The sequence below is a fragment of the Sinohyriopsis cumingii genome, chromosome 10, assembly GCF_028554795.1.
Source record: "Sinohyriopsis cumingii isolate HCF-2022 chromosome 10, ASM2855479v2, whole genome shotgun sequence".
Lineage (NCBI taxonomy): Eukaryota > Metazoa > Mollusca > Bivalvia > Unionida > Unionidae > Sinohyriopsis > Sinohyriopsis cumingii.
The window spans coordinates 58,341,769-58,485,187 of NC_142970.1; the positions used below are offsets into that span (position 1 = coordinate 58,341,769).

The 143,419-nt window shown below is 38.5% G+C and overlaps 1 protein-coding gene across 6 annotated transcripts; it reads right to left on the reverse strand.

Moving 5' to 3' along the window:
• Window positions 1-45,868: 45,868 nt before the first annotated feature.
• LOC149790204 (neogenin-like) lies at window positions 45,869-106,624 on the reverse strand. 6 transcript variants are annotated; one of them, XM_089972203.1, is made up of 10 exons: window positions 106,180-106,624; window positions 105,455-105,567; window positions 97,240-97,426; window positions 78,721-80,196; window positions 69,340-69,443; window positions 65,426-65,627; window positions 58,623-58,670; window positions 56,050-56,232; window positions 51,919-52,007; window positions 45,869-46,374 (listed from the first exon to the last, which is right to left on the reverse strand). In XM_089972203.1, the coding sequence occupies exons 1-10, from the start codon at window positions 106,274-106,276 to the stop codon at window positions 46,345-46,347; spliced, it is 2,529 nt and encodes an 842-aa protein (XP_089828329.1). In that variant the 5' UTR covers window positions 106,277-106,624; the 3' UTR covers window positions 45,869-46,344. The 6 variants fall into 6 exon arrangements, with proteins under 6 accessions (XP_089828329.1, XP_089828327.1, XP_089828328.1 ...); XM_089972201.1 differs by having other exon boundaries at window positions 78,712-80,196; window positions 106,180-106,623; XM_089972202.1 differs by having other exon boundaries at window positions 56,059-56,232; window positions 78,712-80,196; window positions 106,180-106,621.
• Between the last annotated feature and the right edge of the window lie 36,795 nt (window positions 106,625-143,419).

The window sequence follows — 143,419 nt, forward strand, 5'->3', positions numbered from 1 at the left end:
TAAAAACGCCGTCATTGACCCTACCGCCGACTTCGTCATCAAAACCCCCCAGGACTACGTTGAAAGATTCATAATTAAACCAAAAAATAAATTAGACAAGTAGTATTATTATACAAATGGACCGAGAATTTCAGTCGCATCCCCTGCTCGTCAATTACGAGGCGTCTCGCGACGGCATTGTTAGAAATCGTAGACTGAAGAAGCCGGTTGGTACCGTAAATAAACACGGGTATTTGATATTTGGTGCCGGGGGGAAAATTTATCTTGTTCACAGGGTGGTATTTGAAGCATTTAACGGACTGATCAACGTCGGTCTCGTTATTGATCATATTAATAATAATAAGACTGATAATTCTCTTACAAACCTGCAAGCCATCTCTCAGAGTGAAAACAATAAAAAAGGCCAAACTGGCAAGTTTTCAAAGCAAGCAAGGGGCGTCAAATCGTTTGATACATCAACGCACGAAGAAAAAATATTTCAGTCGATGAATGAGGCGGGAAAATATTTCGATATTTGTAGAGCCTCAGTTCGAGATGTTGCAGAGAATATAACTAAAACAGCGATCTCAAAAAGGACGGGCCACAGAATTCGATTTTTATATATAGATACGAAGTCACCGGCGCCCATGGCGCTGACGAAGTCGCCATGACAGTGTGAAACGTTATTGTCTGTTCCGGAAGAAAACGAATTATTAAACACCTTCGGAATTGATACACGGGGGTTTCATTTTTTTTTAATTTAAAAACAAGATGTTCTATAAGAATAATGAATATCGAAGACATCAATAATATATTAGCCGAGATTTCAAAATTAAAAAATCAAGGAATTGAATTATCTGATGGTCTCGACAGTGAAAAAATATTATCCGATTATGAGATTATTAACGAACAGTCGAAACGGGGGCGTTTTACCCTGGCCCGCGAGTACTTTTTTATAAAACGATTACAACATACGATTAATGAAAACTTGTACCACAATGACGCAAATGCATTCATTGGACTATTTACTGCCGTTGAAATAATACGAAAAAAACTCGGACGTGTTTATGAACGACGCCGGGAGATTTCTAGCAAGATCAAAAACATTAGAAGGATTATAGACGAAAACTCCGGCGAGAAATTAGAAATTGCTTCGCAATTGCAATAATGGTAGGCGAATCACTTACTACTCGGCTAGCCAGAGAGCGGCTAGCGGCGCTTAAAAAGTTCATACCGTTACGAGACAGGGTCCGAGAGCAACTTCAAACGCGGCAGCAACTACAAACCGATTTTACTGTTGGAAGCGAACAACTCTTTGCCCCGGTAACTAAAGCGACCAAAGATGTTACGGCGGCAACTGTACCCGTCCTCGATGCGCTTGAAAAGATAGCGGCTCAGACCGAACAAACAAAAAGGTCTTTAGAAACACTCCCTGCAAAAATAGCGGCTGCTGCAACACGGAGGCCACCACCACTCGCTATAACCGAACCACAAGAACCTTATGTTACAATGGCCGACGAGGAAGAACTAGGCGCCACCGCAAGAGAACCAGAAGAAGAAATACCAGAAGAAGAAATACCCGAAGAAGAAATACCAGAAGAAGAAAAAGAGAGGAGTATACCCCGTAATGTACTTAAGAAGAGCACAAGGGATCAAATTAGAGGCTTCAGCAAGGAGGGGGAAGAATTAATTGATTTTACTGTCTCCAATTTTGCTAAGAGCATACGAGATAAGGAGCATATCAATGGCGGTTACGAGAAAAATATAAAGTCGTTAAAGGATTGGACAAGAATGGTGCATTTAGCGAGGATACACAGGGACGAAATACCACGTGGTGGTGGTCCCGATTACGATGCATTCCACAAGAAAGTTGAAAAAAGGGTAAAACAAAAAAAAGGAAAAGGATACTCTGTTGGTAAAGAATCCTACGGCGTTACCTGTCCTAACAGTGTTCTCAGTGATATATCACGGCTAGAGGTACTAATCGGAGGAAAACGAGCCGGAAATAACTCTCCGGAAATAATCAATGAGGCCGCTGATATTTGCAAGCGGTTATTTACGGGCGGTATCATGGACGTTAGTGCGTATCGAACGCTCATAGACGAACTCGTGGATGATTAAAAAAATTATCGTTTTTGTTAATTCTGGCCGTTTTTGACCGTTTTTGGTCGTTTTTTGACCGTTTTTGGTTGGTTTTTGAGGGCAAAAACCCCAGGAAATCATTTAGAGAAAATCGATGTTTTTGCTGAAAAATCGAAAAAAAAACGACTATAGGCAACAAAAAATGACTAAAAATCAAGAAAAAACCGGAAAAAAACCGGATTTTTATCGAGGGCAAAAACCCCAGGAAATTTTGATAAAATTTATTCCGGTTTTCCACAGGAGGAAATGTCAGAATAATTATTCATAAGAACTATGACAGTTCCCCCATCGATGGAAACTGGTCAGAGTAAAAAATGTTTTACAAAACTAACCCGCCACACATGTCAACCGTTTGTAAAATTATATAATATTGTAAATCCGCGTCAATTTTGACCGTTTTTTGAGGGCAAAAACCCCAGGAAATCATTTAGAGAAAATCGATGTTTTTGCTGAAAAATCGAAAAAAAACGACTATAGGCAACAAAAAATGACCAAAAATCAAGAAAAAACCGGAAAAAAACCGGATTTTTATCGAGGGCAAAAACCCCAGGAAATTTTGATAAAATTTATTCCGGTTTTCCACACGGCGGTGGGAAGGGGGTGATCAATCACTGGTGATCACAATCACTAATTGAAAAACCGGTGTTTTTATAATAAAGATGATCATACACTACAACCACGATAAACCAGTACTCGTCTACGTGGTAAACTCGCGATTGCCTGTTTACCGCGCGTACTATGGAGATGGTCTCGGTAGCACCATTGCGGGGTTATTTACAAGAATGGCCCCAAAAGTAGCGCCGTTAGCCAAACAATTAGGAATGAAGGCTATTGATGTTATTCGTGATAAGGGTATTAGTGCTATTGGAGATGTTGCCGGAAAGGCGCTTTCTGCAGCAAAGGACAAACTAATGTCGTTGGTGAGGAGAAAAAAACAGAAACCACCGGTGATGCCATCAACGACAGTGATGCCTGCGAATGTCAGTAAAGTAATAAATAACGCAGTGGAACAAAAACTAGCATCGTTGGTAAACAATAATCAAGATGACATCGCAAACATAATAGCGGGAAGTGGTTTAAAACCACGACGATGATTTAGATGCATCAGCGTATTATTAAATAAAATGTTTAAACGAACAGCTGACCCGGCGTTTGATATGGACGCACCAGTGCACAAGGATGATTCTGTCCGTAATTATCAATTTTATTCCTATCATGCAGTACAACCCGACATACGATCGCGAATTGAACTTCAAGTCCATGATACCAGTAAATATTTTTTACCGTGTGAAGCGTTTATTGAAATCGAAGGAGAACTTGTAACAGAGGCCGATACTCCTGCTGTATCAGCACCGTATCCAGATGGTACCAAAGTTGGCTTAGTCAATAACGGCGTAATGGCGCTATTTGAGAGCGCAAAATATCTCATTGACGGGCGAGAGATCGAGTCTATAGAACGCGAAGTTGATGTTGCTACAACAATAATCGGGCTAGCAAGATGTTCCGACGATTATACAAGATCAGCGGGTCCATCTATGATGTTTGCAAAGGATACTAAAAACACTGCTGGAAACTCGCAATTTGTGGTAAGGCGACCAAGAAATAATGCTAATAACGCTGATGCTGATGTTGAGAATATGATTATAAACAACGATCCTAATTTTAACATCGGAGCTGCAACACGCATATCAATGTTAACAGGGGCGCGTAGATCTTTCTCATGCGCGATTCCACTGCATCATATATTTGGATTTTGTAGGAACGTGCGAAAAGTTATCTACGGAGCAAAGTATACCGTGGTGCTTGTGCGAAAAGGCGATGATAGAAATGCAATTTGGAGAATTCCAGCGGATCCTACAAATCCAAATAATGACCCTGGTAAAGTCGTTTTAACTAAAATATTATTGTGGATGCCAGTAATGACTCCATCCATTACCACAGAGGCACGATTGCTATCCTTTATGGAGCAGGGAGGAAAATCATTACTAAGTTGGTTAACAACAACAACAGATACTAAGCAATCAAATATCAATGGTATATTCACATGGAACCTGGCATCACAACAAGGCATTTCGGCTCCGCGTCATATATTTGTTGCGTTGCAGGATATGACGAGAGTTGATAATCAATTATTCAGCCATATGATATTTGATCGATTAGGCGTTACTGACGTCTCGCTGAGAATAAACGGCCAGCAGGAACCATCCGAGGATATACAACTTAATTACGGTCAAAACCATGTCGCACGTGTGTACCATCGGTTGCTGTCATATATGAGTCGTGATCAAAACGTCGACACTGGTTTGCAAATATCACAACATGATTTCAAAGAACTATATCCGATCTATTACTTTTCGCTGCAACATCTTGATTTAACAAGACAATCCGTCGTTGATATACACTTCCGAGCTAATGTAACTCGCGGCGCTATTGCTAATTATAGAGCTATTGCTGTCATCCTCAGCGATAAATCAATGCTGCTAGAAGGTGCTGACGGACGAATGAGAATCGTTGATGCGCCAGTGGAAAACATGTAATTGAAAGCACAAAACGCGTTTACAATAAAATGTCGTATAGTGTCGTCAGTGTAGAGTTGATTGATGGTCAAGTCAAGAAATTACGATCAAAGTCGGCTAAACAATGCGGAACCACAATAACGCTGAAGCCGTCACAGATGGCAGGTGGTAATCATAAGATATCGTTGACGGCGCGTCAAATAAAACATTTCAATAATGCGATGAAGAATAAAAAGGGTGTTCAAATAGATTTTTCAGCCGCAGCAATCAAAAACATGGAAAAGACCGGTGGGATATTTCCGCTGTTAGCTGCGATTCCAGCGTTGATTGCCGCGGCCGCACCAGCAGTGGCTAAGGCGGCGGCGTTAGGAGCCGTTGGTACCGCGGCGGGAATGGCACTGAAAAAGGCAACCGGGAAAGGCTACAAAAAAAAACGACCCGTGGCCGGAAAGGGTCTAAGACTACCGGGAACCCCGTATTCATGGTACTCGGGAAAGGGTCTAAGACTACCGGGAACCGTTTATTAACGCAAGAGTCTATGACTCCAATGTCTAATTTTGATTTAATAGACGCCGCAAACGCGCTAGCGATAAAAAACTTCAGAGGTGTTTTTATGAGGGATCAATTACCGGCGGCACCAAGGAATACTGAAACAGGCATAATTAACCTCGATGGGTCCTCCGGAGCGGGAACTCATTGGGTTGCATACGCGATTGATCCGCGTGCGATCGTCTATTTTGATTCATACGGGTTAGCTCCGCCGAAAGAGTTCATGCGGTATATCCGGGCGTGTTCAGCCCGGGCGTTTTATTCCACGTTGCCAACACAGCGATTAAGTGACCCACCGATATGTGGCCGTGAGGCATTGAACGTACTCGCGGCGATTTCATCATCGCGAAAACCACCTCATGTAGTTGTAAACGAATACACTAGTGGGGTCGTAGAGGCCCGGCGGGTTAATTAGAAACGCCGTTTTTTTTTACAATAACGATGATTGATATTTGGGGACGACCGGTTTCGGCGCTGAAGGAATCCACGGAAACGCTCGCCACCGATGACATAAAAAAACTAATCGAGGATGAAATCGCTGATACGTTGAATTTAACCAGTGTTGACCCAGGTGAAATAGTCGTATTTCAAGACCGCCAGGGTAAATTGAAATCCAGTAATGTGTCGCTGGATGATGTTTTAACACGACAGCGTGATGCCGCCGAGGACACTATCGCGTTGTATACCGGCGACGGACGACTCAAACCGGGTGAACATATATCGGCGGTAACATTAGTCAAAGACGGTTTTATAAGGTTGGATAGATCGGTGACCGAACTCAACGCGCAGGTGAAAAAATCTGCCACCGAGGTGAAAAAATCTATCACCGATATACAGCTCACTACCGCTAGTTTTTTCGGGACCCCGACGGTAACCGAACCGAATATTACAACAATAAGGAATACTATTTTGGATTTTGCAACGCTGTCGGGCCAATTTTACACGTTGCGAAAAAATGTTAACAGGATCGATGACAACTTTGATAAATTCTTTGGTAAAAAAAATACCAAGCTGGATGAGATTACAACAACTATAAATGATATCACTGCGTATGGACAGGAAATAAAAACAATCAAACTTGATGTTGCAGAGAACAGAGATAGTGTAGTAGTACATGAGCGGGAAATAGAAATAATCGGCGCTAATGTTGCAACGATCATAAATAATGTAGACTCGCATAGACGGAAAATAGAAACAATCAAAACTGATGTTACAATGATCATAAATAATATGAGCGCGCATACACAGGAAATAGGAACAATCAAAACTGATATTGAAGCGAACAAAAAGGGTGTAGACGCGCATACACAGGAAATAGGAACAATCAAAACTGATATTGAAGCGAACAAAAAAAATATAGACGCGTATTGGCGGGGAATAGGAATAATCAAAACTGATGTTGCAGCGAACAAAAAAAGTATAGACGTGCATGCATATGAAATAGGAACAATCAAACTTGATGTTGCAGCGAACAAAAAAAGTATGACCGAGAATACACGGGAAATAGAAACAATCAAAACTAATGTTGCAGCGAACAAGAATAATATAGACGCGAGTTGGCGGGGAGTAGGAATAGTTATAACTGATGTTGAAGCGATTAAAGACAGACTACCGAGAATGGCAGAGCAACTCGAAAAAATAAAAACCCCTCATGAGAACATCATCAACACAGTATACACAATTCGACATGGATCATTCAATTGGACTCCTACACAGAATACAGTAAATATCACCGCAACTGTTAAGGGCATTTATCGATTGACACTGGTTTCAATAATGCAGTTTAATATATTATCGTCGAGTTCATCTGGGTTTAACAATACAATATCAACAATTATAGACAGGAACGCAACTGAACAGTTTACAATTTATGCCGTTGATGGAAATTTAGCCGGGGCAAACATTACATGGTATGTGGAATTTGTAGCGAATCTAAGTAATTAAAAACACTAGCTCTTTTAAAATAAAAATGACCACCAGGGTAATTGAATCAGAGGTATCACCGACGTCACATCAATATCGATTCAATACCGTAAAAGAATTCTCCGCGAATTTGAAAACGCTTTCCGAACAATACCGCGCAAAAATAAAAAAATACCGCAGAAAAATAACCACCATCGACGCGGTCGTGTACTCGGTGTCGGGTATAGTAGCCGGTACCGGTGTTATTTTATCCACGGTGACCACGATAGCCCCGATCGCTGTTCCAATCGCTATCTCCGCGATGACAACAATTGCTGGAGTCGCCAACGCAATCACTAAAAAGATATCATCGTGTTTTCAGAAAAAACTCGACGAGTATACAGTAAAACATCAAATAGTATCCGACGCGTACTCGAAATTATCCGGGTTGATTTCATTATCGATTGATAATTTGTTCGTATCCGATGTTGAATTCTCCACGATGGTCCAGTTGTATAGCTCCGCGATGTCAAAAATCGAGGATTTTCAACTGGAAGCCGGAACCACCTGGTTGTTGAAATTAGACACTAAAAACAACGAATAATAATAATGTCGCTGAACCCCGAAGGGTCTCAATTACTTCAGCGGATCGCGGAGAATACCACTCCGGTACAAACAAATATGATATCGATAACGTCAACGAAACCCGAATTCAGTGTGAACTTCCCATCGCCGGTTCCAGTGAAGGAAATAGCGCTGGCAAAATTGCGAATATATCACAGTTGGCCTAATATCCGAGCGGACGCATTTAACGGACAACAACCTAATAACTCGCTGGTTTTTGCACGGACAAATAAACCCGATGGGACCCCAAACTGGGAGGAGGTTACAATACCAACTGGGTCATACCAAATAGAGCAAATCAATAAAGAATTTCAACGCAGGATAAAATCGATCACAGGAAAAGAATCAAAAATCGCTATTACGGTTCATGAACCGACGTTATCGTCGACGATTGAAATAAGCACACCGGGGTATATGGTTGATATTTATAACAGTTCAATAAGAACCATACTAGGATGGCCTAAGAATCCACCCGCGGACGCCCCCCCATCAACTATCCTCAGATACGATAACGGAGATGGTGGTAGGCATATTGCTCCATACAACGTAAATATTGCATCGGTGATAGCAATCAATCTGGTGTGTGATGTTATCGAAGGGAGTTACCAGGTGGATACCAAGCAATCAAATCAAGCTCAACAGGGGTATATCCTTTATTCGTTTTCACCAACAGCCCCTCCGGGATTTTTGATCATTGAGAGTCCGATTAATCCGGTCTATATGCGATGCCATAATCGGCTTTTAACGAGAATTAATTTCAGACTTACCGATCAGTCAAATAACCTAATTGATCTACAAGAGGAGGAGTTAGTGATCACTCTGTTTGTAAGATCATAGCAGCGGGGGGGCGATGACATCGACGCGGTCGTCGATGTGTTTACCGGACGCTGACGACGCTGGGGATCGGCGCGCAGAAGGTATTAATTAAACCAAATGACGTCCGGACAATTGTCGATTTGGCCCCTCGACGATGACAACGACGACGACGTCGTTTTTTTTTTACCAGCGCTGACTACACCGGATCCGCTGAGTGCAGAAAGTATTAATTAAGCCAAATGACGTTTGGACAAAATGTCGGATTCGCCCCCCCCCCTGCTGCTGTCCATTAAAATTCTAATGCCGACGGAACCCAACTGAACAGATTACATATTAGACCAATTATAATCGAAGTTTCACCACCACCACCTTGTTTCCTATGTTTCAGTAGACCCCCACCCCATACGCAAACATATGCAATTTGGATTCACCCCCCTCCATACATACATACTAAATGGACGGCCCCTAATATACACTATACACTTTGCCACATAACTGTAAATATAAATGCTGGACGAAATTCTGTGACTAGATAAGTGAGGACAGACTCTTGCACATGTAACAAATATGTGAGGACAATGTGTCACAGTTTCATTAAAAACAGACACTCTTGTACAAGTTACAAATACAATGGGACAACTTGTTCACTGTATACTCAATTTAACAGTCCTGTAAAATAGATGAAATACTAATCACTGCAGTTTTACCACAAGTCTGTTTAATTAACCCAAAATCCAGACTCGGTATAAAATGTGTTAGCCACAGTAATGACTATCATTCTTACCAAATATATCAAAATATTTATAGATTATCCAGCAACTGGCAAAGTTGAAGGATCTACATAATTTATTCTACTGTCATCATATTGTATTCTCCAAAAACTTGCAATATAAATACACGTTTCATCAGCACTGCCCCAAGTACTAAGCACTCTCTTAGAAAGGTAGCGTAAGTGATTTCGACTATGAGCTTTATCCTTTGAATCATGGTCACCCTGGGCAAAGCTAATTAAAGCCCTCTTATTCTGTCAATAACAAGGATCTTCTGAAAAGTCAGTGGTTGGAGTCTATTGGTACAACTGTTGAATGTTGATGGCTATCTTAGTTCCATCAGCAGCTAACAGTTTTGGAGTAAATTTGCAAATGAAACATGGCTGTCAATAATTTAAATTGAACTTACTTATCCAGGAAATAAACGTGCAATAAAAGTGTTATTTGCCATAAAAACAGAATTATGACTGACATGTTTGTAGAAGTTATTCATGATTGTACAATATGAACCAAAAGAACATGCTCCACGAAGTCCCAGCCAATATCATCGCCAGCTCCAGTATCCCTGGTAAGAAAGTAGATGGCCTCTATCTCTCCTGGACCTAAGTCACAATCCCAAGTATCACATAAGCAATGGAAATACCAAATCTAAATATAAAATAAGATATATCACAATCCCGATTAACACTTAAACAATGGTGATAAGAAATTAAAATATAAAATCACACACACACACACACACACACAAGATGTATCATGTACCAAATACATAAAACATTATTCAAACAACACAAATGTAAAAACAGATTGTTTACTCTATAATCTTTTATACTGCTGGAAACACTAACGCAAGTACCATTGTAAGTTTATCCATTAATATCATAAAATTATATGTTCATGTATGTTGGGAAATTTTATGAGTTTTCAAAGAACTAGATTTGTGTTTGTAAAGCAATATAAAAATTATCCTCCCACATCCCCTTAACAACATATTTTTCATTTGTCTGTATTAAATGGTTTTAGCATATTTATGCTAACAATCTTTGCCAGCAAGACAGATATATGAACAAATAGGACCAAATAAAAATGCAATGCTTTCGTAAATTCTAGTAAGATGGGGACTTAAAAGATGAGTTAGTCTGTCCTCAATGAATTGGAGCTCATTGAAAGATTAAAATAATAAATCAACACTTTATACCTTGTGTTTCACAGGTCCATGAAATGTATATACAGTGGCAATATGGGATACTTCAATTATCTCTCCGTTAGGAAAGTCATATTCTGCCTGAAATCAATGAAAGAAAACTTTAAGTATTTCCCTACTAATTGCCAAATTCAAATATGACTGAAGAAAAATATGACGAAAAGACAGCGAATGATCAAGAACCAAAAATTAACCAAAAATCTTGTTGCAATGTGACAAATATTTCCTGAAGATGTAGCATAACCAAAGTAAATGTACTTTTATTTATTGTGTACAAGATGTGATATCAATTGTGTATGCCTGGTAAATCTGAACATGAAATGTATCTCATTAACATGTGCAGAAAAATAAAGAAAAATATAAAAAGGAACTTAAATTTAAATGATAAACAATTTGGTAACTCCCTTGAAGAACACTTTAAAGAGGGAGCAATAATGATATGGAATGTTCTATTACAGACCATTTTCGCAATATCTAGCACGAGTGTCCTTGGTATTACTGTCACCCATGATAGGAGTATATTGAGAATGAGGCTGAAGGTGTAAAGACACTGCCTGACAGCAGCATGTGGCGAATACACAGTGAATCATTACATGTTGCTGTCAAATATCTGAGCATTAATCATGACAAATTTAGTTCATTGAGTTAAAGCTTGATGACAATGTTTGTTGACAAAGTTGTTCTAAATACGGCAGGTGTTTTGCCCCAAGTCTAACTCAACGTTCTGGTACAGGACACGGAAACATTCTTTTTTTGAATAAGATTTCGCTTACATTATGGATATAAATTTAGTATATACACTGTATAATTTCCCTTAATAATTAATAATAATAATAATAATAATGATGAGGACTTCGTATAGCGCCTAATCTTTAGAAGCTCTAACCGCTTTACAACATTAGACAACGACTATAAGATAATAAACATATAATGATATGATTACAAAAGCAAATACCATGAAATTAGAAAACATTAAAAAGCATGCTGAGAATATTTAAGGTAAGAAACATTATTAGTTCTTTAAGTGTTCTTGCAGTCGAAATAAGTGAGTTTTGAGAGCCCTCTTGAATGTAATCACTGTGTCTTTGTGTCTAAGTTAGGTGGGCAATTCATTCCACGTTGCTGGGCCCTGGTATGCCCTGATATAAATATCACAACTTTGTAAGACAGCCAATCAATGAAAGTACATTCATCCTCGATCAATAGAAATACTGGAAGTCACAAAGACGATGATAATTCTGTATTCCAGATGTTTTCTTCAGACAATAACTTTTTTCCAAGCCATTTCTCCGTCCTTTACTCCACACTAGTCCATAATGCACTAATTATTCTTTACAAAACTGATAGAAAATCTCAGTTTCTCCTTGTAAACACCATTGATTTTTTTCTAACAGTATGTTCATGATCCCACTTGTAAAACGTCAAATAGCTGATGAAATGTACACTAGGAACATACTTTATGGTGACTATCTAATTAAAACTGTAACCATCATTAAATGGTAATTACAGGTAATTTACTTCTGTAACATGAGAGCAGTTTGCATACCTGTTGTAATGATTTATGTCAAATACATAAAGGTACTGGACTTGTGGATGTGATCACCAGCATACTATTGAGACGCCTGAATGCATTTTGTCTTAGACCCTTATTTAATATTGGTTATTTTCATTCTATTTTAAATGCTTTTTCACAAATTAAGTTTGATTTGGCATTTTACAGTACAACAACACATGTAGATTATTGGCGCAGAGTGTCTTGTCAAGAACACACCACTTTAACTGTATCTGGGCTGATCCAATAATAGTATTTGAACCGTGCAGGTGCACATCATGGTCATAAGTTTGGCACTTAGCAACTGCAGCTCCAAACCTTGGACCATGTAAAAGTAAAAGCAGAGCGATGTAAGCTAGAGCCACACTGATTTTAGTTCTCATACATGAGGCACAAAGGTTAGGCCTCACTTCCAGTCAGTGAGATAATGCAATAACCAGCATTACCCTGATCATCAGCAATTGTTAAAAACATGAAAATGATAAACTACGCATTTTGAAGGGGTTGATTATATAAATGGGCTATTAATATGAACATGATATTTACTTACACCACATGTGCACATGTCTGGAACATTCGGCGGAGGCAACTCAAGGTATCCACCATCAGGGGCAGTGTGAAGGTATCCATCATTGTCGTGGCCAAAACTGGCATCACTAAAGGTATGCATCAACTGTATGGCCTCCTGTAGCAACAATGAACCATCTTGCGATGGTATGTGTCTGCTGAGGCGTGGATACTCACAGAGGCCAGTATCTTCATTAAATCTTTGCCCCTATTTAAAGGATACATTAAAGACAGTCATTTTCTGAAAGGACTACCTCTGTCCTGATCAGGTGAAACAAGGTAAATTGGTATTAACTTTGGCACATATTTTCATCATTGTCATCAAAGGTAATATCAAACAAGTTAGAAGTTTTTCAGTGGAGGAACCAAACATTATCATTCTGAATGTACAGGTTAACATCAAACCATGTGACTATCAGTTAGGTATAAGTATATCAAAAGTTAAATAATTTAAGCATTTACAGAAAAATATTATTGTAATTCAGAGTTCTTTTGAATCTAATATTCCAGTGGGCTGTTAAGCTGAACACAGCATTGACTTACACCACATTTGCACATGTCTGGAATATTCGGTGGAGGCAACTCATGGTATCAGGGGCAGTGTGAAGGTATCCGTCAATGTCGCGGCCAAAACAGGCATCACAAAAGGTATGCTTCAACTGTATGGCCTGCTGAAGTAACAATGAACCATCTCGCGACGGTATGTGTCTGCTGAGGCTTGGATACTCCCAGAGGCCAGTATCTTCATCAAATCGATGCCCCTGTTAAAAGGATACATTAAATACAGTCATTCTCTGAAAGGACTGTGTCCTGATAAATTGAAACAAGAGAAATTGGTATGAAGTTTGGCACCTATTTGCATCCTCGTCATCAAAGGTAATATCCAACCAGTTAGAAGTTTCTCAGTGGAGGAACCAAACATTATGATTCTGAATGTACAGGTTAACATCAAACCATGTGACTATCATTTTTCTATAATATATCCAATGTTAAATAATTTAAGCATTTATAGAAAATATTAATGTAATTCAGAATTCTTTTGAATCTAATATTCCAATATCAAACTTCTGGGGAAAATTTGCCTTACAATTCTTCTGAGCTATTCATCAATTCAGATTTCAGTAGAAAGAGTATGATTGAAGTATGGCTATAAGTGTCTGGTTTAATGGAATTTCAAAACTCATGGTAATAGAAAATGGGTATGGTACAGATTCAAATTTGATTTTAAAAAAGACCCCTAGCTCCGTCACCAATTGAGCAGCAAAGACACAATCATTAAAAGAATAAAGTTCACATACAATGCAGTTAAACTTAACAAATTGTATATGATTTGTGAAAAAAGCTACTAGTAATTATGCTCACAGCTAGAGGAATGATGAGCAATTTGTTCGTATAAATATACCAATGCCTCCTCAACATCACACCTCTAGCCCATGATGAAGATGTGTAGAGATTATCAGTGTACAACTGTTATTAAAATAGTGCAAGTAAAATGCCTGTAACGAAGATTGTCTTCTCATGACGAGCAGAACAAGTACCGTGTTTCAGGGCAATCCCCTAAATACGTTGAGTAACTGCATTAACAAAATTTGGTCATACACTATATCCAACTGTAATATAGAAATATCCACAACCCTTACAAATATCATGGGAGCACAAAGATGTGTACACGCAGTTTTAGATGATTATCGTCACATGTGCCAATTTGCATGATCCTTTCAAATAAACGCACCACAATCGGTAGCATTGATAAGATTCTAACTATGCATTCTGCTGCATGACAACACATCAAACTAAAAATGCAAAAGCAAAGTGATTTGTTTCTATGAAATTTTCAAATAATGACTGTTACATGCACAAATTTACATGGTAATCCAATGAAAAATGTGAGACAATCTGACTTCATAAAATCCTATCATACATTAAATGAATCTAAAAAAAGTAAATAGCACTACTGAAATAGCAGCAGAGATTTGTCAACATATGCAATTTCAGATGATGATGAAAATATTTTCCAAATGTCATGGCAATCCAATGAAATTTGAAAGATTAGATGATTCATTAGATTATATCATGCACTGTCTTCAGCTTGAAGTCAATAAAGAGCAATAATTATATAACTACATTGTTGGAACAGTGATTTGATACGTACATTGGTACATAGTAACATACAATTTTACTGAATTTCATTACAATTAATAAAGAAGTTGTACAGTTTGTACTTACAAGATTGCATCATTGCACTTACAAGATTGTATCATGACTTTTCCTCCGTCATTATTTTTATCTGAATGTGAGAGCCAGTTGATTTTCTGCAGGGCCAGTTGATTTTCCTATGAGCTGGTCACACGTATCATATACTATTACTCTCCTTATTCTGAACATTTCCTCGGTAAAGTTACAAAGGTAGCATTTTCCAACATGACCAAAAGACCAGCATTCCGTACCTACATTTGGCGCAATGTCCTTTCCATCTCTCAGTACCAGTTAGCCTGTGTCAATGTCAGAGTATCAGACCTTAATGGAGTTATGCAAATCATGCCAGCATCAACCCTATTACTAGAAGTCCAGCAGTCCGTACCTAAAAGTAGTAAGCAAGTTGGTGTTGGTGCTACCGTCAACACAATTATTGATATCACATCTGCCAAAATATTAGATCATACACTAGTCAATGCAATACTAAACGACGCACACCAAACAAAGATTTCATTCATTCCGCCATATAGACCCCAAAGCCGTAGTGTACAATTTACACTCTGACGATGATGAATTAGAAGTGAAAACGACGAATGTATATAGGTCAATAAAGGTGGATATGGTATTCCAAAAAACTAATCCATCATTATTTGCTCGACACTACAATCTGAGCAAGTGTAAAGATGGCTCCGAAAAGTACCGACCAGTTTCAACAAAGAGCAATCATGAACAAAGACGTCACTTTAACATTAGCTCTTTAAATCGGAGATCAGACATTATATGTTCCAATACCATATGGCAACGACAAAACTGAAAACAAGACTGAATACAGGAGAACACTGCCTTATGTTTTACAAACAATCAAATAAAAGCGGAAAAACGTTTGCAAGCATGCTGAACCCAAGAAATACATAACAAGTTAAAGACATAAGACATCTTTATAACACATATAAACGACTTTCTTACTATACCATTTATAGTAACGTACAAATGGCATACCATATCGAAAGTGTAATGCATGACATCAATATTTACCCAGATCTAACTTGTATCATAGCCCATCCAGATATTCTGTTTAAACTAAACACATTTTTAATCATGACATCTGATGAGCCTATACTGTTATTGTATGATACAACATTTAATATAGGTGTCTTTTACTTTTTAGTACTGGTTATTTTTTTAAAATTTATTTAATTTTTTTTTGTTTTTTGTTTTTGCTCATGCTTTTTCAGTGGAATGTAATAATCCCTGCATGTTTCTTGATTCATGTCTGCTAGAGCGAAATGCTTCATGACAAGTTTTGGCAAGGTTAGTTCCCACCTTTAAAAAAACAAAACAATTATGTGACTATCACAGAGCGCGAACAAACTATCAGAAATGCCATTCTAAGTAAGCTACCCCAAGCCAGATTTGTGCACTGTTGAAACCATATAAAAACAATTAAATACTGGCTTAAAAACCATGGTGCTATAACGGACGACAACACCATATGATCAGGTAAAGGAACTACTACTTACATCTCCAACCGATGATATCACAGATAAGTACAAGAATTTCTGTTGATGGGAGTACATCTTTCCCGGATTATTTTGAAACCAATGTAAAGGAAGACAGGCATGCTAATGGGTACTAGAAGACATTGAAGTTTATGACATGCTCTGGTCTTAAAAATAACATTTATAAAGGTATGAACACAGTAATAAAGTGCCATATTGACTGGAAGAAAGTATCCCTAGACAGCTTTGTTTTGTCTTTTGACCACCTGCGAAACTACTACGTTCACGGACTTCTACGTGGATTTTGTGGTGTTTTAAATTACAGGTTAAAAGTACGTCACTCCGTAATACCAGCAGTGGACTGTGAAGTAAAACAAGCCTCTTCCGATAACAGAACTGGATTTAAATATTGGCATTGTGAAAACACCTTGGTGCATTTGAAAATACCTGGTTCCGTGTCCAAAAAAACATAACCTCAAGGTAGAGATTCATCTTCAAAACAATTCTCATACAAATGCACCATAAATCACAAACATCTTAGTCACCAGTTAATCAGTCCATATGCATTTCTACAACTCAGTTCATTTTTCAAAAATCCCTGGAATATTCTCTTCATGGCTGTTTCCTGAAATCGCCTATGTCTGTCATGATCAGATGTAATTACACCAAAGCTGCATGCACTTCTAATGTACGTTGTTTGTAATATACGTTGTTTAAATTTAATTACATATATCTGAGTTAGAATTTACAAGTCAGAAGATGAATAACAATGACAAAGACATATTCCATTACAAATTTCTTCGTACACCTAATGATCAAACAATCCATATGCCCCATTGTGAGACAGACAGACAGATATACAGATGCCTTCACGATTGTGAATATGTATGGTTCACTTACCTAATAACTGTTTTTAATTCTGTATAAGTGCAGTACCATATTCCATTATCAATTAATAAGACTAGTTTAGCAATTCCTTTTTATTTTTGTTTCCACTTTAAAAAAATCATAGCGCATTGTAGTTGTATTTTTATGCTATCTAAATATTATATGGCTGCATTCAGTCCAAGATAACACCTTTTAGAGGGCAATAGTCTGCAGAGTATCATCAGATTAGTTAGGCTACTCATGGGTATTATGAATATCGTGCCATACAGTTAAAGGAAATGCCAGGTGGTTACTATTGTAAATTTCACAGCCAGTAATATTTTTGAACTTGCCGACGGAACCGACACCAATTTAAACTAGCATGAGCAAAGATAAAAAACAATTGCCGCCTAAGTACGGGAAGAGTACATGCACTTTAAACAAAATCTGAATTGTTGGGAACGGAGAGCTCTTTATACTTGCATAGAAAATTAGACAGCATGCAAAATAGTGATGCTTGGGATTTAACCTAATGGAGACTATATGAAATAACTATTGTGAATATTTAGACCCTGAATGAGTATGGTATGTATTTTCATAGTTTACATTTACTGTTTCATTTATGTATGGTTCCTCTCTTTTACAGAAGCTTCAGCAAAGGTAATAAAGTTAAAACGGAAAACAAAAACACCACAAAAAAAAATACATGAAGAGCTGAACTTTCGTTCCTTCTCTCTCTCTCCCATATATCGGACCATATTTTATTTTGATCACCAGATGCAAAACGAAAAATGCGATGAACACATATTCACCGTTCTCTCCATATCTCTTCCCATTTACATCCACCACACCCCCACCCCAGGAAAATGCATTTTAGTATTAATGATGCAATTTTCCAATTGCTGGTAATCTCAAATAGCATATATTGATATTTTTAATATTTATGAAACCGAAAGTTATTATAATTTAATTCCGCACAGCATCGCGAGTTTTATCATATCAGTAAATCGATCAATTTTCGGGTCAGCATCATTATATGCAGCTAAAGTACATAATACATTTAAAATACTTCTTGTGAAACAAATTATGCACTTTTAGTTACATTCAATGATCCAAAATGGAAGGTTACTGAGCTACAGTTAGGATAAAAAAATCGCGATGCTGTTTGGAACGAAGTGAAAAACACAATCAGAGGTGTGGATCTGGCCTCATCTTATACTCAGCATCGACTTATATAAGGATGAAGGATGGAATGTTTGCCAAATTTTGCTGATTCGACTTATGCTCAGCATCAACTTATAGGCAGTCAAATACGGTATATTGGGGGTCCCTGAAGCACAAATGAGGGCAAATGGAAACACTTTCTTTTGTAAACTTTAATAATTTTCTTTCTTAAAATATGTTGGTTTGTTTTAGTAAAATGAACGAACAAGGATTAGAAGAAAATATACACCTTACAGTTTAGTTGTTCAGATGTGTGAGCATATGCAGGAGACAGAGGGTTTTCTAGGTTCATTACTATAAGATTTGAACCCTGACATTTATGATTGAGAAGAGCAGGTCCATGTTTAACATTCTATGACAAGGGGTTCGCCAGTAAAATTATAAATATAAAAGTTAAAACCTGACGCAGTTGGCTATTTCAAATAAAATTAACCACACTGCTTCCTTAAATAATCCGTGTATACAAAATACTTACTCTGTCTCAGTATATGTTAAAGTATTGTACATTACTCTAGTAATACTAATAGTAACATTATTTAGATAGGATCAGGACAATATCACGTGTAGTATTACATGTTACAATTATAAGTCATATAACATTGACACACACACACACACACACACACACACACATATATATATATATATATATATATATATATATATATATATATATATATATATATATATGAATATATATATATATATATATATATATATATATATATATATATATATATATATATATATATATATATATATATATATATATATATATATATATATATATATATATATATATATATATATATATAAGATGCACCAAGGCTGCCCGATAGAAGTCTATGAAAATATATTTTCAGTGGTATCCTGAGGAATCTCGATTTTGGGGCAGGGTAAGTATTTCAAATTAAAATTATATATTCAATAAACTATGACACTGCTATTAAGAATTAGACTTTAAAGCTGATTTCAGAATTAGAAATGTTACTAAAAACCACTTCATTCTAGTAAAACATTGAACTTGATTTGCTTGATCTACTTTTGTTTTAAAGACATGACAACTGATTTGAAATGATCTAAAATGTATGACTTGACAGCTGTTTTCAGAATGATCTGTATTTTACAAGGTATGACTTGACAGCTGATTTGAAATGATATAGTCTGAAATATAGAGAGAAGTAATATAACACTGGACAACAAATTTTTACAAAAGTCATGTTACTGAAATAAAATTAGTCAATTCTTATCAATTTTTATGTGCTGAACACGAATATGACAGTCAAATTGCAAAATTGGCTCTAGTTTTTTTGTAATCTGCAAGAAATTAATGTTTACATAACGAAATGCATTCCAATAGTAAAAGGTCAACTGTAATAGCCTACCTATAAAAAATCAAGTCATTGACTACATCTTAGATTTCTTCGCCTGTCTCTTGTACAGCTGTTCGGGAGCATCTCTGAGGAGTGTCCAGCAGTAGTCAGCCAGCCTTGTAGTGGACCATTTTCCCTGGTATCTTTGTTCCATTGTTGCGATATCTTGATGAAAACGTTCGCCGTGTTCATCACTAACAATACCACAGTTGCTAGGAAAGAAATCCAAATGGGAATGAAGGAAGTGAATCTTTAGAGACATATTGCAGCCAAGTTTCTTATACTTCATCAACATGTCTTCTACTAGTTCCTTATAGTTTTCTGCCCTAACATTTCCGAGGAAGTTTGTAGAAACTAGGCGAAAAGCATTCCATGCTTGTTTCGCGTCACCTTCCAGCAAGTTGTTGAACCGGTCATCTTTGAAAAGCTCTCGAATCTGAGGACCCACAAAAACTCCCTCTTTAATCTTTGCTTCGCTGAGTCGAGGGAATTTTTCATGCAGGTATCGGAATGCTGGCAAAGTCTGGTCAATGGCTTTCACGAAGTTCTTCATCAAACCTAGTTTGATGTGAAGGGGTGGTAGCAAGATTTTCTGAGCCTCAACCAGAGAGCTGGGTGTTGGATATTCTTCTCTCCAATGGCTACATTCTGCCTGTGAGTCCATTCCTTCCTCATGTAGTGCATTTCCCTTGCTCGGCTATCCCACTCGCATAAGAAACACATGTATTTTGTATATCCTTGCTGCAGTCCCATTAAAAGGGCAACTACCTTCAAATCACCACAGAGGTGCCAGCTGTACTTGTTATACTCAATGGAATTCAGTAGCTGCCTTAAGTTATCGTATGTCTCTTTCATGTGGACAGCATACGCTACTGGAATAGATGGAAGAATGTTTCCATTGTGCAAAAGCACAGCCTTGAGACTCAGTTTCGAAGAGTCCACAAATAGTCTCCATTCTTGTGGGTCATGAGTGATTTTTAAAGCATTCATGAGGCCCTCAATATCGGAACAGAATATCAGATTACTTTCCTTTCTGAAGAAAGGCTCCAATTGCTGGTGGCGCTTTCGATATGCAGTAATTGTGACATCTTCTTCTAGAAGATTCCATTGTTGGAGTCTTGATCCTAGCAATTCTGCCTTGTTCTTTGATAAGTCCAAATCACGAATCAGGTCATTTAGTTCTTCCTGTGTTATTCTGTGTGGGGTTGATGATGCACCACAGTGAAAATCTGGATCACTGCATGCTGATGGACCAGGAGAAGAACAGGTCGACTCACCTTTGTCTTCGTCAGATGAATCAAGAGAATATTCTGCTGGAGGTTCTGGAATAGGAAGTCCCTCACCATGTGGAACTGGTCTCAATGCAGACGGAATGTTTGGGTAGACTATTCTCGACTTCTTTCGCTTCGTTATTCCGCCGGAAAGAGGAGGAACCAAGCAGAAGTAACAGTCATTTAGGTGGTTGCTTGGCTCTCTCCACACCATTGGGACTGCAAACGGCATTGATGACCTTTTGCAATTCAACCACTGTGAAAGCTGTGTTGTACATGTATCACAGCATATATGCGGAGCCCAAGGCTTGTCTTGGTCACCAACCTTGCATCCGAAGTAAAGATGATATGCCTTCTTCACTTGAGAATTGATACTTTTCTTCTGGTTGGCAAATGTCACTTCCCCACAAATATAGCAAAAATTGTCCGCGGTATTAACACACTTTCGAGGCATTACTGTTCTTTATTGTACGTAAATGGATAAAATAATAAGTTTTATGTAACAGTAGCTTGAACTGTCTCGCACAACGTCTAAAATATTTTAAATGCTGAACCTATCTGATTGGGCTTTATATAGTACACTGCTTACGTCAGCTTCAGCAGCCGCCTGGCATTAGTATAATAGGCCTACACATGTATAGTACACTGCTGACGTCAACTTACTTCAGCAGCCGCATGGCATTAGTATTGCATTGCATCAGAAAATGATGCAATCAACTGTGGATGATGTGAGCATGATGGTATTATGCAATGTTACATCATTATTCCGGATGTTGCTGCAGTCCTACTGGAGAAATTTACACAGTGAAACATAGAAAATGAGGTATATGAATATCTTCAAAACGAGAGCCAATACAAATTTTTCACGGTTATATTCGTGTTCGGCACACCAAAATACTACAGATTAGGGCCTTTTCAAGTCAGTAATGATTTCACTGTTGACCAGTGTAATCTGAAAGCCTATTTTTTGGAATCTCCAATCCGGTGTATCAAAGTCCTTTTAAGATATAATAGCGTATCAATAGTAAACTGGAATTATAATATGAAAGCTACCTGAATCCTCCTTAAGAACATAGCTAATTAGCAAAGCTAGAACAATTGTGCTTTAAGGATCATAGCTATTTCTGATTTTACACGAACTGGAAACGTTATATTATGTCAAGAAACCTTTGTGTGAAAACTCACAATATATCGTTTATAATAATACAAATATTTATTTAAGATGAAATCGTTAAGGTGTAAAAACATGATTTGTTTGAAACGTTTATTTTGTTTGCTCTGTTCAATGCATACAGACTATATCTTTTCATTAATTGGTGGGAAGCCAACATGTGCAGATGTCCATACATTCCATTACACTCTTTCACCTTTCAATCCGAATGAAATTGTGCATTAGATTCTCGATACAAAAAATAGTGGGACGAAATTGCAACGTGCAGATCAATAATTAATCCATTTATGAAAAAGACAGAAAATTGCAACAATAATATAGATGATATCGACTTATACTCACTTCACTGTAGACACTACACCTTTTTGTTTATCATATATTATCCCAGAAATATAGCAGAGAGAGAGAGAGAGAGAGAGAGAGAGCCTATTTGAGTATAGCTTCTTTCTGGCAAAAGCTGGAACGCATTTGATATCTTACTAAATGTCTTTGTTTATATGGTTACTAGGTGTCATTTCAATCGTTGGCTTGTGGGACATTTTATTCATGAAATATTTAATAAAACTTTCCTCCATCATTATTTTATCATCATAAGTAGCCACATATCTGTATCACTCACAATGAAATAAAAGGTTAAGATCAAATTTGGCAGATACCTTTTTAGTCTAAAGGACTTTCCAATTTTTTGTAAAGGGAAATACTGTAACTAACAGAGAAATAGCTGTGTCATGGAAATGAATGTATTTGGATTTCTGCTTTAATTAACAAACAATACATTATATTGTTTATTTCTATACAATACAACAAATATGGTAATGATTTCTCCTAAATGAACCTATCTGTCTAGTTTTTTTTCTGCAACGAGTCTACGCAGTGGTCATGCCGATAAGCACGTGTGAGAGCGCTTTTGCCATAGTGACCCATGTAAGTTACAAACCATTTTTGTTTTTGTACTCATGTGAAGAAAAAAACCCTCATTTCTGAAATGAATCAGCGAATCTTTAGCAAAGCACAAAATTAAGATGCAAAGAAGTTAAATTAAATATCTTAATAAGGTTATAATGAAGTAAGGATATATCGATTTGATTGTTGGCGTCTATTAGGCTCTTTTTCATTTGTAATATACTTTGCATGCATACTTGTTATACTGTTATTACAAGATATACATATTTACATTCTTAAAGTTTGAAAACATATTTTACACAGAATTGAAATGTCTTTAAATAAATTTATGTAATGGATATTGGTGTGTAGGTTCCGTTAATAAATTAATTTCCATGGATTACTGCTATTACTACTGCGGCAAAATTCTATACTATGTGATCTGTTGACCACAATTAAAACGCTATTGTTTTCTACTAGAAATATTTACCAAAAGAATGTATCTGTATGCATTCTTTATGCTAATATTATTACGTTTTGATTATTCCAAATAATTGTTTGAATTCCATGGACAAGATATGTTAAGATCTGATTTCGACTCCAAATATTTGAATTTTGTAACTGTGCAACTTTGAGACGACACTTTCTTACCCATACAGCTTTGTTGCAATTTAATTGAATTGACCTGCACAGCTTCATGTATTACAGTGTAATTGTGGCAACAGTAAGCAAAAATCAACACTTTTCCACCTTAGCTGGGAACCGCAGTAGCACAGTTGCAAGAGATTCGGACCCTTAAAGATCTGCATGACTTATCTTTTAGCAGACATAAATCGTTGTGTGAATTCGTATATATGTCGCATCTGCTGAATGTTTGATAGAACTGCGAGTGTTGGAGTCTCCCCACCCCCCATCATCGCCATGATTACTTAGATACTAAAAGATGTGTGCACATAAATGTATGTCTCAAATAAATAATAAATACAAGCAGGAAGAACGCTCTCAGAGGAGCGAAATATTGCTTAGGAACAACGGCAAATATTGACCTAGCTCTATTTTGAGTTTTATCTGACCCGTGACACCCCGTTTTATATTTGGACATATATGTTGTGGTGTATGATTGCTCTATTTGTTTAGTCATGGGATTAGGAATGCAAATGGCGAAACCATGTCAAATTTCATCAACAAAATCAATTTTGACTAGTCTGTCAGCGAATTTCTTTACAAAAACAACCATATCCTTATCGATTTCATGTAGGTATATATCGATTTAAAGTCGTCCAAATTAGCTAGACCGGCTGGCAAGTGGCTACCTTATCAGATAACAATAATGTGGGTGAATTCCAACTTCTTTGGACACTGACCTTATACACCAACATAAATGTCCGAATATATCAAAAATGGGGTGTAAAGGTCAGAGGAAACTAGTCTGTACTATTGATGAATTGAAACTCAGATTAACCTAGCCCATGAGCTCAACTGTATAATCTTTATCAGCAACTACAAAATGTGAATCCTAAAACATAGATTACCTCGAAAGGCTGATAAATTGGTGTATCTGTGAAAGTTCAAAAATTAGCAATTGCAAGGAATACTTTCACAATACCACTGTAGTTAAAGTAAATTTTAATTCTGTATCATTTACTTTCTTAATGAATATTTTCGTATTAAGTCGCTGGAATAATTTGAATGTTTGACTGAAGGCTATATAAATTTGCATCTTTCGCTTTCAAACGTTCTCGGTTTTTCTTCAGTTATATATAATAATACAAAATAAACAACATAACTGTAACGAAAATTTCATCAACACAATTGGCGCAGAATGGAACACGTGTGAGCTACATCATCGCTATAGCTTACATCTTGCTGATCAAATAATAGTATCGTCCTTCCAAGGCTGTTCCCCATGTTGAACTTTCCCTTTTCCTTTTCTCCAGCAAACAACTACCACGACAAATCAAAATTAATTATTTTCCTGCCAAAGTACCTGAACTATGTACCTTGTTTGTACCATTATCCGCCAATAATACTTCACTGTTATTGCTGGTGCGGGATACAAACTAACTTATAAATGCCATAACAAAAAACAGTTTCCATAGTTTGAGACCAACATGAATGTTATATACAATTCAAAATAATATAGTGTGTCGATATGTCCTCAAAATTAGCACGAGGGTCTCAATAAAAATTAACAAAATGACTGCCACATTGGATGTATCATTATATGGCCTACAATGGTATTACGACCTTTTGTGGAAATACAGCGCTAAACACATATATATTTTACTGACAAATACCAAATATTTACTGACCAACACTCATACCTTCTGCCCTTCATCCATCCCTACTGACCATCATCCGGACGGAATAATCACTAATGTGTAAGGTAAAATTATTCACACGTTATACACATAAGCTTATTTATATAGCATTACACACAAGTGTAGAAGGGTTCTCAGACATATATACCCATACTATATACAGAAACACAATGATAATCTATCATCCACACGACTGAAGGGAAAAATATATATAAATAAAGCACGCAATATTTTGACAATAACTGAGTAGTATCTTTGCTACTGAGGGATTTGGATGGCCCTGCAAAAGACCATCGGAGTTCTTATCGAAAGATATTGAGAACGTAGGTCATCGTTTCACTATTCTTCATTACAAGCTTTTCCACACAGCAGGTCTATACACCAATGAAGAACTCTGCACGACGGAAAAAATATTTTCCATAGAAAATATGAATAAATAAACAAACAAGAAAAGTAACCTTGCTGTTTTTACAGCAGACCGCATTTCTTCGTGACTGATGACTCCATGTGTGTGGTGGTATTTATTTGGCTTCGAAGACAATGGAAGTAAAACTGACCAATCGAACATAAAAAAACACATATCTTTTCGGAAAGACACACGCTATAAGGAATTTCTTAACCATGACGTAAACGTTAACCGCAACTCAACAACGTTTTAATCAATCATTTAATCTGGAAAAGTTACCTAGTGGATGATTCTCGAACCCTGATATTCCTTTCCACCCATTATAATCGAGCAGGATAGAAGCAAGGGCAATCATTTCTCAGATAATATTATTGTTGACGGTCAATGTTCTTTGCAAACAGTTGTCTGAATTTTAGTGACATTAACAGGAACGTTGTAATTACGTTTGTATTGATTTAGATACATGCATCTAGAAAGATAATACGTAATACTGCCTTTAAACAATTCTTACGTTCCTAAAAGATCCATACATTATTATGACACGTATATAATTTATATACATTTCTCTCCAGAACAGCAATATGCGTGTCCGATGTGTACATTTCGTTAACAAGAAGCTTCCTGATACAGGCAATATATTTTAAAATGGAAAAGAAATTAGTAACATGACTTTTTCTATAGAGTATTATTTCTTAGGAGAGCGAACATGCAATCGCTCACTCTTTCCTTCAGTTTTTCCGCAACCACATTTTCGTCTATGCTTTTCATTATACCTATATGGCAGTATATCTACCCATATGGTCATCTGCATGCCTTTCTATTTATCGATAGCATGTTGCATTATTTCATTAGTAATTTTTTTAAAATAAGGCCAAATTATACAAAACTGGATAGAAACCAAAAGGGATTATAAACTCTGATTTATATATTGAGTCTGATGATAGAACAACTAACATTTAAAAGCGACTACCATCCATATAAGACTATTTTTTCTTGTTCATTCATATGGGACGAGTCCATAGGCCAGCAGATTAGTAGACACATTGTTTAAAATCTGTGTATTAATATAGTAATAAAGTTAATGCTTCGTAACACGGCAATTCAACAGCTATTTCAACAAAGAATGAGTTGGCAGTATTTAAGGTTTATTATTATTATTATTATTATTATTATTATTATTATTATTATTGTTTAGTGAGTTTGATTTGGGATCTTTTAATGACATGTCCGCGAATACAATTAACAAAACTGCCCAGAAAATGCAAACTTGCAGATTATTTTCCATCCATAATTTTGAGACCTGACGCGTTTGTCCTTCTCATTTATTAAATCATGTGGCGTTGATCATTTTCCTCAAACTTGAGATAATCTTTCGCCCCTGTGAGATCTTTGGTCTATTAGTACGCTGAGATAACAGCTTGTCTCAGTTACACAGATGATGCAAAAACATGCCTGAAAGCACGGCTGCAAAAAGCGCAAGGAACTACATAATGTGCATAAAAACAAAGAATGAAATTACTCCTCAGATATTAATATTCGATCATGCATTAAATCTGCTTATCTACTTGTGAATGGCCGATGGTAGAGCTATCAGATTAAATCTTGTGTCAGAATTTGCATCAATTCACACAATGCTAGTTGATATGTCGGAAACCATACATCAACTGGTACTTAAATATAGGAAATATATTGTAAATTTCAATAAAATTATCCCATAAATAAAATTCCCTAACTTTTTTCTAGTTTTCAATACGTCATCCTATTAGCTTAAGTAAATCTCATATTTCCTCGTATGTTACAGACTGTATTGTATAATGCATGCGAGAATGATTTGGAGCTGACGGAAATTTAGATAGGTTAACTTCTTATTATATCGGTATCTTTTCACAACTTTGTCATAAGGTTAAATGTCTCTAAGTATACATGTTATCAGTCATAAACATAGGAATACAAATATTTTTATGAGATGTGTTTGCTTATTTTGCCTTTTTACTTCAAGAAAGGTAATATTATACAACCCCATAAACATTATCTTTGTTGGAGAATAACAGGTCTCGGTATTAAAATAGTTTTCTTTACTTCGAGATTTATTCATTAAGTCAACGGTAACAACAAGAAAGTCGTATATTGCGAAAGAAAATGATTGCTGATTGGAAAACATCCAGTAGGCCAAATAAAATGTTAATATTATTGGACAAGTAATCCAATTTTTCAAGAGCTAAAACGTTGCATTTTAATTATTATTATTAGTAATTTCTAATCACTATCAAAACACTTTAGCTAACTAAATGCTCGAACATTTTACAAGCAATTCTGCTAAACGTTACCCTTTCTAAAAGGAATATTATGTTTGCCAGATCTAACACCTTATTAGTCTCAATCATATTCAGATAGATCTTAGAAAAAATAGGTATCACAGTTTGACTTTGAATGTTCACACATACTCATTCGTGAGATAATCCTGATCTAACGTGCAGATTACCCTTTAATCTCAAGCAAGGATTATCCATGAATCTCAAATACAGAGAAACCTTTATGCACATGTGATATTGTTATACAGTCGGATCAATCATGTGGTATTGTTATACAGTCAAGTACATATGGTATTGTGATACAGTCCGATCACACATGTGGTATTGGTATTCCGTTAGATCACACATATGGTATTGTTATTCCGTCAGATAGCACATGTGGTAGTGTTATTCCGTCATATCATACATGTGATATTTTTATACAGTAAGATCACACATGTGATATTGTTATGCAGTCGGATCATACATGTCGTATTGCTATAGAGTAAGATCGCACATTATTTTGCAAACAACTTAGAAAAGTTAAATATCGACACCTCCGTATGCAATTTTTTTTAAAACTTACTATAATAAGTTTTGATAGAGAAAAAAAGTCTTTGAAATGTCAGATTATTTGCAAGAGTTTGCAGGCTAAACATTTTGTGGAAAGAAGTAACATTTTTATTAGATATTGTTTATGCTAAATAAGGAAGTAAATAATCACCTTTATAATTGCTAATTAAACATTATTTGGTTGATAATGAGAGAAAGGATTTAAACAAAGCCTTTGAGAGTCAAATTCCTTTGTAGCTTTTATGTCTTCATGACATTTACAAATTTTATACATATTGACATAGTGAATTAAATTTAATTTATTGTTCAATTAATGAAAGTAATTTATGAAGTTAATAAGTATTCATTAATAAGTATGCTTATCAGTATATATAATTCAGTAATATAGTTACATATGTAATTTCTCAGAAAACAATATATGAGAATATGTGAATGAAACAAATATATGAACGAAAGTGAACGTGTGAAAACTATTACTTATTTTAGTTGGTGTGTTTTGGTAAGGACCAAATAAATTAAAGAAATAAGTTGTATGAAATAAGTCAAACTTTAGAAATCGGAAATAAATAACTGAGGAAATTAAGAATATATCATGAACTGTAATCTTGGGAACTAATTTTACAAAAGTTACACAGGAAAATTTCAAAAGTAAAACAACAATGAAACTATATGGCAATCAGTTTGCCAAATAGTGTATTTTAAGGGATGCATTGTGAACCTAAATGCTTGTGGAAATATTTACAGTAAATGTACCAACATAGATTACATAGTACATAGTGCTGGGTGACATCAGTATCATAATGGCAAAATGTCATGTGAAACACACTTTGCTGCACCCATTAAAGCCATAAAGGAAAGGTTTATACTGCTCTATTTACGACAGATTAAGATGCATTAAGATAGCATGGTCTCATCCCGGTAGACACTGTAGAGTCTAAACAAAGTAGACTACTCATTTGTAATATGGCTGTAGACACAAAGAGTTTAGCAAGATATGGTTGAAAAGACAAATATCAGCAAATGTATGATGATACAAATGTCATTCACACTTGCAAATGAAGTCATTGTGACCTGTTTTGATATGACTGAATTACTCACTCTTTGATATATCCATATTTCTAATTTCGTAAATGTTAGTTGCAGTTGATACTTATATCAAGTGTGTAGCAAATGTAGAGTTCAAAATACTCTCATGTGTGAAAGTTACAAAGAACTATCCTTTTTGTGGTTGAGTGCATATATGTGCTAATTTTCAGTATAGATAAAATAGGGCCGAACATATTCACCAGACACTTAAAAAATACATTTCCAAAGCATGCACACTAGTCAACAGTGAAATCTTTTTGGTATGGTGGAGTTATCATCTGTATTAATGATGCTCATGACAATTTGTGTATGCAGGTGCAAAAGGGTCCATGTCATTGAGGGTATAATGAATATATAGCTGAAAATCCATATCTCTGAAGTATTAAATTTGGGTCACACTGATTAACTTTGTTAGACAAGACTAAAACATTTTCATTGTGATATATCCATATGCCATAACAATTTTATAGACAACTCACATACCAAATTTGATAAGTGAGTGTGAAATAGAGCTCAACATAGCAAGGGTGTAATAATCACACAGCTGAAGCAAATACTGCCATTAAAGCATGAAAATGAAGTCACACTGACCTAATTTTAATTTCGGAATTGCTGAACTGCTTTGATTCTCCCTCAGATGTATCAATATACCAATTTTCATGAGACTCTAAGATGATACTGGGTCAAAGATATTGAGGGCATAATGAACCAATAACAAGGAATCACATGCTGAGTTATTTCAATATTTTACTTCCATGATATGCTAAAGACAGATTTCAGACTCATATAATTTCATTAACTGTACTTAAATGCCCAAACATCCACTTGGTAAATCAACTGCGTTCTGCATGTGAGACATTAGACTTATTAGCTTGATTTAATATCCCCACCTGCCTATAGATCTATATATCTGTCTATCTATCTATCTATCTAGCTATCTATCTATCTATCTTTGAAGTAAGTAAAGAATTAACGTTATGATGTATATTATGAAAGTATAATACACTATCGTTTATTACCTAAATTCTAACCCACAGTGGCTCTTCGGTAACTGTTTTGAAGAGACTCTAAAACAACTTGGAATACAAAATATTGATAGAAACAATATATGAAATGCACTCTGATGTTAGAACATGGTAGAATGTAAAATTTTAATATGTCAATTCAAGTTTCATTTTCATGTTCTTCCTTTCATGTAGTCCAATGCTAACAGTTTGACTGACATCTAACAAAGGTCACCCTGATTATCAACATCTCTCAAATTTCGCAGCCTACTTCACTTGGGAGAACATGGTTAATTACACATTTGTGTAATCTAATCATGATGGCAAAGTTTTATAGCCAAACATGCCTTGATGATGACCTATGGGCCATTTGTTTTCTACTAGCAGTCTCTAAGCAAAGTTATGGTTTCTTGATGATTTCATCATTTGGATTTTGCTTAACTGAAAATTTGTATAGTTTTTTTTAAAGTAACCTTATATGCGTGTAACAACAAACTCAAGATGATAATAAATAGGATTTTCATATATCCACATGATCAGACAAAACAGTACAATAATATAATCTTTATATAGTCATCAGATTTGAGCATAAGGAAAATATTAAATGCACGTTGTTTGTGACACAGTTCTGTATGCACATAAAGTTCACTATACTTTTCACTGATTAATTTTTTGTCAACGTAATGAGTAAATAAACAAACTAACTGAATCTTGACTGAACAATATTTAAAAGATTTACACACCTTGCTTCACCAATTAAAGCCATACAGGAAAGATTTATACTGCTCTATTTACTATAGATTAAGATGCATTAAGATAGCATGGTTTTATCCCGATAGACACTGTAGAGTCTAAACAAAGTAGACTACTCAGTTGTAATACGGCTGTAGACACAAAGCGTTTAGCAACATATGATTGACATGTACAATCTTGGAGCTAATGTAAATTTAAAATGGGTCTGATAATGCTATGAACTATAATTTAATACTCTACTTATCGAATGCGTCATCGAATAAATCTATAATTTACATGATAACAAATGAAAGTATCCTGTAGGGTAATAAAATGAAATTAACAGTCGAAGCATGTGTAGCTTTTGGAACAATTGGTTTAAGGATTACTTGAAACGTGTGCACAATCTGTATGTTATCTTTACCACCTGTTAGGGAAATATATATTATTATGTTTTACACCTATGGTTGAATATCCATTGTAGCACTCTCTTCCAGACAATATGTTGATAAATTTTGGTTGCTGATAAATTATAACATTAATTCCTTTAATGAATACATGAGTGACTTTATTTTTTCTCAACTGCACGTGGTATAACAATGCGAACACCAAAATGTACATTGATACAGGTTGTGAAAACAATTAGGTTGAATTGTTCATATCATATAAGCACCAGAACTTTATTACAGTGCACCTTACAAGTATATAAACAATACAAAGCCCAACTCTTTTTTACATCTGGGAAGATGAGGTTGATTTCTCTCCAGGTCAAAGTTCACAATTTAATCAAATAGTTAAAGAGTCCTTTTAAACAGTAAAGATATACATATTGTTTTCTCTGCTTTGCATAGAAGATGACATACATAGGATTATGCTATAAATATGAAAGACATTTTTGTTGTCTAGCAGCAGTTTCGAAAAAAAGTTTTGAGGAATACTTGAAAAGTGTGCATAATCTGTATGTTATCTTTACCGCCTGGGAAATACATTTTATTATGTTTACACCCATGGTTGAATGTCCTTTGCACTACTCTCTTCCAGGCAATCTTTCATGAATACATGGATGACTTTAGTTATTCTCAACTGCACCTGTTATAGCAATGCGAACGTCAAACTTTACGTTGATACAAGTTGTGAAAACAATTAAATTGAATTGTTCATATCATTATTTACCTTTACATCTGGAAAGATAGGTTGATGTTCGTCCAGGTCAAAGTTCACACTTTAATAAAATAATTAATAAGTCTATTTACACAGTCAAGAGAGACATATAGTTTTCTCTGCTTTGTATAGAAGATGACATAAATAGGATCATGCTATTCTTGTGTAACCTCCAATGCTAAAGTGCAGCACAGACATTTTTGTTGTCTAGCAGCAATTTTTTAAAAATGCAAAATTATTTTAATTTTCGTTCAGTTTCGGATATCCATAAAAAAAAATCATCATGTCCAAGTTTTGAAAATTGTATTGAGCAGAATGGTCTGTAATGAATAAAAAAATATAAATTTCTGGATCGGTACAAATATATTATTAAGATAATATTTGATCTAAATTATTGTCGTTATTATACAATATGTAAGGACAATCCATCCATGCTAAATTAAATGATGATTTTTTGCTATTATTCTCAGTGATAATTCGTCAGATTTATTCTTGAACTTAGTAGTATTTCTCTAAATTCATCATTAAGGACCCACAGTACAAATTTGATGGAAGAATGTTAACCAGGCTAGAAATGGGTGGAATATATATATATATATATATATATATATATATATATATATATATATATATATATATATATATATATGGTTCTAGCTGGACGTGATTAGCTGATAATGAATGCAATAATTCTTTTTCTAAAAATATTTTCAAAGCTGATACTATTTGTAACTGAAAAATGTAGAAACAGTGTTTTGAAAATACAACTGCTTACCACAGTTACTCTATAAATGGTAAATTTTATAAACTCTATACATCTGACTGAGGAGATATTAACCAGTGTGCAAAACAATCCAACTAACAGTACACAAAATACCCACCTGTTAAGGTCGACCTCCTCCCTCGTTCAAGGCAGTAATTGTCATATTTGAAAATACGTGTAATACCCCACTGAATGTCGCTCAGAGGTACACAAATGGTATTCATTTTGTTTGTTGTCAACAAATAGAACCATAATTTTGCATTTATATAAAGTTAATTGCTTATGCATGTGTGGAATTACTGTAGGGCTGCTGTTCTCTATAGGACTGAAAATACTATTTCAACTCCCATCGTGTAAACCCATGCAAACACAATGATATTAAAAAATCAATAACTTTAAGTTTCTGAATATATATGATCATATCTATATTTATCAGCACAAATGCATCCTTAGTTCCAGCTTATCTGTAGAGAAAACCAATACGGGTTTGAGGCATTTTATGGCTTTAAATGTGCTTGAAATGTGTTTTCAATTCCACACCAGTTAGTCAGGGGCTTCAGAAAGGAGTTTTCCAGTCACTTTCATCTGTAAAAGGATTGAAATTCCATCAGCTAAATAGTCCACTTTTTCATTTACAACTAAGATAAACACTGAGAAGATTCCTTTCACCTAAAGTTTACTTTACCAAACAGCCATGGCCAGCCAAACCCATATATACTATAAAAAAAGTAGAAAGTATGTTTTGTTCATTAATTCCTAGACTGCTTCCAATTCTTATATATATCACTAGTACAGTGAGTCATGGTACTAAATATTACGGAAGAATGGGAACCAGTTTAAAAATAGATGAATATTAAATAGGATATATAGGTCTGGCCAGGATTGGTTGATAATAAAAATGCGATGTTTTAAAAAAGAATTGTTTGGAAGCTTATCCTATTTGTAGCAGAAAAAAAGAGGCTGTCGTTTCCTAATGTAATTTCAGTCATTTAAAGATATGACTTTAGAAAACTCATTACTGAAATTGACACCCAATTATTTAGTGCAGAATTGAAAGCATGTGTTTCCAAACCATTTAGATACAAAATATGCTGTTACTCATTTGGTTTTCTCTACACATAAGCTGGAATAAAGGCTATGTCTATATTTATAGACTTGATCATGAGCATTGAGATATTTAGAGTTATTGAATTTTGTTTGGTATTATAATGTTTCCATAGGTTTACTATGGGACCTGAATTAGTAATGTGAGTCATGCAACATCTTTATTACGGCAGCATTTTTTCATTTGGATGGAATTGTTTAAATTTTTAGTTGGAATTGCAAAGTGCCTAGTGACTTTTTAGATTTTTGGATTATTGTGAATTCATATAAAGACATTATGGATTATATAAGTGTGATACAGTACGAATATTGGTACATTTGCACATTGAAGATTATTTGAATTAACTGGGAACATTCTCTGTGTTTGCATCTGTGATAAAATCTTTAGGATTATTGAGATTAAATTCGTAATACGTTAGGTTCTTTTTAATCTTTTCACTTTGTAGCTTACATAAATATTTTCATTAGTCATGACATTTCATAAGATATCAAACAATTCTTATGTTACGTGTTAGGCTCAAATAAACAGTAACACAAGAAAAGCGAAAACAACAAGCTTTGCAGCATATAATAATTTATTTCCCTGGAAAAATACTGTAAAAATGAAAAAATAATTTATGGTTTCAGGAATCAAATCCCCCCAAAAAACCAAGCATAATCCACGAATAAAATGTTTGAAGTCTTAAATGTTCTAATAATTTCAAGTTTGAGTCCCGACGAAGAATCCAAGATGGAAGGCGATGACGTATGCTGTAACATGTACTGTGCTGAAGTCCACAATTCCTTGTAGAAACACAATAATTAATCCTCCGATTTTGTAAATCAAAAATGTTTTTAAAGAAATGTCTTTGTTCAAGAATTCTGTATGAGCACCAAATATTTCCAGAGAAACGAATTCATCTTTTAAATTCCAAATAATCTGAAGAAAAATTAACATATAACTCAAAAACTCAAAACTAGTCACAACAGAAGAAAACAACTTGACATCAACTGTTTGGAAGCCCAAAAGCTCTGAGATCTCTCTCTCTCTCTAAACATCGCTATTAATACTGCGTATTTCGCAATTCTGAAAATGCCTAATTGCGAAATAGAGGATCATATGTCATTGATACGAACCAATCATTTTACTCCAACAATATGTTGTTTTTCTTGACCCTCAATCAAGGCCAGGAACTAAGTTTTAAAAACAGAAACAAGTGTTTGTGTTAGGTATTTATAGAAAGATTCAGGTTAAACTGAAATTTCTGGAAAATATCAAAATCCTTGTAAACAATATTACGTTACGTTGAAATGAAAAGAAAAGCTAAAGATTCCAAAACCCACAAGCAATCAAATCAAATCAAATCAAACACAAATTCAATCAAATATAAATTAAATCAAATATACGTAACACTCCCCCATAAAGAAAAAGAAAGATTTATATGAAAAAGCTTTCTTTTTACAAGAGACTCATTATACTTGTGTGTGTGGGCATTAAACACAATAATCGAAGAAAGAGTTGAATCAAGGTCAACTTCAAAATCTTGCATTGCCACTAACAAAGCCAAACATTGCTTCTCGATTGTTGGTAATTTTATCTGGTGCTTATTTAATTTCATAGCAAAATAGCACACTGGATGATCAATACCATTTTCATCTTCTTGAATCAAAACTGTTCCAACCCCAACATCACAGACAATTTAAATGATTGGCTGAAATTTGGAGCTGTAAGAACTGGCGCGCACTCAAGTATGGCTTTCAACTTGTCAAAGGACTCTTGTCATTTTCTTGTCATTTTCAGTCCAAAGGAACTTGTGTTTCTTACTCAATATGTTTGTCAGTGGTTCAGCAATTATAGGAAAATTGGAACAAAAATTCGACAGTATCTGGCCACAGCTAAAAATTGCACCAGTTGCTTTTTATTTACAGGCACGAGAAATTCAGAGATATCCTTGACCTTAGCATCAATTTGTTTAACGTGTCCATGTCCCACGATGTGTCCTAGAAAAGTAACACTAACACGGCATAACTCACCTTTAGACAAATTAATTGTCAAACATTCATCTTTGAGTCTGTCAAAGAATTTCCGAATTGTTTCTAAATGTTCTTTCCAGGAGTCGTGACAGATGATGACATCGTCTATGTAAGCATCACAGCTGTCTAGACCAGAGGTAATGTTATATTGGTAAAGTCCATTTGGACTCATGAATGCCGAAATTTCCTTTGCTATTTCCGTTAATGGAATTTGCCAATAATCCTTGGCTTGGCATTCCCGATCTTATCAACACAGTCATCAATTCTTGGTAATGGGAATAAATCTGTTTTGTCACACTAATCACCTTTCTATAATCAATACACATGCGGAAAAGTTTTATCTGGTTTGGAACAAGTATGCATGGTGGACTCCAGTAACTTTTACTTGGTTCTATAAAATCATTATCCAGCAAATACTGAATTTCTTTTTTTCAAGTATTCCTGTTTGAGAGGGTTCATCCTAAACGTTATTGTTTCACTGGTTTAGAATTTACAATTTCAACGTCATGAAAAATTGTGTTCGTTCTTTTAGGAACATCTGCAAATTAGTGCTCATATTCAAATAATAACTGTTAAATATGATTTATTGCTCTTGCAAATGTGAAAATATATGGTCCAGATCTTTCATGCTTTCTGAATGCCCAATATTTGTCACTCCAATATCAGTAGAATCCGATGATATTCCTTCACTTAAATCTTCACTGAGTGGGACAGGTACAACTAAATTAATTGCATGTTTAACCTGGCTATCTCTTTCAATATACTCTTTCAGCATATTTATTGGGAAGAGTTGTGATTGTTTACGCCTCCCAGGAGTGTTTATGATGTAATTTAAATCATCTATTTTCCTGTCAACTGTGTAGGGACCATAATAATTGGCCTGAAGAGGAAACTATGTTATTGTTAAGAAAGCCAGGACTCTATCATCAGACTGAAAGCTCCTTTCCGTCGAGTTTTTATCATATTTTGACTTCATTTTAGATTGAATTGAGTGCATATTTGCTCTTGCGACCTCACAAGCATTTGACAGCTTATACTTAAAATTATAAACATAATCAAGAAGATTAATTTCAGAATCTTCATTAGAAAGAAGTTTATCTTTCAATAACTGCAATGGTCCGCGCAAAGCGTGTCCAAAACCAGTTCAAATGTACTGAAACTTAAAGATTCTTGAAGTGAGTCCTTAACAGCAAACCGTAGTAAATGAATGCCTTCATCCCAAACTTTACCCGTATCAAACCAATATGATTCAATCATATTTTTCAAAGCCTGATGGAATCTTTCTAATGCCCATTGGCTCTCAGGATGAGAGGCAGAAGATATGAATTCTTGAATGCCTAATTCGTACAAAACTTGCTGAATAATTCCAGACATGACATTTGAGCCTTGATCAGACTGTACAGACTTGGGAAGGTCAAATTGAGTTTTAAAAAGGCTTTTGCTATTGCTTTAGATTTTATATTCCTCAAGGGAATTGTCTCTGGAAACCTTGTTGACGCACACATAATGGTCAACATGTATTGGATACCTGACTTGGTCTTATGTAAGGGACCAACACAGTCTACCATAATTCTACTAAATGGTTCGTCAAAGACAGGAATAGATTGTAGATGAGCCTTGGAAAATGTTTGATTTGGTTTTCCTACCATTTGACAGGTATGACAAGATCTACAGTATTTACGAACATCACATTTGATTTTAGGCCAATAGAAGAGAGTTAAGATCTTGTGATAAATGTTATTGATCCCTAAATGACCAGCCAATGGAGTTTCACGGGCCAGACTAAGTATTGCCTGTCTGTTAGGTTTTGGAACTACAATTTGTTAGTTCGTTGACCATTCATCATCAGTGGGTACCTCTGGAGATCTCCGTGTTCTCATACGAATTCCATATTGAATGAAATAACAGACAGGAACTTCAGTAGCTTCAATTTCACTAATGGCCCTTTAAAACAAACAAGAGATCTCAGGATCTTTTTCCTGTTCGACGACAAGTGATTGTGGTTTATAACCCTGATTAGAATAAAGAGAATGTGTAGTGAAAAGAAGATTACTGTGATCAATACCTTCTGATTGATCCAAACAAGGAGTGAACGTGACCTCATCAAAAGCCTGACCAATACATGTGTCAGCAAAAGGAATACTTTCCTTATCTATACCATTCTCAAGAGCTTTCTTTGCCATAGCTGTGGTAAAAACACAAGCTGGAAAGAAGTCAGGGAATTATTTTCCAATTGGATCGACTTTCTGATCCAAGCAAGGCTTGTCAGTTACAAGTGGATTAACCACAACCTTGTCTCCAGCTAGGTCGTTGCCTAGTAATAAATATATGCCCTCAACGGGTAATACACACACTGTGTCGACTGTCACTGGTCCTGAGACTAAGTGTGATAACAGATTTACACAATGGAGAGGAACATTAACAAAGCCGCACTCTACTCCCTGAATAAGAACACTATCATTAGAAGAAGACTTCTCCGAAAAAGGCAAAGTACCTAACAATATAAGACGTTGAGAAACTCATGTGTCCCTTAAAATTTTAATAGGGATGTGATTGGCCGAATCACCCAAGAGTTAATAGAATCTTTCGATATGAATGGTTCATAATTCTCCATAATAAAGTCAGGCTGGGGTTTATTAGACCCAACAAATGTATTGCTTTCAATACATGACCGCGACCTTGACCTCTTAGAAATAAGAGCATTTGGAACAGGTCTGTCTTGACTCTGATTCCTATTTTTCAATTTGTAGCAATCAGAAATAATGTGTCCTTTTTTCTTGCAATAGGTACACGTAGGAAGAGGCCAGAATTTTGAATCATGCTTACCTGACGTTTGATTTGCAGAAGAAAGTGTCAGTTTGAGTTTTACAAGGGCTTGTATTAGACTGAAATACTTTTCTGCCAGAGGAATGTTGACCAGAAGTCAAATTTTCAAAAATGAACTTTATGAGTTAAACAATACTCATGAGCAGCACGAGCAGCATTTTCCAAGGTTTCAATCTGATGCTCGTCAATATAAGACTTGATGTCATTATGGACACAGGTTTTGAAATCTTCAAGTAATACAAAATTGTTTGAGACTTTCATTATTTCGTTCAACGTTCTTGGCTAAACACAATCTATCAAATAACTGCTCTTTTTCGCTAGCAACTTCGACATGAGTTTGTCCAGCTTCTTTTCTTTAGTGTCTGAATTGTTGCCGATAACCTACAGGGACTAACTCATAACCACTTATCATGCATTCTTTAACCACATCATAGTCACCACTTTGGTGAACTGACAATGAATTGTAAATGTCACTAGCCTTACCAGACAGTAAACATTGTAACAACTGAATCCAATGCTCCCTTGACCATTTCAAATTTTCAGCAACATTTTCAAAACGAGAAAGTATTTGTCTACTTCTTTTTTCTCTGAAACGAAGCACTAATCTAATATCCTTTGCAAGGTCAAAACTTAAATTTGGATTTGAAGCATGAATGTGATTTGGTTCATTCTACATTGATATTCCCTCTCTTGCTTCTCTTTCTCCAATTGTACATGTATTTGCTCTTTCTGTAACTATTTGTTCTTTCTTTCTTTCTTCCTTTTGTTCTTTTCTAATTGCATTTGTCTTTCTTTCTTTTTTCCTCAGCTTGTAAATGCATTTATCTTTCTTTCTCTCTTTCTTCCTTTTGCATTTGTTCTTTTTGTAATTGCATTTGCATCTCTCTCTCTCTCTCTCTCTCTTCGTTCTGAAAATGCAACTTCCTTAACTCCAATTCCATCTTGTATTTTAATTCTAATTCCTGTACTTTTGTATCAGAGTCTGATACAGATTTCCTGATCCAAACCAAAGCACTTTTATTCAAAACATTCTTTTCAACCAAGTACTGAACCAAAATGTTCTGCTAAGTTAAATCAGTTCATCTAATTGTTACTGGGTAGGCTTTGAATGAAAGATTTCCACTTTTGATGACAATTTAGAATAAGCTTGCCGATTTTACTAAGATTCCAAAATGTAGGGAATAAATATTTCAAAAAACAAAGTTTTCTGAAATATTCTATCCAAAATTCAAAATTGTCCTTATGAAGAGCTGCCAATTGTTATGTTATGTGTTTAGTTTAAACTCGAAGAAATTTGCACAAAAAAGAGTGAAAACAACATGATTTGAAAAACGCAATAATTTATTTCCCTGGAAAAATTTTGTAAAAATGAAAATATATGAATTTACGGTTTTATAGAATCAAATCCAAAAATAATTCAAGAATAATCCACGACAAGTGCTAGAGATGCCATGGTAAGAACGGAATATATACGGGAAATATGGAAAGTTCCTTATATGCATTCGGTTTTGTATTTATTTTCAGGAAGTTGATGGAGCAAATCTGATCATTAAAGCTCGTGTATTTAAACCTAACGTCTTAGATGCCTTAAAGTTTGACGGGGTCTTTTTTATTCATTTTTCTTATCTTTCTTATGTGACATATTGAACATAATGAGCTGTGACAAGTAGTGGCTCTGGATGGAAAGCCTTCAGATGCTATGTTCTTACGATAGATATATAGGAGTTGTAGTGGCTCTGGATGGAAAGCCTTCAGATGTTATGTTATTACGATAGATATATAGGAATTGTAGTGACTCTGGATGGAAAGCCTTCAGATGTTATGTTATTACGATAGATATATAGGAGTTGTAGTGACTCTGGATGGAAAACCTTCAGATGTTATGTTATTACGATAGATATATAGGAGTTGTAGTGACTCTGGATGGAAAGCCTTCAGATGTTATGTTCTTACGATAGATATATAGTTGTAGTGGCTCTGGATGGAAAGCCTTCAGATGTTATGTTATTACGATAGATATATAGGAGTTGTAGTGACTCTGGATGGAAAGCCTTCAGATGTTATGTTCTTACGATAGATATATAGGAGTTGTAGTGACTCTGGATGGAAAGCCTTCAGATGTTATGTTCTTACGATAGATATGTAGGAGTTGTAGTGACTCTGGATGGAAAGCCTTCAGAACTTATGTTATTACGACATATAGACAGGAGCTGTAACGAACCCGACCCTTCTTTGTTTTACTTGCCAATACCATAATTTTAATTGTCATCTAATTGTCCACTTCACTGGACGCTCAAAAACGAAACTATGAGAACTGTCGGTAGTACGGTGTTACGTCTAGCGGTATGACCTTAAGTAACGGAACAAGGCAAACCCAGCACACATTCAAGTTTCCAAAACATTGATTTGTTTTTAAATATAATATAAAAATACCTCGTGAAATAATTAAAAATAGCGTGCGGAATATGAACTCCTAGAATGTAATCCTTATAGTGTACTACCAATTTATCACTAACCCGGAAACTGTTATAAGGTGTTATCAGTGAAGCCTGTGTAGTGCTAATGTGTTATCGTAATAACACTGAAGTTAACAAAGTTATAATTCCAAATGTTTTTACTTCTGTGCAACATCTTGTACCAAAAAAAATTAATGAATTCCTTGAATGTTTCTCATAATTAGATGTAATAAGTTAAATATTCACGTCTTTGAATATAATCACATAATCCACGAAGTAATGTCTGTTCAAAGAATGTTTATCTGCTCTGCAAATACATATCATTATCTCATTCACCTCAGACTTCTCTATTGATGTACTTTTGCATTTGACAGTGATTCCTGAGACTTGTAATTTGTAATCTCTTGCAGATGGTTGGCATGGCACCTTAGATGACTATACAAGTTCTCTGATGAAAAGAAATTGTGAATCAGCAATATAGCCTTACCAATTACATGGGATAATACATTATGGTCAGGAAAGGCCTTACAACCTTACTAAATTCAAGGGATAATACCTTATGGTCAAGACATAATTCACGTCATTACCAGATTCATGGGAGAATACCTTGGGGTCAAGATAGGACCAATGACCTTACTCTTTTGGTCTTGCGTTTTCATGGCCACAGCCGGGGCTCGGGTTATCTGATTAACAAAGTCAACGATAAACAACCGTACAAGTTTCCTTTGCATATTCTTGTGTACTTCTAGAAACACATTTCTAGTATTTATTGGATTTTATTTCTTTCAATTTATGTACATATAATGAGTAAATCGTTAATACAGACTAACGTACATTTCACTATAGAAACAAACAGGCAGATTTCTGGCTGGGATATATATATATCATCATTGGCGACTCGGTCTCGAAAGACCATGCGAATAGCGCCCTTGGGGTGTTGTCTGTCTCTGTTGGCATCGTCTGCTGTGGCTGTGCAGGCCTATACGTGAGTGACAGTCCCTACTGCAGTTGGTGCAGACATACTGGGAAGTCTGCGTTACTGTGGTTGCTGTTGCGTTCTTCTTTCTCTTACGTTTCTCTTCCGCCAACTGGCCTCTCCTCGCATCAGCGACTGATATGCCATTGTTTACCATCAGTCTCCAGGTGCCTCGGTCCTCAGCCAGCTCTTCCCGGCCATCGGGTGAAATGTTGCATGCCTTCATGTCCCTCTTGCACACATCTTTGAAACGGAGTGAGGGGCGTCCGACTCTTCTCATGCCAGTGGCCAGCTGTCCATATAAGATGTCCTTTGGCAGCCTTCCATCCTCCATATGTCGGACGTGACCCAGACATCGAAGGCGGCGTTTAATTAGCAGGGAGTACATGCTGGGGGTACTTGCACGCTGCAGGATCTCGCTGTGTGGAACGCGGTCTTACCAGCTGATATTCAGGATGCGTTTTAGGCACCGTATATGGAAGGAGTTGAGCCGGCGTTCTTGCCTCATGTAGGTACTCCAGGTCTCACTTCCATATAGAAGGGTGTTGAGAACGCAGGCCTGGTAGACTCGAACGTTGGTGTGCTCTGTCAGCGCGTTGTTTTCCCACACCCTCTTTGTTAATCGAGCCATGATGGTGTTTGCCTTTCCAAGCCTTCTGTCCAGTTCCATATCAATCGAGAGAGTATTGCTGATGGTTGACCCTAGGTAGGTAAAGTTGTTGACTGCTTCCAGGGTGACACCGTTGATTTTGATTGAAGGGGCAATGGTGGTATCTTGCACGTTGACATTTGTTTTTTCCAAGCTGATGGTGAGACCAAACTGCGTGCAGGCAACAGCAAAACGGTCTCCCAGTCTCTGGAGGGCTTCCTCGGTGTGGGCCACAAGAGCTGCGTCATCTGCAAAAAGCATCTCCCTGATGAGCACAGCTCTCACTTTGGTCTTTGAGCGCAGTCGTGCCAGGTTGAACAGCCTCCCGTCGGACCTGGTGTGTAGATATATGCCATCCGTGGACGTGTCGAAGGCGTAGGACAGGAGCAGGGAGAAGAAGATCCTAAAAAGTGCTGGTGCCAGCACGCAGCCCTGCTTCACACCACTGTTAATTGGGAAGGAAGTTGAGGAGGATCCATCATACAGGACTGTTCCCTTCATATCTGCATGGAAAGAGATTATCATGCTGAGGAGTTTTGGGGGGCAACCGATCTTACTCAGAAGTTCAAAAAGGCCCTTCCTGCTGACCAAGTCAAAGGCCTTGGTGAGGTCGATGAACATCATGTAGAGTGGTTGACCTTGCTCTCTGCTCTTCTCTTGGAGTTGTCGTAGGGAGAAGATCATGTCTGTCGTCGACCTGCCTGCTCTGAAGCCGCACTGTGATTCCGGGTACACACGGTCTGCCAGCAACTGCAGCCTGTTGAGTATGATGCGGGCGTACACTTTACCAACAATACTCAAGAGCGAGATCCCTCTGTAATTATTACAGTCACTGCGGTCGCCCTTGTTTTTGTAAAGGGTCACAATTGTGGCATCACGCATGTCTTGGGGGACTACTCCTTCCTCCCATCAGCGGCAAAGTAGCTTGTGCAGTGGTTTAATCAATGCTGGTTTTCCACGTTTGATAGCTTCGGGCGGGATGCTGTCACTACCTGGTGCTTTGTCGTTTGGAAGGCAGTTGATTGCTTTGCTGAGCTCCTCTAAGGTTGGCAGTTTGTCGAGCTCTTCCATGGTGGGCAGATTCTTTATGCTGCTGAGGGCTACATCAGTGACTGACGTTTCTCGGGAGTATAGTTCTGAGTAGTGCTCCACCCATCTGGCCATCTGTTGCCCACGGTCTGTGATCTTCTCTCCCGTCAGGGATTTCAGGGGAGCGACCCCTTTCACTGTAGGGCCTAGAGCCTTCTTGATGCCACTGTACATACCTTGGATGTGTCCGGACTCGGCACTGCGCTGGATCCCTTCACACAGTTGTTGTCAGTATATATATATATATATAATTTCATAATTATAATTAACAACAATCCGATTGGCCATGTCCTTTTCAACTTTTTGAGATCATAATTATATGAACCCAGTCTTTTAATCCAAGCACACGTGCACTACCTTTCTGTCCATATGCTTAATGAATAAGTACTGGATCATTTAAACTCACACTTCTTACATAAGGTTTTAATTATGAACCTGACACTGGACATTTATTTAAAAATGAGAATCTTTCCTAATGCTACAATTAAAACTTTAAATGAATAAATAAGCATTGTCTGCTTACATATCTTAATGTGAAGACATCACAGTACAATGCGAAATTCATCAGTGTGTGTTTGTATTAATGTATGATATGAAATCTGTATACCGTTAGAATATGGACATTTCAAGTTTGTTCTGTAGAATAAAATAAATTAAAAAAAGAAAAACAAAATAATGCTACCATATGGGGACTCAAACCCAGGACCTTCACCCTTAACAGTTGACAAAAGTTGACTGAATATCAAATAGAATACGAACTTGTTAAACTCATTCAGTTATAATAAGTGACTAAATATTGAATAGAACACAATCTTGGTAACCCCAGTCAATGATTGTTTGGATTATTACATGATTTATGTTGAAACCAGGTTAAATAAGCTAATATATGAAATTCACTTGATGTGGTTTGGTATTTATTCTTAGGCATTTTTGCTATTTTTAGCTGGTTCCCTTGTGATACATCATTACCGTCTGTTCGTATTGTGGAGAAAGAGACAGAACACAGAAAAGCAAAAACAAAGACGATGAAGTAGAAAACTGAACTAAATATGGTGGTAGATATATCTACCGATATGGTGGTAGATATATCTAACGATATGGCGGTAGATATATCTAACGATATGGTGGTAGATATATCTAAGGATATGGCGGTAGGTATAACTAACGATATGGTGGTAGATATATTTCACGATATGGCGGTAGATATATCTAACGATATGGTGGTAGATATATTTAACGATATGGCGGTAGATATATCTAACGATATATACTTTTTTCAACATGCTTTTTAAAACAGCAGTTCGAGAGACGATATCACCAGTGTTGATACCACTTTTATTGCTCACTGAAATTTATATATTCCATTATCAAATATATGATAAATTGTTATACGGCAATAAAGGAAATAGCTATCTAAAACTACATACAAATTCATGTAATTACAATGGATTAAACATATGTGCACCTACATTAGCGTAACTCAGTGACTGGTTTGAATTTTGCTTTATCATTACTGATGAATTCAAGACATGTTTTAAAATATTGTTAATTTTCATACTTCTTTGTTTCTCTTCGGGTTTGTTTTTCTAGTGAATTGCATAGGACCCAGTTCTATACCCGGAGTGTACAACTGTAGATTTCCGTACTGAATTCTAATGGACCCAGTTCTATCATCAAAGTTTAAAAATGTACATATCCCCACCGAATTCCATGGAGTGCACACTATCATACACTATGCATTGTAGATCTTGTTTATTGTCTTCAAGTGGAGGTAGCATTCATATTGGTCATCAAAAATGAGCCATAATCCACGCAAGGGTCTGAAAGAGAATAGGTAAAAAATATTCTAGCATAGAAAAATTATGAAATACTGCACTTAATTAGGTAGACTTGATAATTACAGCAGAACATGAAATGATGTGCGATACTAATTAAGCAGGCTTGATAATTATAGAAGAACATGACATGATGTGCGATAACAACTAATTAGACATGATAATTACAGAAAATCGTGAAATTATGTGAGATACTAATTAAGCAGACTTGATAATTACATAAAAGCATGAAATGGTGTGCAATACTAATTAAGCAGGCTTGATAATTACAAAAAGGTATGAAATAATGTGCGATGCTGATATAATTATACTGGATAATTACAGAAAAGCACAAAATTATGTGCGATACTAATTAAGTAGACATGATAATTACAGAAAAGCATGAAATGATGTGCGATACTAATTAATCAGGCTTGATAATTACAGAAAAACATGAAATGATGTGCGATACTAATCATGTAGACCTGAAAATTACAGAAAAGCATGAAATTATGTGCGATACTAATTAAGTAGACATGATAATTACAGAAAAGCATAACATTATATGCGATGCTAATTAAGTAGACTTGATAATTACAGAAAAACATGAAATTATGTGCGATACTAATCATGTAGACCTGAAAATTACAGAAAAGCATGAAATTATGTGCAATACTAATTAAGTAGACATGATAATTACAGAAAAGCATAACATGATATGCGATACTAATTAAGTAGACATGATAATTACAGAAAAGCATGACATGATATGCTATATTAATTAAGCAGACATGATAATTACAGAAAAGCATAACATGATATGCGATACTAATTAAGTAGACATGATAATTACAGAAAAGCATGAAATGATGTGCGATACTAATTAAGTAGACATGATAATTACAGAAAAGCATGAAATTATGTGCCATACTAATTAAGCAGACATGATAATTACAGAAAAGCATGAAATTAAGTGCGATACTAAATAAGTAGACTTGATAATTACAGAAAAGCAGGAAATGATGTGCGATACTAATCATGTAGACCTGATAATTACAGAAAAGCATGAAATGATGTTCGATACTAATTAAGTAGACTTGATAATTACAGAAAAGCATGAAATTATGTGCGATACTAATTAAGTAGACATGATAATTACAGTAAAGCATGAAATCACGTGCGATACTAATCAAGTAGACTTGATAACTTTGTGAATAATCTGAAAAAACTTACAAAAGCTACTATATGTAAAATAGGATCTATAAAATTAAAATAACCTCATTTTAATTTATATCCTCGTCAGATAGCGTGATTTTCAAACAAATGTATATATTCTTATTTAGAAGGATATCTCTGCAATTTTATCGATAAGTACGTTACATTTGTCTTCAAAATACCATTGTATCGATAAGTACGTTACGTTTGTCTTCAAAACACTATTGTATCGATAAGTACGTTACGTTTGTCTTCAAAACACCATTGTATCGATAAGTACGTTACGTTTGTCTTCAAAACGCCATTGTATCGATAAGTACGTTACTTTTGTCCTCAAAACGCCATTGTATCGATAAGTACGTTACTTTTGTCTTCAAAACACCATTGTATCGATAAGTACGTTACGTTTGTCTTCAAAACGCCATTGTATCGATGAGTACGTTACATTTGTCTTCAAAACGCCATTGTATCGATAAGTACGTTACGTTTGTCCTCAAAACGCCATTGTATCGATAAGTAGGTTACGTTTGTCTTCAAAACACCATTGTATCGATAAGTACGTTACTTTTGTCTTCAAAACACCATTGTATCGATAAGTACGTTACGTTTGTATTCAAAACAATATTGTATCGATAAGTACGTTACGTTCGTCTTCAAAAAACCCTTGTATCGATAAGTACGTTACGTTCGTCTTCAAAACGCCATTGTATCGATAAGTACGTTACATTTGTCTTCAAAACGCCATTGTATCGAAAAGTACGTTACGTTTGTCTTCAAAACGCCATTGTATCGATAAGTACGTTACTTTTGTCCTCAAAACGCCATTGTATCAATAAGTACGTTACTTTTGTCTTCAAAACACCATTGTATCGATAAGTACGTTACGTTTGTCTTCAAAACGCCATTGTATCGATGAGTACGTTACATTTGTCTTCAAAACGCCATTGTATCGATAAGTACGTTACGTTTGTCCTCAAAACGCCATTGTATCGATAAGTAGGTTACGTTTGTCTTCAAAACACCATTGTATCGATAAGTACGTTACTTTTGTCTTCAAAACACCATTGTATCGATAAGTACGTTACGTTTGTATTCAAAACAATATTGTATCGATAAGTACGTTACGTTCGTCTTCAAAACGCCATTGTATCGATAAGTACGTTACATTTGTCTTCAAAACGCCATTGTATCGATAAGTACGTTACGTTTGTCTTCAAAACGCCATTGTATCGATGAGTACGTTACATTTGTCTTCAAAACGCCATTGTATCGATAAGTACGTTACGTTTGTCTTCAAAACGCCATTGTATCGGTAAGTAGGTTACGTTTGTCCTCAAAACGCCATTGTATCGATAAGTACGTTACTTTTGTCTTCAAAACACCATTGTATCGATAAGTACGTTACGTTTGTCTTCAAAACGCCATTGTATCGATGAGTACGTTACATTTGTCTTCAAAACGCCATTGTATCGATAAGTACGTTACGTTTGTCCTCAAAACGCCATTGTATCGATAAGTAGGTTACGTTTGTCTTCAAAACACCATTGTATCGATAAGTACGTTACTTTTGTCTTCAAAACACCATTGTATCGATAAGTACGTTACGTTTGTATTCAAAACAATATTGTATCGATAAGTACGTTACGTTCGTCTTCAAAAAACCCTTGTATCGATAAGTACGTTACGTTCGTCTTCAAAACGCCATTGTATCGATAAGTACGTTACATTTGTCTTCAAAGCACCATTACGCTATTCATGTACTAATCCTTACTTGAACAAAAAATATATGTATATGATAAACAATTTTAGCCTGAATGCGTGATATTAACATTCTGGTTTAAAGAGAAAGATTACATGGATATATTGCAAATCAGAGTGATAAGAATTACAAAATTTCCTATTTAAGCCACATCAAACATAGAGGATTAAATTATTTTGTTGTACATCTCAGCGATACCAATTCCAATTTTATTTTTGAAAGCAACATCTATCATGGAAGGTTACATGATGTAACAGGATGCATTTTGAAAGATGTTATTGCACCATATAACTGAGTGAACCTTGCAACGGTCAGCGTGACACGTAACAATTAAGATTGACGTATGGGCTATGCCCAAAATAATTCGCTAGCTTGTAATGGATTTAATATTCCTGGTTGGGGCATAATTGAGTTTTATTGAGATAATGGTTAGAGACATAGACGATACCAGGTTAGTGTGGCTTAAGTAGCGGGAAAAAAAACGACAAATTGGAGACAATCCAGAGACATTTGTCCTACTGGAAACAAGTGTCATAAAATGAGAGTTTCAAAATTAGTCATTAAGAAAGCGCAGAAATATGAGGTGTAACTCAAACCCAGATAGGCGTTGGTTAATTATTTGCATTTTTATAAAGTTCATCTTGATTGACTAAACTACAAAAGGGGTGTGCTTCCTGGAAGAAATTCTATGTTTTACGTATTCTCCCTCTAAAATTTAGTCAGTATAAGTTTCTGAAGGAGTATGGAAGTTTGCTCCGGCAAATTAACCAGTAGTTTCTCGTTATAAATTGTTCAAGGGACGGGTATCTGGAAGATTGAGAGACGCTGAACTTAATGGAATATAGATATTTTGCTACGTAGAAAGCACATGGTTTGTTTCAATCTCATGCACTTTTCGTTATATGTGTTTGGAATTGTTTGTTTGAGTTTATTTATTTAAATTCATATATCAATTTGATGGATTCGGAATATAACTATTTGCATTCACGTCTTGAATGTTGAATTACTCATTTATTCTAAGAATGTCATACATTATTTTCCTGATAAGAATTTTGAGAGGATTGTTCAAATTTACTCATGTATCTGGAAGAGGAATCATGTATTCTAGGAATGTCATGCGAGAAATGTTATGCCTGCCGATTTACATTTTTAGTCCAGATAGTGGTTTATAATCCACAGCAGGGGGTACGGATGGTTCATTAAGAGGTCTAGTTATGTCAAAGTTAAATTAGGAATGCTGATGAGCCACTAGGGTGAGATATTCATTTTGTTGTAATAGGTTTGTGAGTATTAGTTGTAAGGCTGAGAACTGACCCATGTTAGTATTAGTTTCTGTTTCTGATAAGTCGATAGCTCACGTAACAGGAGTGGGGGGGGGTATTGTTCGATGTCTGAAGTAAAACAGCTTGACAAATATTTAGGCTGCGTACGAAAGCAGAATATGGTTCCATATATGCACCATACAGTGGGCAAATACAGCAGACAACCAAGTTACGGTTGTTGACCCGAAAGGAGACTAGAGAGAGAGAAGAGGAAAAGGAATACGTTGACTCTCTGACCTCTCACCAGCTTTGAATTGGGAAGGACCAGCAAGCAAACGTGCTATGCAGGCATGCTGGACAATTAAGTTCGGTTGTTCACTTGATGCAATTTGTCTCATCGGTATAAAGAGAACGGCCAATGGCATTTCTTAAATAAATTTGCTAATTTTACTTCTAAGAGAAAGTCTATCATTCAAAGTATATCATTCAAACGTCATGTTCAGTTTCATTTGGTTTATGTAATTGATTAAATCGTTATATTTTACATCCGGAATCTCGTGTTGTTCTATTTTATATCTCTGCTCAGATCTCTGTTCTCAATCCATTAACTTCATATTTTACTTTATTATTTAATCGATCCAGGCAATAACACCTTGATCAATCATCCTCTAGATAACAATAACCAAGTCATCGCCATAGATATATTGTAAATCTTAATGCTAATAATGACAATTTAAACCAGTCTCAGTGTCCACCATTGCTTATTACCATGTGTTTGTGTAATGTTGTACTAAATTTGGCATGAAAAACTTTCACGACTTAATCTATTAACCAATGTGCATTACACTTTACATACTGGATTGTCTAATTATAGCAAAACCATGGAAACCTCATATCACCGAGAAATTACTTTTATGTGTACCCATATATCACATAATTCTTTACACTTTATATACCGCAAGTTCCACGATTATATTAAGATTGTGGAAACACAAAACATCTTGAGATCAGCTTTTTGTTTTTATCTAATAGAGAATGAACAATGACACTTTCCTGAATTATACAATATACACGCAGACAGGGAGACAAATATACATGTATTCGGCATGTCCAATGAATTGATAATAATTTTTCATTTGTAATGACCGTAATGGAATGGTAAATTGACGCACATGTATCAATTTTCGTATGGAAGTATAAAATGCTCATTTCGAAAATGAGTTTGTAACGATGAAGAAACAGAAATATAATCAGTATGAACTTTATTGCTTAATAGGCTACTTTTGTTATATGGCTGCAAATATTTGCACCTACGAAATCACCCGCAGTTTCCAGTACCTTGTCATCAGCTACAGCTAATCTTCTGTGAATCGTGCCGTCTTTAAAGAACTTCATTCCTGTAACTGCAAAAAATAACGCACAAAAAGTATTTATGCTATAGTGCACGGCTACGACACGCTGGCAATGAGTACTGTACATACTTAGTTCATACCAGATTTAATTAACTGGGACTAGTTAGAACTCGACCATTACTTTCTATGCTATTGTTTTAAATGCAAGAAATGTAACTTGTTAAAACTGACTTTTCTTTCGAAGATGTTGAAACAAGCACAAGATATGCGACTTGTTAGATCTCGGCCTTTACCTTCGAGGCTGTTGATTTAAATACACGATTCCTTTCGATGCTGTTAATTTAAATACAAATTATCGGTCTTTTCGTTCGAGGCTGTAGATTTAAACATAAACGGTATGGAACTTGCTAGATCTCGGCCCTTACTCGCATGGGACTTGTTAGAACTCGGCCCTTCGTCGCATGGGACTTGTTAGAACTCGACCTTTACTTTCGAGGACAGTGATAATTGTATATCCCAAAATTGTCGTCATGCGTCGAACATCTGGCTGGAAATTCACAATAATTTAGAAGAAGAAAAAGGCCTTCACCAAGTTCATACTACCAAGTCTTGTAAAATTATGCGAAGAATATTTTTAAAAATGTGTTGCATGTTATAAATATTTAACGTAAGCGCACTTTATGATATTGTCATCATCCAGTCTTCTTGTTCTCAAACCAATGTCGGTAAGAATCTCAGGCTGAAAGTCAGACTCAAAACCATTTAACTATACATGTATCACTGGACTGTTATTAATTAAATCAGACTGTATAATTGAAGCATGATTACTTAAATCAGAGTGTATAACTGCAGTATGATTAATTAAATCAGATTGTATAACTGAAGTACGTTTACCTAAATCAGATTGTATAATTAAAGCATGATTACCTAAATCAGATTGTATAATTGAAGTACGTTTACCTAAATCAGATTGTATAATTAAAGCATGATTACCTAAATCTGATTGTATAATTGAAGTATGATTACTTAAATCAGACTGTATAACTGAAGTACGTTTACCTAAATCAGATTGTATAATTGAAGTACGTTTACCTAAATCAGATTGTATAATTAAAGCATGATTACCTAAATCAGACTGTATAATTGAAGCATGATTACCTAAATCAGATTGTATAATTGAAGCATGATTACCTAAATCAGATTGTATAACTGAAGCATGATTACCTAAATCAGATTGTATAATTGAAATATGATTACCTACATCAGCTTATAATTGAAGCATGCCTATTTAAATCAAACGGCATAATTGAAGTATCTGACTGTATAATTGAAGCATGAATACCTAAATCAGACTGCATAATTGAAGCATGATTACCTAAATCAGACTGCATAACTGAAGCATGATTACCTAAATCAGATTGTATAACTGAAGCATGATTACCTAAATCTGATTGTATAATTGAAGTATGATTACTTAAATCAGACTGTATAACTGAAGTACGTTTACCTAAATCAGATTGTATAATTGAAGTACGTTTACCTAAATCAGATTGTATAATTAAAGCATGATTACCTAAATCAGACTGTATAATTGAAGCATGATTACCTAAATCAGATTGTATAATTGAAGCATGATTACCTAAATCAGATTGTATAACTGAAGCATGATTACCTAAATCAGATTGTATAATTGAAATATGATTACCTACATCAGCTTATAATTGAAGCATGCCTATTTAAATCAAACGGCATAATTGAAGTATCTGACTGTATAATTGAAGCATGAATACCTAAATCAGACTGCATAATTGAAGCATGATTACCTAAATCAGACTGCATAACTGAAGCATGATTACCTAAATCAGATTGTATAACTGAAGCATGATTACCTAAATCTGATTGTATAATTGAAGTATGATTACTTAAATCAGACTGTATAACTGAAGTACGTTTACCTAAATCAGATTGTATAATTGAAGTACGTTTACCTAAATCAGATTGTATAATTAAAGCATGATTACCTAAATCAGACTGTATAATTGAAGCATGATTACCTAAATCAGATTGTATAACTGAAGCATGATTATCTAAATCAGATTGTATAACTGAAGCATGATTACCTAAATCAGATTGTATAATTGAAGCATGATTATCTAAATCAGACTGTATAATTGAAGTACGTTTACCTAAATCAGATTGTATAATTGAAGCATGATTACCTAAATCAGATTGTATAATTGAAATATGATTACCTACATCAGCTTATAATTGAAGCATGCCTATTTAAATCAAACGGCATAATTGAAGTATCTGACTGTATAATTGAAGCATGAATGCCTAAATCAGACTGCATAATTTAAGTATCATTATCTAAATCAGATTGTATAATTGAAGAGAAATCTAAGTATAGAGACTCAGAATTAAGAATATCCTGAAAGACTCATGAGTCTAGTTTCACTCCATTCAAAGTTACAGATCGTCTCAGTTATTGGACTTTTAGCCTTTCGCAAGTCTATGGGGTCAGGCATTGAGTTTATGAAAAATTAGATTTGTGACAGTTCTTATGTCTAATTACTTAATTTCCTTGGATGGTCTGACTGAAAACAACAAAAAGTAAAAGTGGTCTCCAAAGGAACGAAAATCGTTGCTGAAAGCCCTCAAAAAGAACAGAGAAGGAATAAACTGTTTTCTTTTTGCTTTTGTTGGGTGTTTTGGTGTTTCTGTATGTCTATAAAACAAGAGGCAAACAATACTGAAAGATTGTCTGTGCATTATTTGACCTATATGAGCATTTTATTTTCTCAACAGTAGAATGTTGGACTATTGTCTTCGTAATAAATTTTAGTTGACAGAAACTGGAGAACAAGGATGTTCTGCCATATGCAGTCCGGAACACAAAAGACTGCTTCAAAGGAAAACAGTGCTTTGATCAGCTTCGACTATGCATTGTAGGCTCTTATATTCTCTACCCACCGTCGTGTACCGCTAAGAGTGGGACGGTTATTAGAATGCAATAGCAACCATCTGAGATTCCCTGTATGATGTCACAGCTAAGCGTTGGCAGAGCTCTGGTTAGCAGAACCACCATGGCGACGAAGGAAGATGATCTATATATCAGCTTAAGAAATTGAAACGGCAGTGCTAATTGTATACCCGATATTGATGTTGGGTGTATAATTTAGGCCATTAAGAGTGTCACTTTCCTTACGTTGTATATATATATATATATATATATATATATATATATATATATATATATATATATATATATATATATATATATATATATATATGTGTGTGTGTGTGTGTGTGTGTGTGTACGCATACACTAAAAATAATATCATGGCTTTGAAAGTGTTGGTATAAAGCAATCTGATATACCTTTGGTATACTATTGAATATCAAATTGTGATCCGCCCATGTGCAATAATACGTGTATATATACACTGGAACTGCGTGTCTTTAATTCTAGGCCTATATATTAATTATGCATTTCCACCCATTAATCATTAGTGAGTATGAACAGAACAATACAAATAATAAATGATCCCCGTTTTCTAAATTAATTTCACATGATACACAATTTCATCGCAATCCGTTCTGCTTTCCATTCATAGGGCAGATATGTGGATTATATATGATGCAAATATATTTATAGTATGTATGCTGTATCAATGATATTCTACTCACATACATTGTCATCACGATCATAGCATATCATAGATACAGAATACATACCCTTGTTTGGAGGGAGAATTAAATGATTACCAGACACGCAAATTAAAACTAAAGTTATTGCATCCTTTTTAATAATTCTAACTCTGACTAAAAGTAGTATTTGAATTATCATAATCAAGAAAAAAAAATCTTAAGTTTTAATGAACTTGGAGTCAGGAACCTCAATGCTGACGACTGGGGTCACCTGGATTTGTACAGATGTGTGATGAAAACATCAGTTGCTACACACTCGGATCGAAAGGAAGATATTACGAGATTTTGAAAAAATGAATCGCTCTCGGGTTGAAACCCATCCTTTAAGAAAATATAAACAAACAAAAATGCATCAGAAAAAGACAAATTTGAGCACATGTACCATATTTACCCATGACTTCGTCCTTGCCATTGATATAGCATTTTCCTTTTGCTGTCGTGATTTTGTCGTATTGTCTCGTGCTGAGAAAGGTTTCTTCTGACACACGTGTGCATTCTGTTCGAGTAACATGTATGTATTCGTCCTCATCATAATCATATAGCTTGACACGACTTTCTTGAAAATCTGCAACAAAGAAAGAAATACGCTCTGGCAAATTCACTTCTGCTTGATTTCGTACACAATACTATACACCTATTTTCATTCAGATTTTGAGGAAAGAACGAGTTTGTGGCCATCAGATCATGAGATATATTTATACAATATAACAAACTGAGTTCTTCCCCCCCCCCCCATGAAAAAAAAATAGGGAATGCAGTTTAGCAATCATTGTATTCACCCTGCCCCGTTTTTCGCATTTAAAACATTTTATTTATACAGAATGAATTACATTTTTTTTTAAATTAGGATTTATAAAAGTTTCATTTAAGGACGTCAGATAAACAACCTTAACAGTTCCAGTCTGTGTGTACAATACGGAATTACGGATTGAACATTCGTATCAAATGTCAAATCCACGTGACAGAATCAAAATGATATATAATAAATCTTGACAAAGTAAAAGCGAAATCTGTAAATTAGTAGGGTATTATTGGATCTCCTCACGTGCTTCTTATGGAATTGTAAAAACGCAAGAAGGAGTTTCCAATAGGATGATTCAATAAAATGTTTTCACCAAATGAATCGTCATTGATCCAAAATTCTATATAAAAAACCTAGGAATTACTTCTAAAGTATTGTTTTATAGAATTGTAGGTGAGTGTGTGCCGAAAATTATTAATAGGCGAAGAAATCAGTCTTTTTGCAGTGATTATTGGGGCGAAGGTTTGCATTACAATAAGGAAGGAACCAAGCGCAAGTTGTTTTTTTTTTTTAATTTAAAAAATATTATTTATCGGTTTTGGGTGACTAAATAATGATGCCTGAACAAAAAATGTCTGCAAATTATTGATCTTTCACGAAAATGGCAATATTCGAAAGAGCAAATACATTGCATTAGCGCCAGATTCTGTAGCAATAGAAACCTGTCGTTACAATATTCATCTCAAAAAACCAACCTTTGTGATTTTTAAAAAAAGAAAATCACAACCTGAGACTGAGAATCACTTCAGTCTAGATTTTTAAAGACTGCCATCTAGATACCTACCCTGTACTGAAACTGTAAATCCATTACTGCATCACATATCAGACAATCCCTAAAATAGTTTATTTCGTTTGAGCATCATGTCACATTGTCCTGACACCACGCCGACCAGTCCTAGCACTAACTTCTGAGGGCCAAGCGAGGCCGCTGCTAGTACCATTTGTATAAATTTGTGGTATCACTCGGCCGGGATTCCAACCCACGACCTCCAGCCTCAAAGGCGGTCGCCCATACCACTTAGGCCACCGGAGAGTTCAATATATCCTTGAGACTTATGTCAATGGAATGAAAAAAATAACGTTTCATGTTTTGTCAACCTCTTGACCTCAAGTTTGCAATTTCTTTTGTAAATCTCATTTCCGGTCGATTCTAATCTTTGTAAGTCACTGTATTTAATCGATATACAATGAAAACTTTAAGTGTATTTTGACTTTATGTATGGATTGTTGCGATGTCCCAAATACTTATAAATGTCATCATTTCCAACCCTTAAGCGTACGATTTTTGGAGTCTATTAAGTACGAGGTGGCACATATATTATTATTATTATTATTACCGAAGTTGTTGTTGTTGCTATCAGTATTATTATTATCATTATTATTATTATTATTATTATTATTATTATTATTATTATTATTATTATTTGCAAAATGGAAGGCAGTAGTTCTTAAACGTTAGGTATTATATGCACATTAAATACCACAGCGAAGATATTCCATGTATGCTAATCATGTCATTTGCATCTGAATAGATGGATATTATATCATTAATTTTATTCTGCTGAGTATTATCAGGGCATATTATTGTTCACTGCTGAGTTCTATCTGGGCCTATTGTACACTGCTGAGTGCTATCTGGGCCTATTGTACACTGCTGAGTATTATCAGGGCATATTGTACACTGCTGAGTATTATCTGGACCTATTGTATACTGCTGATGTAAGCAATTTATTCAGAAGGAAACGATTTGCACTAAACCCAGAATGTTTAGCTGCCCTGCTGAACGAATAGTATGACGCACATATGCTATCGTCCATTTCCAAGCTAGGAAAAATGGAAGCTGCATTGAGAGTTGCCTAGTACTGCAATAAACGACATCCACGTTTCGATAACAATTGCACTATTATCCCATGTAGGTGGCAGTTTATCAGCAATAACTAAAATGCACACATGCAGATCATTCACTTGTTTCAAACGTGGATACGAGTAACTTGTTACCAGACGTGCTTTATCTCTTAAACGCGCTGTAATCGACAGGTGCGTGACAAGTATCAACCGAACTTGTAAAGTTCACTTTTAACTCAGGTAACCACTGCCAGACTCAATTCGAAACGATAGCGCTGCTCATCAATTGTACAAAAGGAAGTTATTACCATATAGTTCCACGTCTGCCGTCAAATGAAGCATCGATTCACCGGGTGCTGAAAAAACAAAAACAAAAACAAACAAAAAAAGAAATAAAAGTAAAATGTGAATAAATTATATTAAATCGGATGAAACAGAACGCCGGTGATATGTATGATAATAAATAGGTTAAACTGAATCATTTATTTTTTAACGTTAATAATGTTCACTGTATGCTATGGGATAGTTTGTTCAGGATATAAATAATCTAGCCAAACTTTGAACGGCACTGATACCTAGATATTTTAAATTCGGTAAAATATATGGCCAGTAGTTAATGAAAAGACAGTAAAACGAAAATTTGGACAGTTGCTTGTTTTTTAGTTTTCACTAGTCACCAATGGCTGTCTTTTTTTCTTCTTTTTTTTTCTTCTAAGTTTATGCTATGTTATGCTTTTTGTGTGTTTCTTTTCTTTGTTAGATTGGATAGAAATTATAAGACCTCGTAGTGATGAGTATGGTATGTCATATCTTGTTAAAAATGTTCGACATTGTTCCAAAATCCATTAAAGCCTTATATTTCATACATCATTATCATCATCATCGTCATTATCATCATCATCATCATCATCATCATCATCATCAATAAAATGTCAATCCTTTTATGTAAAAATTCATTCAAAAGCGTTAATGTTTTTAATGATGGCAGCAATATTTTTATTGTGGATGAACATCATTTGTACGATTTTTAACACCATGATAATTTCTGTACGATTATTAACACCATGATAATTTCTAACCGATTATTAACACCATGATAATTTCTAACCGATTATTAACACCATGATAATTTCTGCACGATTATTGACACCATGATGATTTCTGTAAAAAAATTCACCATGATAATTTCTGTACGATTATTGACACCATGATAATTTCTGTAAAACTTTTATCACCATGATAAATTCTGTACGATTATTAACACCATGATAATTTCTGTACAATTTTTATCACCATGATAATTTCTGTACAATTTTTAACACCATGATAATTTCTGTACAATTTTTATCACCATGATAATATCTGTACAATTTTTAACACCATAATAATTTCTGTACAATTTTTATCACTATGATAATTTCTGTACAATTGTTAACGCCTTGATAATTTCTGTACAATTTTTAACACCATGATATTTCTATACAACCAAACCACGATGAGCAATAACAGAGCAACGCAACATAGTATTACCATGACAGCTAAAATTTAGCAAAATATATTTCTGAGTGTGTGGTAAAATAAAAATTGATAATCCAAAGCTTTTACTGTAAAGACTGCCTACATAAGACTGATATTTTGTATTAAGTTTCAGAAATAACTTTAACATGGTATGTTACCTCTTACAGCAAGGTGAGTGATGTGACTTAATTTACACTCCCCTATGACTTCCTTATCCATTTGTATCGTTCTATCAATGTCAAGTCGTTATCGTTATATCGTTATCGTTATATCAATGCCAAGTCGTTATCGTTATAAAGAAAACAAGATGGCCGCTATCGATTAACCGGCTTGAAGCAGCTGTTCCGTGTTTTAGTGCCGTTTTCATGATATTTGTGCTTGTTGCCCGTTTTCATCTACGTTATTGTGTTCATTATGTATTGGTTGTTTAATTCGTATGTGTTTCTTCATTTCCTTGTTTTGGAAATGAAAATAATTAGACTTTTTCTCAGCTGTCTTGCTCCATTGTTTTTGAACAAACCGCCATCACGTGATACTCGCCAGTCAACCCGTTTATGCTATGACGGAGCCTCATTAATTGCTTTAAATGTTCACTCCTTGGCTCTCCACACTACACTGTGCTCTAGACTAAACGAACTGGGACTACATTCATCATTACCTAAATGTAAACAGAAGCGATAAAAGAAACGTTGTTTCAAAGCTGGCCTGCGTAGAACATAAAGAAGAATTCCAGTTATCTCCCTTATTTCGGCTCAACAATTTAAAAAAAAATTCGACCGTTAATTTAGATAACCTAATTCAAATCCCTATTAATTCGACAACCTTTGTGTCAACTATCCAAGAGATACCTCTGCGTATTGCATTATTCAATGCCCAGTCAGTAGGACCACTGGAAAAGAGCACAGAAATAGTTAACTTTATCAACGACTACAATACTGACGTCTTTTTCCTGACAGAAACATGGCTAAAAACATCAGGCGATGAGCCCAATTGTGCGGATCTAACACCCACTGGTTACTCCATCAAGTCGTTCCCCCGTAACTCTCGCGGAGGTGGAATTGCTGTCATCACAAAGAACTCCATGATCAAACGTCTTAACCACACCACAACATTCAATTTCGACCACACATCGTTTGAAGTAGTCCAAACCACACTCACACTGGAGCAAAGGTCAGTCCATTTTTTCTGCCTATACTGCCCTCCTCCTAGTAGAAAAAACAAGCTGGCTGAATCTCTCTTTTTGGAGCAGTTTTTGAATCTCCTGAAATATGGAAATTCGATAGGTGGCAACCTGATTATTCTAGGAGATTTCAACTTTCACTTTGACTGTCCCGGAAACCCAAACACATCAAAACTCATAGATTCCATTAATTTTTTCAACCTCAAACAGTCAGTTAACCAACCCACCCATAAACATGGTCACATTTTGGACTGGATTCTTCATAGACCTGATGATAACATTCTACGGTCCTCCCTGGTATCCCATGACCTTGCATCAGATCACCTCTGCATTATATGCCATCTTGACGTATCATTCCCTAACCCTCCACCTTTATCTGCTACTAAGATAAACCCCCATATGATAAATAAAACCAAACTAATGCACGACATCCAAGCAAACCTAACAACTTGCTTACCTCCTACAGCAGAACAACTCAATAACTGCCTGCGTTCATTGCTCGACAAACATGCCCCAGGTACCAAGTGCAGAGTATCAATTCAAAAGTGTTCTCCATTTTATAGCAGTGTTAGGGACCAGCTTCGCACTGATAAAAGAGACCGCCGTAAAGCTGAGAGGCTTTGGCTTTCCACCAAACTCATTATTCATAAGCAAATCTATGAAGCCGCTAAGACGAATGTCACAAATATAGTCCATGCAGCGAAATTAGCCCACTACACTAATAAGATCATGGAAAGTTTCAGCTGCAATGAGCTCTTCGAGATTACTAACAAGATAATGTCAAGGAACAAATCTTCGCCACTTCCAACTACATTCTTTCCAGTCGACCTTCCGGCCATGTTTGCAAATTTCTTCCGTGACAAAGTACAAACCATTAGAGATAAGCTTGACACCACAATTTTAATTGACTCGTCGTCACCATACAGTTGGGATACAGAATTTGAGCGGCAACCATTAGCAGCATTTGAACCTGTCTCTATGGATTTCGTACGTACATTCCTGATGAAGAGTGCAACAAAGTCATGTGAACTTGATCCAATTCGAACATCACTGCTGCTTGAGTGCTTAGATCCAGTATAGCCTTCACTAATTGATGTTATTTATACCTCTCTCTCATCTGGGGAATTCCCATCATTTTTCAAAAATGCCATTATATAGCCTGTGCTGAAGAAACCAACACTAGACCATAATGATTTAAAGAACTACCGCACAGTTTCTAATCTCCCATTCATATAACAAATCTTAGAAAAGGTTGTTATATCCCAGCTTGTATCTCATCTGAATCCAAGCAGTCCTTTTAGCAATGTACAATCTGCATATCGCCCGTGTCACAGCACTCTAACTATTCTTGTAAAAGTAGTTATGACATTCTCTCTGCGTTGGATAGCGGAAAGATTACAGTCCTCACCCTCCTTGATTTGTCTGCAACATTTGACACAATAGACCATGATATATTACTTCACCGTCTCCAGCATGTATTTGGCATTCATGATACAGCCTTACTGTGGTTCAAGACATACTTGGTCAACAGGACACAAATTGTATCTGCAAATGGAATACACTTCAGCACAGTTGATCTATGTTATGGTGTTTCAGAGGGGTCTGTTCTTGGACCTGTTCTCTTCATTATATACACTCAGCCGCTCTCAAGTGTCATATATCATCATCCAGTGTCTCGCCAATTGTACGCTGATGACACCCAAATATACATACCTAGCCACCCAACTGAAGTTGATGCTAGCATCCAAGGTGTAGAGAGACGCATTTCTGATGTGAAATCATGGATGACATGTAAGAAGCTGCAGATGAATGATGATAAAATTGAGGCCATTCTGATCACAAGACAAAGACTTTCTCATTCACATCCTTTACCTCAAACAATAAATATCAGCAACACCAACATTAAATTCACACAATCAGTACGAAACCTAGGTGTTACTCTGGACAGTACTTTCACATTGCACCAACATGTCATGAACATATGCAAAGCTGCATATCTTGATCTGAGACGCATTAGCTCAATTCGCAAATATCTTTCAGTTGATGCCACTAAAACACTTGTGTGTTCATTAGTACTTTCAAGACTGCACTATTGTAACTCAATTATGTCTGGTTCATCTCAATATCTGCTCCAGAAACTTCAAAAAGTTAAAAACACAGCTGATCGGATCATACTTAGAGTACCACGATCAGAGCACACCTCCCGGCTGCTCTGTACCCTACACTGGCTATCCATTCGATCCAGAATCAAACACAAAACTTGTTCTCTGTGCTACGTTTCACTGTCGAACTCTAGTCCAACATACCTATCCGACCTCACCCATGTGTACACACCGGCAAGATACTTACGCCTCTCTTCTGACAATCGTATACTCATTATTGCCAAGTATGAAAACAAAGTCATATGGACAGCGTTCTTTTGTATACCAGGGCCCAGCAACGTGGAATGAATTGCCCACTGAACTTAGACACAAAGACGCAGTGATCACATTCAAGTGTGGTCCCAAAACTCACTTATTTCGACTGCAAGAACAAACTTAAAGACATAATAATGTTTCATACCTTAAATATTCTCAGCATGTATTTTTATGTTTTCTAATTTCATGGTACTTGTGTTTGCAATCATATCATTATATATGCTTTGTTTATCTTACAGGTGTTGTCTAATGTTGTAAAGCGCTTAAAGCTTCTAAAGATTAGGCGCTATACAAAGTCCTCATTATTATTATTATTATTATTAGTAGTAGTAGTAGTAGTAACATATATATACTGTAAGAGTACGTTTTGCATTCATTAGTGACGATTCAAGAGACTGACATCATCATTCTTTACATTGTGCAATATACCTATCACCACATACATACGTTATATCAATGCCAAGTCATTATTGTTATATCAATGCCAAGTCATTCTCGTTATATCAATGCAAAGTCATTCTCGTTATATAAATGCTAAGTCATTATCGTTATATCAATGCCAAGTCAATATCGTTAGATCAATGCCAATTCGTTATCGTTATATCAATGCCAAGTCATTATCGTTATATAAATGCCAAGTCATTCTCGTTATATAAATGCCAAGTCATTCTCGTTATATAAAAGCCAAGTCATTCTCGTTATATCAATGCCAAGTTGTTATCATTATATCAATGCCACGTTGTTATCGTTATATCAATGCCAAGTCGTTATCGTTATATCAATGCCAAGTCGTTATCTTTATATCAATGCCACGTTGTTACCGTTATATCAATGCCACATCGTTATCGTTATATCAGTGCATGTCATTATCGTTATATCAATGCCAAGTCATCATCGTTATATCAATGCCAAGTCTTTATCGTTATATCAATGCCAAGTCGTTATCGTTATATCACTGCCAAGTCGTTATCGTTATATCAATGCCAAGTCGTTATCGTTATATCAATGCCAAGTCGTTTTCGTTATATCAATGCCAAGTCGTTATCATTATATCAAAGCCAGATCGTTATCATTATATCAATGCCACATCGTTATCGTTATATCAATGCCAAGTTGTTATCGTTATATCAATGACAATTCATCATCGTTATATCAATGCCAAGTCGTTATCGTATATCAATGCCAAGTTGTTATCGTTATATCAATGGCAAGTTGTTATCGTTATATCAATGCCAAGTAGCTGTCGTTATATCAATGCCAAGTCATTATCGTTATATCAATGTCAAATCGTTATCATTATATCAATGCCATGTCATTCTCGTTATATAAATGCCAAGTCATTATCGTTACTTGAATGCCAAGTCGTTATCTTTATATCAATGCCAAGTTGTTATCATTATATCAATGCCAAGTCGTTATCGTTATATCAATGCCAAGTTGTTATCGTTATATCAATGCCAAGTCGTTATCGTTATATCAATGCCAAGTTGTTATCGTTATATCAATGCCAAGTCATTCTATTTATATCAATGCCAAGTCATTCTCGTTATATCAATGCCAAGTCAGTATCGTTTTATCAATGCCAAGTCGTTATCGTTATATCAATGCCAAGTCGTTATCATTATATCAATGCCAAGTCGTTATCGTTATATCAATGCCAAGTTTTATCGTTATATAAATGCCAAGTCGTTATCGTTATATCAATGCCAATTCGTTATATCAATGCCAAGTCATTCGGTATAACCTCAAGATACTTTCCAACATAATTGTTGTTATTTTAGATTATGAGAACATTATTTGCTTGTCTTTGTTATGTTTATAGGCATAACTAAAAAGGGATAAGAATTATCTCTTCCTTTATTCCTTTTCGGAGGAGCCGCGATGGCTGTATTGTTAGCGTGTCAACTCGCGACCAGAAGGGTGGACTTTTGTCATATACCAAATAAATCTTCTTCCTGTTCTTCAAAGTTTGTCTCATAAACAAACACCCACCAACCTCTAGGTACCAGTTCGAATTCTACTGGCTTCGATATAATTGGAGACTGGGACTGCAGCTCAAACAGCACCAACAGTTGAAAGGTGTGCTTGCTGTTCATATCGACCTCTTGAAGAAGATAGTGTGTTCTTGTTTTCCAGTCAGGCACGTCACGGGCATCTGCAGTCGTGCTCCCGGACACCTTGTGGTTTAACACCAATCTCTGGAAACAAATAATAAAACCCGGAATGATTATCTCATAATTCTCTGTTTAAAAAAACACACGTGATTTGGGAATTAATGAGCAAGACGATCAGGGCTTGTACGTCGAGCCCATGATTAAATAACTGTTCTAATACATTTGACTAGGGGCCCCGAGTGGCCGAGTGGTCTAAAGCGCTCTTCGTTGCGGATCACTGCCATCTCACCTCTGTCTGCGGCGGTTCGAGTCTAAGATTCAGCCAATGTGGGTATGTGAGAAAGCTTGCCAGTAGCTTCTCGAGGGTCGGTGGTTCTTTCCGGGGTTTTCCCGGGTTCTTCCTCCACCATTAATACTGGCCGCCATGTATAGCCTATCGTGTGCTGAAAAATGGCATTAAGCCCCACGACAACAACAACAACAACATTTGACTATAACCGCATGGTTTAAAGACGGAACTAGCACATTACAGAACTAGCTGTCTTAGTTTCATAGAGATTCATCCAAACTATAAAGAAAATCTTACAAGTGATTAGGTAATAAAAGCAAAGAAAAAAAGAAACTTTAAACCAGATTTTATATTATCCCAAGATTAAAAGGTCTAAGGAGGAGATTGCAGAATTAATCGTATCAGTTTATACTCATTCAATTATGCGAAAAATTTATCTAGATTTTACGCAGTATAAGAAAATGAAATAATTTCAAGAAAGCCATAACGAAATTTCTGATAGTCAGCATATCATGGAAGGAAATGGCATAGCTTCCGTAAGATTCATCACAATTAGGAACATAATATGACCAAGAAATGCACAGTGATAACCTTTAACCAGAAATTTAATAAACTTTTGTCTACGTCACCGCCTCCGTCGGAAAAGTGGCGATTGTTATTTCTTGCAACCGACTAACCAGGACTCCAGAATAACAAAACCATATTGTGTTACTCTGCCTTTCCGTTCTACTCCTTTCCCAGAACCAATACATAGCTGACGAAAGCGAAAGCGCTGACGACAAGAAAGCCCGTTTGCTAAAAGACCGAACAGAAAACAGCTAGAGACTGTGATTCGTCTTTCAATCTACCAAACTCTACTTTAGAAATGTAAAACATTTTGTGGTTGGTTGTCACAAAATATACTTTCGAAATATAAATACTTATTTGATTGGTTGATATCACGTCTCAGGTTTAAACTCACTGTCAAGTTCTATTTCAAACTCAACTTCAAACATCACATTTGTATACTTTATAGCCCGATATGTTATAAAACCCAAAACTGACTGCAAACATTACTTTTAATATAATTTGGTTAGTTCCGCGCATGACGAATCACGGATAAAGTTCCTGTAAAAGAAGAAAGAGGTCCAACTGTGCATTGGACTTGTATTCGAGTCCAGAGACGTTTCCAGTCAAATCGGGTCAACCTGGATAAAACTTTATTGACAAATGTCGTAAAAAATATTATTTATGGAATTTTAGGGCCTCAATGCCGCCGTTTTTCATAAATGTTACCATTCTTTCTATCTAAAAAAAGTTTAGAAGGATGGAAATGGCTTGTTTACAAAACTCTATCTGAGCTTAGCCATTCTTTGAAATAATCAAGATGTTAGGTTAAAACAACATTCAAATATTCAGTTTAGAATTAAAAGATGCAACCTTTACATTCAGTCACCGAAGTCGCTCTTAATTCAGTTCCTTTAGTGTAAGGTATTGATTCCGAAATTCCTTTGGTGCTAATCTAAATAACAACAAGATTTGCGCCTGGCTGACAAATTCATTCAAGAGGGAATAAAGAAGGACAGACCCGCTTTTTAAATCATATCTGAGAAGAGTGTGTGTGATTTAGATTTTTAACGTAACTCAACAATTTTTCAGTCATATGGCTACGATGTCTGCAGTGTGACAGTTTATAGTGGTCTAGCACTTTGGCATCATGCCGCAGATAAGTAGCATGATTTCCCACCCAGTCACATTATCCTGACACAAGGCCGACCAGTCCTAACACTTACATCTTAAACTGAGCGCCAAGCGAGGCAGGTGTTATTGCCATTTTGTAAGTCTTTGGCATGACTCGGCCGGGGATCGAACCCACGACCTTTGCTTTAGATAATAATAAGACTCGGCTGGTACGTTGGAACATTTTCAAAGGTGACCTTGGGCTGAAGATAAATCCACCTGTTGTGGATTTACATACTAATTGGTAAGCATACGACATGGATTTGTTTAAAAATATGGACGTCAGTTATCACTTTTAAATGCTAGGCCGAGTACTGCGTCATATCAAACTCAAAATAAGAATAGTGTATTGTATAATGACCCTCTACAGCATCAGGTATAGTATCCTGTTGGTTTCATCTTTTTACAGCGGTTTCGTCATCAAATCTAGCGTTCCATTTTCCGACTGAAATCGGCTGACACACTGATGTCGCCGATTATTACTGGATTAATCCGGATGCATGTGAAAAATGGCCAGGTTTCCCAAAAATTAAATAACTTATAATATGATGAATCGTCGATATTATCTAGTTTTAATGGCACACGACGATGTTTACGACCAATATCGTTCAAGATTCAGTATTATTCAGATGATTTGGCATATATCACTTTTTCCACGTAACGGCAGCATGAAGCTTTAAAAAGAATACATTCTATATTTACATTGCCATGTTTGTTTAAATTCTTTATTTACACTAGCCATGTTAACTGGAAGATCAGAATCGTTAGTGCACTTCGAACTCAAATTTAGTTGAATATGTATAGCAGTTCATAAACAATCAGTGTAAAATATTTGTGTTAATTTTACTAATGACAGCCATATCTGATGTCACACCGGCCCTTAATATAAAAAACGCTGGATAGGCCTTAATGCCAGAATGGTCTACAGCGCCTAAGGCCTTAGTGTCAGGATAGTGTACAGCACATAAGGCCTTAATGGCAGGATAGTGTATAGCGCCCAAGGCCTCAATGCCAAGATAGTGTACGGCGCATAAGGCCTTAATGTCAGGATAGTGTACAGCGCCCAAGGCCTTAATGCCATGATAGTGTACAGCGCCCAAAGCCTTAATGCCAGGAGAATACAGCGTCGTAACAACATCGATTATCTAGCTCATGACTTTAGGAACAATCGATGTTTTTGGACTTCAACAGTTTGAAGGATTATTTTGGATCTAATTTATAATACTGTACATTCTTCTTACGTCTTCATTTTATAATTTTCTCAGTTCCGTTATTTGATAACTGTTGCAAAATCTTGGTTTTACTTATTTCTGTTACTTAGCTTATAACCATAGCATTGTAACAAAATATGTTTGGTAGATCAGGAATTCTCTACCAATATCGACCAAAGATGGATAAATCTTTCTGTAAGATATGTTAAAACAGGGATTATTTTCTAAATAATTTGTATGGAAGCCACAATGTTGCAAAGGAAGTATATCACGACTGAACGTTTATGAAACATGTCCCGAGGAAGTATTCCATCAGGTTTGGCTTGATATTGCTGATTGGTTTTGGCCAAGATGCCAGTAATACTAAATGTTGACTTACGACTTCGAAATTACTGCCGATTACGGCATACATACTATATACAGGGCCATACACAAGTTCTACTTTCTTTCAGCCCGGTGAGATGAAATCAAATGTCTCCTATCTAAATCATAATCTTTTTTCTCAAAGGTCGACAGTAACTGAATGGCAGTAACTCCAGGGGTGTTCAGATGCAATATCTGATCTCAAGCGTATTACCTTGACTGATTCTAGTTCAATATCTGTAAGGTTTAACTTGTCCCACTGTATGAAAACGTTCTGGGCACCAATTTGTCTCACGTCCAACGATATCAAATACTCTCCTGAAATGAAGGAAAATAAATACTCCTCAGACTCATGTGCCGCCGGTTACCTTCTACAGTGTCATGAAATTGTCGTTATCATGGGAGTTAACATGAAGAATCTGACGATCGTTCATTTCAAAATGGATGAAATAAATTGAATAATTTATATCTTTGTGCGAAAGATTAATATGATTCAATGAAATTTTTTATTTTACTTTGGAATCAGGTCGAAAGTAAGAAAAAATTATGCATTTAAAAAGTTGGTAGAGTATAAAGCTAATAGATATACCAATAATGATGGTATATCAAATCGTGATCCGCCCATGGCGCAATAATACGATTATATAAACATTCTTTCATCTGCGGCCATTTAGATCAATGATGAAATTCCACTCATTAATCGTTAATGACGTATGAAAATAAAGAAAAAAGTATCAATAGGTCCCGTTTTTTTAAAAGAATTTAACATGGTACACAATTTCATCATAATCCGTTCATTTTTTCATTTTTTTATGTTCCCCTCTCCAATATCATGCATTATGAAGTAACATACGCATAAATATGGAGTGAGAGAGAAGAGCAAATTTGGTTGGATGAAAACCATAAAACTGAACTTGTACCAAGTAACCTACAAGAATATGGTTCTTCGTAACGGCAAGTTTACACTTTTCTTCGAATCCATCTACATATTGTTCATAATATTAATGATACATAGTTACAATAGCCCATCGACGCCATAAGTTAAATTTGTCGGTTACGAGGCACACGTGCTGTAATTCGCCGGATTAGATTCATATGTGATGATCGTCCGAGAATTATGAGTTGGTACGTTACTGTATTTTGAATGGATATGTGCAACTTTACAACCTTTTGACGATTGTGAAGCGACAAAACTCGCATGCCAACGTCGAATCGAGCGGAGGCTGGGGTCACGCTTGCACTAGTTGTGTTAATTAATAGTACCGATAAGGGGATTTGGTGTTGTCAGAGATTTCATCGCACTTTACTGATAAAACGTCAGACTCCTGTGATAACCGATGTGGTCCTAATGCATAGTGAACTGTTCCAGATCATTAAAAGTGAAATTCTTGCACGGTACTTTAATCTGACGCAAATACTTATCTCGCAGATATAACCGAGGTGGTCCAAATGCAGTGAACTGATTCAGATCATTAAAAGTGAAATTCCGGCACGATGCAATCCCATAACCGGTGTGAGCACTTTAAGCCACCTTTTAAACACACAAACAACAATACATAGGAGCTGACGACGGCTTGATAGTCACCCTGTTCATGTTCCATTCAAACGGATAAGATGGTTTTAAGTGACGAGACAAATGGCAAACTATTTACATGAAAATTATGTTGTTCTCCGAAACGGCAGGATTCGTGAGCAATAAATGATAGTTAAGTTCAAGAGCACCGTTCTTGAAGGGAAGGGGAGATGAGTTAAGTCATAAGTTTGCCTGACGATGAATAATTAGTGTTGATAGATGGTGTGAGTCAAAGGTTTGCCTGACGATGTATACTTAGCGTTGGGAGATGGTGTGAGTCAAAAGTTTGCCTGACGATGTATACTTAGCGTTGGGAGATGGTGTGAGTCAAAAGTTTGCCTGACGATGCATACTTAGCGTTGATAGATGGTGTGAGTCAAACGTTTCCCTGACGATGTATACTTAGCGTTGGGAGATGGTGTGAGTCAGAAGTTTGCCTGACGATGTATACTTAGCGCTGGGAGATGGTGTGAACCAAAAGTTTGCCTGACGATGTATAATTAGCATTGGGAGATGGTGTGAGTCAAACGTTTGCCTGACGATGAATAATTAGTGTTAGGAGATGGTGTGAGTCAAACGTTTTCCTGACGATGTATACTTAGCGTTGATAGATGGTGTGAATGAAAAGTTTGCCTGACGATGTATACTTAGCGTTGATAGATGGTGTGAGTCAAAGGTTTGCCTGACCGAGTATACTTAGCGTTGGGAGATGGTGCGAGTCAAATGTTTGCCTGACGATGTATACTTAGCGTTGATAGATGGTGTGAGTCAAACGTTTCCCTGACGATGTATACTTAGCGTTGGGAGATGGTGTGAGTCAAAAGTTTGCCTGACGATGCATACTTAGCGTTGATAGATGGTGTGAGTCAAACGTTTCCCTGACGATGTATACTTAGCGTTGGGAGATGGTGTGAGTCAAAAGTTTGCCTGACGATGCATACTTGGCGTTGATAGATGGTGTGAGTCAAACGTTTCCCTGACGATGTATACTTAGCGTTGGGAGATGGTGTGAGTCAAAAGTTTGCCTGACGATGTATACTTAGCGCTGGGAGATGGTGTGAATCAAAAGTTTGCCTGACGATGTATAATTAGCATTGGGAGATGGTGTGAGTCAAACGTTTGCCTGACGATGAATAATTAGTGTTAGGAGATGGTGTGAGTCAAACGTTTTCCTGACGATGTATACTTAGCGTTGATAGATGGTGTGAATCAAAAGTTTGCCTGATGATGTATACTTAGCGTTGATAGATGGTGTGAGTCAAAGGTTTGCCTGACCGAGTATACTTAGCGTTGGGAGATGGTGCGAGTCAAATGTTTGCCTGACGATGTATACTTAGCGTTGATAGATGGTGTGAGTCAAACGTTTCCCTGACGATGTATACTTAGCGTTGGGAGATGGTGTGAGTCAAAAGTTTGCCTGACGATGTATACTTAGCGCTGGGAGATGGTGTGAATCAAAAGTTTGCCTGACGATGTATAATTAGCATTGGGAGATGGTGTGAGTCAAACGTTTGCCTGACGATGAATAATTAGTGTTAGGAGATGGTGTGAGTCAAACGTTTTCCTTACGATGTATACTTAGCGTTGATAGATGGTGTGAGTCAAAGGTTTGCCTGACCGAGTATACTTAGCGTTGGGAGATGGTGCGAGTCAAACGTTTGCCTGATGATGTACACTTAGCGTTGATAGATTGTGTGAGTCAAACGTTTCCCTGACGATGTATACTTAGCGTTGGGAGATGGTGTGAGTCAAAAGTGTTTCTGACGATGTATACTTAGCGTTGATAGATGGTGTGAGTCAAAAGTGTTTCTGACGATGTATACTTAGCGTTGGGAGATGGTGTGAGTCAAAAGTTTTTCTGACGATGTATACTTAGCGTTGATAGATGGTGTGAGTCAAAAGTTTAACTGACCAAGTATACTTAGCGTTGGGAGATGGTGAGTCAACATTTGCCTGCCCGAGTATACTTATCGTTGGGAAATGGTGTGAGTCAAACGTTTGCCTGACGATGTATATACATGGGGTGGAAAGAACGTGTGAGTCATAATTTTGCCTAACCATATATATTTAGAGGTGAGAAGATATAGCGGTTCATAATTTTGGCTTAAGAATAAAATATATTCAATACAAATGTATTCAATATACTTTCTTCAGGATTCTGATATCGTTCAGAAATGGGAAATTTCACTCTACTACATCTGAAGAGTTATACTCTGCGATCCAAGAGGTGTAGCCATAACACTGTAAAATAATTTGCAATTCGCCTTCTATTGGATAAAAATGATAATACAGACCACACAATTATAAATGACATTACGTTGTAGACTGCAGATTTGCACTTCTTAATATTTATAGATCGAATATAGAGAGCCCAGATTTGGAGTTTGATATAAAAAAATATACCGTTGCATTTTGAAAAGTTATACATGTTATAATTGGAGGGATTTAACTTTCGTGACGGATCCAGATATAGATAATTTCAATTATAATAATACAACTAATCCAAAGCATGAGACACTGTCTCAGATATATGTATAGAACATAGTTTACGAGATATACGGAGAGAACGTGATATTGGGATGAATAGGTAAACCTGGAGGATATGTAATCCAGATCAGCAAGCCTGACTAGACCTTTCCTTATTTGGAAAATTTCTTCGCAACTATTGAAAATGTAAATGTTGCACCTGAGAGAACTAATACGAATAAATTAAACAAACTCGAGGGATAAAGATCATAAGATGGATAGAGCGAGAGAGCTAGAGTGATAAGGACTGAAGGAGACAACGTGACCATTACTTCTCTAATTTAGACAAATATAAATTATATACGTAAAATGATCAAACCTCTTTTTAAAGTCAGTGATTCTTTAGCACAGTCAGACATAAAGTTTAGATGAAGAAAAAGTATTGTATTTGAAATTACATAAAAAGTATTTAGATAATTGAATACACAAAAAAAACAGTAATTTCAAGTTGAAGACTCTTTCCACTTCCAAATGAATCAATCAAAATTGCATCTGTGTGTATTGCAAGTAAAATTAAAACCGTGCTTCTCACATTTAAAGACAAGAATCAAATATAGTCTTCAAAAAGAATATACATTAAAATGAACATATGAAACCTTATATTTAGTATTTTACACCAAAAAGCACAACATTCATGGACTCTTTCTTTCGGTTTACCTAGAGAAAGGATTTGACTCAGTTGAACGACAATTTATACTAAAGTTAAGAATTTTAAAGAACAAATAATAAATCGTTTTAACGGAACATCAATTCTTCAGTGATTATTAATGGTCAAGTCTCTAACAAGTTTCGTATCTAAAGGAGGTGTAATCAAGGGGATCCACTTGCCCCATATGTGTTTGTTCTATGTGCTAAGATCTGAGTCCATACACTACCAAATAATAAAGAATAAACATCTATATTGTGGCCTACGTTCTTTTTCAGTATGCCGATGGTACATACCTTTCTCTGGTGAGTTCACAGAACTGGCTAAATTCTACCTTAGATCTCTTATATAGATTTAAGAAATTTTCTGCCCTTAATATAGTTTAGTGACAAAACCAAATGAAGGTTTCTTGGATCCAATGTAAAATGGGTAATAACATGAACTTTTGTCCAGAAGTTAAACTTAATTGAGCATGTACTGATTGGACCAAATTTCAACTCTCAATGATCCATTTAAAGTTCGAGAAATAAAAAGCCTGCTAATTCTTCGGAGACAAAACGATTTTAACTCCATTTGGAAAGATTAGAGAAATAAAACTGATCATCTTCAACTGTCCTTATTAAGTCGATCTACTCCTGTTCTAAGTGAATTAATGCACTCTTATTAAGTCCTTCTACTCCGGTTCTGAGTGAATTAATGCACTCTTATTAAGTCCATCTACTCCGGTTCTAAATGAACTAATGCGCTCTTTACATGTCTGCATGGTTTGCGTCATAAGACAAAATTAAAATGAATATTGCTGTGAGGGATTATCAAGGGGAATTAAATATAAATGACATTGGTATTTGTAAATGCTTTGAAACGTACATCGTGTATATGAATGTTACATTACGAGTGTAAAAGCCAAACTTGCTACAATATTCGGTATCAAATACTGATCATGTCTTTCTTCTGGAATAGAATCTGTTAACCCAGTAAAAAGCATCTCAATTCTATATCATTCAAAATGGTCACATCTGAATACTTTTAGGCAATGTACACTAAGCAAGTTTAGGAACAGAAAATAATACCACAGGCTGTTGACATCTGGTCTAATATATTCTGTCTCTGGTACCAGGGCTAAAATTAGCAAGCCGGCATAATTACATGTGCTCGACGCGAGCTTGATGTTGAAAAACAAAAATATCTGAAGGAAAAAGATCATACAGAGTAACAAAACTACCCTACATTACCCCCCCCCCCCCATGACCCGTTCTGACATAGGACCCTCTCTATCATACTATATAAGAGAGAAGGTACGGAATTTCCAGATACTTGGTTCCACCTATGACTCTCAATTTCCTTCTGCTATTTCAGTTTTTAAAGTCACCGACCATACTCTATGGCTTGTTTTACTCCTGAGATATTGTTATATTCATCAAGTCATCATTGACTTTCCTGCGTTGCACCAAACTGAAGTTACGAATGTCACAAGTAAATTGGAAACGTTGTATTGTCATCAGTAGAGGAGCCATGAATGACACCACATAATGTTTCCACTGAACCTGTGAAATACTTCCACGTATCTACAAATGAAAGTAAGTCTCTTTATTTTTGTTATATTTGTATAAATACAAACACCGTCGAATCTCAAACATTCAATTGTCCATTCCGTGTCAATACAATTAACTGATGCATTACCGCAACAATACAAAGAAATTCCAAAATACATTAGTTGTACAACAGCGGCATTTTACAAAATTTAGTTCGTATATACTGTGCTTCGGGTTGTGCTGTAAAATTGTTGACTTGGACCTGAATTGATACAGTGAACATTGCTGGGTTGGATATACTGTAGAAACATTACAGAGCGGTCGTATCCGACAGACTTCAGAGGGAAACATTTTTCAAATAATGTTCTAATCATTGTTAGTCTACCCATGCATATTTTAGTTCTTTCTTTTGTTTATTTCTGCATTCAAACATGAATTGTTTGGCCTTGGCAGGTTTGCAGTCTAGGTTGGTAATTGACGCAGCACTCAAATTTTGAGTGTCACTTAATTTCGGTCTGCAAGGAACACTCATCTACCCAAATTCTTCATCATTTTGAAAGATGGTTATAATTGTGATTAAAAATAATGTTCCTAATGAAATTATGGTATTACTGTAATCGATCAATGTATTACTGCAATCGATCAAGATGGTTATTCCCAGCAAACTTATACATTTTGTCAGAGAGTACAACAGGTATACAATACTATATGGTTGACACTAAATATGGAACAGAAACCGGTCATGTCAGTCTATATTTTTGATGTTTGAAGTTCACTGTTATGCATTATTTGACGGCAATTCCTAGTTGAATTCATAAATGTACAGTACGGTTATGCGTTAAGATCTGTACATGCTGCAGATAAGTGGGAGTATAGAAGTGGAAGGGAGTACGCGAGAGAAGAGGCATAAGAAAATCGAATACGTCTAGGAATGGACATGTTAGATTTAATAACAAAAAAGGAGCATATATATTTTCTAAATGGAAACAGAAAGTTCTCCCAAAAATGTTATTGCATCAATGGTGATTAAAGTGGTATGGCCACTGTAGCAATATAAATTTTATTCCAATGATACATTTCAAAATTTCATTATGAAAATAAAATAATTGGATATATTGTTCTTGTATTTTTATGAGAATATATTACAGATGGATATACATTCAACACCGGCAGTTTGGATTTTTGGATTTTGTAATTGACAATGAATGTCTCTGTTATAACCGTACCCCCACCCCACTCCATTCTCACGTTTTTGACAGTATAAAAACGGAGATCTGTTGATAAATATCATTCCCCTTCTCCCAATCAACAAAGGTGACTAACGTGGCTATTATGGTTGTTATGGGTTAGTATCAACCCTTGCAACTAAACACAATTTAAAGTAGGCTATTCAGTACGTATCATACCGGAAGTCTTTATCATCAGAAGTACATCCATGTAGAAACGATAGGAAGCAACGGAAAAATTTACCCAAAAGCGGTCATTAAACCATAAGTAAACTATTTAACTCGCACGTTCTAAACGTCTGGAGCGTTTCCTTTACGTATATATAAATTATGAGAGGCCGAACGCACTGACAGTGGACGAAATTGAGCGCGTAAGTGACAAAGGGTGAGATCTCATATTGCGCAAGTTTGAAATCTTGTGTTCATCTGGAGAAGGGGGACGGGTTTGTTAATGTAATGTAAACGGAGATTTCAGAATAAAAGAAACAAAGCCCTTTCATTGCCGTTTTCAGGTTCCGGGAAAAGTTTATTTTCAGTCAAAGGGTGAGATTCCTTGGACTATTTATACACAGAAGGTAAAAATAAACTGTCGTCAGCGTCACTATGTACAATATTTAGCTTTTATATTTCTCAAAACAAAAATAACAAAATAGAAAGGGCAATTGATGTAACTCTCAAATTTACGGAATTATTGGGAGCATATCAAATACATGAGCTGCATCGCTCCTGTTGTCTGATGTATAGACTTTCTAATGCAAATATGGCGGCCGTCGTAGTTAAGAATCTCCCGTTTGAATCAAAATACGAAGTTTATGACAGTGTTAGAGTTCTCCTGGTGACAATCAGGTTAGGAATTTGTTGTGACTCTAAGTTTTAAAATGTGTAACAGAAAGAAGAGAAACCATCAATTTAAGTAAAACCAACAAGTTATTTATTCTCTACAATAAAAAGTGAATATTTAAGAGACAACTTCAGTTTTTTTAATTAAATCCCAAATAATCCTAAACGTCCTATCACAAGTCCAAAAAATATAGAATGTTCCGAATGAATTCCAGTAATCAAATACTATTTAAACATGATAATTACAACTTTCAATCATGGACAAAAGTTAGCTATGTAATCATTATGTTTACAATATTTAAAGTAAAACTTTCAGTCATGGACGAAAGTTAAGCTCACAATAAAATATGCATAACTAATTATAAATTCATGAATGAAATGACCAAGTCTTTTGTGTTGTTTCATATCTTTTTTTCTTTTTTTTAAAAATCGGTAGTGGGGTATAAGCAGCAGGGAAAGTACGTGAATACATTAAGACCACAACGGTCCAAAATAAGTCCATAATGGTAAATACAATAAGTCCATTAAGGTCAAACATATAAAACTGAGAAAATTTCTCAACTGGCATGATAATCTTGTTTGGTCATCTACACACATTTATAAATATTCCTAATAAAATTTAATTTGTCTACATCAATTTTTGTTTCGCGTCTTGCTACTGATCCGCGGCGACATGTACATGTATAGCACCTAGTCAGACATATACATGGATAGTACCTAGTCAGACATGTACATAGACAGTACCTAGTCAGACATGTACATGGACAGTACCTAGTCAGACATGTACATGGATAGTACCTAGTCAGACATGTACATGGATAGTACCTAGTCAGACATGTACATAGACAGTACCTAGTCAGACATGTACATCCATTGATAGTACCTAGTCAGACTGCCTCCACTTCAAGTAATGAGGTCAGATTGATACATCACGATTGTATTCAGATTGTTATAAATACTCCAAAAGACGGCTTCAGACATGAAAACATTCAACTGTTGAAGCTGAAAGGTTGCGCACTTCTCGTTCCGTGTGCACGTCAGTGTAGAGCATACTGGCACCAAGCAGCAGAATTTGCTAATCTTACCCTCTCATTGAAGATTTCTATCAATCATTCTTTATTATATGAAGAACTATGCTTTTTACACCAGCGTGAAAATGTGCGTGATCTAATACAAATAGTACTTCATATGAGAGAGAGAGAGAGAGAGAGAGAGAGAGAGAGAAGAAGGAGAGATACGGTACTGTGGATACTCAGACTGCAGGTGTCACCGGTGAAACCGTCCACACACCCCAGTTGGCACAAACCCGTGTCCTGATGGCATATATCGTCTATACAGGTAGCGCTACAAGGGCTTTGACAGAATTCATTATACCACCCTGGACTACATCCCTGGATGCAGTATCCGCTCTCTCTACCGCAAATGTCTTTATTTGTGTCAGTATCCTGGCATCTTAGATTGCAGCTTTTATTGCATTTCTCCCCGTATAATCTGCGTGGACATTTTTCACACACGCCGGTTTGTTTTTCACAGGCATATTTGCCACAATATTCCAAGCACGTCTCGTTACAACTAGAACCAAAGAATCCATCGGTGCAAACTTCACAAAAACCTGTTTGCTTGTCGCATCCAGTAAGGCTTGCATTATGACAGTTCTTGTTGCACTTCTCCGTGCACCGTGGTCCATAAAATCCAGTCACACACAGGTCACACTTTCCTGTAAGTCTATCACAGAATACTGTCTGGCACGATGTGCTGCAAGATTCGTCACATCTCCGTCCGTACCATCCACTCATGCAATCGTCACATGTACCTGTATGTTTGTTACATTGTATTTTTCCCCTGCTGTTTCGCATGCAATGGCCACAGGAACTATTACAGTTAGGACCATAAAAACTACTAACACAACTAAAACAATATCCAGTCAACTGATCACATTTATAACAGTTTTGTGGACAAGAATGGTTGCAATAGATTCCCATCTTCAGTGGTGGACAGCCCATCTGACACACTTCGCCCGTTTCACACTGTTCCGTAGAACTTTCACATTTACTGTTACACTGACATTTGTTGCCATTCCTATGTGGGACACATTTGTGGCACTGGTCGATGCTTGTGCAAGTAACACAGTTAGGAGGACATGACGTTTGGCACGTTGGTCCATATTTTCCAGTTTTACAGTCTGTACAATTATCTCTTCCAGTGCAACTCACGCAATTATCTGGACAATTCAAACAAACACTACCAGTTTCTATAAATTTTCCACGAATGCATGAAGTGCATTTGTCTGGCTCATCTACACATGTCAGACACTCTGGGTGGCACGTGTTCTGACACAATTCTCCATATCGCCCATTTTGGCATTCGATACAGTAACTTTGATTCAAACATCGCTTGCAATGGGCAGGACAAAGCCGACTACAGTTTTCCCCGTACAACCCTGGTGGGCAGGTTTCGTTACAGTAAGGTCCTACCCAATGTAACATGCAAGCAGCACAATGACCTGTTACCTCGTCACACTCATGGCACATACCTGGACAGCTCATGTTACAGTATTGTCCATACCACCCTGTGACGCAACCATTCAGGCAACCATCAGCTGGGTCAAAACCGTGCGTATTTCTGCACCTGAATTGACACGCATCCTTACATGTTTCCTCGAGTATTTCGTAACTGCAGTTGCAATGTAAACTTGTCTCTTTCTCTGATTTGCATTGACGGCAGTCATCTACAAGGAGAAACAGGTTGGACCGGTAGTATTACTCTTTCTATATTGTTTTCTGTAACTTGTTAACGTGTGAAAATAAATACGGGAAGAATAGTAGAATAATAACATGTTTTCATTAAATATGAGCTTAACATATTTCGCTCTGTAAAAGAAACGATACAAAGTCTTTTTAGAAACTAATGACCAATTAGCTTTCCTCGTACTTCAAGGTAATATAGTCACTGATATATAACACAAGCGTTATATCACCTTCACTGATAGACCACGTGAATGCTTGTTACCAGAGCACCTCTGATGTATGCCTTTTGCAACCATTTTGAATTATTTTCCATATTCTTACAAGAAAGTCCCTGGACAGTAAAATGTGTGTTCATTTGGCCAACATCTAAATTCCGATCTTAATGAACCAATTCAGTGTTTCCATCACTACAGAGTGCCATTGACGGGGCGATTGCTCGATTCTTTTCGTCATGCTTTCTCGATCTCTGGATGAGGAAGGTCAATAAATGCTCAGTACAAAATCAATATAGTAATCCTGGATTGTAAAGATATAGTTGCATAATGAACGGTATGATTATGTTAGTAAAGTATACAGTTGAAGTTTTAATTAAATGAATGCCATTAACTTCCCTTCTGCTCTGATGGACCGATTGTTCACATCAACATTCGCCAACTAAAGCATGGCCCAACAAAACCTTTCAAAACAACAGGACGACCCGAAACGTCAATACGGCCATCTTCCATGCCCTAGGATGACCGGAAACGTCAATAGGACTATCTTCCATGCCCTACAATAGGATGACCGGAAACGGCAATAGGACTATCTTCCATGCCCTGCAAACCGTGCGTGACAACTTTGTTTTGGTGGGTCCTTAGTTATGTACTGTTTCGGAATTATAAGACAGGCATTAGTTGAAAAGTACTCAAGCTAAAATGTACAGAGTTTGTGTGTCCTTAAGACAAAAATGTTTCAAACCCATAGTTAATCAAGGACTAGCAGACTGGGACTAAAGAGATTGATCGATACTGGTCATGGGACATATAAGGACTAGCTATTAGAATGGGACTATAAGGGACGGGCTATTAGAATGGGACTATAAGGGACGGGCTATTAGAATGGGACTATAAGGGCTGACAGCATGGTACTATAAGGGACTGGATAGTAGATGGAGACAATCTGGAGTATACGTGATTGTACAATTCATTGTAATGACACCATTCGTTCTAAAAATAAATTTTATAACATAATATAAGAACCCATGAGTAGTTAAGTGGGATACCCTACGTACAATGGGAATTAGCATTACAGGGACCCCTGGGACACTCTACGTACAATGGAAATTTAACATGGCGAAAAATCGTGGGACACTCTACGTACAAGGGGAATTTAACATGGCGAAAAATCGTGGGTCAGTCTACGTACAAGGGGAATTTAACATGGAGGGAATAGAGTTTGGGTTTGTTTAGGGACAAGGGGAATTGAACATGGGATTTTTTTTTTTTTTTTAAATTTTTTAAATTTAAATTTAAATTTAGGCAATTGAAAGGCTATCTCTTTTCGAGAAATATGGCTGGCCCTGAAAAGGGCCTTTGGATTTTTTCTTCTTTTAACTTCTTAACTTTTTCCACCATCCTCTTATTTTGTCCATCATTCCTTTCTTTTTCTTCTTTTCTGTTTCCGGCATCCAGTCCGGGTGGCCCATGGCCCAGAACTTCTCTTGGATTTTCATCCAGTTTGTGTTCAGTTTTTCTAGTTCTTCCTTTTTTTTCTATTTTCTTCTTCTTTTCTTTCCTTTGACCACTTTTCTTTGATCTTCTTGACCTCTTCGGTCAGCACATTCCTCATTAGTTCTTCAGCTTTCTTAAGTTTTTCTGACCCCCACTTCGCGAAACACCAATCTGTCCATTCTGCAATGTCTTCTAGAAAGCACCTTGCACTCGTCACATGATCTATTGCTTCTTTTAACTTACCCACTTTCACATACGGTAGGTTAATTAAACCTCTGATTCTCTTCTCCTCATCCTCTATCATTTCTTTTACAATATTTACTGATAAGTGTAGGCTGGTTACTTGTCTTGAGACGAAGTCTTTTGTCACTGCATACCTCCATTCCTGTTCAACCCTTTCTGCTACACTCAATCCATCTACCATCCAATACCAACTTCCCATAAGATCGTTGTATAAAGCTGAAGCTGCTGGCATCTTCTTGTTTGCTTATTCCGTAGAATGGGCTCCAATGACCAACACTGTTAGTTTTATAGTGAAAGCGCGTACGTGATGGAAAAACATCCCCTAAAAAACATAAAATTGATCTTACCTAGATCATGACCAAACAACGCGCGGACGTGAAGGAAAACATCCCCCTACTTTCTCATTTCATATACTAAAAACCCAAACTATACTCTCCACATACGCTAAGAAACAATAAACAAAATCCATAATCTACTATCCACACAATCGTACGTGAGCGCTTACAAAACCCTAACTATACTCTTCACCTACGCTAAGAAACAATAAAGAAACCCATAATCTACTATTCACACAATCGTACGTGAGCGGGTACAAACACAAACACACAAACACATACCCTCACACTATCTTAAAAAGAGTTAGTGTTTATATTCACACTACTCTACCTACACATTGGCAAATTGATGGTTATTTCTTTTCTAGAGTATTGGGTAGCCCTGAAAAGGGCTGTTTTTTGTTTGGAACTTCATGGACACACCTGGTTAATGGTGGCACCTTCCAGGCCTGGCGCCGCATACACATCTTATCCCCCAGTTACTTTTTACCTTTTGGGGGGAGAGAGCAGAGGCAGGATATGTCGCTTCAGAATCCCAATTTTCGCTCTCTGGGATTCTGAAATTTCTTCTTCTTCTCTCCTTTTCCTCCTCCTCCTCCTCTTCTTTGTATCTTCTCTCCTCCTCTTTGTATCTTCTTTCCTCTTCTTCTTTATATCTTGTCTCCTCCTCTTCTTTGTTCTTCCTCTCTTATCCTTCCCTCCTCCACAATGGCTTCCGCGGCCAGGTCATTTAATATGCGCCTGGCATATTCCAGATGCACATGAAGTTCCAACAGTTTCTCCAGTCTCGTGTTCATTTTTGGTGTTGATCAATCAACAAGGGTAGTTGGACTGCCGTACGAGTTTCAATTTATAGTGAAAGCGCGGACGTGAAGGAAAACATCCCCTAAAAACATAAAATTGATCTTACCTAGATCATGACCAAAAAACAACAACGCTCGGAACCTAAAAGAAACACTCACTCACTTTTTTATGCTACCCATCACTATTTTAAATTTTTTTATAAATCACTTCAATAGACTATCCACATACTCAAAGCAATCCAATCTAACTCCAAATATACACCCCAAACACCAAAAAAGACATCATTTTAATCTACTATCCATACCAACTTACTTAAGCACTTACTAACACACAAACACATACCCTCACATTTTTTAAAAAAGAGTTAGTGTTTATTTTCACACTACTCTACCTACACACATTGGCAAATCGATCGTTATTTCTTTTCTAGAGTATTGGGGTAGCCCTGAAAAGGGCTGTTTTTTTTTGTTTGCTATGGCATTCTTTTTTTAGTTTCTAAGAATGCGATGTCCTCTGAGGATAGACTTTCTGGCGATAGGTCTGCTTCTTCGGAAAGAAAAGAAGAACTCTTTGGTGTCGATACGGCAATCGACAAAGCCTCTGTCAGGTTCAGGTTGCTGCTGCTGCTGTTGTTGTTGTTGTTGTTGTTGTTGCTGCTGTTGCTGCTGTCTCTGAAGTCTCTACTTCTCTGTCCATTCTTCCTTCTCCCTGTTCATTTCTTCTCTGAAGCAAGACATTTTTGCCTGCCCTCATGAAGGCTTCTTTAGGGTTTTGTTTGTCGATGATGACATTTTGGAGAAATTCTTTGCCTTGCGTCAGTGCCGCATCTTTCAAGGCGTGCAATCCGCGTGTCACCATCGGTTTCAACACCGGGGCCACCGAACGAAAGGCCGATTTTAACATATCTCCTAAGCCGTGTCCTCGCTGTCGAGCAACCCCTCGGTACACTGGATACATGACTTAAGAGTCGTGAGAGAACCGTTTTCGAAAATGGAGTTTCACCGTGACTTTTCCTTTGGTGAATGGAATATTTTGTCCCAGATCTCCTTTTATAGCAATGTTGACCGTGTCCAAATACGACTTACTGACCGGCAAATAGTGAGGATGGACAAATTCGCGGTGGACGTGGTAAGTGTTTCCACCTTCCTCGTCAGTGTTCGTGGCAGAATCCACTTTGAAAGGAATGACACGCAGTAACGGTACGGAGGTGTGTCCCACCACGTTGTACTCCACCACATCGGAATACACGAACATCAAATTCAGTCCTTGGTTCAGTTCTACCGGGGCACGAAATAACTTGCTAAAAGACTCGTTGTCGTAAACGATGGGTAATTCGTTTTTCTTCATCATGGTCTTTCTCATGTCCATGTCTCCGCCCGACATGTCATACAATTCAGGACAAAATAAAATGGACAGGATTTTACTCCGTTCAAATTTCATCAAGAAGCGACGAGCTGTTTTGTGGTACTCCATGGTGACATTTTTGTTGACATGCTCCAAAGCTTTCAGAAACACGACATTAAACCTGGAGGTTATGGTGCTGACCAAATGTTGACCACTAAAATAATAGCCTGGGGGAATGAACAAGTGATAGGTGGTGTACTTTTGTGTACGGGTTTTCTTTTCATATTTGACATTGCTATCCATCCACTGTTGCATTTGCTCGTCATGAACTTCCACATCAAAAAAATTTTGATTGGGAAGGACATTGAGGACTTGGGTCGGGTGAATCATTTCTACTAAAGCCACTTCCCAATGGGCTTCGTGATCTAACTGGATGGCCTGAGGTAATTTGGCCGTGTAACAGCACAACGTGTTCTTGGGAAACACCTCCATGGAACTGTCACTGGGTAAAGTTAAGTAAAATTGGTTTTGGTGACTCATAATTCCAGAGTTCTGTGGCTGTCCGAGGGGTTAGTGGACGTCAGAGGCGTGTCTCCGTCTAAAATGGGGTTCTGGTTGTGATTGAAGTGGTGACTGGCACTGGCACTGGACACAAGGTTCCCGGGGTTCCCGTTCGAGGTGAATTTCAGGGAGGGATTAGGAAGCAGGTAACCGATGCAACTGCTCAATAAAATGGTCCACAATTGTTTGTCTCCTTGTTGCAAACTCAAATTGGCGATGGTTGCCCCGATGACACAATACACCACGAAGATTTGGCAGAAAAAGACGATTTGCGTTTTAGGCACACGTTCTCCACACCACACCCACAAGGGTTGTTTTTGTAAATCTTGCACAGAAGAACTAGGTGAAGGAGGAGTGGTCGACGTAGCTGCGTCTGCTGTGATGGTCACTTCTTTTTATAGTCGATGACTTGCGAAGCCACGATCCAAGAATCAAAACTGGGTGGATATCCTTTCCAACGTACTTTGACTTCTTTGACACGTCGTTTGCCCACTTTACGGGTTCTGCGTTCGAGAATGCTTTCGATGTCGTACACGTCGTCTTCTTTTTTGGTGACACGTTGTAACTCGGGCAAATAAAACGTTCCTTTGAGCACTTCTCCGTTCATGTCTTCCAATTTATAGACGGCAGGATGACGGCCATGCACTCGTCCAGTGACACGAAACAATTCGGTCGTCCAGTTAGGTAAGTAACCTTTGTCGAAAGTGCGTTTGGTTTTGCCAATGCGCACCCAATCTCCTACGGCCAACATTCCACTTTTCTCGGGGACAGCCCTCGTCGGGGACGTACCAAACAGGCGCTCAAACACCAACACTTCGTTCTCGGGAGTCACGTCTTGCGGGGCACGTCCGATGCTTCGATGGTAAGATTGGTTGTACGCTTGCACCAGGTGAGGTAAGATGTCGATGTACTTCAGAGTGTGGTGATGCGTAAAATATTTCCACATGCGTTCTTTCAAAGTGCGTTGGAAACGTTCCACGATGCTGGCTTTGGTTTCGGGATTCTCGGTGGTAAAAAAATGAATGTCACGTTTCTTTAATTCTTTTTGGAAAGCTTGGTTCAGCAATTCGGTGCCTTTGTCCGTTTGCCATCGAAGAGGGTGACGACCGCTTTGTTTCAACACCCGTTGCAGGGCTCGCACTAACTCGCTGCTCGATTTGGAAGTCAAGGGCACGACCCAGGCAAATTTGGAAAAGACGTCGATGACACAAAACAAATATTTGTAGCCACGATTGTAGCTGGCCAAATGAGAGACATCGGCTAAATCGGCTTGCCATTGATGATCGATGCCTTCCACTCGGGTGCGACTTCTGGCAAACTTGCGTCGAATGGGTTTGTGTAAAGTGTAGGTAGCTTGTTCTTGTAACCATCGTTGCACTTGAGGTAAACGGAGACTTTTCAGTCGCGTTTTGGCAGCACGATACAATTTTTGAACTCCTGCGTAACCTGCAGGATGGGAGGGATCGTAGTAAATGCTGGCTAAGACTTTTTCCATTTTTTGTGTTGGTTGGTGTGTTAATAAGACACCCGCTCTTGGAGGATGCTACTCTTTTTCTCTTGGGGTATTTTCTTGGATTGCAATGCTTTGCGTGTGCGGCCAGCAATAGGTGTCGAAGAGGAGAAGGATGTCTGAGCGGGGGATATCGGTTCTTGTTTCACTTCTGTCTTCACTTCTGTCTTCACTTTCTTTTTCTCTTGTGAGGAAGAAGGGGTGGCCATCATCTTTTTAATCCATCCAATTCTGGAGGTAGGTGGTGTTGTTAACTTGCGTACTTTTTCTGGTGGAGTTTGAAACCCTTCCTCTTCTTCTCCTTTTTCTGTCTTGGTCACGGGTACTGGTGGTACTGGTACTGGTATTGGTGATGGTGCTGGACTTTTCATCAAGGTCTTAAAATCTTTCAGAGTGGGTAGAGCTGTTTCGTCTAAAGCTTTCTGGTGAAAGAGTTGCAGTCGTTGCAAGAGTTGACCGTACTTTTGCGATTTTTCTGTTTCGGACAAATCTTGGCGATCCATCAAGGACTGCAGTTCGTGTTGTAACTGGGACATCTCGCTCAAATGGGGATTGGGAGGTAAATGCGGGGTGTGTTGTTCTTGCCACCGATGGTATTCCATCCATCGTTTGTAAGGTACTAAAGCTAGTTTTCGTCCTTCCATGGGGTTGTCAGGGGTCGATTCTGAGATCTTGGAACTTATCTTGCTCCCACCAGTCCTCCCAACATGGTTCCCAAGACTCCTTTCAGTATGGGGCCTAACAAGAGAGGTAAAATACCTCCACGTTGCACTAACATCTTCTTTTTTTGACGAATGGGAATTTTCTTTTGAACCATTTGGCGAAGAACGTGACGATGTTTGCCTAAGCATTGTTTCTGGTGTTTGGACAAAGGGATCGTGCCTTTCAAAACGTTCAAACAACATTCGCACACGGTATCGATGATCTCTTTGGAGGCTGTTTGAATGAGTTTTTTTCGTAGGGGTGGAGAAGCTTTGGACAGAACAGATAACATGTCCCCATGTTTGGCTAAACGTGGTGGCAGTCCTTTCCTTTTCTTTCCTTGGGGTTTTCTGGAGGGTGACATCTTTGAGTCTTCAGGAGCACCAAAAAAACACTGATACCCGACTTGGTCACAGGCCTTTTTTATACTGGAACGCGTCGCCACTGATTGTCTTTACGTCGTATTAGTTTGAGGACAGGCATGACACGTCGTGCAGGGGTACGTAACGGACTAAATCGAGCCAGCTCTTGCTTGGACAAATCCAGCAAACTTTGTAACATGCCCGATCTTTCTTGAACTTTGATTTTGGGAGAAGGTACTTTGTGAGCAGCAGCCACTGCCACTAAATTGGAAGGTCCTGCCACTGGGGAAGTTCTTTTGGAGGTCATCAACGGAGAAGTTCTTGGTGTGATCAACGTCTCCAAGTACTCTTCAGTTCTGGGTGTCATTAACGGAGAAGTGGACAAACGTGAAGCTGCCGGAGACGCAGTCACCGCCGTGGCAGGTCGTGGTTTGCGAGTGTAAGGTTGCGTCCTGGCCGAAGTGCCTCTCTTGCGACTAGTTTTCTGTGGACTTTTCTTTTTCTGGGGGCTTCTTTTCTTTTTCCGGGGTGGTAGTGGTGTCTGGTCAGAGGAGGGTCCTGCCACTGGAGAAGTTTTCCTTGGGGACCTGGTCTTTTTCTTCTTGGGGCTTCGTTGAACTTTTGTCTTGGGGATAACTTTGGGGGCATTAGGATCCCATCTTAAGAGTGAGCGAATGATGACCCCTCCTAGAGTACCGCTCCCTCCAGGTTTCAAAATGATTTGTTTTTTGGTTTGAGTGTCGATGCGGGGATCGGCCAGTTGGACCAAAGCGACTTTGTTTCGATCGAAAAAGCGTTTGGTTTGATGAGGAATCTGAATGATTCCTTGGAGTAATTGACGTGCCGTCACCGTGAACCATCGTAAGACTTCTTTGAGACTAGCTTCTAAGACAGGAGCTCGTGTTTGTGGATCTTTTTCTCGACTGATGCCATACAAGGCACGAATCAATTTGACGGGAAGATGCGACTGAAGGGACGTCATGTTCGCACTGAGAGTGAGACAGACGAAAAAGGGTCTGAGGTTTTTATAGATTTTTTATGGGGAGTGAAATGAAGTCGAGGACGGAGACGTGTACAGGACAGGCCCTCCGTCTTGGCACCAGTGGTGAAACAAGTGGGTACGAAATCGCAAATCCTCGGGAGTCGTAGGTTTCAAATCGACGAGTAAATAGGCGTGTGGAGTTTGAGTGGCATCGTCGTACGCCTGAGTCAACCAAGGCGTTCCTAACTGTTTGGCTAAGACTTGCACTTGCGATTTATCTCGAGGGCTTTTAAACAAGACCACGTAATGCGCATTGAGACTGATGGTGCGATGGGCTTTACTTTGTTGAAACAAATTTTGGGTGATGTAAACGACACTGGCATTACGGTGATGCCCTTTGCGCGTGAACCACAGTTTAATTTCTTCTTCGTCTTCTCCTAACATGTCGTCGAAAATGACCAAATGGGTTTGACGGGAGTCAGAGACGATGCCATCGTCTTCTTTAGGAATGCCTTCCACAAACACGATGGAATCGCCTTGACTTTCTCGCAAGAGACTGTACGCCGATTGCCACTCTTTGTAACACCATACGATTCGTTGAGGGGGTCGATCGATCAAATGATGTTTATGTTCGATCAAACGTTTAACGAATTCGGTTTTGCCTGAACCGCTAGGTCCAGCAATGAGCATGTTAAAGGGATGGCGAAGATACAAAGCCTCCCAACTGGCACGATCTAAGTGTTCGTCGATGACTTTGACAGTAGAGGAAGAGGGAGCAGAGACAGCAGAGGTAGCCATGGTGTGAGAAATGTCACTTGTGACACGAAAAACAAACAAGACAAGAGTTTATATACTTTTTCAGAACACGTTTATTGAATGTTTTTTTCAAACATGAATACGAAAGACAAAAAATACATAAAAGCCAAAGGCTTAAGTACAAGAATAAAAGGCACATGATAACCATGAACGTGGAATAAACACAAGTGTCTGTACAACATGTTTTGGGTAAAGTTCTAACCAGTTCTAAAGTAGGGGTAAGGTCACACAAGTGTCCTCCCGAAAGGGTCTTTCAGGCCTGTCCACGACAGTCCTGTCCTGGGTGACGGGTTCTTCTGGCACCGTCACTAACACAGATTGAAAAGTAACTTTTTTCCTTGAATAACTCTCGTGCATACTAGGCCACCTCTTGTGTCCAAGCCTCAAAACCCTGGTCTCGGTGATGTCCAACATTTGACTTCTAACCAATCTGGTTTCTTCTTCGTCAACGACATGGTAAGTTACTTCAATGAACAATGAACTATCGATCTTGCCTAGGGTTCCCTTTCATATACAGACCAATACCGACGTGACCGTACGGTAAGGTGAAGTGATTGGGAAGTCGCACTCGCTTCTGGTATACAATTTGATAGACTTTTTCCAAGGGTCGACTGACGATGTGGTGAGTGGGTAAACGTACAATCTTGTTCGGTTGATAGGTGGTCACTTTAAAGTTTCCATCCTCTCCCGATTGCAAGGCTTCTTTCAATACCCCAAAGTTGACCACTCGACTGGTACGATGATTCAGAGTCAGTCCTTTCACTTCGCACGTCGTGTGCACTTCTCCTTGTTTGTCCCGGTATTCGTAGCCGTAATTTTTGGGACCACCACTGACGAAACTTAGAATCTTATCGTCGGGATGCTCGTCTGTCCAGGCTCCTAAACGGTCTCCTTCGATGTCAGGGTGCTGTTGACTCGGGTGATGGATGTAAATGCAACTGTCCGTGTCAAAGTACAGGACGCGTTCTTCTAACAGTTCTAAAGCTTCGTACAATTTTAAGCGAGCATGAGCTGTCACGTAAGCCGCAATGATGACATTTCCAAAAGGGTCGTCTTGTACAAAGTCCAGATCTTCTTCGTAATTGACCAAGATCAAATCCTCTCGAACGACGTCCACGTGTTTCATGTATTTGGTTTTGTCGTGAATCATCTGGAAGTAGCGGGAAGGTTCTGTCAAATATTCCGTCTTGGGTAAACACGGTCGTTGTGCCACTTTACCCCACAAGCAATTTAACATCTCTTTGGCAAAAGATCGCCTGCCTTCGTTTTTTTCGATGTGGTCTAAAGAGATGCCTTCTTGTTCGTAGTATTTCTCTTTGAATTGTATTTGGTCTTCGGGAGTGTGACACCAGGAAGGATAGCCGCTGGCTTCTTGTTTCAGTTTCAAAAAGGCATCCACGTAGTCGGCGAAAATGCCTTTCTGAGTAGGGTCACCCTTGTGGTACTGTTGTGTCTTGGGAAAGTGGCAAATTTCGTACACTTCTAACAGTTGGTATCCCATGTCCAGAGCTTTGAACAATTCCACGCTGACCCAGGTTCCCGTCAAGGCCCGTTCTTCCTGGCTGTGATGGCAAGGTTGGTCCTGGTTGCACGTTTCCGCACAAGTACGGCACAAAGGAAACATCAGTTTGCCTTGACAATGGTGAGGTAAGACGGGATGGTATAGGTTCGTGGGAGGCAAAACTTTACACTTGATCAAGCCTTCGTATTGTCGAATGTTTTTCAGGTCGATGTGTTCGGTCAGCAATTGCGGGTGCCCTACAGGAAAGCGACAATATTTGCACACGTAGGGATACAGCGAACACACGTCCAAGTATTTGATTTCTTCTCCTTTCTCTTCGTCGGCTTGGTACAGCAAACAGGTGGCATTGGTCCTTCCTCCGTACAAACTATCCCTCGGGTTCAGCGGGTCCATGAACTGGTAACTTTCCACGAGGCGTTTAAACTCGGGATCGGTTTTCAAACGGTGATCGTATTCGTGTTCCCACATTTCCACCACTTTGTATCCTTGCTGTTCTAGCTTTAGGCGTCGCTGACAAGTGTCCTGGTACAGGTCTTCCATGGTCCGTTGTAAAAACTGAGTTTTAGTGTCACGGTCAGGGTAGCAGACGGGACATCCGTGAAATAAGCAACCGTTAAACTCGTACACGATCTTGGGGTTTTCTAAGTCCCAGCCATCGACCGAATACGTTCCGATGGTCTTTTCGCCTCCTCCGTTGCGGGCATGCTGAATCCATTTGTCTTCCTTGTCGCACAAGTAATGTAACCAACGTAGGGCTTTGACCGAGTATTGACGCTTGACATAGTGGGTCGTTTGAGGACTGATGACAGCCACGGTGTTTTCAGGCATGAATCGTTGGCGGTACACTAAGGAACACGCTTTGGCAATGGTGCAAGCTTCTTTCAAAGGAACAGCCCCTCCGTGTTCCATGAACAGTTCTCGAAATTTTCCACAGCAACGCCGTAAAATGTCCACGTTGGAACGACAATACTTTAACATTTCTTCCTGAAAGTCGAAAGGGTCCGAGGCGTGAGCTTGGTACCAAGCGTAGAAAGCTTCTCGTTGTTCGGTACGCATGTTGTCGGGGTCGTAATAGTGAGCCTGAGGCAAATGGGGTAGAACAGCATGTTGATTGGCTTCCGTATTGAAAAAGTGTGGAAAGTACCCTTTAGCCATTTCTGTCATTCCAAACGTTTTAGGCATTCGGCTCAAAGGCATGGCCAAGTAACTCATCGAATCTTTAAACTGTACTTGTCCCACTTGCATGAAAATGATTTTGGCTCTGTTCAAAATCACTTTAGGACGTTCGGTGCCATGTTCCGTATAGTACCTCAAAAGAAACTGTCCATCGTATCCGGAGAAATTGTGAGCCATCACCGTGGCATGACGATGACAATCTCCGTAACGTTCGATGTCCTCTTGGCTCCACGTCTTGTCGATGGGGTCTAAGACCCATTGGGCAAAATCGGCTAACGTGTTTGGTCCCCGAAAGATTTTTTCACGCCCTCCGGGAATCTTGCTGCAGTGAGGGCAATGACTGAAGATAGGTTCTTGAATGCACTTCTCGCACGCTCGATGAGCCACGCAGAAGTTAGGAATGTGAATGCCGGTCTCTTGCATGCATTCGAAATCGAAAAAGATGAAATTGCCTTTCTTCTTGTGACCGTCCTCTTTCTCTGGTGGGGATTGGTATTTTTGCACGTAGCATTCGTGTTCCAAGTCCACGATGTGGTGACAAATGTGACATTTTTTCTTTCCTCGACATACGTGTGCCTTGGCATTGTTGGTAAGTATGCCTTGTCCACAGGTAGGGCACAATCTCAAGAGTTGACAAGCACATTTCTGCTGTGAACCTTGCGTCTTCAGATGTTGCTGGTAACAGGCAGGGCTGACAAACGTACGCAGACAAGTCGAACAAGGCACTGGTTCTTCGCTCAGACAGGGTGGAGAGGCCAAACATCCTGGGCATTTCAATCCACAATGCTTGTGTTGCTCTCGATTGTTATAACCATAATCACATTTCTCACAATAATAACCGTATCCCAGGAATCCAGTGATACTGGTAATGGTATCAAAATGGTCATCGTGATGATAGACATGAATGTATTTTCCGTCCTTAAAATCTTGGCCTCGAAACAACAGAGGCCCGCGCATTTCTTGAGGGTGCACTTTCAAGGTGTAGCGTGGAGCTAGGGCATCTTGCAATTTTTGCATCTCAGGAATGCCACAGGGTGTGTCTTTGGACAGTCCGGCTTGTTGTAACAGGAGTTCTGCTTCATTTCGTTGTTTGGCTCGATAGGAACGTTGAATAGTGTTCCAGGTTCTTTTCCATTCTACCGTGTCGTTCTTGCTGGCATAGGTTCGTCCCACCACGATGGCTCGAGCTAAACACATCTGGTCTTGAGGGTTGTTAATTCGGACGAGACTTGTTTTGGTGTTGCGAAGGTCGTCCACCAATAACATCTTTTTGCGTCCTGTCCCTTGAGGAAGAGAGACTTGAGCCATTTTCAGTGTGGCTTTACCATCGGTGATGTCAAACTGGTCATTAGATTGTTGTACGTGTTGAATCTTGTCCATGACTTTGGAAGGGGTCAGTTCTGCGGGTCTGCTAAACTCGATCCAAACAGGGGATTTCAAACCGTCGTGATCTATGGATAGTGTCAAGCGATCGTCTTCTTTGGGTTGACATTGTCGCTTGAGTGCAGTGAGCAAAGAATCCCACATCTCGGTGATAAACCCTTCTGCTTTCTCCAAGGGTACGTCGGCCTTGAAATCTTTAAACTTCACCGTGTAGGTGTAAGCCGTGGTTCTAAATTTTCCAGAGGAGCGCTTTTCCGTCTCACGAATGGAATAGTATTTTTCAGGGTTGACTAAGGGTGACGAACTTGGTTTAGAGGGTTCGGATTCTGGTTCACTCATGTCCTCTTCAAAATCACTGGCATGAATTTGTGCCAAGATTTCATCCCTGGTACGAGGCGATAGATCACGTTTCTGCCTCTTACTTTCTTCTTCTTCTTCTTTCTTCTCGAATGAATAGGATCGTTTCATCTTGAGTGCAAAACGTCAAATGACTCAAGTTCAAACACCATAGACTAATTTATAGTCATGGCAAACCAGCGTATATAAAAAGGATGTGTCTTGTCCTTTCACTATTCATTTCACTCTCAAACCGAGGAGAACGATGGAAGAGACTACCCAGATGGAACGTTTCGTCAGAGCTTTGCGAGGGGTCATTAGAAAATTCTCTTCAGACCAGCCGACGGACTACTCTCCTTCCTTTCGAGATAAGAGTCAGGATACTTGCTATATCTGTCAGAAGAAAGGGCATTGGTCTTCAGAGTGTCCAGACCATCAAAAAAGAAAAAAAAACAGGGGCTAAAAAAGACAAAAGTCAAGATACCTGTTATTATTGTAAAGAAAAAGGACATTGGTCTCCAGATTGCCCAAAAAAGAAACAAGAGGAGTCAGAAGAAAAGAAGGATTCTTCAGAAGAAGAGAGGGATTCTTCGGAAGAAGAGAGGGATTCTTCAGAGGAAGAAGAGGAAGAAAGAAGACAATTCTATTTAAAAGAAGCAAAGAAACAGGAGAAGAAAAGAAGAAGGGAAGAAAATGAGGAAAAAACGGTGAAGAAATTCAAAAAACAGAGAGACTAAACAAGGAGAAAGAAGAAGTCAATGAACTTTTAATTGAAGTGTTCTGTGGTGAATTATGAATTGGATTGTAAAAAAATGGATAAAAGAATACATGAATGATATAAGGTAAGTGTCTTTGAGTTTTGATTTTAAAATAAGAAGCTACACTCACGCACTCATACACAGACACGTACTATAAGGGTAAAATGGGTGGGGTTTATTTTTGAGTTATTGGCAAATTGAAATTGTATTTCTTTTCGAGAAATGTGGGTGGCCCTGAAAAGGGCCTTTTTATTTTGGTGTAGGAGTGAGTTTAACCAATCAACTTTAACTGCCTTAAGCCTTTGCCACGGCCAAGGCCTACTTCTGATGATTGGGTTGAAATCACTAAGGGTGGTACGACAGGCTTAGTCACAGGGTTGGCGTGTTTAGCTCGGGAAGGTCGTATTCTCTTCGGTCGTGATAAAGAAGTCTGATACATTTGTTTCAGACTTCTTAACTCCGCTAAAATGTCCAACAGTACCGTAGCCGTTTGATTTTCACCCTCTTGTTTCTTTGCTGCTACTTCTTCTTGTTGTTGTTTTTTACTTACCTCTTCTTGTTGCTGTTGCTGTTGCTGTAGGAGAAAAGCTTGTTCCGCTTCCTTTTGTCGTTGCATAAATTTCTCCAATTCTTCTTTCTGTCTCTGTCTAAAATTCTCCACTTGCGGTAATGAAGAAGGTAACGAAGGTTCCGGAACAAATTCTTGCGAGGTAAGAAAATCCACAAAATCCCAATGTACCTCTTCTGAAAGTAAGTCCGGGTTCCCTTGGGCAGTCTCCCCTGCTGGTGCACCCCAATGGATCGTTTTCTGAGTTTCCGTCATGTTGAATCACTGTCGCATAGATTGACTGCACACAAGCGCTAGCGAATCTATATAGACCAACTGACGTCACAGACTGCTCTCTTCGGATTGGATGCGGGCTGACTGAATTTTGTAACGCGTGTTCGGATTGGTGAATGAACTCAATCCGTTTCAATCCTACCTCTACCTATAAATAAGCGCGGTTCAGTGCATTGATTCACTTGTTCTCGTCGCTTCAAGATGTGGACCGATGTGCAATCTTCTACGCTTGTGTCTTCCATGATGTTCCGGACGGACATACCCATGTATGTCCGATCCAAGTGGACCGTTGTCCACAGGACAAACACCAGCCTGTGGATACGTAGGATCTACGTTGAAAGACAAGGATGCCTGAAAAGAGTGCTGATTTACGGACCAACAGTGAGACGCAGCCTAAGAACAAGAAGAAGACCAATGCGGTACCCTTTATGTTAATGAATACATTAACATAAACCCAAAGGCCCTTTTCAGGGCCAACCATATTTCTCGAAAAGAGATAGCCTTTCAATTGCCTAAATTTAAATTTAAATTTAAAAAATTTAAAAAAAAAAAAAAAATCCCATGTTCAATTCCCCTTGTCCCTAAACAAACCCAAACTCTATTCCCCCCATGTTAAATCCCCCTTGTACGTAGAGTGTCCCACGATTTTTCGCCATGTTAAATTTCCATTGTACGTAGAGTGTCCCAGGGATCCCTGTAATGCTAATTCCCATTGTACGTAGGGTATCCCACTTAACTACTCCCATGGTAGTTTAATATACATACATACATATATATATATATATATATATATATATATATATATATATATATATATATATATATATATATATATATATATATATATACAAAAAATAAACATTATTATTTTTAAGAAAAGATAATAAATACGCCAACTCACTCTGTAATAAAGCATATATAAGAACGGCGTAACTCTAGAACGCTGCGCAAAACTTTTAATTTGATATAGTTAAAACAATAATTGACAATTACTATTACAATTAAATCGACATTAACTTCATGAGAGGTAGAGAGTCCAACTAAATTAATATACATGAATAGTGCCACAATTTGTTTTAATCGATTAGACTACTTCTTAATTTTCTTGGTTATTCTCATTTCTCTTCACTTTTATTATAATGGTATAAATTGTGTCTGATACTTAGCAGTGTCTGTGTATCCTTAATTATTCTAAACTCGATAACAAAAGGAAAATGCAGATAAACTGTTCTATTACCTAATGTCAGAATGTTTGTGACTTTGGCGGATACAAATTGCGTTAACTATTATGGGATTCGATTTTACTGAGAGAAAGAAAAAAAAGCTTGTTTCCAAAGGGTATGAATGAATACGCGATTCTTGTAAAGAACATGGCATTAAAATACACTATCCAGTTAAATATCAGTATAATGAACAACTAAACCTCTGTAAAAGGCACGTGATGAACAATCAATAAGTGGTCTCTTTCTACACCTGGCCCTAATATTCAAGTTATATATATATATACGAAGTGCGTGAGTGTCATATTGTTGTTTTATATTTTGAAAAATGATTCTCTTCTAAAATTCAAAAATGTGATTCAATATCAGCAGAATATGGCGGTTGCGTACAATCCCTGGAATATGAAGTTTAAAAAATACCTAGAAGTCCAATCGTGACCGTAACAGGAAGTGCACTAGGGCCCTGCGCCAGACGGCTGACAGAGGAAACCCGTATCGTGTAGGTCTTGTCTTGGCTCAGATCTCCAATAATGGCTGCCGTTGAGGAGACATCGACACTTTTCCACCTGTCTCCGTCTTCTACTGGAGCATAGAAAACTCTGTGTGTCTGCATCAAAAGATAGGAGAGGAGATAAAACTGGTGCGCGTTAGCATAAAACTCTGAAAATATTATTATTATTGTTATAGTTAGTTGTTGTTATTATTATTAGCAGTAGTAGTTGCAGCTAGTCCCTGTTATGTTCTCACCATGTTTTTCTGGGGCTGACATGATATCAAAACGTCTAAATTCTAAACCTGTTGTGCACATATAGAAACATGTTCTGGCCCGTTTGTCAAGACAAATCCCAGCCTTCCATGACACTTAATCAACTGAGTATGACATGTGTCCTAACATTGTTGCTACAGTACCATGAATCACATGCAGAGTGGATAACACCATCTACATCATACATAAACGATTGCTTAAGGACACTATCTACATCATCCCTTTAACGATTGCTTGAGGACACCATCTACATTTTTCCTTAACGATTGCTTGAGGACACTATCTACATCATCCCATATACATCATCCCTTAACGATTGCTTGAGGACACCATCTATATCATCCCATATACATCATCAATTAACGATTGCTTGAGGACACCATCTACATCATCCCATATACACCATCAATTAACGATTGCTTGAGGACACAATCTACATCATCCCTTAACGATTACTTGAGGATAATACCTATATCATCCCTTAACAATTGCTTAAGGACACCATCTACATCATCCCTTAACGATTGCTTGAGGACACCAACTGCATCATCCCTTAACGATTGCTTGATGACACCATCCACATCATCCCTCAACCATTGCTTCAGGACACTATCTGCATCATCCCTTAACGATTGATTGAGGGCACCATCTATATCATCCCTTACCGAATGCTTGAAGACACTCTATACATCATCCCTGAACGACTGCTTGAGGACACCATGGACATCATCCCTTAACGATTGCTTGAGGACACTATATGCATCATCCCTCAACGATTGCTTGAGAACACCATCTACATCATCCCTTTAACGATTCCTTGAGGACACTATATACATCATCACTTAACGATTGCTTGAGGACATCATATACATCATCACTTAACGATTGCTTAAGGACACCATCTACATCATCCCTTAACGATTGCTTGAGGACACCAACTGCATCATCCCTTAACGATTGCTTGATGACACCATCTACATCATCACTTAACGATTGCTTGAGGACACCAACTGCATCATCCCTTAACGATTGCTTGATGACAACATCTACATCATCACTTAGCGATTGCTTGAGGACACCATCTACATCATCCCTCAACCATTGCTTCAGGACACTATCTGCATCATCCCTTAACGATTGATTGAGGGCACCATCTATATCATCCCTTACCGAATGCTTGAGGACACTCTATGCATCATCCCTGAACGACTGCTTGAGGACACCATGGACATCATCCCTTAACGATTGCTTGAGGACACTATATGCATCAACCCTCAACGATTGCTTGAGAACACCATCTACATCATCCCTTTACCGATTCCTTGAGGACACTATATACATCATCACTTAACGATTGCTTGAGGACATCATATACATCATCACTTAACGATTGCTTAAGGACACCATCTACATCATCCCTTAACGATTGCTTGAGGACACCATCTACATCATGGCTTAACGATTGCTTGAGGACACCATCTACATCATCCCGGCTTGAGGACACCATCTACATCATCCCTTAACGATTGCTTCAGGACACCATCTACATCATCCCTTAACAATTGCTTGAGGATACTATATACATCATCCCTTATCATTCCTTGAACACACCATCTACATCATCCCTTAACGATTGCTTGATGACACTATCTGCATCATCCCTTAAGGATTGATTGAGGGCACCATGTACATAATCCCTTAACGATTGCTTGAGGACACCATCTATATGATCCCTTAACGATTGCTTGAGGACACTATCTACATCATCCCTTAACGATTGCTTGAGGACATTATCTACATCATCCCTTAACGATTGCTTGAGGACACCATCTACATCATCCCTTAACGATTGCTTGAGGATACTATCTATATCATCCCATAACGATTGCTTGAGGACACCATCTACATCATCCCTTAATGATTGCTTGAGGACACCATCTACATCATCCCTTAACGATTTATTGATGACACCATGTACATCATCGTTTAACGATTGCTTGAGGACACAACATCATCCCTTAACGATTCCTTGAGGACACCATCTACGTCATCCTTTAACGATTGCTTGATGACACTATCTGCATCATCCCTTAAGGATTGATTCAGGGCACCATCTGCATCATCCCTTAACGATTGCTTAAGGACACCATCTACATCATCCCTTTAACGATTGCTTGAGGACACCATCTATATCATCCCTTAACGATTGTTTGAGGACACCATCTACATCATCTCTTAACGATTGCTTGAGGACACCATCTACATCATCCCTTAACGATTGCTTGAGGACACTATCTACATCATCCCTTAACGATTGGTTGATGACACCATCTACATCATCGTTTAACGATTGCTTGAGGACACTACATCTTGCCTTAACGATTGCGTGAGGACACTATCTACATCATCCTTTAACGATTGCTTGAGGACACCATCTATATCATCCCTTTAACGATTGCTTGAGTACACCATCTACATCATCCCATAACGATTGCTTGAAGACACTATCTACATCATCCCTTACCGATTCCTTGAGGATATGATCTACATCATCCCTTAACGATTGCTTGAGAACACTATCTACATCATCGCTTAACAATTCCTTGAGGCCACCATCTACATCATCCCTTAACGATTGCTTGAGGACACCAGCTCCATCATCCCTTAACGATTTCTTGAGGACACTATCTACATCATCCCTTAACGATTCCTTGAGGACACCATCTACATCATCCCTTAACGATTGCTTGATGACACTATCTGCATCATCTCTTAAGGATTGATTGAGGGCACCATGTACATCATCCCTTAACGATTGCTTGAGGACACCATCTACATCATCCCTTTAACGATTGCTTGAGGACACCATCTATATCATCCCTAAACGATTGCTTGGGGACACTATCTACTTCATCCCTTAACAATTGCTTGAGGACACTATCTACATCACCCTTAACGATTGCTTGATGACACCATCTACATCATCCCTTAGCGATTGCTTGAGGATACTATCTATATCATCCAGTAACGATTGCTTGAGGACACCATCTACATCGTCCCTTAACAATTGATTGAGGCTCATCAGAAGAAAGTTCAGACAGGCAGAGTGAATGATACCATGTACATCATCCCTTAACGATTGATTGAGGACACCATCTACATCATCGCTTAACGACTGCTTGAGGACATCATCTGCATCATCCCTTAACGATTCCTTGAGGACACCATCGACATCATCGTTTAACGATTGCTTGAGGAAACTGCATCTTCCCTTAACGATTGCGTGAGGACACTATCTACATCATCCCTTAATGATTGCTTGAGGACACCATCTACATCATCCCTTAACGATTGCTTGAGGACGCCGTCTACATCATCCCTTAAAGATTGTTTGAGGACACCATCTACATCATCCCTTTAACGATTGCTTGAGGACACCATCTATATCATCCCTTAACGATTGCTTGAGGACACTATCTACATCATCCCTTAACGATTGATTGAGGGCACCATCTACATCATCCCTTAACGATTGCTTGAGGACGCCATCTACATCATCCCTTAACGATTGCTTGAGGAAGCTATCTATATCATCCCATAACGATTACTCGAGGACACCATCTACATCATCCCTTAACAATTGATTGAGGCTCATTAGAAAAAAGTTCAGACAGGCAGAGTGAATGATACCATGTACATCATCCCTTAACGATTGATTGAGGACACCATCTACATCGTCCCTTAACAATTGATTGAGGCTCATTAGAAGAAAGTTCAGACAGGCAGAGTGAATGATACCATGTACATCATCCCTTAACGATTGATTGAGGACACCATGTACATCATCCCTTAACGATTGTTTGAGGACATCATCTACATCATCCCTTAACGATTGCTTGAGGATACTATCTATATCATCCCTTAACGATTGCTTGAGGACACCATCTACATCATCCCTTAACGATTGCTTGAGGACACCATCTACATCCTCCCTTAACAATTGATTGAGGCTCATCAGAAGAAAGTTCAGACAGGCAGAGTGAATGATACCATGTACATCATCCCTTAACGATTGATTGAGGACACCATCTACATCGTCCCTTAACAATTGATTGAGGCTCATCAGAAGAAAGTTGAGACAGGCTGAGTGAATGACACCATGTGCATCATCCCTGAATGAGTCGTTGTGGCTCGTCAGGTAATGTTTCAGAATAATGACGTTGAAAATAGGCAAAGAAACAAATGGCGGAAATATAATAAACATTCAAAGAAGATTTTTCTAGTTTAAAACAAAATGGTTGTACAACGTTGCTAACTTAAACACATTGGTCTTAATATTCATGTGCCCCAGTTGTCTTCTCTTGCAACCGTCAGAATCATGGTCCTAAACATATTTGCTACATTTTCTGTTTGTCAAAGATCTTCCTCTTTAAAGTAGCTACTTTCATTTCTGGCATACAATACCAGTCTCAGTTCATAAGATTTACAGTAATTACTTTCATTTCTGGATGTGCCATCCCATTTTAATACCTTTTGATCCTTTTTCATTAACATAGAACATTTGCATCTCCCGTTGATCGGGAAGCTTTAATTTGCACCGTTACCATCTTACCGTTTTTAATTTCAACCAATTCTTCTTTTATATCGCTGGTCGATATAGGACCTTTATAATTTTTTTAAAAATATACAAATTGCATTTTGTCTGGCGCTAAATAGCATAACAGTGCTGATGCGCCGTTAAAAATCAATCAATCAATCAATCAATCAATTTATTTCTGGCATACAATACCAGTCTAAATTCATAAGACTTACATTAATTACTTTCATTTCTGGCATACAATACCAGTCTCAATTCATATGACTTACAGTAGTTACTTTCATTTCTGGCATACAATACCAGTCTGCATTAAATATCGTAAGATTTAAAGCTTATTTTAAATAATGAGTTTGAACTCTTTCATTCTGGGTTACAGCGATAAGACAATAATGGAACAAGTATTTAATCGAAAAGTTTCAAGTGACAATCTATCGTTTAATCTAAAAGTCTCTGTATTACATTTTTGGCATTTTTAATAAATTTATTAATGGATTTTGTAGAAAGGATAAAATAAAAACTATGCCCAAGAAGTTATATTTCATAATTATTTGTAAATATATATTATTGTATGTACTTTAAAAAAATATTTCTCATTAAATGATCAAATAAATACAACAAGTTTGGTTTTGTTTAAATTTACACTCAGTTTCGAGAGATTCAATAACAGGTACAACATACGTTAAAGATCTTGAAAGTCATCTGAGATAATAAATTTATTATCTTCGTTTCACTAAAATCATTGTTTTCGTTTACAAAAATGAAATAATCCTTTTTGGTGTTAATGACTAATCAGTGACATATTTAGTGTTAATGACTATCGAATTTGGTGCTTAATGTTAATGACAACCCAATTACATTTTTAGTGTTAATGACTACCCAACTACCTCTTTGTGTTAATGACTACCCAACTACCTCTTTAGTGTTAATGACTACCCAACTACCTCTTTAGTGTTAATGACTACCCAACTACCTCTTTAGTGTTAATGACTACCCAACTACCTCTTTAGTGTTAATGACTACCCAACTACCTCTTTAGTGTTATTGAATACTCAAGGATATTTTTAGCATTAATGACTACCCACTTGCATTCATTATTTCTTACATTGTAATCAAATATTATTAGCAAAAGGAAAGAAGCGAAAAAATCTGTGTATCCTGTCAGACAAATTATATATTTCTTCATTCACAAGAGTTCTTAATTACGACTATATTTTTTACAAAGCTGAAACGTTTTCTGATATAACAGAAGATAAATCATGTCATTCCCCTCCCCCCCCCCCCGTATCCATATCATCCGTACATTATTAAAAACCTTTTGTAAATCTAGAAATATGTAATTGAGCTTATCAATACAACTTTGTACGTATTTATTATTGTACAAACTTGTACGTATTTATTCTTATACAAATTTGTACGTATTTATTCTTGTACAAACTTGTACGTATTTGTTCTTATAAAACCTGTACGTATTTATTCTTTATAGCTGGGGCTTAGCACACGTGACAATCTCTTATATAATTTATAAAATTATTGGTATATATTTCATATACTAATTTATAACATTGCCAGTGTATATCTCATATGCTAATTTATAACATTAAAATTGTATATTTTTATATTAATTTATAACATCATTGGCATATATCTCATATACTAATTTATAGCATTGCCAGTGTATATCATATACTAATTAATAAAATTATCAGTGTATAGCTCATATACTAATTTATAACATCATCAGTGTATATTTCTTGTCCTAATTTATAAATTATCAGTGTTTATTTCGTAGACGAATTTGAACATTATCAGGGTGCATTTAACATACTAATTTTTAAAATTATCAATGTACATTTCACATAATAATAAATAACCTTATCAGGAAAGGCTTTCAATACTGTTTATAACATTATCAGTGTACATTTCACATCAGGGTTCAGAAAAAAATAACACTCGTTCACTCGTCCAGACCTGATAAAAATTGGCTTCACACAACCTGATGTCCCACAACAGTTTTTCAATTGTTAGCATGTATAACACCCGGTACCATACAGCAGTACTTCAGTTCCTAGCATATTTTAAACCTTACACCCACAAAAATATTTCGATTTTTAGCACACATGAAACCCGATGCCTCGCAACAGTGTTTAAATTTTTAGCATGTATGAAAACCCGATGCCCCACAACAGATTTCAATTTTTACACATATTAACCCTATGCCCCGCAAAGGATTTCAATGTTTAGCACGTATGAAACCCGATGCCATGCAACAGTGTTTCAATTATTAGCGTGTATAAAACCCGATGCCCCGCAACAGTATTTTATTTATTAGCATATATAAAACCCGATGCCCCACCATACCATGACGTATCATTAAATTAATAAATTATATAAACACATCTTTGCAACAATAATGTTGTTTTTGCGTTTGTTTTCAACATAACAGATTTATATAATGTCAAATAGCTTTAACATTTCAAAAAGAGCAGGCGTATGTAAGCATGCACGTTGATTACCTGCGTAATGGGTAAAACTGTTTGGCATACGGATGGAATTTGAACAGAGCATTGTACAATAAATGTCCATTGATTACAAACAAAGATTTGTTGGCGAATGAAGAGAGAGGGTATGCGTTAAACTTTCTGAAGTAAATTAGACTGGTTGCGAACTCTTCTCGCAGATCGAACAACATACAACATTGTAAAAGCATATTGTAAGAGCTTCTAACAGTCACATAAACGATTATATATATATATATATATATATATATATATATATATATATATATATATATATATATATATATATATATATATATATATATATATATATAGGGAGAGAGATGGATTGAGATTGCGTAGCACAATATCCTTTTTGCGATGGCTAAAATCAGACAGGTACAAAATACTGCTACAGTAAAATGTGATGTCAAGCGATGTTGGTCGTGGTGGTCAACAACTAAACGCGGCATCCTCCACAGAAGTACTGAATTTTAACTAAACATCATTATTAACACGAATTACAGGTATACTAGAATTGCTATCGGAAGTCATACCCTGGACTGTTTCGGTTTTACAGACGCACTTCTAAAACTGGTATACATTGGGTCACGATTAGTTCCATTCTTTATAGCTAACGAACTCACTTTATTATCACTATTATATTAATATTTTTGTACTGAAAATGTTGATATTGGAATTTTAAAATGCATCCGTATTAATAGAAACGCTAGATAACGAGTTTTGCGTGAGAATATGGTGATCTTGAAAGCCTACCAGATCCTGTTTTCCTTGAGATTTTGGCACTTCCCATGTAACAAGAACTTCGCTCTTCCCGACCTGAACGGCATTTACATTCCGAGGGGCTTCAGGGATATTCTGGTCTAGCTCTTAAATAGAACGTTAGAAAATACACCAATACTAAATGAAAGCGTTAAATTAAAGAATAAGCAAAAGAAACAACGCTAACATTTTATGAATCGTGATTGCAAAATCTATATAAAGTTGGGAGTGAAAATAATTTTAATTCAGTTTTAGATATAATGTTTGAATGTAGACTTATCATGTATAGCATACCAATAAAATATTCCTATTTATAACAATATTCTAGTTTCATATCTTACATTATTGTAAAATAACAAAATAAACGTTGCCTAAATCGATATCGATATTATATATATATATATATATATATATTACTACGGCTGCGTTTTCTACTAATAATCTTTCTCGCTCTCTCTCTCTCACACACACACACATTCTATTGTGCTTCTTTTCAGGGTTATTTTTTTAAAACAATTCATACCTTCAAATCTATTTTCAAAACTTTATGCGCCACGTGAATCCTGGTAAGAAATCTGTTGATTAATTAAATAAATAAATAAATGTCTAATTCATTTTTAATAAAATACAAGAAACTTCACATTTGTTAGGCCATCGTGGACATAAAATAGGGGGATTGATCCATATAAACTGTTGTCAATATAATAATGAAATCTTACCTGTTGAATTATATGTCATCTCATCGGCATTGCCGGAAATCGCTATATTCATGAAAAGAAGCACAAGCCATTTGATGTAAGCGCGTTTGAAGCGCATTTTCACCTCAGTTTAAGCCTGCCACACTGTGCCAGCTATACTGATGTAGAATCATGCCCCTTGCATGTATTTTACTGTTCTGAACTGCGATTTGTCTAACTGCGCATGCGTTGTTTTGTGGCGTTGATAGTCCAAAATGCACTTATTATTAAGCTTCCACTATCTGCTTTGTACATCATCGTCATCACCAATATCTTCGTCATGGTAGAAGTTAGCAACATCTTCGTCTCATTATTAATGTCGTCGTCATCATCATCATCACATTTTTTTCTTCTTCTTTGCGGAAGCTTTTAAAGGCTGTTAAATGATGCAATAAGCCGGCTTAAAAATGCCTAACATTCAAATGCAATTTACACGAAGGCGGGCGGGCTTACAATTTTTCCTTACATTCGTATGCCATTTATACGAAGGCAGGTGGGCCTGCAACTTTGCCTCACACTCGTATAACATGTACACGAAGACACGTGGACTTCAAACTTTGCCTTACACTTGTATGCAGTATAAAAATATATAATACAATTTTTGGAGAGAGATGTTTGATTTCTGTCTATTCTTTTTAATTAGTTCACAATACTTAGCACCGCTGCACTTGGCAATTTAAATGTTCTGCCATTTAGACACAGTTATCAATCTGGTGCCAATTGTCTGCCGTTTAGACACAGCTATCAATCTGGTGCAAATTTTCTGTCAATTAGACACAGTTATCAATCTGGTGCCAATTTTCTGTCATTTTGACACAGTTAACAGTCTGGTGCCAATTTTCTGCCATTTAGACACAACTATCAGTCTGGTGCCAATTTTCTGTCATTTAGACACATTTAATAATCTGGTGCCAATTTTCTGTCAGTTAGATACAGTTATCAGTCTGGTGCCAATTTTCTGTCACTTAGACACAGTTATCAGTCTGGTACCAATTTTCTGTCACTTAGATACAGTTATCAGTATGGTGCCAATTTTCTGTCATTTAGACACAGTTATCAGTCTGGTGCCAATTTTCTGCCATTTAGATATAGTTATCAGTCTGGAGCCAACTTTATGTCATTTAGACACAGTTATCAGTCTGGAGCCAACTTTCTTAGGACGGAAGCTGTGACCTTCCACACACACTAGTCTTACGAATATTAGAGGGAAATTTATGTACGCCTTTGCTCTCTGAGTTTTACCCTGTCACCATATAAGTGTGTGTGTGTGTGTGTGACCCACTATATACTGACCTTATGTGTATCGCTTGTCTAGGCTTCTTATTCATATTTGTTCTTTGGGTGTTGCAAGTCAAAACAAGACAATACGTTATTATACACAGGTTGTGCAGTTTACATCGTGTTATCAGAAAAGGAACATGAATATGGCGTGTGATGTTATTACATAATACTTAACAGGGATTACAACATTCGGAAAACACATTCTAATATCCTGCAAATAGTTTTCTAAGAGTCGTGCGTTACATGTTATATAATGGCATTATGCCATGTAGGACAGAGACTCTGGGAACACTGACTGACTACATAGTTATACATGGGCATTATGCCATGTACGGCAGAGACTGTGGGGAGTAGTGAATGGGGGCACTTTACGGACAATGGGAATTAGCATTAAAAACCACCCTGGGCAAATCTACGGACAATGGAAATTTAACATGGCGAAAAATCGTGGGCAAATCTACGGACAAGGGGAATTAACATGGTAAAAAATCGTGGGGCACTCTACGGACAAGGGAAATTTAACATGGGAATAAATCGTGGGACAATCTACGGACAAGGGGAATTTAACATGGGATTTTTTTTAAAAAAAAAATTTTTAAAAAAAGGGGTAGGCAATGGAAAGGCTATCTCTTTTCGAGAAATATGGCTGGCCCTGAAAAGGGCCTTTGGTTTATGTTAATATGCCCTTAACATAAAGGGCATTTGCGACATCTTCTTTTCCTCAAACTTCGTCTTACAGCAGGGCCATACATCAGAGTCCTCTTGAGGCAACCTTGTCTCTCTATATAGACTCTTCTTATCCACAGGCTGCTGTTGGTCCTGTGGACAACGGTCCACTTGGATCGGACATACATGAGCATGTCCGTCCTGAACATCATTGTTGACACAAGGGTTGAAGATTCAACGTCTGTCCACATGTTGAGGCTCCGAGAATAGGTGAATCAATGCAGTGAACGGCGCTTATTTATAGGGACAGGAAGGATTGAAACGGATTGAGTTCATTCACCAATCCTAACACGCGTTACAGAATTCAGTCAGCCCGCATCCAATCCGAAGAGAGCAGTCTGTGACGTCACGTAGTCTATATAGATTCGCTAGCGCTTGTGTGCAGTCAATCTATGCGACAGTGATTCAACATGACGGAAACTCAGAAAACGATCCATGGGGGTGCACCAGCAGGGGAGACTGCCCAAGGGAACTCGGACTTACTTTCAGAAGAGGTGAATTGGGATTTTGTGGATTTTCTCTCCTCGCAAGAATTTGTTCCGGAACCTTCGTTACCTTCTTCATTACCGCAAGTGGAAAATTTTAGACAGAGACAAAAAGAAGAATTGGAGAAATTTATACAACGACAAAAGGAAGCGGAACAGGCTTTTCTCCTACAGCAACAGCAACAAGAAGAAGAGGTAAGAAAAAAACAACAGCAGCAACAGCAAGAAGAAGTAGCAGCAAAGAAACAAGAGGGTGAAAATCAAACGGTCACGGTACTGTTGGACATTTTAGCGGAGTTAAGAAGTCTGAAACAAATGTATCAGACTTCTTTATCACGACCGAAGAGAATACGACCTTCCCGAGCTAAACACGTTAACCCTGTGACTAAGCCTACCGTACCACCCTTAGTGATTTCAACCCAATCATTATCAACATTACGCAGTCCAGAAGTAGGCCTTGGCCGTGGCAAAGGCATAAGGCAGTTAAAGTTGATTGCTTAAACTCACCCTTTCACCATGAAGAAAAAAGGCCCTTTTCAGGGCCACCCAATACTCTTGAAAAGAAATACAATTTCAATTTGCCAATAACTCAAAAAAATAAACCCCACCCATTTTACCCTTATAGTACGTGTCTGTGTATGAGTGCGTGAGTTTACGTTCTTATTTTAAAATCACAACTCAAAGACACTTACCTTATATCATTCATTTATTCTTTTCTCCATTTTTTACAATCCAATTCACAATTCACAACACAACACTTTAATTAAAAGTTCATTGACTTCTTCTTTCTCCTTGTTTACTCTCTCTGTTTTTTAAATTTCTTCACCGTCTTTTCCTCATTTTCTTCCCTTCTTCTTTTCTTCTTCTCCTCTTTCTTTGCCTCTTGTGAACAGAATTGTCTTTTTTCTTCCTCTTCTTTCTCTGAAGAATCCCTCTCTTCTTCTGAAGAATCCCTCTTTTCTTCTGACTCCTCTTGTTTCTTTTTTGGGCAATCTGGAGACCAATGTCCTTTTTCTTGACAATAATAACAGGTATCTTGACTTTTGTCTTTTTTAGTCCCTGTTTTTGTTCGTTTTTGACGGTCTGGACACTCTGAAGACCAATGCCCTTTCTTCTGACAGATATAGCAAGTATCTTGACTTTTATCTCTAAAGGAAGGAGAGTAGTCCGTAGGCTGGTCTGAAGAGAATTTTCTAATGACCCCTCGCAAAGCTCTGACGAAACGTTCCATCTGGTTAGTCTCTTCCATCGTTGTGCTCGGCTTGAGAGTGAAATGAATAGTGAAAGGACAAGACACACACCCTTTTATATACGCTGGTCTGCCATGACTATAAAGTAGTTTATGGTGTTTGAACTTGAGTCTTTTGACTTTTTGCTTTCAAGATGAAACGATCCCATTCATTTGAGAAGAAAGAAGAAGAAAGAAGTAAGAGGCAGAAACGTGATCTATCGCCTCGTACCAGGGATGAAATCTTGGCACAAATTCATGCCAGTGATTTTGAAGAGGACATGAGTGAACCAGAATCCGAACCCTCTAAACCAAATCCACCACCCTTTGTCAACCCTGAAAAGTACTATTCCATTCGAGAGACGGAAAAGCGCTCCTCTAGAAAATTTAGAACCACGGCTTACAAATACACGGTGAAGTTTAAAGATTTCAAGGCTGAAGTACCGTTAGAGAAAGCAGAAGTGTTCATCACCGAGGTGTGGGATTCTTTGCTCACCACACTCAAGCGACAATGTCAACCCAAAGAAGACGATCGCTTGAGACTTTCCATACAACACGACGGTTTGAAATCCCCTGTTTGGATCGAGTTTAGCACCCCTGCAGAATTGACTGCTTCCAAAGTCATGGACAAGATTCAACACGTACAACAATCTAATGATCAGTTTGACATCACCGATGGTAAAGCCACACTGGACATGACCCACGTCTCTCCTCCTCAAGGGACAGGACGCAAAAAGATGTTATTGGTGGACGACCTTCGCAACACCAAAACGAGTCTCGTCCGAATTGACAACCCTCATGACCAGATGTGCTTAGCCCGTGCCATCGTGGTGGGACGAACCTATGCCAACAAGAACGACACGGTAGAATGGAAAAGAACCTGGGACACTATTCAACGTTCCGACCGAGCCAAACAACGAAATGAAGCAGAACTCCTGTTACAACAAGCCGGACTGCCCAAAGACACACCCTGTGGCATTCCTGAGATGCAAAAATTGCAAGATGTCCTAGCTCCACGATACACCTTGAAAGTGCACCCTCAAGATGTGCGCGGACCTCTATTGTTTCGAGGGCAAGATTTTAAGGACGGAAAATACATTCATGTCTATTATCACGATGACCATTTCGATACGATTACCACTATCACTGGATTCCTGGGATACAGTTATTACTGTGAGAAATGTGACCATGGTTATAACAATCGAGAGCAACACAAGCATTGTGGATCGAAATGCACAGGATGTTTGGCCTCTTCACCCTGTCTGAGCGAAGAACCAGTGCCTTGTTCAACTTGTCTGCGCACGTTTGTCAGCCCTACCTGTTACCAACAACATTTGAAGACGCAAGGTTCACAGAAGAAATGCGCTTGTCAACTGCTGAGATTGTGCCCCGCGTGTGGACAAGGCATACGTACCAATAGTGTCAAGGCACACGTATGTTCAGGAAAGAAAAAATGTCACATTTGTCACCACATCGTGGACTTGGAACACCAATGTTACGTGCAAAAATACCAACCCCCACCAGAGAAAGAGGACGGTCACAAGAAGAAAGGCAATTTCATCTTTTTCGATTTCGAATGCATGCAAGAGACCGGCATTCACATTCCTAATTTCTGCGTGGCTCATCGAGCGTGCGAGAAGTGCATTCAAGAACCTATCTTCAGTCATTGCCCTCACTGCAGCAAGATTCCTGGAGGGCGTGAAAAAATCTTTCGGGGGCCGAACACGTTAGCCGATTTTGCCCAATGGGTCTTAGACCCCGTCGACAAGACGTGGAGCCAAGAGGACATCGAACGTTACGGAGATTGTCATCGTCATGCCACGGTGATGGCTCACAATTTCTCCGGATACGATGGACAGTTTCTTTTGAGGTACTATACGGAACAAGGCACCGAACGTCCTAAAGTGACTTTGAACGGAGCCAAAATCATTTTCATGCAAGTGGGACAAGTACAGTTTAAAGATTCGATGAGCTATTTGGCCATGCCTTTGAGTCGAATGCCTAAAACGTTTGGAATGACAGAAATGGCTAAAGGGTACTTTCCACACTTTTTCAATACGGAAGCCAATCAACACGCCGTTCTAACCCATTTACCAGAGGCTCACTATTACGACCCCGACAACATGCGTACCGAACAACGAGAAGCTTTCTACGCTTGGTACCAGATTCACGCCTCGGACCCTTTCGACTTTCAGGAAGAAATGCTAAAGTATTGTCGTTCCGACGTGGACATTTTACGGCGTTGCTGTGGAAAATTTCGAGAACTGTTCATGGAACACGGAGGGGTCGATCCTTTGAAAGAAGCTTGCACCATTGCCAAAGCGTGTTCCTTAGTGTATCGACAACGATTCATGCCTGAAAAGACCGTGGCTGTCATCAGTCCTCAAACGACCCACTTTGTCAAACGTCAATACTCGGTCAAAGCCCTACGTTGGTTACATTACTTGTGCGACAAGGAAGACAAGTGGATTCAGCATGTCCGCAACGGAGGGGGCGAAAAGACCATCGGAACGTATTCGGTCGATGGCTGGGACTTAGAAAACCCCAAGATCGTGTACGAGTTTAACGGTTGCTTATTTCACGGATGTCCCGTCTGTTACCCTGACCGTGGCACCAAGAATCAGTTTTTGCAACGAACCATGGAAGACCTGTACCAGGACACTTGTCAGCGACGCCTAAAGTTAGAACAGCAAGGATACCAAGTGGTGGAAATGTGGGAACACGAGTACGATCACCGTATGAAAACCGATCCCGAGTTTAAACGCCTCGTGGAAAGTTACCAGTTCATGGACCCGTTGAACCCGAGGGATAGTTTGTACGGAGGAAGGACTAATGCCACCTGTTTGCTGTACCAAGCCGACGAAGAGAAAGGAGAAGAAATCAAATACTTGGACGTGTGTTCGCTGTATCCCTACGTGTGCAAATATTGTCGCTTTCCTACAGGGCACCCGCAATTGTTGACGGAACACATCGACCTGGTCAACATTCGACAATACGAAGGCTTGATCAAGTGCAAAGTTTTGCCTCCCACGAACCTATACCATCCCGTCTTACCTCACCATTGTCAAGGCAAACTGATGTTTCCCTTGTGCCGTACTTGTGCCGAAACGTGCAACCAAGACCAATCTTGTCAGCATACCCAGGAAGAACGTGCCTTGACGGGAACCTGGGTCAGCGTAGAATTGTTCAAAGCTCTGGACATGGGATACCAACTGTTAGAAGTGTACGAAATTTGCCACTTTCCCAAGACACAACAGTACCACAAGGGTGACCCTACTCAGAAAGGCATTTTCGCCGACTACGTGGATGCCTTTTTGAAACTGAAGCAAGAAGCCAGCGGCTATCCTTCCTGGTGTCACACTCCCGAAGACCAAATACAATTCAAAGAGAAATACTACGAACAAGAAGGCATCACTTTAGACCACATCGAGAAAAACGAAGGCAGGCGATCGTTTGCCAAAGTGATGTTAAATTGCTTGTGGGGTAAAATGGCACAACGACCGTGTTTACCCAAGACGGAATATTTGACAGAACCTTCCCGCTACTTCCAGATGATTCACGACAAAACCAAATACATGAAACACGTGGACGTCGTTCGAGAGAATTTGATCTTGGTCAATTACGAAGAAGATCTGGACTTTGTACAAGACGACCCTTTTGGAAATGTCATCATTGCGGCTTACGTGACAGCCCATGCTCGCTTAAAATTGTACGAAGCTTTAGAACTGTTAGGGGAACGCGTCCTGTACTTTGACACGGACAGCTGCATTTACATCCATCACCCGATTCAACATCACCCTAACATCGAAGGAGACCGTTTAGGAGCCTGGACAGACGAGCATCCCGACGACAAGATTCTAAGTTTCGTCAGTGGCGGTCCCAAAAATTACGGCTACGAATACCGGGACAAACAAGGAGAAGTGCACACGACGTGCAAAGTGAAAGGACTGACTCTGAATTATCGTACCAGTCGAGTGGTCAACTTTGGGGTATTGAAAGAAGCCTTGCAATCGGGAGAGGATGGAAACTTTAAAGTGACCACCTATCAACCGAACAAGATTGTACGTTTACCCACTCACCACATCGTCAGTCGACCCTTGGAAAAAGTCTATCAAATCGTGTACCAGAAGCGAGTTCGACTTCCCAATCATTTCACCTTACCGTACGGTCACGTCGGTATTGGTCTGTATATAAAAAAGGAACCCTAGGCAAGATCGATAGTTCATCGTGACTACCAAGACCGAGCGAACAAGATGAATACTTTGAAAGAGACATCGTTCCAGTTTGGGGATTGTAAAAAAGTTGTATCTTCCTCTAGTGTGACTAATATTGGATGGATAAGACCCATGCATTGCGACGGAAAATGTCCGGAAGGAAACTGCGATTGTCCATGTGGTTACCATTGTAATTGCGTAACGGAGTTTGCAGACGAGTGCGATTGTGAGCCTTGCGATGGATACGATGCTGTACCTTGTGACCTGAGCGATGCCGTAAAGCATCATGGGAACTTTAGTGCCCCTACCCCTATCATGGAAAGTGATGCTGTGCGTGTCAAACCTGTGGGATGCGAAAGCGATGCTGCTCGTCCTCTTGGACATTTTACTGGGTTTCGTTTTAAAGGGGAATGTTCACCTTCACGTCTACCCCCCTACGGATGTCATCCAGCCCTGAGCAAACTCCTGTTCCTGTCACCCAACCCTCATCGAAACGAACCTGTGAAAGACGAATATTCGTTTCCTGTGCGTTTGTCGGAATACTGCGACTTTGAAAATCGTCTTCAATCGTTCAAAGGAAAATGGCCTAAGTATCTGGGAGGACCGACCCCCGAAGAATTAGCCAGAGCCGGATTTTTCTACTTGGGCGAAGGAGATAAAGTCAAGTGCTTCAGTTGCGGTGTGTCACTTCACCACTGGGAACCGCAAGATTCGGCCTACGTTGAACATGCTCGATGGTCACCGAATTGTCATTACTTACCCTTAGTGGGACCGAGACATTGAAGTAACTTCTTACCATAATAATTTGTTCATGGATACTTTACAAGAGAACATTCGTGCTTTGCCTGTGGAGTTGAGAGAACGCATTTACCGAGAGCTGGTCAAAATACAAGTGAAACGTAAAGAACAATTGCATCCGTTACGTCACCGGTGTTTGAACCACTGGTACCTTCAGGCTATACAAGGACTGATTGAGTTGAAAGTGTTCCATTGGACAGACATTGATCAACGATCCTCTAGTTTTAAAAAGGATTGGTTTGGTATGGACGATTCTATCTACTACATTGTAAACGTACTGCATCGAATTCCAGAGGAAGAGTTAACGAATTACCAACATCTTTCACGCAATGTCAACTTAGTGAAAGAGGAAACTTCTGAACGAATTGTAATGTGTAGATTAGTGACTCAACGATTTAAATTCGACACTGAAGTGAAACTATGTTTGTGCAAAGAGTACATTTCTTGTGTCAGACCAAAGAGGATTTAGTATGACCTATTCATGGATACTTTACAAGAGAACATTCGTGCTTTGCCTGTGGAGTTGAGAGAACGCATTTACCGAGAGCTGGTCAAAATACAAGTGAAACGTAAAGAACAATTGCATCCGTTACGTCACCAGATCTTTAACCACTGGTACCTGAAGGGTATAAGAGAACTGATTCGTCAGAAATTGTTTCAGTGGTCAGACCTTGTTCAATGCTTCCAGGCCCCCGATGATTTACGTGTTGATCATTTTGGTTACTTCGAGATTCACCTAGAGCAACCCATTGAGGAAGACGAGGTAAAGGATTACCAACATATTTTACGTGGAATCTACTTAGCGGAAGAGGAAACTTCTAATCGAACTCTGACGTTTCGGTTACAGTATGCAAGATTTACATTCCCCACTGGAAAACGAACATCACCGGCTAGAAAGTACGTGTATTCTTTTCGAAACAAAGAGACTATAAAAACAGGCAGCTATGCCACGACTTATGTCGTATGTAATCCAACAGATTCCGTGGAAGGAACTCAATGACCTATTCATGGATACTTTACAAGAGAACATTCGTGCTTTGCCTGTGGAGTTGAGAGAACGCATTTACCGAGAGCTGGTCAAAATACAAGTCAAACGTAAAGAACAATTGCATCCGTTACGTCACCAGATCTTTAACCACTGGTACCTGAAGGGTATAAGAGAACTGATTCGTCAGAAATTCTTTCAATGGTCAGACATTGTTCAAAACTTTGAGGTCGCTAATGATCGACATGTTCATGATTATGGTTACTTCGAGATTCACCTAGTGCAACGCATTGAGGAAGACGAGTTAAAGGATTACAAACATATTTTACGTGGAATCTGCTTAGCGGAAGAGGAAACACCTAAACGAACTCTGACGTTTCGGTTACAGTATGCAAGATTTAGATTCCCTACTGGAGAACGAAGATCTCTGGCTAGAAAGTACGTGTATTGCATCCAAAAAAAAGAGAATATAAAAACAGGCTGCCATGCCACGGTTTATGTCACATGTCATCCAACAGATTCCGTGGAAGGAACTCAATGACCATATTCAAACCGTGGATCATTACCATCGATTATTACAAGAACTGTATCCATTCAATTTGGGACGACAAGTGGTGTGTGTCTTAGTGACTTGTTTTCTGGGATTTCGTTTACCAGCCGATTCTTTGTGGACTCTTTACGATCAGTACTTACCACCTCCATGGCCTTAAATGGTCACGAAAAACTCCTTTTGCTCAAAGCCTTGCGGTTTCATCTGGATACTTCTCGACCTCAACAGGAAAAAAAGATTCGTCAACTTTTAGCTACCCAAGACGTGTATGACGATGTGTGTGTAGCTTGTGACTTACACCCTCATTGGACAGATGTTCGTGACTGGAAAAAGGGGGGTTTTGAGGCTTGGACCCAAGAAGTGGCCCAGTATGCACAAGAGTTGTTCAAGGAAAAAAGTTACTTTTCAACCTGTGTTAGTGACGGTGCCAGAAGAACCCGTCACCGAGAACAACCACTCGCTTCAGGACAGGACTGTCATGGACATTCCTGAAAGGTCATTCCGGGAGGACACTTGTGTGACAATACCTCATGTAGAGACTGTAAGAACATTACACACTGTCCCTAGGACATCTTGGTTACCCAAAACATGTTGTACAGACACTTGTTTATATTCCACTTTGATCGCTTTGCTGTGTTTTATATTCCTGTACATCACTATTTGGGTTGTATGTATTTTTGTCTTTCGTGTTCATATTTGAAACATTCAATAAACGTGTTCTGAAAAAGTATATAAACTCTTGTCTTGTTTGTTTTTCGTGTCACAAGTGACATTCCTCACACCATGGCTACCTCTGCTGTCTCTGCTCCCTCTTCCTCTACTGTCAAAGTCATCGACGAACACTTAGATCGTGCCAGTTGGGAGGCTTTGTATCTTCGCCATCCCTTTAACATGCTCATTGCTGGACCTAGCGGTTCTGGCAAAACCGAATTCGTCAAACGTTTGATCGAACATAAACATCATTTGATCGATTGGCCCCCTCAACGGATCGTGTGGTGTTACAAAGAGTGGCAATCGGCGTACAGCCTCTTGCGAGAAAGTCAAGGCGATTCCATCGTGTTTGTGGAAGGCATTCCTAAAGAAGACGACGGCATCGTCTCTGACTCCCGTCAAACCCATTTGGTCATTTTCGACGACATGTTAGGAGAAGACGAAGAAGAAATTAAATTGTGGTTCACGCGCAAAGGGCATCACCGTAATGCCAGTGTCATTTACATCACCCAAAATTTGTTTCAACAAAGTAAAGCCCATCGCACCATCAGTCTCAATGCGCATTACGTGGTCTTGTTTAAAAGCCCTCGAGATAAATCGCAAGTGCAAGTCTTAGCCAAACAGTTAGGAACGCCTTGGCTGACTCAGGCGTACGACGATGCCACTCAAACACCACACGCCTATTTACTCGTCGATTTGAAACCTACGACCCCCGAGGATTTGCGATTTCGTACCCACTTGTTTCACCACTGGTGCCAAGACGGAGGGCCTGTCCTGTACACGTCTCCGTCCTCGACTTCATTTCACTCCCCATGAAAAAAATCTATAAAAACCTCAGACCCTTTTTCGTCTGTCTCACACAGTGTGAACATGACGTCCCTTCAGTCGCATCTTCCCGTCAAATTGATTCGTGCCTTGTATGGCATCAGTCGAGAAAAAGATCCACAAACACGAGCCCATGTCTTAGAAGCTAGTCTCAAAGAAGTCTTACGATGGTTCACGGTGACGGCACGTCAATTACTCCAAGGAATCATTCAGATTCCTCATCAAACCCAACGCTTTTTCGATCGAAACAAAGTCGTTTTGGTCCAACTGGCCGATCCCCGCATCGACACTCAAACCAAAAAACAAATCATTTTGAAACCTGGAGGGAGCGGTACTCTAGGAGGGGTCATCATTCGCTCACTCTTAAGATGGGATCCTAATGCCCCCAAAGTTATTCCTAAGACAAAAGTCCAACGAAGCCCCAAGAAGAAAAAGACCAAGTCCCCAAAGAGAAGAACTTCTCCAGTGGCGGGACCCTCCTCTTACCAGACACCACCCCGGAAAAAGAAAAGAAGCCCCCAGAAAAAGAAACAGAGAAAAGGTCCTCAGAAAAAGAAAAGTCCACAGAAGAAAACTAGTCGCAAGAGAGGCACTGCGGCCAGGACGCAGCCTTACACTCGCAAACCACGACCTGCCACAGCGTCTCCGACAGCCTCACGTTTGTCCACTTCTCCGTTGATGTCACCAGGAACTGAAGAGTACTTGGAGACGTTGATTACACCAAGAACTTCTCCGTTGATGACCCCCAAAAGAACTTCCCCAGTGGCAGGACCTTCCAATTTAGCGGCAGTGGCTGCTGCTCACAAAGTACCTTCTCCCAAAATCAAAGTCCATGAAAGATCGGGCATGTTACAAAGTTTACTGGATTTGTCCAAGCAAGAACTGGCTCGATTTAGTCCGTTACGTACCCCTGCACGACGTGTCATGCCTGTCCTCAAACTGATACGACGTAAAGACAATCAATGGCGACGCGTTCCAGTATAAAAAAGGCCTGTGACCGAGTAGGATATCAGTGTTTTTTGGTGCTCCTGAAGACTCAAAGATGTCACCCTCCAGAAAACCCCAAGGAAAGAAAAGGAAAGGACTGCCACCACGTTTAGCCAAACATGGGGACATGTTATCTGTCCTGTCCAAAGCGTCTCCACCCCTACGAAAAAAACTCATTCAAACGGCCTCCAAAGAGGTCATCGATACCGTGTGCGAATGTTGTTTGAACGTTTTGAAAGGCACGATCCCTTTGTCCAAACACCAGAAACAATGCTTAGGCAAACATCGTCACGTTCTTCGCCAAATGGTTCAAAAGAAAATTCCCATTCGTCAAAAAAAGAAGATGTTGGTCCAACGTGGAGGCATTTTACCTCTCTTGTTAGGCCCCATACTGAAAGGAGTCTTGGGAACCATGTTGGGAGGACTGATGGGAGCAAGATAAAAAGGCCTTCGAAAGTCCCAAGATCTCAGAATCGACCCCTGACAACCCCATGGAAGGACGAAAACTAGCTTTAGTGCCTTACAAACGATGGATGGAATACCATCGGTGGCAAGAACAACGCACCCCGCATTTACCTCCCAATCCCAATTTGAGCGAGATGTCCCAGTTACAACACGAATTGCAATCCTTAATGGATCGCCAAGATTTGTCCGAAACAGAAAAATCGCAAAAGTACGGTCAACTCTTGCAAAGACTGCAACTCTTTCACCAGAAAGCTTTAGACGAAACAGCTTTACCCACTCTAAAACATTTTAAGACCTTGATGAAAAGTCCAGCACCATCATCATTACCACCACCACCACTTCCATCCCCAAGGGTCACCAGAGATGCTACCCCACAAAGACCTGAGGAAGAAGAGATGCGCGAAGTGTTTCAAACACCGTCAGCAGCTCCCATTTCGAGTAAGATTGCAGCATCCTTGTTGACCCCGTCCCCCACACCCCAACGAGAAGAAATGAAAGCTTGGGTTAAAAAGATGATGTCCACGCCTCCTTCGACAGAAGTGAAAAAGAAAGAAGGGAAACCAGAAGCGAAAAAAGAAAAGAAAACCAAAGCCATTCCATTGCCACCTCCACCACCACCACCACCACCACCACTACCTTCGACTTCTACTCCCGTAGCCCATCGGACACGTAAATCCGTTTCCAAACCACCCTTTCGACCCACCCAAAGTAGCATCACCGAAGAGTGGGTGACTTATTAACACACCAACACAAAATAAAAAAATGGAAAAAGTCTTAGCCAGCATTTACTACGATCCCTCCCATCCTGCAGGTTACGCAGGAGTTCAAAAATTGTATCGTGCTGCCAAAACGCGACTGAAAAGTCTCCGTTTACCTCAAGTGCAACGATGGTTACAAGAACAAGCTACCTACACTTTACACAAACCCATTCGACGCAAGTTTGCCAGAAGTCGCACCCGAGTGGAAGGCATCGATCATCAATGGCAAGCCGATTTAGCCGATGTCTCTCATTTGGCCAGCTACAATCGCGGCTACAAATATTTGTTTTGTGTCATCGACGTCTTTTCCAAATTTGCCTGGGTCGTGCCTTTGACTTCCAAATCGAGCAGCGAGTTAGTGCGAGCCCTGCAACGGGTGTTGAAACAAAGCGGTCGTCGCCCTCTTCGATGGCAAACGGACAAAGGCACCGAATTTCTAAACCAAGCTTTCCAAAAAGAATTAAAGAAACGTGACATTCATTTTTTTACCACCGAGAATCCCGAAACCAAAGCCAGCATCGTGGAACGTTTTCAACGCACTTTGAAAGAACGTATGTGGAAATATTTTACGCATCACCACACTCTGAAGTACATCGACATCTTACCTCACCTGGTGCAAGCGTACAACCAATCTTACCATCGAAGCATCGGACGTGCCCCGCAAGACGTGACTCCCGACAACGAAGTGCTGGTGTTTGAGCGTCTGTTTGGTACGTCCCCGACGAGGGCTGTCCCCGAGAAAAGTGGAGAGTTGACCGTAGGAGATTGGGTGCGCATTGGCAAAACCAAACGCACTTTCGACAAAGGTTACTTACCTAACTGGACGACCGAATTGTTTCGCGTCACTGGACGAGTGCATGGCCGTCATCCTGCCGTCTATAAATTGGAAGACATGAACGGAGAAGTACTCAAAGGAACGTTTTATTTGCCCGAGTTACAACGTGTCACCAAAAAAGAAGACGACGTGTACGACATCGAAAGCATTCTCGAACGCAGAACCCGTAAAGTGGGCAAACGACGTGTCAAAGAAGTCAAAGTACGTTGGAAAGGATATCCACCCAGTTTCGATTCTTGGATCGACGCTTCGCAAGTCATCGACTATAAAAAGAAGAAGTGACCATCATGCCCTTTCACTCAGCAGACGCAGCTACGTCGACCACTCCTTCTTCCCCTAGTTCTTCTGTGCAAGATTTACAAAAACAACCCTTGTGGGTGTGGTGTGGAGAACGTGTGCCTAAAACGCAAATCGTCTTTTTCTGCCAAATCTTCGTGGTGTATTGTGTCATCGGGGCAGCCATCGCCAATTTGAGTTTGCAACAAGGAGACAAACAATTGTGGACCATTTTATTGAGCAGTTGCATCGGTTACCTGCTTCCCAATCCCTCCCTGAAATTCTCCTCGAACGGGAACCCCGGGAACCTTGTGTCCAGTGCCAGTGTCAGTCACAACCACAACCAGAACCCCATTTTGGGCGGAGACACGCCTCTGACGTCCAGTAATATCCCCTCGGACAGCCACAGAACTCTAGAATTATGAGTCACGAAAACCAATTTTACTTGACCTTACCCAGTGACAGTTCCATGGAGGTGTTTCCCAATAACACGTTGTGCTGTTACACGGCCAAATTACCTCAAGCCATCCCCTTAGATCACGAAGCCCATTGGGAAGTGGCTTTGGTAGAAATGATTCACCCGACCCAAGTCCTCAATGTCCTTCCCAATCAAAATAAATTTGATGTGGAAGTTCATGACGAACAAATGCAACAGTATTTGGATACCCATAGCAAATATGACAAGAAAACCCGTCCACCAAATTCAAAGTGGACCACCTATCACTTGTTCATTCCCCCAGGCTATTATTTTAGTGGTCAACATTTGGTCAACACCATAGCCACCAGGTTTAATGGTGTGTTTTTGAAAGCTTTGGAAAGTGTCAAAAAAAGTGTCACCCTGGAGTACCACAAAACAGCTCGTCGCTTCCTGATAAAATTTCCTGAGGGGCCCAAAATCATGTCTTTCTTATTTTGTCCTGAATTGTTTGACATGTTGGGCGGTGACATGAGCTGAGGAAGAAAGTAGAACAACAAAAAGGCGAATTACTAGTCATTTCTGACAACGATACTTTTGCCAAGTATTTTCGTACCCCGGTAGAACTGAACCAAGGACTAAATTTGATGTTCGTGTACTCCGATGTGGTGGAGTATAACGTGGTGGGACACACCTCTGTGCCGTTACTGCGTGTCATTCCTTTCAAAGTGGATTCTGCCGCAAACGCTGACGAGGAAGGTGGAAACACTTACCACGTCCACCGCGAATTTGTCCATCCTCACTATTTACCTGTCAGCAAGTCGTATTTGGACACGGTCAACATTACTATAAAAGGAGATTTAGGACAAAATATTCCATTCACCAAAGGAAAAGTCACGGTGAAACTCCATTTTCGAAAACGGTTTTCTCACGACTCGTAAGTAAGTCATGTATCCAGTGTACCGAGGGGTTGCACGACAGCGAGGACAGGGCTTAGGAGACATGTTAAAATCGGCCTTTCGTTCGGTGGCGCCAGTCTTGAAACCGATGGTGACACGCGGATTGCACGCCTTGAAAGATGCGGCACTGACGCAAGGCAAAGAATTTCTCCAAAATGTCATCATCGACAAACAAAACCCTAAAGAAGCCTTCATGAGGGCTGGCAAAAATGTCTTGCTGCAAACGGGCAAAGACATTTTGGGCCGACGAGACACACCTATAAATGTTCTGCACGCTACCGAGTCAGGCATTCAGCAAGGACAAGGCAGAAAGAGACGACGAAGAAAACACCCTTTCACCAGACTTCAAGCGAGAAAGGCTAAGAAAAGAAGAACCGTTCGAGACTTAGACGTTTTCGATTATTGAGACACAGAGAAAAAATGATGCACCGAGAGTCTTGCGCTTGTTCCAAGACGGAACTGGATCTGTTTGCCATGCCCCCCACCATGATGACGATGCAAGAATCTCAATGGGTGGAATTTCATCCCGTCTCCTCATTGACAGCCTCAGCTCCCATCGAGTTTGAAATCAAAGGACAGCCCGAAGATTACATCGATCTGAATAGCAGTTACTTGTACTTGAAAGTCAAAGTTCTAGATAAGGATGATGGTGCAGTAGATGACACTGAGAATATAGCTCCCGTCAACAATTTCATGCATTCCTTGTTTAGTGGAGTGGACTTGTACTTGAATAACAAACTGGTCAGCAGCAGAATGGATACTTACCCTTACCGTGCCTACCTGGAAAATCTCTTGACGTACGGAATAGATGCCAAGGATACCCATCTCAATGCTTGTGTGCTGTGGGAACCTGACGAAGCGGGCAAGTTCGACCTTGTAGATGGAACCAATAGCGGCTTTGAGCAAAGAGAACTCAAAATCTTAGATAAGAAGAGTTTAGAACTGATGGATCGTTTGCATTTGGACATGTGGTTGCAAGAGAAATATTTGCTGAACGGAGTCAATGTCCGCTTGAGACTGAATCGTAGCAGTACCGCTTTCCATTTGTTGGCTGAGGATGCTAAGGCTCCTAAAAGCAAAATCGAAGAGGCCAAACTCTACGTACGACGCGTGGAAGTGTTACCCAAAGTAGGTAACGACATCAGTCAAACGTTGAGCAGAACGACCGCCAAGTATCCCATACGACGCGTGGAAGTGAAAACGTTCACCATTCCCGTTGGACATCATTCCATGATCGAAGATCATCTGTTCCAAGGACAGCTACCCAAACGTTTGATCCTTGGTATGGTCTCGAATTCAGCCTTCAACGGAGCCTTCGCTCAAAATCCTTTCAACTTTCAACACTTTAACGTGAAGAAAATCGAAGTCAGTCGCGATGGCAAAACCTTGTGTACCCGACCTTTCGAACCTGACTTTAAAGAGAAGAATTACTTGAGATCGTACTTGTCCCTGTACGAAGCCACCGGACAGTTAGGAACCAACACCAGTCACGGTATTACGTACGAGGATTACGCAGGAGGCTATGCTTTGTGGGCTTTCGATTTCACTCCAGACCAAGGCAGCGACGAGAGACATTTCCACCCTATAAAATCAGGCCAGATTCGTGTGGAACTTCAGTTTGCAGAACCACTGAAAGAGACAGTGAACGTCATCCTGTATGCAGAATTCGATAATACCATAGAAATCAACAGTTTGAGAGAAGTCATTCTAGATTATTAGAAAGCCATGGAAGACTGTTATCCCTCTTTACCTAGTGAAGAAACTTTGGAGATGGAATGTAAGGAGACCGTGGAAGGAGAAGAAGATATCATGATGAAGTCGAGATGGCCAGAACAAGAAGCCCATTTAGTCTCCTGTTTTGCCAAACACTTGGTCGACAAAATAACAGAATTGATTAAGAAAAATTGCTATGGATGTCAAAACGATCATCCCAGTCAAATTCAACACGATAAATGCCTGATGTTGAGTCAAGAAGAAAAATTGGACGAGTATCTGGACGAAGCTTGGAGTCTCATCTCGAACAAAGACGTGTTGCACCAGTGGTATAAAGACTTGCGTGAACATTCTTGTCCACCATTAACCACTCAAGAGATCCATCGTATCGAAACTCTCCTGAATCAGAGTGAGGAAACAGAACGAATAACCGTTTATTCGTCAGACATTTTCAAGCAAAAAGTCAGGATCGAATTGACGACGTATTATTACCTGTGAAGAAGAAAAAAAACACAAATCAATGGATACCTGGGAACTTTATTACCTTTTGAACCACAGTTCGTATACGGCTTCTTGGAATCCTGTCGTCTGTGCTAAAGATGAACTCCCTCATCGCAAACCTAAAGACCATCAAGCTTACGTGATCAACACGGACGACAGTCATCTTCCAGGAACCCACTGGGTAGCCGTCTGCTTTCCTCAAGAAGGATGTGTGGAATATTTCGATTCGTACGGATTGCCCCCTTTGGAAGACGATATCATTGACTTTATGAGAAGAAATGCTCAAACCACCCGATTCAATAATGTGAAATTACAAGGCACAGATTCCTTGGTGTGTGGACAATATTGTGTGTATTTTCTGCATCATCGCAGCCTGGGCTATTCCTTAGAACATTTAGTGACTCATTTCGATCCTCGTTCTTCTGCTAGAAATGATGTGAAAGTAGACCGATGGTTTTGTGACCATTATGCTTATCTTTTGTCTCAAGCTAGGAAACGTAGTGTCCATCAATGGCCTAATGATTTCCAACAGTGGAAATCACAATTTCATTCACAACGTTGTCAGCCCTGTTCAAAGTAGTTAGTATTTGAAGAAAAAAATGTTTGTGATTAGAAAAAAAATTGTTTGATGTTATAGTGTTGGATTATTGTTAAAAATGTTAGAAATGTTGTTGTTTAGTGTTAAGTGATTTTTGAATAAAAAATGTTGTGTTTAGAAAAAAATGCCTTTGTCTTTTGTTTAGCTATAAGAATGTTGGATTGATGCTCTTTCATTTCTTACTATCTCTCTCATGAACGTTGCGGCTCGAAAAACCGTGTGGGGGGATGTTTTCCTTCACGTCCGCGCTTTAACTTTAAGAACCGGTTTGTTCCCAGTCTAACCATCCATTGTCGACTCATCCTCCTACGAAGATGTGCTCCAAACTAGCTAAGCTCAACGAAGCCTACGTGAATTTGCATAGGGTCAGACACAGTCTGATACCGAAGCCAGAAGAAATAGAGAATGTGAGAATGTTAAAAATCACTGAAGACCTAATAGAAGAGCTCTTCAGAGAAGAAGTGAACAGGGAAAAAGAAGAATGGACAGAGAAGTACAGACTTCAAAAACAGCAGCAACAACAAGAACAGCAGCAGCAGCAACCTGAACCTGACAGAGGCTTTGTCGATTGCCGTATCGACACCAAAGAGTTCTTCTTCTCTTTCCGAAGAAGCAGACCTATTGCCAGAAAGTCTATCCTCAGAGGACATCGCATTCTTAGAAACTAAAAAAAGAATGCCATAGCAAAACAAAAAAACAGCCCTTTTCAGGGCTACCCAATACTCTAGAAAAGAAATAACTATTGATTTGCCAATGTGAGTAGGTAGAGTAGTGTGAAAATAAACACTAACTCTTTTATAAAAAATGTGAGGGTATGTGTTTGTGTGTTTGTGTTTGTAAGAGCTAACGTAAGTTGGTGAGGATAGTAGATTAAAATAATGTTTTTTGGGTTTTTGAGGTGTATAGTTGGAGTTAGATTGGATTGTTTTGCTTATGTGGATAGTCTATTGAAGTGATTTATAAAAAATTTTACAATAGTGATGGGTAGCATAAAAAAGTGAGTGAGTGTTTCTTTTAGGTCGGCGCGTTGTTGGGTCATGATCTAGGTAAGATCAATTTTATGTTTTTTAGGGGATGTTTTCCTTCACGTCCGCGCTTTCAGTATAAATTGAAACTCGTTCGGCAGTCCAGCTACCCTTGTTGATTGATCAACACCAAAAAATGAACACGAGACTTGAGAAACTGTTGGAGCTTCATGTGCATCTGGAATATGCCAGGCGCATATTAAATGAACTGGCCGCGGAAGCCATTGTCGAGGAGGGAAGGATAAGAGAGGAGGAAAGAAGAAACAAAGAAGAGGAGGAGAGAAGATATAAAGAAGAAGAAGAAAGAAGATATAAAGAAGAAAGAAGAAACAAAGAAGAGGAGGAGGAAAAGGAGAGAAGAAATTTCAAAATCCCAGAGAGCGAAAATTGGGATTCTGAAGCGACATATCCTGCCTCTGCTCTCTCCCCCCAAAAGGTAAAAAGTAACTGGGGGATAAGATGCGTATGTGGCGCCAGGCCCGGAAGGTGCCACCATTAACCAGGTGCCCATGAAGTTCCAAACAAAACAGCCCTTTTCAGGGCTACCCAATACTCTAGAAAAGAAATAACGATCGATTTGCCAATGTGTGTAGGTAGAGTAGTGTGAATATAAACACTAACTCTTTCTTTAAAAAAATGTGAGGGTAAGTGTTTGTGTGTTTGTGTTTGTATGAGTAAAGGTATGTTTGTGAGAATAGTAGATTATGGGTTTCTTTATTGTTTCTTAGCAAATGGGGAGAGTATAGTTTGGGTTATATTATATGAAATGAAAAAGTAGGGGATGTTTTCCTTCACGTCCGCGCGTTGTTTGGTCATGATCTAGGTAAGATCCATTTTATGTTTTTAGGGGGATGTTTTCCTTCACGTACGCGCTTTAAGTATAAGAACCCACAGTATTCGTCGTTCAAACCATTCTGCAAAGAATAAAAAGAAGATGGCGTCAAACCAAATGGACAAAATACAAACCTTGCAAGACGTTTTAGACAACTTAGGAATAATGGAACAGATGCTAATAAGACTGGTTGAAGACCTTTATTCCTATAGTCCCCATCGTGTAAAGATGGAAATTAACAACTTAAGAAAAGCAAAGGACAAGATTAGTGGTGTGATGAAGGAAATAAAGGAGGAGAAGGAGGATGAAGAGGAAAAGATAAGAATAAGAAGATGGAACGAAAAAATTGAAAAAGAAGAAGAAAATGAGAAGAGGAAGAAAGAAGAAGAGGAGGAAGAGAAGAAAGAAGAGGAGGAGAAAAAAAAGAAGAGAAAGAGTGTTGGAGATAAAATAAGAAGTTGGTGGAGGAAAAGAAGAAATTAGAAGAAGAAGAAGAAAACCCAAAGGCCCTTTTCAGGGCCAGCCATATTTCTCGAAAAGAGATAGCCTTTCCATTGCCTACCCCTTTTTTTAAAAAATTTTTTTTAAAAAAAAAATCCCATGTTAAATTCCCCTTGTCCGTAGATTGTCCCACGATTTATTCCCATGTTAAATTTCCCTTGTCCGTAGAGTGCCCCACGATTTTTTACCATGTTAATTCCCCTTGTCCGTAGATTTGCCCACGATTTTTCGCCATGTTAAATTTCCATTGTCCGTAGATTTGCCCAGGGTGGTTTTTAATGCTAATTCCCATTGTCCGTAAAGTGCCCCCATTCACTACTGTGGGGACACTGACTGACTACACAGTTATATACGGGCATTATGTCATGTAGGACAGAGACTCTGGGAACACTGACTACACAGTTATATAAGGGTATTATCATGTAGGACAGATACTATGTGAACACTGACTGACTACAGTTATATAAGGGCATTATCATGTAGGACGGATACTCTGTGAACACTGACTGACTACACAGTTATATAAGGGTATTATCGTGTAGGACAGATACTCTGTGAACACTGACTGACTACAGTTATATAAGGACATTATCATGTAGGACATATACTCTGTGAGCACTGACTGACTACACAGTTATATAAGGGTATTATCATGTAGGACAAATACTCTGTGAACACTGACTGACTACACAGTTATATAAGGGCATTATTTACTACACAATTATATAAGGGCATTATCATGTAGGACATATACTCTGTGAACACTGACTTACTACACAGTTATATAAGGGCATTATCATGTAGGACAGATACTCTGTGAACACTGACTTACTGCATAGATTAATTGATTATATTTATAAAAGTTAGTCCTGGAAGTGTAAAACTGAGGTGTGCGTTTTGTATTTCATCATGAAAATAAGAAAGTGACAGGAGATAGTGACACTCATCCCCTGTTTCTTGAGACAGACAGAATGTGCAATATCTTTCGTTATAGGTAATATTAGCCCCACCTTCTGTTTTTCAACGGGAAACTTATGATTCGCAGTTCTCAACTGTATTAAGTTTTCAGATACATATTTTTTCTAATGAGAAGTAAATAACCTGTGATTATGATGAGGTACTGACAAAGCTGTCAAAACGGGACATATACAGAAACAGACACACAGACAGACAAACAGAGGCTCAAAACAAAGAAACGGATGTAAATAAAATCAGATCATCCTTAATGAACACATTGGACTAATCACGCAGTTCCACTACCGAAGCGGTTTAGCAACTTGTTCTGCCATATTAGAAAATGTGCTACTGGTCCAATACCTGGTTGAGAAACAATGGTCTGGACTTTTCACCAGACGGAAGATTTCGTAAAGTGTCTTTTACTTAAATACATTTATCATTACAATGCCAATTTCATCGGAAAGGGAGATATTGTATTAATCTTTCTTTATTTTTTGGATCTGTGTACGGTACTGTGTACGGTGCTGTTTGGGGCCCCGAGTGGCCGAGTGGTCTTAAGCGCTCTACGTTACGGATTACTGCCATCTCACCTCTGTCTGCGTGGGTTCGAGTCTCGGATTCAGCCAATGTGGGTATGTGAGAAAGCTTGACAGTAGCTTCTTGTAGGTCGGTGGTTCTTTCCAGGGGTTTTCCCGGGTTCTTCCTCCACCATTAATACTGGCCGCCATGTATAGCCTATCTTGTGCTGAAAAATGGCGTTAAACCCTACAGCAACAACAACAACAACGGTGCTGCTTTCGATACACTATTGCACGGTGCTGCGTGCGGTATCCTGTACTGTGCTGTTTACGATACTGTGTACAGTATATTGTAGGGTCATGTGTACGATGTTGTGTACGGTAATGTTTTCCTGAAAGATAAAATATAAAGAGTATAACTAAGGAAAACTGATAAAACAAACCGATGTGATATTTAACACCTACTAGTGTTAAGACTATCTGTGGAAAATACGTGCAGTGTCAGTATCTGCTCTCGGAGTCTCTGTTATATATAACATAATGCCCGGATATAACTATGTAGTCAGTATTCCAAGAGTCTCTGTCCTACATGGCATAATGCTCTTATATAACTGTGTAGTAAGTCTGTGTTTTCAGTCTCTGTCCTACATGACATAATTCCCGTATATAAATGTGTAGTCAGTGTTCCAAGAGTATCTGTCCTACATGGCATAATGCCCTTATTTAACTGTGTAGTCAGTCTGTGTTCTTAGTCTCTGTCCTACATGACATAATGCCCGTATATAATTGTGTAGTCAGTCATTGTTCTCAGAGTCTCTGTCCTACTGACACTGTGTAGAGTCAGTATGTGTTCTCAAAGTATCACTTCCCATATGAGATAATACCCCTATATAACTGAATAAATTTAGTCTGGGAACTTGAAATATCTGTCCATCATAAGACAAAACAGGCGTGTACACGGTGTAAAATCAGTCTATAGTCTTGAAGATATCTCCAACATGAGAAACTGTCTGTATTTAACTGTGTAGTGATTATAGTATAGGTACATATATATTATCTATCCATTTTATCTTGGCCTCAAGCGGCCGAGATGTCTAAGGTACTTTTCCTTATCGATCACTGCCATTTCACATCTTTCCGCATAGGTCGTAGTCTCGGGCTCGGCCAGTGTGAATATTTGAGGACGTTCGCCAGAAGCTTCGTTTGGGTCAGTAGTTCTAACCTGGATTTTTCCGGATTCTTCCTCTACCAGTTATACTTCCCGCCACATATAGTAGCCTATCGAGTGCTGGAAACAATTTGTAACACCCGCAACAACAATATCACCTGCTTTTTGAATGTGACTGACGAGGTATATTTAGTTTAGTTACCTTGTTTTCTTATTTTCGGCGTATCTAGTTCATTTAAAAAAAAAGTACTGAACTAGTCACACAGATACATTTGAGAATGCACCACTCTATAATGTCACCATTTTGTTAATTGGTCTTATTTTTATAACTTCAGTTTAGGCCCCAACATCTACAAAATTCCTGTCCATCATATTCCACGCTAATATACCGTCTTGAGATTAAACGTTATTCACCACCGTACATTTATAATCTCTCTCTCTTCTTTCTCTGTCTCTTTCTCTCTCTCTCTCTCACTCACACACACACGCACGCACGCACACGCACACACACACACGCACACACACATATATATATACACACACACACACTGGTATCAAGAGTGATTTGCGTGATTGTTAGAGCAAGAATTAGATTTCATGAATGTAATGTGCCATTTGATTGGTTGAACATTACAATTTCTGACAATAAAGTCCACGAAATATCGTTGGAATCAATTTCCCAATGATGGCGCCATGACTCTCTTTCTGGCATGGTATTAAGGAGAATTACATTTTCTTCGTAATTTCATACTCAGCCGATGTGGAGTGGGTAGCTTGATGGACAGAAGATATCGGGTTCAAATCCTACCTTCAAATATGCCCTCTGAGCGGTGTCAGTGGGTGGGGTCACTTTACTCCAGTTGTATCGGCTTTACACGAATCAATGCGCTCCAGAAACACCAAAACAAATATAATGTAAGACAACATTAACCAGATTAAGAGACGTCAGATTTAGTGACGTTTCTTGGTTGTAATACTGTCGCACATATTAAGTTCATTTTTTTCCTCTTCATCTCAGCGCAAGGTAAAAGCAAATGCGACAAAAAGGACTAACGGTATAGGTCAGCACACGTAACGCAGTACAGTCATCCATTGTCATTCGTGTGCATCAGCACACGTAACGCAGTACAGTCATCCATTGTTATGCGTATACATCAGCACACGTAGCGCAGTACAGTAATCCCTTGTTATTCGTATACGTCAGCACACGTAACACAGTACAATAATCCCTTGTTATGCGTATACGTCAGCACACGTAAGTAGTATAGTGGAATGATCTAGGGACAATGGAAATCCCAGTCAAAAAATATCGTGGGAACATTTAGAGATAATGGGAATTTAACATGGGGAATTTTAACATGGGTGGGACTTTTGAGGGACAAAAAAGTATTGGGACTGTCTAGGGACAATAGGAATGGAACAGGTTAGCTGACGTCACGGTACTGACGATTAGCAACAATGTAGCAAGGGGCTGACCTCAATCGGACCAAACAGCGGGGAAAATCCTAAAACGTTTGGCGGGACAGAGACATATATAACGCATACAACAGTCAACATACACACACAAACAACTATACAACCCGACTAAAAACATTTTTTAGGCAAGAAGGCAAATATTTTCAAGGCATATGAGTGGCCCTGAAAAAGGTCCTTAGGGTTCTTACATTTTCTCCAGTTCTTCCACCACTTCATCACCTTGTTAATAATTCCTTTCTTCTTTTTTCCGTTTCTGGAATCCAGTCAGGATGTCCCATTGGTCTAAATTTCTCCTGCACCTTCATCCAGTTTTCATTCATTCTTTCAAACTCCTCTTGTTTCTTTCTGTTTTTTATGTCCTTTCTTTATTTAGTCCACCTGTCTTTTATCTTCTTCACTTCTTCTTCCTTCGCTTTTCTCATTATTTCTTCTCCTTTCTTTAGTTGGTCTAGCCCCCACTTCACAAAGGACCACTCTGTCCAATGCAATATGTCTTCTTTAAGACATCTGACTTTTATTACATTATCAAGGGCCTACTTTTAAGGTTTCAACTCTCACATATGGAGATTGAATGAAACCTCTTAACGTTCTAATTCCTCCTCTATCATACCTTGTACCAGGTCCCTGGCTACTTCTAGGCTAGTCACAAAGTCTTTGGTAATTGAATACATCTATTCATGTACTAGACTTTCCACCACATAGTAGGCATCCACCATCTAGTACCAACTGCCATTCAATTTGTTTAACAACGACGAACGCTTTGACTTTATATTTGTCAAGCACGGACGTGAATAAAGCATCCCTTACACTCACTTCACATATTATCTACTATCCATACAGAAGGAAAGGTAAAAAAACCTATTATATATTATCAAGAAACCACAAATATACTATCAGCACAGAGGTGAAGAGCAAAAACAAACCAAAATATACTATCCACACACGAGAAAGAGAAAAACAAATCCAAAAGATACTATCAAAAACCACAATATCTACTATCCACAAACGGGAAGGAGAAAAAAACAAATCTTTACTATACTATCCACAAACCACAAATATACTATCAACACAAAGGTGAGGAGCAAACCACAGACCGAAATATACTATCCACAGGGAAGGAGAGAAACAAATCCTTACTATAATATCCACAAAACCAAAATCTACTATCCACACACGGGAAGGTAAAGAAACAAACTCAAATTTACCATCCACACAGAAGGGAAGGGAGAAAAAACACACACACTCTACTATCCACACAAAAGTACGCGAACGCTTACAAAGCCCAAAATCTACTATCTACACAAACTAACGCTAGCTAATTCCAACACACACACACACACACACACACACACACAATCACATCAGTAAAGGAGCGACTGTTTATAATTACACTACTCCTCATTCATACAAATTGGCAATTGATCAGTCTCTTTTCTAGAGATCTGGTTAGCCCTGAAAAGGGCTGTTTTATAAACGTCAGATGCACCTGTTAGTGATTACATCTCCCAGGTCGTGCCCCACAAACACTTCGCCTACTCCTGTCATTGTCCGAATTGACAGTTGTTCTTGGGAGTGTAGAGGGTGCTTGACTGGCCTCATCATTCCAATCTTCTGTTTGAGGGACCCTGAAGACTCGTTCCCTAGCGACTCTGCGGTGTGCCTGCGACTGTTGTCGCTGGAGCTGAGGTTCCCATTTTTGTAGCTGTCTCTCCAACTCCTCCCAGTTCTCAGTCTGGACGACAGTGACTCTAGGAGGTGGTATTGGTTGTGGCTGATGTTGTTGTGGCTCTGCCTGTGCCTGACGTGGTAGTGGCAGTTTAGTCACTGTAAGTTTGACCTCACAGGTCTGTCTCTTGCTAAGGTTAGGCAAAATTGTTTTTTTTTTTCCTCTTCTCCTTTCGTCTTCTTTTCCTTTTCCTCCTGTTTTATCCTGTCTTCCTCCTGTATCGCCTCCATGGCCAGCACATCCAATAAACCTCTGGCATATTCCAGGTGCACTTGGAGCTCCAGTAATTTTGCTGCTCTCTTACTTATCTTCAACGTTGATGCGTCAACGTTGAGCAGTCAGACTGAGGAGCGTTTCCCTTTATATTTGTCAAGCACGGACGTGAAGGAAAACATCCCCTGTCACCAAAACTTACAGTGCTCATATCAATACCCCAATTAACATAGATCGCCCGGTCTTAAAAAAAACACTCACTCACTTTTTTGCTCACAAGCACTAATTACAAACACAAACTCTGACTATTCGACAAGCTACGGACACGAAGTACTTATAGCCACACTTCTATTTTTTAAACTTTATAATATACCATTGGCAATTAAATTAGTATCTATTTTCTAGAGTATTGGGGTAGCCCTGAAAAGGGCTGTGTTTTTGTGGACGAGGAGCTATGGCAATCGTTTATTGTCTAAAATTGCCTCCTCATCTGGTGACAGGCTTTCCCACAGGATGGGGTCTGCTTCTTAGGAAAGAGGAGAACTCTTTCGTGTCTACACGACAGTCGACAAAGCCTCTGTCTGGTTCATGCTGCTGCTGTTGCTGTTGTTCTCTCTGCTTCTGAAGTCTGTACTTCTCCGTCCATTCTTCCTTTTCTGACATTCCCTATCTCTTCAGGCTTAGGTATCAGGCTTTGCCTGACACGATGTAAATTCACGTAAGCTTCTCTCAGCTTGGCTTCTCTTGAGCACATCTTCATAGAAGGATGTGTCAACAATGGATGGTCAGACTAGAGGCTGACTCGCGTTATAGGGTTCAAGCGCGGACGCGATAGAAAACATCCATACAATGTTTAGAGTCGGAACACTACTATAGTTTGATTTGTGTATGAGGGATAGAGAGAAGTCAAAGAGCATATTTCATGTCAAAAATTGCAAACAAACGACAGGAGCATTTTTTCAAAACGCAACATTTTTATTCTGATAACTAACAACCAACAATTAACATTATTTCAAACAATCAAATAAATCAACAAATACTTTTCAAATAACAAACTATTTTGAACAAGATTGGCAACGTTGGGAAGTGAAGCTAGACTTCCATGAATGGAAGTCATTGGGCCATGGATGTACACTATGTTTCCTAGCTAAAGACAAAAGATAACCATAATGGTCACAAAACCATCGATCTACTTTGTCATCGTTTCTAGAAGAGTGACGATCAAAATAAGTCACTAAACGTTCTAAAGAATATCCAAGACTGCGTTGATGAAGAAAATTTCACATTAGTGAATCGTGTCGTCTTGGCATTTCTTCTCATAAAGTCAATGATGTCGTCTTCCTGAGGTGATAATCCATACGAATTAAAATGCTCCACACAGCCCTCGTTAGGAAAGTAAGCGGCTGCCCAGTGAGTTCCTGTCGTCCGTGTTGATGACATAAGCTTGATGATCTTGAGGTTTGCGATGAGGCAGTTCATCTTTAGCACACACAATAGGATTCCACGAAGCAGTGTACGAACTGTGGTGCACAACGTAATAAAGTTCCCAGGTATCTATTTTTGTGTTGGTTTTTTTTTTCTTCACAGGTAATGATAAGTTATCAATTCAATCCGAACTTTTTGCTTGAAAATGTCTGACAAGTAACCGTTTCTTCGGTTCGTTTCCGCACTTTGAGCGAAGAGAGGTTTGATGTGATGGATCTCTAGAGCCATCAATGGAGGAGAGTTACGATCACGCAAGTTTTTATACCACTGATGCAACATGGCTTCTTTCGAGATGAGACTTCAAGCTTCGTTCAGATACTCGTCCAATTTTTCTTCTTGACTTAGCATCATACATTTATCGTGTTGAATTTGACACGGATGATAGTTTTGACATCCATGGCAATCTTTCTTGATCAGTTCTGTAATTTATCCAGCCAGGTATTGGGCAGAACAGGAGACTAAATGTTGTTCCTGTTTTGGCCATCTAGACTTCATCACTATGTCCTCTTTGTCTTTGTCTTGGGAATCTACTTCCACGGTATCCTCCCATTCCATTTCCATGATTCTCCATTATTCAAAGAGGGATTACAGTTTTCTATTGCTTCTAATAGTCTAAAATTACTTCCCTCAAACTGCTGATTTATATCGTATTATCAAATTCGGCATAGACGATGACGCTCTTGACGATACCAATAATCAAATGCTTGGGTAACTTTCCTTGGAACAGATGATCATCGATCATGGATCGCTATGCAGCGGAAATCCTGACCGTTTTCACTTTCACGCGTCGTATCGGATACTTGGCAGTCGTTCTGCTCAAAGTGTGACTGATGTCGTTTCCCACTTTAGGTAACACTTCCAGGCGTCCCACGTAGAGTCAGGCTTCGTCGATTTTCGTTTTATAAGCGTCATCTATCAAGTGGAATGAGGCACTTTACGATTCAGTCTGAGGCGGACATCCGCACAGTTCAACAAATACTTTTCTTGCAACCACATGTCCAAATGTAAACTATCCCTCAAATCTAAACTTCGGCTTCTAGCAATTGTCTTTCTACGCTCAATAAATCCGGATAAATTTTGATCGTCCTCAGGAATATTAGTCTTGTTGAACCTGGTCGCTGTGTCAGGTTTCCATACCACGCAGGCATCCAGATGGGTGTTCTTGGCTTCTTTTCCGTACGTCAAAAGATTTTCCAGATACGCTCGGTAAGGGTAATTATCCATGTTGCTGATAACCAGTTTGTTATTCAAGTACAAATCCACTTCTTTGAACAAGTAATGCATGAAATTGTTAACGGGAGCTACTCTGTAATGGACTCCTAGAGGGTCGTTGTCCGTTAACGTCACTTGGACATTCAGGTACAAGTAGCTACTATTCAGATCGATGTAAACTTCAGGCTGTCCTTTGATTTCAAATTCGATGGGAGCTGAGGCTGTCAAAGAGGAGACGGAATGAAATTATTGTGATTCTTGCATCGTCATCATGGTGGGTGGCATGGCAAACATATCCATTTCAGACTTGTAACAGGCGTGATGTGTGATGTGATGTCATTTTGGTTTTTAACGTAGTTTTAACAATGTTTCAGTCATATTGCTACGATGTCTGCAATTGGCAGTTTATGGTGATGTCTAGCGCTGGGGCATCATGCCGCAGACATGTAGCATGATGTCCCCACCTAGTTACATTATCCTGACACCAGGCCGACCAGGCCTAACACTAGCCTATTAATGCTGAACGCCAAGCGAGGCAGCTGTTAGTACCATTTTTGTAAGTCTTTGGTATGACTCGGCCGGGGATCGAACCCACGACCTGCCACATCCGAGGTGGACGCTCTAACCACTAGGCCACCGGAGCGGTTGCAACAGGCACACGTTCTGCACAACACACCTACAGGGGTTGATTTTGTAATCTTGCAAAGAAGAACTCGGTGAAGGATCGGTCACTGCGTTGGTAGCGGTCACTTCTTTTTATAGTCGATGAGTTGCGATGCGTCGATCCGAGAATCAAAACTGGGACGATATCCTTTTCAACGTACTTTGACTTCTTTGATACTTCGTTTTCCCACTTTAAGGGTTCTTCTTTCGAGGATGCTTTCAATGTCGTACAATTGTTTGGTTACGCGTTGTAACTCGGGCAAGTAAAATGTTCCTTTTAACACTTTCCCGTTCAGACAAATTTGGAAAAGACATCGATGACACAAAACAAATATGTGTAGTCACGATTGTAGGTGGCCGAATGAGTTCAGCTAAATTGGCTTGCCATTGACGATCGATGGCCTCCACTCGGGTGCGACTTCTAGAAAGGTTTGGTAGAATGGGTTTGCGTAAAGTGCACGTATCTTGTTCTTGTAACCATCGTTGCCCTTGAGGTAAAAGGAGACTTTTAAGATGGGTTTTCGGCAGCACGATACAATTTCGGAACTCCTCTGTAACTTGCAAGATGGGATGGATGGTAGTAAATACTGGCTAACACCTTCTCCATTTTTAATAAGTCACCCATTCTTCGCAGATGTTACTTTGGATGGGGCAAGATGGTGGCTTGGAAACGGCTTTTCGTGTCCGATAGGCCACGGGAGTAGAAGTCGAAGGTAGTGATGGTGGAGTTGGTAACGGGATGGCTTTGGTCTTCTTTTCTTTTTTCACTTCTAGTTACCCTTCTTTCTTTTTCACTTCTGTCGAAGGAGGAGTGGACATCATCTTTTTAACCCAGCCTTTCAGTTCTTCTCGTTGGGGAGTGGGAGAAGGGGTCAACAAGGACTCTGGACGCTTACTAGGAATGGGAGCTGCTGACAGTGTTTGAAAGACTTCTCGTACCTCTTCTCACTCAGTAATTCGTGGGGCTGCGTCAGTCTTGACCGCTGAGAGTGGTGGTGATGGTCTTTTCATCAAGGCCTTAAAATCTTTCAGAATGGGTAAAGCTGTTTCGTCCATAGCTTTCTGGTGAAAGAGTTGTAGTCCTTGCAACAGTTAACCATACAAATCGTTGGGATCCATTAACCATTGCAATTTTTGTTGTAACTGTGACATCTCGGTCAAATTCGGATTGGGAGGCCGTTGTTCTGGCCAATGATGGTATTATATCTATTGTGTGTAAGGCACTAAAGCCAGTTTTCGTCCTTCCAACCGATTTCGAGGGTCACGTCTGAGATTTTAGGACTTCAGATGTCCCTTTTATCTTCTTGGTCCTTTTTATATTGCTCCCACTAGTCCTCCCAGCATTGTTCCCAATACTCCTTTCAGCAAGGTCCAAACAACAGAGGCAAAATTCTCCTCGTTGTAGCAACATCTTCTTTTGACGAGTGGGTATTTTCTTTTGAACCATTTGGCGAAGAACGTGACGATGTTTGGCTAAGTATTGATTCTGACGTTTAGACAAAGGTATAGTGCCTTTCAAGACATGCAAACAACATTCGCACACGGTATCGATGACATCTTTGGAGGCGGTTTGAGTGAGTCTTTTTCGCATGGGTGGAGAAGCTTTGGACAGGACCAATAGACCTCCCATGCCAAGGGTATTGCTTCACTACTATAGCTGGACGTGAAACCCCGACCAGCGACCGGTGCTGATGATCTCTGAGACCTTCAGGGAGCACTGTATTGATTAACACACAAGACAATAACTCCGAATCGTAGTTCCATTATTCGACATGCTCCGTGACCAGCTGGATAGTAATAGCGACATCAAACGGGAATAATGCTATACTCGTTTGGGATCTATTCAAACACTTTCGAGTGCAATATTTTTGTCAGCTGATCCTCTTGTCACTGCTGGGGGACGCGACATGATGATGTGGGTTTTTTCTCCCATCCGGAGTAGTGGAATAATAACCCCTTCTTCGATGGAAGGGTTAAGTGTTTACGACCCCTATGTCGTTCACAAGCTGACTGAAGGGAGGAGGCGTGGTGGTCCTATTACCTGCCCGATCGCTGGCCAATGAAGACTCATATTAAATCAGAATTAATCAACTGGTGCAGAGAGTCACCAAGCCCGTAGGTATCTGGGTCAATTATAGAGAAAGGGAATGAATGACCGTTGACAGGTATATGATTTGCTCAGTAACTATGGCACGGTTACCGCTGCCTAGACCTAGTACCCTGCGACCGGTATCTTCTCGCCTTGCCAGATGTCTGGTGCCAGGTACCTGGTGAGAGCTGATTGGTAACCGTCGACTACATAGACGAGCAAAGAGATGGAAACTGTACTCCCCATGCGCTGAAAATTTTGGGAAATACATGTGATCCCTCCCGGTTTCAACGATTGGGCGACTTTCGTGTGCTGCAAAGTGCCATGGATCCCTCCCGGGATCGTCGAAACGGCGACTTATTTTTAAAACCGGGCAATGCTAATGATCATCTTTAAACGGAAAGGGGATGTGTGGTGAGGCAGGGAAATCAAGCCAGGTGCTGCTGCTTCATTCTTCCTGCAGTTGTAAGAGCGGAGACTTTAGCTAAATCTGACACTTTTTCAGCCCATAAATCGTAGAAATGGTACCCGTGCAAATGCAAGCATTCCATATACGTTAAACGCATTGGTTACCTTTATTTGCCAGCTTGCTGTATTATTTCTCAAAGACAGCGAAACTGTTTTTAAAAACTGTTAAGGGTAACACAAAGTTCAATAAATTGACATCAGTAGTGAACTAAAACGCATATGCTGCATAAAAGGACACGTGTCAAGAAGACATGGCTGCTGCTAAACGAAATTACAGCAGTTACACTTGGATTAAGGAAAATCTCAAATGCCTGAAGACAAATGTTTTACCAATAAGTCCAAGAAAAAGGACGATATTCGAATAAACGGAAGTGACTGAGGCATCTGACTGGCTCTGTGTTCTTTTTGTCCTGGACCACTTATTAGTGATCGGAGTAGGAGTTTTCACCTTTCGCTGGAGACCATCACCAATAAAAGAGCTAGCAATGCAGCAATATGCATTTTTACTGCTACTGACATGAGACTTCTCAGTTTTCTTATTTCGTCTTTTACAAACACAAGGACATATATTTTCATTTAGAAAGCCTGTTTTCCCAATAGATTTAGGATATATGTGATTGTAACTGAAACATACTTACTCTTGACGGACTGAAATGCAACCCTGTGGAAAATATAATATTTTTGACTTTTTTCCCCAGTAGTGTTGTTATTTTACTGACAACTTCATTACTGAATAGACACAATAACAAAATCATTGCTGTTGCGACTACTACTACTACTACTACTAATAATAATAATAATATTTATTATTATTATTAGTAGTAGTAGTAGTAGTAGTACTAAAACTATTATCTCTCTCGTCATTATCATCATCCTTATAATCGTCACGAGTCTTCCTGTCTTGCTCTTTCTTTTTATTATAACTCTTTTTCTCTTACCAAGAACATCATTATTGCGATGTATCACGAAAATTACCAAGAAGTGATGCTCACTCTAATTGGGAGACATATGTGTATACATTAAAATTAACACAACCATATCGTTTAATACTTCTTCCGTGGGACACATAATTATATATACAATCCTTCCTAACACTGTGTATCAGGAATTCCTTGGTCGTTCCCAAAGAATGGAAAAATGATGTCGTTCAGTTCAGAACCTAAGCAACTGTACATGACAGATGAATGTAGTACAAATATAAAATTGTCTGAAGATGGTGTAAGCCTTCAGTTTAGCACACAATTAGAACTGTCAGAGAATGGTATAACCATTTGTACATGTCTAAAGATGCCGTGAGCCTTTTAAAGAAAAATTAAAAGTTAAAATCAAAATTGTCTGTATAAAATAATTTGCCTTTAAGTAAAAGCTGCAAACACGCCTGTCCCCTGCAGAAACTTTGAAAAACGACTTTTAATGGAATACATGTAATCAATATATGGAAATGAAACGTTAAGCCGATACACGAAGTACGATTATCATTAGCCCATTGTGCTCAACAACCTATTATTGTACATCATAATCTATTATGCATTACAACCTATTATTGTACATCATATTCTATTGTGCATCACAACCTATTATTGTACATAATAACCTCTTGTGCATCACAACCTATTATTGTATATCATAACCTATTGTGCATCACAACCTATTATTGTACATCATAATCTATTGTGCATCACAACTTATTATTGAACATCATAATCTATTGTGCATCACAACCTATTATTGTACATCATAACCTATTGTGTATCACAACATATTAGTGTACATCGTAAACTATTGTGCATCACAACCTATTGTACATCATAACCTATTGTGCATCACAGCCTATTGTACAGCACAACATATTGGGCAGCACAAGCCAATTTTTCCACGACTCTGTACTATATGTTCCCTTTCGACACATTTATAACTGCGTAAATTGTGTTATCAACAAAAGGAACGCTCTTTGAGCTTGTAACTCATGTATATGTCATGACACAGGTATCCGTCACAAGCATGTGTCATGGAACAACTATGACAGGCATTATCACATTCAATTAAAGTAATTAAAATTAAATTGACTAAATAAAGGTGAACATTCGAGTTACATATCGCCCTTGTTCAGACTGTGGGCACATTCTAGCACGGCATCTTTGTTCAGACTTCAGGCACATTCTAGCACGGCATCCTTGTTCAGACTGTGGGCACATTCTAGCACGGCATCTTTGTTCAGACTGTGGGCACATTCTAGCACAGCATCCTTGTTCATACTGTGGGCACGTTCTAGCACGACATCCTTGTTCAGACTGTGGGCACATTCAAGCACAGCATCCTTGTTCATACTGTGGGCACATTCTAGCACGGCATCCTTGGTCAGACTGTGGGCACATTCTAGTACGGCATCCTTGTTCAGACTGTGGGCACATTCTAGCACGGCATCCTTCGTCAGATTGCAGGCACATTCTAGCACGGCATCTTTGGTCAGACTGTGGGTACATTCTAACATGGCATCTTTGGTCAGACTTCAGGCACATTCTAGCACGGTATCCTTGTTCAGACTTCAGGCACATTCTAGCACGGCATCCTTGGTCAGACTGTGGGTACATTCTAGCACGGCATCCTTGGTCAGATTGCAGGCACATTCTACTCCAAATATACTGGTTTGTCTTAATTTAAGTTTCAACCTTTAAAATAAAGGAAAACTAAATTTGTGGTTTAAAAAATCTTTCTATTTACTTCTTCACGAAATTGTAACCAGTCGTATAATTAAAAAAGTATGGGTTTTTTTTCTCTTCTTCTCTGCGTTAAAGTTATCTCATAAATAACATTAAGAAATCGGGAAAAGGAGAAACACAAAGAAAGAAGAAACAGTATGACGAATGTTATGTATATCTAATTTGTATTGTTTGTCACTTTATTTCTCAATGATTATGTTATGTATAATTTTTGACTTCACTTTGTCCAAAACCAAGTTCATGTTGTACCTGACCAATAACATTTATTTTGGTAAACAAATAAAACAAAGTTAACATTTCCCTATAAATGTGGGTTAAATATTAGGACCATTATCTATAAAAGTTAACATATTTATAGAGATATAGGTCTAGGATTCTGTTATAACCTATGGTACGTGGTGTTTCCCACGCTTTTTATTATAATTTTAGTAACATATCTTGTTTTGTTTACAACTTAGATCTTGCTATGAATGAACTTTTGTCCTACATTTTGGCTCTTTTGTTTTGTGTCTTAGTTGTTTTATAATATATAATCTTGTTTACTTGAAAAATAATTCATTCCAGCGATACTATCTGTATTGTTGTGTACAGTATTTTATTTGCTTGAAATTATTTATTGAAAGAGTATTCAGTGGAAATACAAAGTGCTCTTCAATAATATTCTTGGGGAAGAAACATTAATGTAGAATTATAGTGAATTCAGGCAAGGATATTTTTGATTATACTATTGTGATTAATTGGAAGACTGATGGTACATCACACCTCAGGCTATTGGTACACTAGTACATTCTAGACTACAGACATACCGCCTTCAGCGCCGGATCCTTTTTTTGAATACCACTCGAATTTAATCAGCTTT

Bases quoted from the DNA above. Each gene is read 5' to 3' on its own strand.
- LOC149790204 (XM_089972201.1), bottom strand. From the start codon at position 106,276: ATGCGCTTCAAACGCGCTTACATCAAATGGCTTGTGCTTCTTTTCATG. The intron at 56,233-58,622 runs GTAATAACTTCC...TCTTTGTTGCAG, and splicing joins GGCAGACGTGGAACTATATG to ATTTTCAAGAAAGTCGTGTC. The intron at 46,375-51,918 runs GTAGGTGCAAAT...ATTCTCTTTCAG, and splicing joins TGGAAACTGCGGGTGATTTC to ACCCTTGCGTGGATTATGGC.